Source organism: Ammospiza caudacuta, chromosome 8, assembly GCF_027887145.1.
Source record: "Ammospiza caudacuta isolate bAmmCau1 chromosome 8, bAmmCau1.pri, whole genome shotgun sequence".
In the NCBI taxonomy this organism is placed as follows: Eukaryota; Metazoa; Chordata; class Aves; order Passeriformes; family Passerellidae; genus Ammospiza; species Ammospiza caudacuta.
Genome location: NC_080600.1, coordinates 12,831,474 through 12,942,898, shown reverse-complemented (window position 1 = coordinate 12,942,898; position 111,425 = coordinate 12,831,474). Strand labels below are relative to the sequence as shown.

At 39.1% G+C, this 111,425-nt stretch overlaps 1 protein-coding gene across 1 annotated transcript; it reads left to right on the top strand.

Annotated features, from left to right (window-relative positions):
- Positions 1-3,041: 3,041 nt before the first annotated feature.
- On the top strand, positions 3,042-67,600 carry CALCRL (calcitonin receptor like receptor). Its single transcript, XM_058809284.1, has 13 exons — positions 3,042-3,653; positions 36,141-36,240; positions 37,265-37,409; positions 38,897-39,007; positions 39,923-40,035; positions 42,106-42,197; positions 47,146-47,272; positions 48,637-48,790; positions 49,990-50,050; positions 50,169-50,235; positions 56,844-57,062; positions 57,420-57,461; positions 63,512-67,600. Exons 2-13 carry the CDS (start codon positions 36,190-36,192, stop codon positions 63,731-63,733), a joined length of 1,404 nt encoding a protein of 467 aa, XP_058665267.1. The 5' UTR covers positions 3,042-3,653; positions 36,141-36,189; the 3' UTR covers positions 63,734-67,600.
- The last annotated feature ends 43,825 nt before the right edge of the window (positions 67,601-111,425 follow it).

Sequence of the window (111,425 nt, the reverse complement as noted above, 5' to 3'; positions counted from 1 at the left end):
TTCCATAGCTGCAGAACTATCAAATCCAAGAATAAGAAAAAAAGATCTACGCATTTCCCAAAGACAGCTAAAGGATGAGCAGGGGCAGAATTGAGGCACAACACAAGAAAAGGTATGGACCAGGTGCCAGAATGCTGAAGCAGTCAGAACATGAGGCTGTGCTAAGTTGTTAGAGTGACTGTAGAGTTCCACTTGACGAGAGTCCATTCATCCAGTCATTTCATTCCAGAATTTTCTCCAGTTGCTTTGGAGGGGAAATGCAGAGTGCTGTGAAATTTCTTCCAAGCTGTCTGAAAACAGCCAACAAGCTGAAACAGTTTCACAGAGGTTTTGATGAATTTCCATATATCATCTGACCTGCAATAACTTGGTATGTGCCCTTAATCCACGCAAATGGTAAAACAAAATATCTTTGAGAAATAATTTAGAGTACTTTTCTTCATTCTTTTTTTCCTCACATTTTTACTGGTATGCCCTCCTTTCTCTCCTTTTTATTTTCTACCTCCTGCCTCACTTGAGCCAGCATTTCTCTCTGCATCTCCAGTCCACTTATTCTCTCAAAGCTGTTAGTTTTTTATTTACACTTTGAGCAAGTCTCCATCTTTCTAACTTCTACCTTCTCAAACTTAGCGAAGGGGACATAAGGGTTACATTTCCTAGCCAGTTGTTTCAGTGTTTCCCCAAAGAAAGAGCGAGGTTCAGGTAAAAGCAGAGTTGTACGCTTGTGGTGAGTGGGTGTTCACACAGGATAATTAATTTCTGAAATTAATTAATTCCTGCATTAATTAATTCCTGCATTAATTAATTCCTGAATTCCTCGTGCGCCGCTTCCGCGCCTGCGTTTATGCCGCGGGTGGCCGCGAGAGGGCGCTGGCGGCGCGGCGAGCGCCGGGCGGGCTGGCTCTGATGGAAAAGGAGGAATTCCCTGGATTTACTCTCTTTTCTCGCTTTTAAGCCTTCCTTTGGTCCCAGTGCAGGTGGTTTTGCATATTTGAACTGCTCCCTCCTTCGCTGTCAGCAAGCAGGGCAGCCTGTAGGGTGTGATTTATGCTCCTCGCAGCCAGGGGATGGGGAGATGCAAGGGAGGCACCGCGCTCAGGAGTGCAAACTGCACCAGCTGAGGGGTCTCAGGTATCTGTAGAGTATGAGTAAATAAGTTTTAATGTTACCTAAATCAGTAGAATATAAAACTTTGTAAAAATAAACTCCAAAACCCCCCAGAGCAAGCAACCAAGTGAAAAAAAAAAAAAAATCCACAAAAATGCTCACACAAAACTCCACTGACTTTGACCAGCCAAATCAAACATGGCCTGTGTCATGCTAAAACATGTCTAGCTAATTCAGGTGCCTGTCTTGGAGCTGTGAGCTTGGCTGGGATAGATGGATTATTCTCTAAACTAGAGTGTGCAATGTACCTTGTTGCAATCTACAACCTAGATCTTATTTGTCTAAAGCAACGCTACCAAGATCACTCCTGCTGAAGTTCCTGTACCTGAGATGACACCGCTACTTTTAGAGAAGTTAATTTCCATCACTGTTCAGATTCAGAGCTAATTCCCAGTTTATAGGTGCTTACATTGCCTAGAGGTTTAGAGTGCCAATCCTTAGTTCTTCACTGATTATAGAAATCAAACATTCTCCTTTTGATGAGAGATTCTAGAAGCACCAAATGAGTATCCAAGCCTGCTTTTTTGGTAACCCTGGAGTGAGATTTCACAAACTGTATTGTCTAGGGGCCATTTGTATTTAAAGTATTCCTGGCCCTCTTTTCCCTCTTCCAATTTTTCCTGACCCTGCATTGGGGCTGGGTGTTGTTTGAAGTTATTTGCTTATTTTATGGAGATGTCCCCCTTAACTTTGTGTTTCTTGCTGTTTTCCTTCTTGAGGAAAATGTTTTCAATGCCTAGCTCACAGTGTGTTCCACAAATGATGCTGCTAGTAACAAAAAAGAAAAAAAAAAGTGGATAAGTGACAGGTGGCAAGAAACAAGCAAAATATTTTATGTTGGTTTATCAGCAAATTTAATGGTATAATTCTGATAAATCTTTGTCACAATGTGACTTTTGGAGAGCTCTTGTGGGTTTCCCTAAGGGAGTACTGGTGTTACAGGTGTTCATATCATTTGAGTTTGATGCTCCATGCACTCCCCATTTGTTCAGCATAGTGTTGTCCTGTGCATACAGTAACTCGTTATTGGTTTAGAGGGCACAGATTTGGTCCATAGTACTGGGAATTGATTGTATAAAAACATTTTTAGTATCTGGTACAATATTCTTTGAATATTCTTTCAAGAAAGAAAGTCCTTCTTGTAGAAAGACTGCTATTCATTTTGTTTTATCCTCTCTCATGGCAGTTTTCAAACCATTCATACTTGTGCTTTCAGATCACCAGTGTTTAGAAAAAGATAGAGTAGAGAGCAGCAGTAACAGTGTTCCTGTTGCTTTTTTTTCCTACTCTTGATACTTCAAAGACTTATTTCGTTAATGCATTGTTTTGTACCCAAGAAAAAAATAATGGCACTGTAAATTATGCACCTGCTTGTAAGTGAAAATTTGAATCTGACCTTTGTAGCTGAGGAATAAAGGTATTTCTGTGCAGAGCTTTTCAGCCCTTAGCGTATGGAGTGTCACGCAGCCGCTGGCAAAGGAGTTGTGTCAGGTCAGTGTCACTGAGGAGGAAAGCATCTATCGAGTACCCTTTGAATAAAGGTCCAAACTAATCTGTTTCTACGGGTCTAGCTGGACGAGGAGGACGAATCCCACAGGCTCGATACGTGAAAGGACAGATCCCGTGGTCTCTCCCTTACCCGCAGAGCAGTGAGTGTTTTGCGAGCGGAGCCGCTCCGGGCCAGGTGCGGGCAGCGGGCGGGAGCAGATGGCAGCGCCGGGGCCGGGATGCCACGGGAGCCCGGCTTCCCCGGGACACGCCATTCGGGAGAGAACAGCAACTCGGGGCGGCCGCGGGCGGGGTCGGTGATGTAACAGGAAGCTCTGATGTTGGGCTGTTGCCGCCGCCGCTCCGCGCTGCCCTCGGACACGCTCCCGGCGCTCCCGCAGCTCCGCCGGGACGGACGGACCCAGCCCCGCTCGGGAATACCCGCACCGGGGTCCGCTCTCCGCTGGATAGGGGGGCACTGGGAGAGCTTTGTCTGAGACAGCTCCGCACACTGAGACTGCTCCGCTCAGCTTTATCTGAGACAGCTCCGCACACTGAGACTGCTCCTCTCAGCTTTATCTGAGACAGATCCGCACACTGAGACTGCTCCTCTCAGCTTTATCTGAGACAGCTCCGCACACTGAGACTGCTCCTCTCAGCTTTATCTGAGACAGATCCGCACACTGAGACTGCTCCTCTCAGCTTTATCTGAGACAGATCCGCACACTGAGAGAGCTCCGCTCAGCTTTATCTGAGACAGATCCGCACACTGAGACTGCTCCTCTCAGCTTTATCTGAGACAGCTCCGCACACTGAGACTGCTCCTCTCAGCTTTATCTGAGACAGATCCGCACACTGAGAGAGCTCCGCACACTGAGACTGCTCCTCTCAGCTTTATCTGAGACAGATCCGCACACTGAGAGAGCTCCGCTCAGCTTTATCCCAGACAGCTCCGCACGGCTGTATCTGGAAGCGCTCTGGCAGCAGGAGCCCGGCTGGTGAGTGCAGTTTCATTGTTTCTTCACCCTCGGTGCCGCCCGAGCGCAGCAGGAGCCACGCGTGTCTGTGTGTGTGTGTGTGTGATCTGGGTTCAGCCTCGGCGTGGGATGCGGAATCCGCGCCGACATGGGCTGCGGGGAAAACCTTCCTTTATTTATAGCGAGCGAGGTGTTGAGCTGATTTTATGACTGGTTTTGTTATCGTCTATGCATAGATAGATAGATAGAATGCCCAAAGCAGCGCTGTTAGCATTCTGCCTGAAACCTCTAATGTTAACTAACCAAATTTCTGTCTTTGCGTCTGGAGAGAATTAGAGGCTCATTGGCTTGGAAAGGGTCCTTAAGACTAATTCAACACAACTGCAGCTCTTTCAATAGAGGCTGAATTAGGTGATAAAGTGGTGTAGGTTTGCTTACTCTGAGTATTTCTCTAAACTTACAGTACCGGAAAGAGGTCGTACTTGAGTTGTTTCATAATTAGGTTTTGTGTTGTAATTACACAACTTAAAAGATAAAGCTACTGTTTTGTTTGGGCTTTCTGCTTGCTTGAGGAAAAGTTGGGCTGCTCTGAAGCCTGTACGCGTGCCGGCGTGTTGCTGTTTGAGGTTTTTAACCGCGAGCACCGAGCTGATTTATTGACAGCTGATTGCCCACTTTTCCTTTCCTCGAGAAACCACTGAACGGTGACAAGTGTGTGATTCCGTGCCTTCACTTGATAGGCAGTTTAAAGCCTCGCCGCTCCTCAAGCTTTCCAAAACAGACGTGATACCCTCTGCTTTTACAAACGCGGTTGCAGTGCTGGGATTGCCAATTCTAGTCATTCGCTCGTGTGTGTAAGCAGTGGAGCCATAGAACCAGGAAAATAAATCTTGTTAGGCTATAATTCACACCTGGATTTCATCTACAACGAGTCCTTCAGTTATCCATGCAATTTGTAAGGGAAAATAATGAAATAATTATAAAAATAACTGAGTTTTTTTTTTTCTCTTTGCCTTAATGAACTTATGCCAGGTACCTTGGGGATGGACTTTGCTGCTCTTACAATTGTGCCAATGCAGTTTTCCCAGTCTTGCTGTGCCTGCTGGGGATCTTGTCTTCCCTTGCACTGATAATGCTTCTAACAGCTGAAACCTGTTCAGAGATGTGCTTTGAATCTGAGCTCCTCTTGCTCACTGCATTGGAGGGAGGCACTCTAGGTCTCGATCAATATAAGACCACATCTGAAAACAGATGTGTTTTAAAGTACATATGCTGTGGTACTGTCTGAAATTTTTAATTAAGAATAATAATCTGCATTAGCGTGATGTTTTCTTCTCTAGTTTGCTTGAACTCTCATTATTTCACTGCATATAGGAGCAATCCCAAAGTCTTTATCCAACTTTGGAAATCAAATCAAAAGTTTTGCCAAAAGGCACTTGGTGACTAAGTCAATGGAGATGGCACTTCACATGAAAGGTGCTTATGTTGTTTTAATGATCAGTGCAGTGGGAACAACTGTGTTTAGAAGTACACCAGCTAAATGATTTAGATTCTCATTTGTTGTTCTTTACAAGCAACTGGTGTAGGTTGAGGTGTGTGTGCCTACAGAGGATGTGACAGACATGTGCGTGTTTGCAGGCTGGGTGGCAGAATCTACACTGTTTGCAGGTTAAAGCAGAGACAGGCAGAGCATTGATATAAAACAGTGTGACTGAACTTTTCACTGGACAAAATGAAGTACCTGGATATCTAAGATAGATTTCAGATCCAAGAATTGCATTATGTGTGTCCTTTCAACTTCAAATGTTACTGCACCCTGAGTTTCTGATCAGTTGGGGTCTTTCTCTGTGTTAAGAGATGGAGCACTTGTCCCTTTGAATAGGCTTTTCTTGCTAGAGCACTGCTGTTGAAATCCTGGCCCACTGAGAGCCAGTGGGAACTTTTCCACCAACTGTCAAAGGGCAAGACATTCCTAAATGTGGGTATTTTTCTTTTGAAGGAATTATACATAGATGGTCATCCATCCAGGCGCGCACGTTCTGCTGTCTGTTTGCAGTGGGTTTTTTTGGTACTTTGTGTAATTTTTGAGTACTTCTGTTGAAAAATATGATCTGAAAAACAGATGATGCCTGTGATCATTTGAAAAACAGATCTGCCTGTGTCTCACTGGGTGACCAATGCCTTACTTGGGTCAGTAAAGGTACTTATACAGGTTTGTTCCATGGGCTACCTCAGAATTGCTGTTCAGATTATAGACCAGGATGGAATTAAGAACTGAGGGGAGAAAGCACACTAAAAGATTTCCTTTGACACCTGTATAATTTCTAACTTGCTGCTGTATTCTGTGCATTTGAGGCAATCATCTTTCTCCAGTAGCATTCCTGGCTTGTGCAGGAGCTGGGTAAGATTGGACCCATAGAAGTCCATGAAGCCATGCAGTCATGAAATTAAAATGGGTTTGTGGTCATTTGGAAGAAATGATATGTTTTATACTGGTATGTTTTTAATAATAACATGTATTCAGTGACATTTAAAAGAAGTGTATTTAGTCAGTGCTGTAGTAAATGCTGGGCATAAGCTATCTATTAAAGCCATTGAGGAAAGTCCAAGTCCACAGTTAGGAAAACAGTTAGGAAAAGCAGGATTTCTCCTTTAGAAGCTGTTCCCATCTGTTGCCAACGTGTTTACGATGTTCTTGACTTGGTACCAAAATCCCTTCAGTGCTGCTGCCCAGCTGCCACCCCTGTGGCTGGCACACACACACACACAGCATTTACCTCCCCTCGGTGCCCCTGCCACCTCTGCTCTGCAAAGCTCTGTCACTGTGTCCATGTGCAGCAGTTTCCTCAGCCAAGCTTATTGAAAACTTATTGAAAACAGCCTTCACTTGCTCGTGGAACTGCTCTGTCCCTGGGAAATATTTTTAGTGTTTGGTGTAGCAAATTGTCAGAGCTCTGGAATTAACTATATCCTCAGTACTGCTGTGTCGAGGAAGGAATGAACACTGCTACCATCAAAACAGATGTGAGCTGGCTAACAAATAACTTTTAGCAGTAAAATAAGTGTGGTTTTATATGTGTTTATGTGTATTAGACATATAATACCATATTTGCTATATTATTTGTACATACAATGCATGCAGGTCCATTTCATGCTGATTTCCATTATTGCCAATGTAGCAACTAAAGAGAGAATTTAAGTTTACAAAGAAACTTTCAAAGGAAATTAACTCTAGACCTTATCCTTTGTTTGGAAAATGGGGAATCACACATGCTAATATTCCGACTTGCATACATCTGAATGCTGCATCTTTCTAATGTTTGAAACAAAGCAGAGAAAGCTTTCTGTATGTGGACACAACCTGTTGTTTTTACTTTTTGTATTCACGTTGGCAGTTCTGATGTTTTCAGTGTAAGAAACTTGTACAAAGAGCAACAGAAAACAGCCTTTTTGTTACCTGTTACCTTATTGGAGAATTCCACAGCCAGTGTGGTAAAATAGAAGATCTTATGAAATTGGGTTCCATGAGACCATTTGTCTTTAGCTACACTTTTTGTTCTATTTTAGAATCTGGGCAGAGCTGAAAGGCTAAACTTTCACATTTTTAAAGTTTTAACAGTTGTCTCTCATGCTTCAGTCTCCCAAGTTTGTTTATACTGTTTACATTTTCCCAGCAAAGTCATCCTTTTTCTGCCCTAGCTCTGTGCAAACACTTTCAATCATTTCTGCAGTATATGCTGTCCTAAAGTCATCTATTTCGTTCTTTGGAAACATGCATTTGAAATGCACTTAACTCGTTCTAATGCATCGAAAAAGACTTTCCTTGAGAAAAGCCATGTTCTTCCTTCAAGAAAAGAAATCAGACTCTTGTGGTAAATTTGCATGTTTGTCTGAGGTTGTTGCATTTTAGTATATCCTAAGTGACACTCAAGCTGCTTCTGGCAGTTTTGGCCATTTTTAAGTTGTAGCTGACCATTCTGACTGGATTTTAGAAAATAAAACAATGTTGCATTTTTGGTTTTATATCTGGGACATACAGGCTACATTTGGAAAAATATCCCCCCAAAAGTTAGTGATGAATTTGTTTAATGAAGCCCATACCAGTCTGACTTCCCCTGTAATACCATGAACAGAGAGCCAACCAAAGAAATTAGTAATTTTTTTTTCTTTTGATTACTATGTTCAAAGCACCTACACCTAACTCATACACTGTTTACTGAATGTTTAGGCTGAATATCTTGGGTTCCTAAAAACTTCATCATCTTTTCCACCTATTCTTTGATATTATCAGCTTGAAAACTGCACTGTCTTGAATGTGTGTATGGGCACAAAGCATCACTCTTTGAATTACCATTTAGATTTTTTCCTTTCTTTTTTCCACACCCATTACACTGGCAAAATCTTGTCAATTAATTTTCATAAATTTTATGTTCTGGCAATTCTGGTAGAGTTTTAGAGTTTCATTAAAGTAAAACAAAGGATGTACTGAGAATGTTTTTGTTATACCCAAAATAATTTGTTTTAGTATTTAAAAGGATTTTTTCCACGTTAATATTTTCAGCAATTAATGTAATTTGTCACCAAATGTTATGTCCTAGAATCCTTCCTAGATAGAAGTTTAAAGACTTACTTTTCAGAAATGAGTAAGATTTTTAGACACTCTACTTCCTTTTTCTGTGGTTCCATCCATGTGTTTATTTAGTACCCTAAATGGAGGGAAAGTATTCTACTCTGCAGCCTTTTATTGCTAAAATGGCATGTTTTTGCAATTATTATCCTGAGATATTCTGTATAATGGCAATATCTGCCCTTTAGTTTCAGTTAGTGAAATCCAGCAGATGTCACTCTGGGGATTAAATAAGAAATATTACACAAACAGAGATAATATTTTTAAGAATTTAGAAATATTTATTCTAATATGTTTTTCCAGAACAATTTTTTGACCAGGCATGCCTCCTTAAGTGTGAAATTTGGTTTTTTTGAGTTATATGATTTAATGTGTCTATTCATCTTTCTGTGTGTCCCCTTGAACATGAAAAAGGACAGACAGAACTTGTACCCACAGGTGACGTGGCTGAAACATAAAGAGCTGTGACTCAGTTCAAAATTGCCTTGATGATATTAAAAAAATGTTTTTATCATCTTCTTTGGGGACCGAAATTGCTCTTTTTGTTGGTGAACATTCTCTTGCATTAGTGATGTGTTTTCAGCTGTGATGAAGTCAAGGAGGTGCTTCTGCAAGTGACTTACATTGTGAGACAGTTTGCACACTGTTTGTGTTTGACTTACCAGAAATTGATATGTGAGGTGGCTGATCATCCAAACTTCCACAGTAAAAAAGTTTGGAGAAGAGAAACTTTGCCCTGTGTCACAGAGTTTCAAGTAAAAGCCAATGTTGAATTTTTTGGTGTGGGGAAAAAAAAAAAGACTACTTTATTTCTTAGTGTTTCTTTAGAGAATGATGTAGTGATGTCGTATTGTGGTGGATTTTTATGTGAGAGTGGAGCTCCATATTCTGAGAGTTTCATACTGTGTGGAACAGGAATATGATCCTTAAAAATGTGTGGTTTTCTAGAGGGGATTGTTGTTTATTTCCCAGACCATGTTAATTCCACCTTAAACAGAAACAAGTACCTCAGCAGGCATCTTTGGAAGGCAATCCACAAATACAGGTCTCTCTTTAAGTGGAAAGAAACTTTTTTTACCAATACATGCATACATTCATATATTTTTATATAGGCATATATATTTTTACAGATCTGTCTTTTATATATGTATTTTAAAAATAATCTCATTCCAGAACTTGTAACCTCAGCCTACTTTAAACAATCCAGTTTCCTTTCTCTCACTTCTTTCTCCTGTTTAAGCCCCCATCCTGTTCCGTTTTTGATTCTATTCAACTTCCTTTCCTGTGATGACTCTGAGTGAGTCACTTTGCCAGGCATTAAGAACGTGGCTTGACAGTATTTCCAACAGCTTATCCTATGCTGCCTCATGCAGATGAAATTAACCTCTGCCTTATCCTTCCTCTCAGAGAAATCTCTGTCTTCACACGTCCAGTTTCTTGGAAGGGGAAGGTGGGGGTGGGAGCCCTTTCCATAAATGACCCTGTTGAACTTCAGAGCCATCTTCCTTGTACCGTAACATCGCCATGGGGAACCTCTTCAGCATTGACTCACTGTGTTCTGGGCAAAAAATTACCTCCAGTGAGCTCAGAAAAGCCAAATTAAGGCTCTTTCCTGAGCGCTATTCAAGCCCTCTCTGCGTGGCTACCACTGCACATTCTTCATTCTTTATTAAATGTGTTGTTTATTGCATTAAAATGCACGGAGGGCCACCGGGGCTGCTCTGGGTTTGTGTGTGGCTGGCAGCAGCTGGGAAAAAAGCACATGCTAAGGAGGCACTTAAACACTGAGCTGAGCTGCTGCCTTTCTTGTGGTTATGTTCGTGCCAGCCCAGTGTGGGGCTTGCGAGGGAGGGTTTGTGTTTTTCCTTTGTTTTGGTTTGGTTTTTTGGTGGATTTTTGTTTCTTTTTCCTCTCCAGTTTTAGAAGAAGTGGGTAAAGAGGGATTTAAAAAAATGGTTTCAATCTGTTAATTGTGTGTGTGTGTGTCAGGAAATGAAAGCCTTTCTGCTGAAAACAAATGGGAAATTATAGTCCTAGAAAAGAAGAACTTTAGAAAGCAATATGCAAATAAGAGTAAGAATTCCCATCAAGTTAAACTCTGCTGTTGTAGTCTTCTCCTTGTCCTAGAGAGCCCAAGGATGTCACCTTCCATCATTTTTCCCTAAGGAAGGTGTGAAAGATTGTATCAGATGTAATTTTCTGTGTGTTATGTCTTAGGTGCAATTAACATTGCCACCGATTACACACTAGTGAAAACAGATTTTTGTTTCATATTTATTTGCTATCACAGTGTAGGTTTTATCTAAAACAGGAGTAGTGGTTACAATTGGAAGCTCAAACAATTCTGTCTGGAGTACAGTTGTATTCATTTGAAATTATTTTTAGTTTCTCATTCTGGAAATTCTTAATTTCTGACTAAAGGAGGTGATCTTGGTCCATCTTCAATTCTTTAAAGTGTCATTATTGGGTTGATGATGGAAGTCACAGCATGGTCCTTTCAGAGCCTTTTGTTCCCCCAACCCCGTGTGCTCGATGTGTTCTATCAGCATTTAGAGAGTACCTAGGAAAATCACTCAGATGTTTTTAACCTTTCAGCATGATCCACTGGCATAGCTGCTGGGCCTGGGTTTTCTTCTCCCTTTTCTCCCTCAGTTATTTCAGCAGAGCTTGCACAAGTAGAACTCTTTCTTTACAGAAGATCCCTCTTCTGAAAACTGTGCATGCAATCCAGGGGGAGAATTCAGACAATGTAGTTTAACTGGACACTTTTTATTTAGGGCTGCAGGGATATAAAATAGTTTGCTGACATGCTAAGCTTTTCCTAGAGTCACATTACAGCCCAGTGAAGGACATGGCAGTAATTCAGGGTTTGTTGGAAGGCTGGCAGAATACTTGTGCTGTCTTTGTGGGGGCACTGGGGCACCGGAGCATGGCAGGGGCTGCTGCCACCTCCAGGGTGCACAGCACCAAAAGAACCCTGGTTCAAAACAGATTTTAGGGACCAAAACCCTTTCTAAGTCAGCTTAGGCAAGGAAAGAGAAGTTTATATTGTCCAATGAGGACAAACTGGCATGACAGAATTATGGGTGATAACTCAGCTTCCTCAGGGAATGCACGTGTGCCAAACCAAAGTGTTCAAAAATAGCTTTACACCATACAGGAATGTGGAAATTGTTAAGCCAGAGGTTTGTTTTGTTTTATTTTTACCATTTCTTTATCCCTTGTGTTTCATAGAATTCTGAGCTTTTATATTTCTAAACATTTACAGATTTTAAGCAGGACATTGTCCAACTCCTCCTTCCTTGAGTGCTAATTAACAGTAAAACAATGAAGCCTGGTAGCAAGGAAGACAAAGTGATAGAAGGAATAACAAATGCACAAAGGGAAAAAAAAAGTCTGAACCCTAAAATGTTGTTCCCTTAGGAAAGTGAACTGAAGAAATCAGTAAATGGAATGATGTTGCCTTTAGCATAACTCTCACTGCAGAGACAAGGCTCAATCAGATGTCCTGTGGCCAGTTAGAATTTGATAAACAGCAAGATTCCTGTAACTGGTGAGAAACCACTGCTTGTCTGTGACATGGATTCACAGAATGGTTATGAAATCAGTTGTCTATTCAGTGTTTTAATTAGACAGCAAAACCAGATGCTGGGTTTCAGTCCGTGGTCTAGTTCAGGTGTCAGTAACTGCAGTGCTCAGTTTAGTTCATCTTTCCCCACGCAGAGAGCAGGTGAGATACCCAGCTGTCACACTTGGAAGATCTTTATTACCACCTTTCCTATTCATCTATGGAACAGGACACCTCCTGTTTCTTCCACCATGTATTGTCTAAAAGACTCCACAATCTCTCAGAATTTATGATTTTTCCACTATTAATTCCTGTTGTTCCTGTAATTTACCCTTGACAGGTAAAAGGATTCTGTTCTCTCCTCAGTTCACAAACCACTCAGGCACTTAGAGCTGAATATTGTTATTTGTCTCATTTGAGTTCTGCAGAGATGTGGGGTGGTTTTGTGCAGATCTCCACATGCAGTGAGCAGCTCAGGAGTGCCAGGACTGTCTCCTCACCTCCAGGATGGGCAGGATTCGTGCACGTGCAGTCCCATGTTGCCTTGGTTCCTGCGCTGCCACGCATCCGCTATTAAAAATTCTGCTGAATGACAGTAATAGAGAGGAACAATGGGCTATTACAGGATGTTCAGACAGGGTCATTGCAGTATATTTTCTTGCGCAATCTTGTTACGAACAAGATTCATATTTACCAGCTTGTTTTATTTGTCAGCACCCTGTAACTAATTGGTGTTGTAAGGCTATGAACTGCTCATTTTCTAGCAAAGGTCAATTTGATGAAATGAAGTTTTTTTCTAATAGCTCCATGGAAAGCTGCTTTTCCATATTTATGATAAATGTATGGATTTTTAAAGTATGGGGTAACTATCATCATTGAAAAAGTAAAGACAAAAGGAAGTTTTTCACCGTCAAACTGCAAATTAGCTTTAAGGTACTTAGCAAAATGAAATCACAAAATCTTGTGATGGGGCTGTTGTACTGGAAAACTTAGGTAGACCATTTAAAAGAAAAATGTGTTGCTTTTGAATTTTGAAAAGAAAATGGCTTATTTGCAGCGGTGCTTTTTGACATCTAGGATATTTTCCGTGGTTTGCAGCGCTTGGAATCCAAATCAGTTCAGTTTTATTTAAAAGATAAAGATGAAAAATAGCACCTGGTTGAAGCAACAATTGTGGGCTTTTTCTCTGGGCAGTTGAATTAACTTTCTGCCTGAAAGACACCTGCTAATGGGCACAGTTGGAAACATTGGAGAAGGTTTCCAGCTAATGTGAAATAAGGAGCTCTAGCAAGAGGGAATTCAGACAAACTTGGGAAGACATGAATTTGGCGTAGACATCCAGAAATTAGTAAAATAGACTAGAAACCAGTCCACAGGGATTTGGGATGCTGATGAAAACTGCATTTGTTTTCGGCATTGTATGAAAAGGCTCAATTTTTTATCAAGACGTGCCACTTTATTAGCTGTGAAAACGGTTGTCTTTGTGTTCCTGGAATAAACACAGCCCAGTTTGGAATCCTGGGCTATATTTGCGTAAGAGAGGCTGAGGAATGGAAAACTGAGGGCACTGCAGGTCAGGGCTGAGGTTAGCAGGGCCGAGAGGGGAAGTCTGGCAGCCGAGGATCCCTCGGCGTGGCTGTGGCTGCGCCTTTGCACGCGAGCCGGCCGCGGCAGGCACCTTCCTGCAGGGGAACAGGGGACATGTCCACGGACACGAGGTGACAGCGGGGGACACTGGCGTTAATGCTGCTCCTTGAAAGCTCTTCTGAGCTGTACAGCTTTTGTCCACTTTGACAAATGGCTCGTTAGAGACCAGTCATTTTTCCTCAGCTCTCTGACTCCTTTTGAGTCTTCAATCCTAGAAAACCCTTCAGGTTACTAGGAGCACGCTGACAAAGTCCACATCTTAGTGAGACTGTGTGGATGATGCCCAGAGCACAAAGCAAGGCCAAAGGTATTGTAAATGCAGGCAACCCTGATGAGGGGCGGGGAATGATGCATCTGATTCGATGTTCTCAGAAGGCTAATTTATTACTTTATTATACTATATTATATTAAAGAATACTATACTATTCTATACTATTCTATACTATACTATACTATAGAATACAGAAAAGATACTTACTGAATGCTAAAAAGATAATAATTGAAAACTGGTGACTCTTTCCAGAGTCCCGACACAACTTGGCCCCAATTGGCCAGTGAGCCAAAACAGCTCACACCAGAATCCAATCAGGCAATCACCTTTGGGTAAACAATCTCCAAACACATTTGGCATGAGCAAACCACAGGAGAAGCAAATGAGATAAGAATTGTTTTCCTTTTTCTCTGCGACCTCTCGCTGTGTTTCACCTTCTCAGGAGAAAAAGCCCTGGGTGAAGGTGTTGTGTTCAGAGCATGTGAATGCCACACAAAGGTTTGCAAACCCTTTAAAAGCAGTTAAAAATGCAGAGGGAAAAACTAGGGATGAGCAGGAAATATTGAAGAGTAAGTATGTGATGCTGAAAATTTCTTGTACATTGGGTGCACAGCACTCCTACTATTGAAAGGTGAGATACAGAGGATGCTCAGTAGTTATTTACTAATGTTACTTGTATCTATTTAAAAAAAAATAAATATGTATCACTTGGTATAGGAAGGGCCATGTGAACTGCTTAGTGTAAAAATAAAGAAACTAAAGAAACTAATTAATGCCAATCAACAGTATTTCTGTCTCAATTAACTGCAGAACAATAGTTAAGATGTTCCTCCTAAAACACCACATGATCTTATGTGGATGAAGGCAAGCAGTTTTATTGAACTTTAAAAGCTCCAAGCTCCAAATCTACAATACATGTGGATTTCCAGAATCCACTTGTAACTTTTTTAAGCAAACATTTAAATATTCAGAGCATTGAGCATGACAAAAGGATTACAGGCGATGATTTTTTACATCAATTTTCCTAGAGAGTGACCAGTTCAAAGAGCACTAGTTTTCTTGGTAAATATCATTCCAGTAAGGTAACCACAAAGCAGGTTAAAACCAATTTCTTTTGGGTTTCCAGAGGGGAAACCTGCAAGTGACTGCTGAAAATACTTCTTTTGATGAGAGAAGAGAGAGAAAGATTGTAAGCAAACTTTGATAGAAAAGAAATTAGTTACAGTCCCAGAGAGAGGGAAGACCTCAGTTTGTCACAGACAGATGGTTGTTTCCTGACACTGGGCATTTGGTTAACAGCTTCCAGTGTTTGATAATGTCATAGGTCATATGGATTCTGTGTGTTTGGGGCCCTTTTGGCTTAACAGGAAGGGCACCAATTTATCTAGCAACTTCTCTGTTTGAAGAGATTCAGCTGCCCTTCCTGCCCCACTTTGCAGAACCTGAACTTTCAAAGACAAACCAGTGCTGCTCCTGGGAATTTAGATTATCTAGACCTTTATTCCCAGCTGAAAAGGTAAATGCCCCAAGAGATGGAAGTAATTATTTTCATTCTGCTTTGTGTTCCTCAGATCTATTGACTCTTCATCTGCCAGAATCTCTGTGTAATAACCAAATGTGTCTTCATTCTTTTCCCTATGCTCCAAGAGTCGTGGGCTTTCCAAAGCTACATTTCCAAAGCTGTCTGTTTTCACAAATGTCTAGATAAAGGATTTCCACTTTTCTGCACCCCTCTGGAGGAACTTACTGTTCTCTCCCCATAAAAACAGAGTGTATATGTTGTAATAAAACAAAGCATAAAGGCAAACTTATGTCAATAACACAAAAGATGTTTGAGCTAGGAATCTCCTCTCCCAGAAGACTTTTTAGCTTATATTGTCTTGACTGCATGAAAGCATGGTTTTCACAACACCTCTTTCTAAGCTGCATCTCTTGCAAAGAAGTGCAAGATACATGCGTGGAAGTTGTGGTTATGTCATTGTTTTCAGAAATTAAACTACCTCTAGTTTTGTTGCCAGCATTGAGGAGTAACAGAAAATCAGTTGTTACATTGCTTTATCCCCCCCCTCCAAAATGTAGTGAGCATATTATTGTTGTTGCTGATGGAAGATCCCTTTTCTCAGTCTTCCAACTGCTTCAATATTTTCCTTGTTTTGTGTGAGGAAGGTAACCTTTGCAGCATCCTGTTTTATTTACCAGCCATATCTGTAAGCTGCAGGGATCCTTCCTGTTCGGCTCACAGCACAGTGCTCAGCACGGGAATCCTTGCTCTTCATTAGAAAACCATTTGGTAACAAACTGAATAGCACTGTGACTTGTGACTCCTGTCAGAGATTTGTTTTAAGTAGCACCAATTAAAGCTTTTTTTCAAAACTGGAAAAGTCTGAAGTGAGTTGAATTAAATCAGACTTCTCTTGCATCTTCCCTAAAATCCAGACTGTACCATATTATACCCTGGTCAGGAAAATGAAAAGTTTTGTGACCGATCCCTGTCTAAGTTTACACATCTCTACAGTTCCTCCTCTTTTGCCGCGGTTGGAATCCAAGTACAAAACTACTATGGAAAAAGGCTGCTCTTGCGTTTCTTCTGGCAGGCTCATAACCTGGGAGTATCTAAAATATCATCAGAAAGCCTGTTCTCATGAGAGTCCTGTCCAGATTTCCAACAAATCTGGAACATTATCCAAGGAAGTGTAGAAATCTACACAATCACACAGTTACAGCGGAGCTTGTGGTTGAGTTTCTTTGATGTGGTGTGGCTTTGTTGGGTGTGTGGTTTCATTGGTTTTCTTTTTTGGCTTTTGGGTTGAATTTTTTTTTTTTTGGTTGCTATTCTTCCTTTGTCACTTTGTCTAAAAGGACTTTTGTGTAATTTTAGCTTGTTTCTTTGTCCCCTTCCCTTGTTAATGTTTTTGTTGGGTTTTTTTTAAATTCAGATTTATCATTTTCCATTCTCTTATAAACAAGTGTAATCTTATGAACAAGAGTCTGTTAAATTGGAGGGTGATGAAAGTTTTGCAGAATGAACTATAGAACAGTTCATACTAATTTTCTAATTAGAACTGGATCACTAATGAAGATTCACTCGAATTAATGGGTGGATATCATTAGATAAAATTTGGTTTATTGCTTAGTTTCAGGTAGATATAGTACAGAGCTTTATGCTAGTGGTAAATCAGATTTTCCTTGTCCACAAATCCTTTCTAGATGTACATATTTCATAGTCTGACAGGGTCCCCTCCTCAGTTCTAATGTTGCTCAAGATGTGCAGTGCATGCAGAGCTAATTCTGGGAATCTCTGTGTGAAGTCAGAGAGCACCACGAGCAATGCAGGCTGATTGCTGGGCAAGGTGAAGCAACTGTCAGTGCTGTGGCTGAGTTAATTACTCACCAGCAATTAATTCCATGGCCTGAGCAAGAGCGCCCTGAGACCATGTTATCATTCCAGCACAGCCCTGCCAAGCAGCTGGTGCTGCTCCTTGTTTTTGTTTTCTTCTCAGGGAAGTGGGATTGAGCTCACTGGAAATGTTTGTCATTTTTCACTGATGGAAATCAGTAAACATAATCACTCAAAGAAAAACACATTTGCCACACATTACCTGTGTGGACAAATAGATGTTTTCCAGTAGTGACTCCTATTTATGGTTCCTGGGGTCTGTAATAGGTAAACTAATAAGATATGTGTGGTTTAAATTGTATTTATTTATTAGCATGCATATTACCCTTAAATAAAGTTTGATAATCTGATAAATTTAAATTAATTAGCCTTTTAGGAGGAAACCTTTATCTGTGTGATGAATGTGAGGGGGGGAAAGCATTGGTCAGCATAAATTGTGGCTGCAGAATGGTGTAGGGTGCTCTTTTAGAATTCATCATTATTTACTTACAGGTGTTTTCCTGGGGAAAAATTTAGTTTTCTAGCTCCTACATGCTGTTGCAGTGGCTCATGACGAAATGTTAACAACATAATATACTCATATATTCACTTCTGAGGGAGAAAATCCAGCTCTTGGTAAACTGATAAGTGTTTTTGCACTGAGACCTGTACCAGCCTCTTCTTATTATCCTTAATTCAGCAAACATTCATAAGCTTAGTTTCAAATTGCTCTTACTAGATAAATTATTGTGCCTCTGTGCACTCTGTTCATAATATGATGGGGCTTGGATAACATTAAATATACAGAAGGCTACTTGGTTTATCCAGATATTTATTTGATAGCAGCTTCATATTTGAAGAGCTGAATTTGTTCATCCATTCCCAGTATTTGGGCACCAGCCTCAGCACCATCTCACTCCTCCTACTATAAATTTGTACAGAGTTTTTATGTCCCAATCTGCAGATCTGCAACAGTAGAAACAACACATGGAAACCACGTGTCTCCAAAATAAGTCAGGTCAGAGAGGATTTGCTACTAATAATCTGGTCTCAAGTCAAAGGTGGTTGTATTTGCTGATGAACTTGATTTTGTTTTCCTTTGCTCCTAATTTGTGAGTTGGCTCTTGACTATTGCAACTGAGTAAGTAGTTTAGCTTTTACAAATTTTAAGTGATTATTAGGCAACTTTTATAACATGAGGGCCAGAAATGTTCAGGCTTGCATGGTTCCAAGGGGTCAGTGTATGATCATGCTCTACATTCATACCATGTCCTGTGCATATTTGTACCTTGCAGCTGCAGCTGGAGAATGTTGTAAAACTGACAAATGTACCAGGTTTCCAATGAGTTGAAGTTAATGTGCCAGTTTGTTTCTAGATACTGGGATTGAAATCTTTTCCTCACTGTTACCTTCTGTCCCATCCTGATGATTTTTTTTATTCTTAAGTTTTTCAGAATTTGTCTCCACAACAAATTACTCTTAAGACCAATTAATGTTGTGGAAACAGATGTTTTTGATTTGTTAGCAGTGACATGTTGTTTTCAGGGATCAGAATATTTCAAGGGTCAGGATATTATATTTTTATATTGTAATGCAATTCACGCTTTTCATTTATTTTAGAATACGTAGTGTTGTTTCACAGGTGTAATTTAATTGGAATCTTTTTTCTCAGGACATAGGATTTCCCATCTTGAATCACATATAGACCAGTGAGCTTTTGTATCCTCCTTTTGATTTCTGTATATACCCTGTTCATGGTGCTTCCTGAAATGGAAAAAAAAATGTATATGGCACCTTAAGAAACTGAATTTATTTTTCAATTACTTGTTTACAGAAAAAATAATTTCTCCCTAATGGTCTTGGGAACTATGTAGTACTTTGAGACTAACATATCTTTAATCTAACTACACATTTAGCTAACAAGATAGTATATAATATTATCCAGACTTGACTGAAAGGAGTTGAATGTAACATCTTCAGTGTTTATGAAAGCGATATGCTGCACTATATAAAGTAACACAGTATTTTTATAATTATCAGCCATTAATTGTGTTGACTTCCTTCTCCTCCTAGAATTAGCACAGAAAGGAAGGCATGCTTGTGTTTTGTTTGGAGCTTTGATCAACAACAACTCCCTAACTTTCTTTTTTACTTTACCAAACTTGAGGCTCAAACAGAGTCAGATTTTGTCCAAGTGACAAAATTTTGTCAGAGTGACAAAATTCTGATTTGCCCCCTAAGCATTGGCTAAGAGTACAGCTTCACTTCTTAAGGAATGGTGAGGAACTGTGCACAAAGACACTTTGAACATCTGGGTTATTGAGGGCAGGATCAATACACTCCACCTACTCAAATTTTGCTTCTTCCTTCATCTACAAGAAATTGGATTAATAATGTCAGCATCAAGCATTGTGCATTTTAATAATTTTTGATGCCCTCAATAAGTTAGTCACACTTCAGTGACTGTGTTTTGCCTGATGATAGTGCAAAGGTCAATGAAGTATGGAAAGAATAAATGAAATAAAATCACAGTTTCTGCAATGAAGAAGCTTATCAGGGAAGAGCCAGGATCACACCCAGGTTTCTTCTGGGCAGGGAGGCCTGACAAGCCAGGAGGCACTTCAGGAGAGTAACTCTGCAGAAATGGCATGGAGCAGTCAGTTCCCAGTGTGCCCTCAAGCTGTGAGAATAGCCCAGGGAGAATGATAAAAGTATGAAGACTCACATTTGTAGTTGTCTCAACAAGTCTGTCTCTGCAGCTAAATTAAAAAACCTTAATTCAAGTTAACTGCCAGGTGTAACAAGAAATGAGAGAACTTAGAGATTTTCAAGGTTTTAAACAGTTTGTAGCTCTTTGACTGTTGCATAGGACATAAATTTGTCTTAAGAGTGTAAAGATTTGCCATCAGAAATTTTAGAGCTTTATAATTTAGGCAGTTCTGCTTTCTTACTTTTATGAGCTTCAGTACGAATAGGAAGTAACGTGCAATAACGCAGAAGTTACTGAAGCATTTCATCCCTTGGACATAAATGCAGCTAATTCTGAAACCCACAGCTCAGACACTGCAGTAATTCCTCAGCTGTCCCTCTGGGGTGCAGATCCAGCTGGGACAAGGAATGCTGACAGACCTTAGGATGGAGCAGCAAGTACGTCATAACCACTTCTGCCAGGAAACCAGTGCAGTCCCACGGTGATCATCTCCACTCTGTCACAGTCCGGCAGGACAGGGGATGTTGCTGAGAGAAATGAATTTCAGCTATTTCATGGTAGAAAAGAGCCAGACATGCATAGGTCTGAGTTTAATACAAACTGGGTGAGGTTTTTGTCTTGTTTTGTTTTGAGTTTAGAAAATTTTTTTTTTGCCTCAAAGCCTAGAACAGACTGTCATAAAGAAAATTTCAAGTTACACTAGTCAGAGGTCAAATACAAATGAGAGTGAAGTTAGAAATAGACTTTCCACAGCCTAAATTGTGCAAATTGTGAAAATTGTATTAGAATTACACAGTGTACCTTTCAAAGCTCGCTACCTGAGTATATTGAGAAATAAGAAGTAATTAAAAGTCATCGTTTGATTTTTATAGAGTAGGAACCTATTACTTAAAGTGTAGTAATCTTCCATAGATAGAACAGTTTTGGTAGCAAAAGTGGAATTATAAGAAGACTCCATGGGCACACAGGGCAGTAATGAGGGAAGCTCTTGACACAATCCACACAGTCCTGGCTGTTGGAAGCTGCATTGCTGGGCTGGTGCCTGTGGCTCAGGATATCCCTTTCTGCTTTCACAAAAATCTCTTGGGCCCCTAACTTCCAGCTGAATACTCACCATGGAAGAGACCTTGAGCAAAACTTAGACCTCGCAGAGCAATGTGGATCCACTTTATTTATTTATCTATTTATTTATTTTTAGTACATGTTCTGTTTGAGTTTTTCAGCTCTTCCAGATGTGGTGAAACACTTGAGAGCACTTACTAATTTTTCAAGGGACTATTTGGATTTACAGCTTGGTCTTATTTCAGTGCAGAATAGCATTTCCCCTTGAGTATATCAATCTCTTTGCCAAATATTGTCTCTACAAAGACACATTTCTTTGAGCTCCCTTGGGAAGCAGGGAAAGGGGCTCCTGTACTTCTTTTGTAAGGTTATACCTTCAGAGCTGCTGTTTTTTGGGGCTGCTTGGCAAAGCCCATCAGTGTCAATTACAGCCTCAGAAACAAGAGTCTAAGCTCAACAGGGAATGATATTTAAGTAAAAAATGATCTTTGATGGGAAGGAATACCACCCTTTCCTCCACCCCCTCTCAAGATCACTTGACTCTTTGGTCCCTCCAACCTGGGAGGAGCTGTTTCCTGCAGAAAGGGGCTGTGTAAACAGGACAGAGCAAGGGCAGCCCCAGCGCTCATCTGTCCTGGGGCAGGGGCTCTGCAGTCACTGCAAAACTGCTCCAGTTGTGTTCCAGATCCTTCCAGCCCTGCTGAGGCGAGCTGTCAGCTCTGTGGTGGGAGCTCACCAAAAATTTTCCTCCTGCTCTCCTGGCTCTTGCTGGTGTTTCTCTAAGAGTTGTACTTAGCAAGGTGCCCTTTATTTGCAGCCCTTGGAGGTGGCCCAGTGTGTGTGACCCCCTTTCCTCAGGACCTTTGGTTCTGCTCTGGGCATGTAATGATTCAGTGACTTCAGTGAAAACGAACAGAATGCAAACATGCAGTGTGTTTTTTTAAATTCTTTATCAAATTTTATTTTTGATTTTTTTTTTTTTTTGGAATGGGTTTAGTTAGGAGGGGCTCTTTTTTTAAAAATGATTATTATTATTCCTGTTCCTTCAGCTCAGCTGTTTGTGGGGGAAGGGTTTGTAGTGTTGCATGTTTGGGTGGGATGGGATGATCCTGCACTCAGGCACCTGCTGCTTCCTGGGAAACCCACCAGGCCTGGCTCAGTCCATCAGGATACAGCAGATCCATCAGGGCCAGGTTTGGCAAGTGTCTCTGACACCCTCAGGGCATCTCAGAGGGCACAGGGAGCTCTGTGACAGGCAGGGAATTTAACCTTTGGTGTTGATCTGTCTCCTGACCCACACTGGGGAGGAGCAGCACTGGCAAATGTGTGCAGCCACGACTGAGTGCAACCATGGTGCAAATGGAGGCTGTAGTAGAGAATCTTTTGGTCTCAAACACCCCACCTGCAGATTTGAACAAGCAAAATGAGAGACAGAGGTTTATTTCTAATGGTTTTGTGCTCTCTGCAATATTTGCATGTGTTGATCACCTTTTGCTATTGTAAAAGGTCATTTAAAAATAAAAAGATGATCCTGATTAGCTGGGCAGGTCCATTTCCACTGCAGCAGCATGTGTTGTGGGTGTCTCTGGAGTATTTTTTGGAGAGCAAAATAGTTGGTGGTGCTGGGACTTAAAAAGCTCAAGTTAGCTTCTGAAGTTGACACCCATTCAGTTCCTTTGTTTTGTTTGGAGTGCAGGGATTTGAGAATTCCTTGGTGTACTTTGAACACTGTGTATAAATTCCCCCAACTAAACGGATGTAAAGTTGTTCAAAATCACTTTTAGTTTGAGTGTTTCAAAATCTAAGAGAAGGCTTGACTCTGATGTCTGCAGATTTTTAAATTGATCCTCAATAATGGTAATTATCAGGTGCTGGATTTTGAATGTACTGTGGTGTTAAATGGATAAATAGCACTAACATTACACATGCTATTTTAAGGTGAGTTGTATTCTATTTTACATTGTAGTGTTTTTCACAGTTTTCTCTAGGAATACATTCTATGAAAAGCAATTTTCTCATGCTTCCAGTCCTTCCTTAACATTCTTGTCCTCTGTCAGGATGGCCTGCTTCAGAGCTGTGATTGCTTTTGTGGTTATGTTTAAAGAGATTTCCAATTCCTCTTAGGTTTTATGGGAGCAATGAAGGAATCAGGACAATCAGATGTGGCTGATAAACAATGACCAGAATCAGACATTCCAGCCACCTTTATCAAATCCTGTCTATTGCAGGGGACTGTTATTCACTGGGAGGTGGCACTGGAGTTTCATTACACCAAGTAGGTAATCCCCAGCTTCAAGCTGGGAGTTGGAATTGCAGGTGGAACATGATGGGAAGCTGTATCAATTTGGTTCTCAGAGGCAGTACTTCACAGCTCCAGGTTAAAAACTGGTGTAGATGATAAATGACTGGTAATTTATTAGCAGAAATATTGGTTTATATTTTCCTGACTTTTCATTACTCTAGGTTGTCTCTTAACCCAAGGAATTTACTCTCTATTTGCAGTCCTTCTGTTGACAATCCCAACAGAAATGAATGATAAATCCATTGCTAATTGCTGAATGGATATTTAAACCTCAGCTGTGACACAATGTGCAAAGTGATGGTGGGCAAATCACTTAAATTCCTTTCTTTTTGTCCTTTTTTTTCTTCCAGCACATTAAAAGTTTTATTACTTATGGCCTTCAAAACTGTCAGTTCTTCTCAAAAACTGTAAATCCAAGTGGACTGATCCTAAACACACTGTACTTCACACTGGTATTCACTCCTACAGAGAATGAAAATTATATCAGTATTAGAAGCTGAAATTTATTTATATTCCACAGACTGTCTGTCAGACATTCACCCACAACAGATATGTCTGTAAGTGCCACACATGCCTTAAGAATTCTTTCACAGAGCCCTTAGTGAATGTATCAACTGACTCCCAGCTCTTTGATTTAGGATCAGGTTTTTTTAATTCTCTTGTTCTTGTCTTTCCTTTATATTCTTTTTTTGGTGCATCTCTTTGACCTTACAGGAGAAACAGCATTGAAGGGCTATTTTTTATGATTTTCTTGCCAGAACTGAGACCATTTTCTTCACAGAGTAATGATTGTGCATTGATAGCATTATTTTCAGTGGCTGACCTGGCTGCCACATTTGGATTACCCTGAACTTCCCATCAGTTTGGTAGTCTGATTCCCAACAGATCTCATATTTCATGTAGTGCCTGACCCTCAGAGATCACCAGCCAAGTGGGGTTCAGAGTTCAGATCTCTGGGTGATGGCCACTCCAGATTTAAATTTTTCTGTTCCTTAAAAACACTCATCAAAAATCTCCTCCTGCTCTGCAAAGCTTTGTGAAGTAATGAAGCAGCCTGAGGATCAGCAGTGATTACACAGGTGGTTGCAAATGGTGCTTTCTGATATCTCAGCATCTTAATTAATATTTGGGAAATTATGTCTTTTAGAGTAGAAAACCCAAATACGCATAAAGTTTTCAGGGTCCTTCTTGATCAGGGTTTTTATCGAATCCATTCTTGGCTTAGACAAAGCTAAAAGTACTTTTCTTCCTGCTCTATAAAACATTTATATGATATCTGGAATAACTAATGCCATCACTAAAATGCCACTAGTTTTGGAGTGATATTCAGGGAGTGTTTGGCACTGCAGAGTCAGTAAAGGCTTGGGATATCACAAGGGAACAGCAAGAATAAAAATGATTTTGTGATTTCTGTACCCTACGCTCATCACTGAGTGTTAACCAAATAGACTTGTGCAGTACTTGTTTTCTAATTCTCTCTTGAGAAAGGGAAATGTATTTACTGGTTGGGGAGGAAACCAACCAGGCTTTATTCCTGCAAATTTGTATTTCTTTTGGAATCCTGGAGGAATTATGGCAATGAGAAATTACCTCATGAAATGTTAACCTTGTTAACATTAATATGAAATGTTCTTCTTGTGGTGTAGGCCTGTATCAATTGCCAGGCATTTTTGCTTCCATAAAATCACTGACAGGGTCAGTAAGAGATGTACTGTTATGGAATTCACCTGCCAGCAAGACTTCCATACACTTAAGAGTTCAACACAGAAATCTTGTGTCTGAAATCTCCTTTGGAAAAACACAGCCAGTTGTTCTTAGAGCTTCAGAAGAGAACACCATTCTCTCTCCAGCATAAATGCTGATTAATTCAGAATATCTCATTCATCACCTGCCTGTTTCAGCAAATATCCTGCTCTATCAACAGCAGGAGGAAGCCAGTGCAGGAGAAATCTGGATTTCACCAAAGGAAGCTTGGCATAAGCTGCCATGATAGAAATAAACGCAGGAGATGTTTTATTTGTGAATGGTTCCCTCGCTCGGGCGATGTTGTTTCCGTTGGCTCCAGCAGTGTCAAGGCCATTGATGATGAAAGTTCTGAACTGTTTTTCCCCATTGCTTGGAAAATTGTCTCTGCCTCCTCCCTCCCTCCCTCTGTCCCTTCCCTCCCCAGCCAGATCTCTGCCAAGCAAGCAGCTGTGAGCAGAATTTCTCAGCAAGATGAATTTGAGTTTTCACATGCTCTGTGGGACAGGATGCACAAATACGGCTTCGAGAGGGTCGCACTTGAGGGGTGCAAGTCTGGAGTTTCTGCAGGTGCATTAAATGGATGAGCCTTTGAGATGTCTTATTATGTTAAAGAATACAGGAAAAAATTAAAAATGTATGCCAAGTGCATTTCTCAGTGATTTTGGTACCTCAGTCTGAGGGAAGTAATGCCTGCAAGTTTGATGTCCCAGCTGTGCATCAAAGCCAAATTAATGCCTGAGAGTTCTGCACTGATATCTGAGACACTGACTTAAGAATGGCTGGATCTGCTCTATTCAAGTACAGACTCAAATGATTCTTTTTTAACTTAATTTGGGTAGACATCCTTATAAAAGCTTCCCATCAAATTCCATGCACTTTGTTTCTGCCAAGGATTTTTTTTCTGGAGTGTGAAATCAGTCTGAGGCTTCTGTGAGGTTTATTTTTCTCAAGGAAAATAAATGCAGGATGTGATTATGCAGAAAATATGGGCACCTATTAAAAGTCATATAATATTTTCCATGCTTGCAGGGAAAATTTTCATTTGCTTGCAATTTTGACAAGCTCAAACCCGAGATTTTTCCATTACATTTCCTGCCTTTTATATTATTGTTATTATTACATCTGGAGGGGAGAAAATGTCCTTAAATGTAAATATTTATGTGCAAATAAAATTTGTATGCAATTCATGACCAGAATAGCTGTGCTTGATGCACATTCCTCTGCTGTAGCTATAGTGCCTGTAATAGTAATGTTTTATTAGAAACTATTATAAACTTGTAATGTTTTATTACATTTGATATTCTTGTACAAGTGAGACTCCAGTTTATCAAGGCAGAGATTTTTGTGTCTGATTTATGTACCATTTTTAACATCCGCAGCATTTTATTTTGGTTGTCATTCAGGTAAGAGAGGGCGGAATGCTGCAAAAGGATATGGAAAAGTCTGTTTGCAATTAAAGGAACACTAATTGCACTTCAGGGACCCTGTGTAAGATACACTGGTCTTTCCCACGGCCACACCCTGAGCATATGATCTTCAACTGAATTCATGGAAACATTCACACTGCTTCCTACAGATTGCAGCTGGCACTGTCCGTGGAGCTCTGCCTGGCAGGGAGCGCAGGGATTGCTGCGATGGTGAGGGATGCAGACGGGATGCGCCTGAGGAGAGCCGGGCACACAGAGCCTGCACAAGTGAGGGATGTGGCACTGCCCCGGCTCCAGGCATGGCAGGGAGGGCCCTGCTGACCCCCAGATGTGTTTCTTTGGCTGTCAGGCTGTGCCAGAAAAATTTTCAGCTCCGCCAGGCACTGCTAGTTCAAACTTTTCACTGCAGCAGGAGCTCTGCAAGCAGGATGGTTTCAGTAGCACAGATTCCCTTCTCTGTTCACAGCATGAAAATGGCACAGGGTATCAGCTGAAGTATATAGACTTGTGCCTGTCCAGTTTTCAGCATGGCTGCTCTCTGGTATTTCAAAATGTGAATTAAGGCTTCAAGATGCAATTGCTGCAGAAATTTGAAAATTAGAAAAGGCTTAGCTTCCTATTTTCAGGTAAGGATTATATGAAATTTCAGGTGGAAGAAATTTTGCCTAAGCGGTATCTCAGAAAAGATATAGAAATACATTATTTCAGTTAGTGCTAAAGATTTATACTTAGTGCTAAAGATTTCTACTTAGACTAAAAGACTGAGGTCAGGCAAAAAAGAAATTACTCTTCTAAAAGTGCACATTGACAATGATAGTTCATAAAGATCAACACTCAAATATGTTCTAGGTGGTTGAAAATGGCATTGCCTGTCCAAACAGTCATAAGTGCCCTTTGGGGGATTGCATGTAGCAAAACAAGCTGAGACTCTCAAGTTTATTTCTACTGGTGCCAGTTATTTTTTTGCCCTCTGTGTCCAGATCAGAATGAGGAATGCATTGGGCAAATGCTGAGAGGGGTTACTGCAGCCACAGGGTAGCAGTTTGCATCTGTTTTATGGATCTAATTTTGTTAAGCTGGTTAGTTAATTGCCCTGATCCTGTAATTGACTTTTAAACTGACAACATCTCTAGCAAAGTGTTTCTTTCTCCCAGATGCTTTGCCCGTGTCAGAGTTTTGCTTAAGTTGATATTCCTGTGGGTGTGGATGGAGCTGAAGGTAATTCCCATTTAGAATACTTAGAAATAACCATGGGTAATACTTTCCTCTGTTTGGCAAAGCTAATGTTAACTCAGATTGACAGAAAATAATGTTAATCCAAAATACCATTTGCTTTATCAATATCTCAGAAGGAAATGTGGGCAGAGGATGGGAAAACCTTCTATCACTGCCTACTTTATGGCTGCCTTAGCATGATTTTCTGCAGTTAGTCTGTGAGGAGAAAGAGCAATATCTCCCTGTATATATGATAAAAAAGAAGGCTCTGGTTCTAAATGTAAAGAGAAAAGCTTTGTTATTGTTGTTGTGTTCTTAGCCTGCCCTTTGGGGATATGCATCCATCATTTCTGCCCTTAGAGGTAATTTCCAAGCCTTTGCCCTCTGTGTGGACTTCAGCAGGTGCATATACCAATTTGCAGGCATAGAAAAGGACACAGAAGGTAATTTCCTTCCATACCGCTCAGATTTACTACCTCTGGTTTAACTTTCTTGAGTCTCACAGTCTCCTTTACAGCCTGTGTGAGCCCAGCTTAAACCATTTGCTGTTAAATTGCCATTTTAGTGATGCAAAGACATAGGAAAGATGGGGAATATCTGTATCTAATTAAAGCAAAGGAGGCAAGCTGCGCACCACTAGAACTCCAAAGTTTGGTTTTGGCTGCTGCTTGTTCTTGGCTTTTCTACAGGGTGGATTAGAAGTTTTGATAATTTAGCACAGTATAACATGTATTGTCTAATATTCAAAGGGTGAAATATTCCAGAGCTTGCACTTTTGACTTCTGGCATGTGAAATTTTAAATTTAAGAGGAAATGTTCTGAACTGTGGTGACTTAGCTTGACCTCGTAAAGGCTTTGAAGTAACTGGTGGTTTATTTAGTTTTAAATAAGTACACCAAACTGAATTTTTCTAAAGCTGCCTTAAATTTACCTGAAGTTTTTTTGACTAGTAAATGCATCAGAAATATCTAATGAGAGAAAATTTAAATATTTGGCATGAACTGTACATCTGAAATTTCATCCTTAGCCAAAATAAAATCATTGCCAGTGAAAGCTGCCTTGGGGATATTTTAGTTCTCTGTCCTGCATTTTGGGGTTTTGTTTGGTTGTTGTTGTTTGAAGTACTTTTTAAGTAAAAGAAAGAAGTGCAACAAAGTACAACACAAAATTAGAAGACTATAGTGCTTCTGACATTTCCATGAAGAGTTTATTGCTACATTTTGTCCCTCAGTTCTGGTCAAGTCATTGACCAAAGGTGAACCCAAAGCTGGACACCGGTTCTGATGCATTGGCTGCACCAGCACTTTGTTTATCCTGGCAAAAGCAGTTCCCTTTCCTGGCCACCTGCTCCCTCCCCATCCTGCTCTGAGCTGCTGCTGTGCCACAGTCCGCCTGAAAATTAAATATTTAATTTAAAAACTTGTATTTTGAAACTTTATCGCTTTACTTAGAACTGAATGAGGATACAGTTGTGCATAAATATTCACACTTCTAGATTCTAAGTTTACTGAATTCACATTTAGATTCTAAATGTGAATCCAAAGGAAACTGGTGTAAAACCTGTGAGTTTCATAGGATGTGCTCAGCTGCCAAACTGGGCCGGGGCCAATGAGAAAAAGCCTGAGTGGCAAACAGAAAAAAACAAAAGTCCTGGTACATTTTGCTTAGCCCATTTTCCCATTGCCTTGTTCTGACCTTGAGAAAAGTCTTTGAACTGTGGCAATACTGTTCTTGTAAAATTAGCATGTGTCAATGAAGAAATAACAAAAAAACTTTTAGAACTCAGCCAGCTGAGAAAATTCCTTCATGTCGTAAACATTTTCACAAAGGAACCTTTGGATCTCTTTTGGGTCATTACTTGGTAAACAGCATCAAGCAGAGTCATTCAGATAAAAAAGGCACTGCCTGAAAGGGGCACACAGAGCAGCAGCAGGCTCTGAAGCTCTTAAACAGCAGTGCCTGGGAAAAACCCCACTGCAGCATCTCAACCAGGGCTGTTACACAAGCCCTAAGGTCTGTCTGATGAGTTCATACATTCATACTGCCTTTGCTTTAATTCAAAACAGAAATAATTTTGCTTGAAGGGGGAGAAATTTTCCTTGGGGGACTATCCTGTATTTTTCACATATATTGTAGGATTTCTGAAGTTGAAGGGGACCATGAGGCTCATTGAGTGCATCTCTCTGCTGCTGCCAGGACTACCTAAAATTAAATCCTATGGCTAAGAGCATCATCTGTATATAAATGTATCTAGATAACTATACCTACATACCTAGTAACAAGGTGGGAGCTCTCCAGTTTGCTAATAGCTTGAAATCCATGGGAAAGAACTAATGAGCTATTCCCTTTTATTTAAAACAGTGTGTCAATTAGAACATCCATGCCACATCACAGCAGTGGTTTTGGCAGAAGTAAAATTGCAGGGAAGTTTACTTGGATATATTTCAAACCCATTTTTAAAATTGCTATAACAGGAATATAATACAGTTTTAAAAATTTTTAGAAGGGAAGTGCCAAAACTAAATCACTTTGATCCATCAGCTGTTAGAATTTAATAATTCACTATTCTGCCATCACCTTCCTTTCTGTTAATAGCTGTTTCTGGGATGTTTGGTAGTGGATTTTTACAGATAACTTCATTCAGCAGAGCAGCCTCCCTTTACAACTGCTTTGTGCTCGAGTGATTGCTCTGGAATTTCAGTGCCGTGGCTCCCAGAACTCTGAAGTGAACATGGTGAGTTCTGCCTGGCAGCATGTGTGTGGCTATGCTGATGGATTTTAGGCACAAGATACAGCTGGGTTAGGGCTATGGGGTAGAAAGGGTTAAGCTTGTAAAAGAAGGATAACTGTGTGCTAACACAATAGTAGTCAAATAGCACTGGAAACTGGAGGCATTAGGAGCTATAAACTGCTGGAAATCACAATTGCATATCTTGACAGCAAAGCCCCAGCAGTCTCTTGGTAAAGATTTTATTTTGCCAGAACCTCTCTTGCCTTCCTTTAACAACTAGTTCCTCAGGAGACACAAATCATTTTACTTTGCATCAATATTTTTAAAATTCCTATGTGGCATCTCTTTGGCAGGGTTAGATACCCTGCTGGCTTGTACCTGTGACCCTCAGTGAGTCCTGGCCATTCTTCCACATGGAAGTGCACCATCTCTACTCCTGGATTCATGTGTCCTAAAGTCAGTAGGAAGTTCATAATTTTGGACAAGGAGAGACAGAGCCTTCATAATTTATAGGGGTGGAATGGAAAGCACAAGGGCCAAGAGAAGACTTTTCAAATGTAAAATTGAGGAGGAAATACTCTTACTGTTTTTATCAGTGGAAATCCTATTTTAAAGAGCCAAAATTGGTGTGATGGGTAAAACCACAAAAAATCTGCTCTGCAGTCTGCTGTGTGGAGAGGACTAATGTTGACCAAAGGCAGGGATTGCAGAATATGCCAGGGAAAGAACCTTGTAGACATTCCCTCCTCCAAAATCTTATTTGGAGGGCTTTGTTGTGGTGGCACTTTTTGCTCAGGTTTTTTTGGTTGGTTTGGATTTTAACTGGACCTCCTCAGAATAACTTGCAATGTCATCCTCACCTGTGAACTGCTCAAAAGAAGTGTCAGAAAATAGAGGAAAACTAGCACCACTATCACTCAGTCATAGGTTCTTGCAACTTTAGGTGTTATTGGAACTGGCCACGAGTGTTGCCAATTACTGCTAGTAATTTCTTTTGGGTGCAGGTGACAAAACGTATCTGAATGGTTGCCAAAAGCTATTCATGGGAAGAAGCACCCAGGAGTAATTTAATCTGTGTAATCTCATATGCGGATGGTTCTGCAATCTCTGTGAGGCCTCTGACATGCAGCCAGAGTGATGCAAAAGCAAAAAGTGTGCTAATAAAGAGAATGCAAGATGTGAAACATCCCAATGAGCCAGTCCAAATTTCCTTCTTGCACAGACCATGTACCATGAGCTCAGCACATGGCCCAGGAGTTAAACAGTGAGGACTTTCTCCTGCTGAGCTGAACTGCCACCTGCACAGGGAAGGTGTTGCAGAATAACTCAGCGATAAATTGGGATATGCCACTGTGTCTCTTTATTTCTTTTAATCCCCAAGAAGACAGTAAATGCCATTGTGCCTCAACTTCTTCCTAGGAGAAACTCCTGGAAAGGAAGGTAGAGAGAGAATGTTTGTGTTTTATGAGGGAGAATGTTGTATTTTATGTACCTTTACTTGAAAGCTCCATAATTATCAGGAGAATGGAGTATTTCCCACACATACAGCTGTGAGAAATTATGGGATACCATTCAGCAGTTTGTTCAAATCCTGGCAGAAGTGATTCCCTCAGAAAAAAAAGGCAGATTACCCAAGTAGGAAGATTTCCAAACTGCCTTGCATTGTTCTGTAATGTAAGTGTGGAGATTTTGCAGCCCATCTCCAGGACTCAGCAGATCTGGTGTGTGTTACTGCTTGGCTGGTGCTGCCCGCTTGTGAAGCCCTTTTAGCCAGAGAAGTATTTCCCAGAAAGTTTGTGTGAGTGAATATGTGGAGGCTCTATCTGGAATTCCATTTGAGGCTACTAGTTTTGTTTGGGGTTTTTTTTTTTATTGCCAGTGCAGTTTGAACAGAAATTCAAATTAGGGACACTTTGAAAAGTGTTTTCCAACTTGTTTTTGCCTTTATGTTGGGCTGAAACAACCAAACACTGCCTGAGGTTTTAAATACTTCAAGTTGTATGCCTCCCTCCAAAAAGAACCAGAAGTAGCAAAGTGCCAAGAAAATACCCATCCCGACCCCATTTTCAGATGAAGGTTATGTATCTGTATGCAAACATGTTCAAGTCCAGTGTTACAGGGTTACAGCACTCTGCAAGGTAAATAATTTACACTGCACAAGTTTTGTGGTTTTCTCTTTGTTGTCTTTGGGAGTGGTTGTGTTGTTGGCTTCTGGGCACATTAAAGATTACCAATTAGTGAAAAATATTTGGGCATTTTTGGATGGGCCTGCAGTGCCATAAGAAGGCTCTCCCTCTTGTCCCACTCCCACAGAGTTGCATTCTCACTTGAAGTCAGATTTGAGAACTGCTTGGGGTGGAAGCTGCCTGTGTTTTTTGTTTTTTATGAAATGTGGTTTTCAAGTTCGAAAAAATGATTTTATTTTCTTTTTAATGACTGCTTTTTTTAACCCTTTTACTGTATGGTTGAAAGGGGAAATGTCTGGAGCTCAGCAAAGGTGCCACTTATTCCTGGGAGGATGGGGAAAAGTTATAAGTAGAAACAGCTGATGAGGCAGGATGGCTCTGTAGAGAAAGCAAGAGGAAGAGAAACGGGAACATCTGTTAAAGCCATACCAGTGACTGTTTTGGCTAAGTCCAGCTTGCAGTTCCTTTTTAATTCCTCATTCTGCAGTAGGTGTCACTGCTATCAGTGACAAACACAACCTAGGCCTTGGCAGTATCATTACAGGCAGCTCCTTTTTTGTTGTTGTTTTGCTTTAAGTTATCCCAGTCTTCACTAAATGCATGAATACGCACCACAAATAAAAATGTTATTTCAAAGATCTGAAAGATCTGATTTACCATTACAATTCCCCATTCTTTTCTCTCTGATGTTGCCTTTTAGTGGGAAAACACTTCAGCCAGAGGACTGCCAGACTCAGTTTCAGTCAATACCTGCCTTGTAAATCCCAGCCCTACTGGCTTTTGTGCAGATTCCCACTGTCACTGAGTGGAGTCGAGGGATTCATTCAAGACACTCAGGTTAATCTCCATCCAGAGTTCTTTTCTCTGCCCCATGGTGGACTTGTCAGATTTACAACAGCAGAACAACTTGGGAAGCATCATGATGTGAGGAAACCTACAAATGGTCTCTTTTCACTATTAATTTCTTGTGTGCCTAATACCTCCCGGCTCAGAGAGGGAAAGAACTTCCAGAGAATTAGTTTTGGTTTGTGTCTCATCAGAGCAGATGATTAATAAAAGCAGCCTGACTTTCTTAGCAGCACTGGCTTGCTGCCTCAGTCGATGGAATATATTGCTGTCCATCCCTAAGAAAGTTCTTAATTTTCTTTGGAAAGGTCTTGTTCAGACTAACTGGAATAAATGTTGAGTGAATAAATTCATGTAGTGATGCAAGAAATGCTTTCCTGCAGTTCAAACAGGCATCTGAATGACCTTCATCCTGCATTCTGTAATTAAGTCCATAAGTAGGGATGTCTAGAACAGGGCAGTGGTTGGGGATTTTTTTCTCTCTATATGTTAGCAACTGAGAGAAACGAGTGGAAAGCACAGAGTGTATTATAGGCTTGACTTGACATCTTATCTCCTGGGAAGAGTTAATAATTTAGCAGCAGATACTGGAGCAGTTGATGGGAAATGTCTACAGAACTACTAGGACCATTAAAGGAACTGAGCTAAGGGATGACTTTTGATATTGTGAAACAGAAATAAACTTGGACTCTGAATCAAAGCAGATTATTTCTGCCTTTGTTTATATGATGTTGTATCTTCTAGATAAATTAAAATAAGCAAGGCTAAGTGAGAGCAATATACAAACATGCATTTTAAATTTTTCATCCAACATTTGTTTTAGCATAAAGATTTTTGGAACTATTGTAGAGAAAATTATTTTGAACTCTTGTTTTTCTATACATGTATAGAAAACATACACTAAATTATTATTGCTGTTTTCTACTTGTGGTTCATCTCTTGGCTTGTCGTGTGTGCATCATTTTGTGGGTTAACCCTGCACAGATGTGCTTTATCATACTTGGGAGAGAAAATATTGGTGAATTATTTTACAGTAAGTTATTAATTCCAATTTCCTTAGAAGGTCAGGGTTTTTTCCCCTAGGAAAACAGACACAGCTGTAAATGAATAAAACATGTGATAAGTTTGAATTAATCACACTTGCCCCCAGTTTTCATGCAGAATTGAGCTCCTATTGCCCTTCTGTTAATTTAGATATATTTTAGATACCTGGTTTTAGTGAAGTCTCAGTCATTACACAAACATATTTATTCTTTAGCTAGCAGATCAAGGTCTTTAAAATTATCTATTCACTTTAGTTCTTATCATGTGGGTTTTCCAGGCAATTAGTAGCTCAAACCAAGGATATATTTCATATATGCTAATTGGTCTTCCTCTAAGTGTTTTAAGATACTTCAGATTTGAATTTCAGAGTCTCACCTGTGCAATTTGCAGCAGTGTTCCAGGATTGCATGCCACTGGTAAAAATAGAAGGGAGATTGTGGATACAACTTCAGTCTGGGTTAAGCAGGCACAGCTGATTTTACAGCACATTTCTTGTCTTTGCAGCAGGCTGTGCAATAAACAGCAGTGATTTCATATTTAGTAGTTCATATGTCCTACAAAAAGCTGTTTATTGTACTCTAGTTGTATTAGGAGGACCCAGTCCCGGCGTAAAAGCAGAAGAGTTTGATGTTGAATGCTTGCTTTTTGTGACTGGGACAGGGGTGAAATGAGCTTTTTGTGCCATAATCTCGGCCTGCCTGTTTGTCCTCCCCCATTGCTTATTCTCAGCTAAAATAAAAGCAACTACTGCTTTTATTTTAGCTGAGAACAGCTTCATTAATGCTGCCGCAGTGAGATACTTGGATCTTTGGAAATGTGGTGTAGTTGTAATAACTAAACTGGATGTGCAGAGCTCTTTTGTCGCAATGCAATCAGAAGGTTTTGTCTCAGTTCCAGTCTCAGCTTTGTGATCTTCTCAGGATACTTCAGGACACTGAAATATTAAGAGACAAGGACACTGAAATATTAAAAGGCAAAACTCCTTGACATTTCCCTTCCTCTTGAGGCAGTAGTCATGGCAGGGTTACACTGAATAGATGGTCTATGTGCTTCATAAATAATTGTGTATATTTTATGCTTTGGGTGAAATTTTCACTTCAAGAATCAATTCCAAGAAGAGTCTGCAGTGTAGGGTGGTAATAGCTGGCTTGGGTATTTGTGTTTTCCTCGCAATGACAGATAAACTGCATCTTCTGCAGATACAGAAACTATTTTGCAGCTCACAGTGAATCCTTGCTTTGCTGCTATCATCCTTGTGAAGCTGGAAGTTCAGGATGAAGTGGCTTCTCACTAGATCAGTTATTTCAGAAATGGCAAAATTAAATATCAGGAGCTCTGAAGAAAATGGGAAGCAAATGTGTGTGTTTGAAAGTCTGAGTGTATTTGAGGGAACTGACCTGCAGTGTGCAGTGGGCTCCAAAGGCAGAGATGGCCAGAGTGCAGTTTGTGCCTGGGGCTGTTTGCTCTGGGGTTGGCACAAACCCTCTGAAGGTGTTGGTTGAGGCACTGGAGGCAGCGGAGCAGGAAAACCCTGCTGCTGGAGCTCAGTGTTGGAAAACTGAGTGCCTTGTTTTGGTGCATCCCTGTATATTTCACATGGCATCACTGTGTGTGAACAGAAACAGAAAGGACCTCCATCAATTTGTTTTAGTTCAAAAATAAAATGTGAAACTCTTTTATCAGTGTTGGCTTTCGTTAATTCCTAAATTTCTTTCCTTTTTTTTTTTTTTTTTTTTTTTTGCTATTGCAGTTTGAGTTCATTCAGCTACAACATAAGATTGGCTGCACCAGATCTAAAAATGACAAAAATCTGGATCACATTTTTGCTGCTCTTTTCATTGGTTACTATGGTAAGTCTTATGAATTTTTAAAATCACTTCCAGCCTTAACAATCCTGTAGAGGGTACCACAGAAATTATTAATAGGGAAGCACAGAAAGAGCTAATCTTGTGTTCAGATGTAGCTCCTGCACAACAGGATCTTTATCTGTCTTCTGTTATCTGTTAAATTCCTTTGGCAATGGAACAGATGTAGTTTTCACCTGTGCTGAATCCAGCATATTCTCTGCTGGCTCAGAACAGTAGCAGTGGACAAGTGACACAGAGTCAGTACCCTGCAGACCCCAGGAAGAGCAGGAGGAGGAAACTAACTGAGATTCAGACACATCCTCAGAAATTGTAATTTCATCCCTTGTACAACAGTGGTACTGTATTTCAGTCTGCAGCTTTGTTTTTCTGTGAGGCTTAGTAACTTCCCATAAAATATCTAATTATTGTTAAAAATGCACTTAAAAAGTTCAAGTTATGGTCAAGATCAATTTTTTAAAGATTTTTTTTTATTTTAATTTTAATACCTATCAAAGTGGATGACTTGTCTTTTGAATAACATTCTCTATTCTGAGGGTTGACTTTATGGTTCACCTGACTACAGAGAAACCAAATAGCTCTGAACAAGCTAAATGCTTCAGTGCAAAAAAATGTATGGAAGATCATTTTTTATAAAAGATCACTTTTGGCCTGACTGAAATGTCTTTTAGATTAAATTTAGAGATATTTTACTGGGTTTTACTAAAGCTGTTCATATCCTTCTGACTGTCTCAGTACTTTCTATGCATGCTCTTCTTTCTATGCCATTCTTATTTACAAATCTTGCCAGTTGTTCCTACCCTATGTTCATTCAGGAGATGTTTATCAAGATTCAGTAGTAAGAATTACCAGAAAAACATAAAATCATATTGTCAGTAATAAGATTGACAGATCACTCTCTTTCAGTAAAATAATATTTAATGTACAATATTTGAAAAGATAGATGTTGAAAAAGTGTATGTTGGAGCTTGCACTTGTGATTTGCTAAAAGAAGTGTTTTTCTTCTTAGTTCTTTGCTACTGCTTCTCCTGCTGAGGGACAGCAGAACTCCTCAATGGACTTTGCCCAGCTGAGTGTTACACGGAATAAAATCATGACAGCACAGTATGAATGCTACCAGAAGATCATGCAAGACCCTATTCACAAGAAAGAAGGTAGAGATTGCTTTCTCATGAGGTTTTACTAATAAGTTGTCAACAGATATTACTACAGTAATTCAGGATCCTGTAGTTATATTAATTTCTTATCTTGCTAGCAATTCTTTTTTTTAGGTTGTAACATTATTTTCCCAATTTTTTTATAAACATCACTTTGGGATGCATGAAGTAGTATGTTGTGCTATCTGCCCATAGCACCACTTCAGATACAACACAAAGCTTTTCTTTCTGATGAAATAAGACAATGTTAATTTAAGTAGATAGCTACATTAAAAAATCATGACTAATTAATCTTACCACCTTATTTCATTTCATTTCATGCTCTTTTTATATCTCTGTCTGCCTGGTCACATCTGCCTTTAAAAATTGTAAGTATCTTACTCCACACAGTTTCCCTGCTCTGAGGGTTGTGCTGGTGTCATTACTGCTTTTCCTGATAAGTCAGAGCTGACCTCAGCCACCCCACCTGCTGCTGTATTCATTTGGAAGCTTCTGGAAATGCTGAGTGGCTTTTGAGGCAAGGAAAGGTGAAATTGTGTTCTTGTACAAAGAGATTTTTCTCTTCTGAAATGATTCTTTGGGGGAGCTGAGTGCCTGGAGGTCAGGACTGGATGCAGACATGGCAGTGTAAGTTCATGCCCACAGCATAAGGGGCCTCACAGCTTCAGAATGATCTGCACAAATTGGAAAACCTTCACATGAGGAGGAATGACAGGACATTTGAGAGCTGCAGCCTTTGAGATGGGGACGTTAATCAGCCTTTAAAAGAAAACTGAAGCTCTTCATAAATAATAAAAACATCTTGAAATTTGTCGGGAGGCACACAGAATGACTGTGTCATTGACTTTTGGGAAGGAATCTGTTTGTAAAATGCCAGCTCATTCTCAAGGAGGTTTATTTAGGCGTTGAAATGTGTGTGAGCAATGAGGCATTGGAGCAGGCTCTTGAGGCTCACTGGATTCCCTGTTCCTGGGGCTCTTAGGGAAGTGTTTGTCCACAGTGGCTGCTGCAGGCTCAGCCCAGCCTGAGGCAGAGCAGCTGGGGCTGCCTCCCAGCCAGCCTTTCTCCTGGCTTCTGTGTTTTCTATGAACAAGCAAACACATGTACAGGCTTGGTGTACATCCAAAATAGAAATAAATTCAGTAAAGCAGTCTTTGAAAGAGTGAGGCTCTTGGCTAAGGTACATTATCGACTACAAATCAGTTTAGGGGGTTTTGCCCACCATGTTCTAGATCTGAGGTTTGCCAGTTGTAGATATAGGCCATTTCAAGGTGAAGGAGAGAAGATTTTGAAATGTGTTCAAAGAAATGTATGCATAAGGAACTGCTATCTCTGTTAAGTGAAGTTTTAATCAACCACTGCCAAATCTTTTCTCTTTTTTCCCCCATTGCTGCAAACCTACCTTACCCTGTCCTACACCTTACCTTTGAAAGACCATTCTGAAGCAGGAGATATTTGATTCCCAGGTCTCTCTTTGTTTGCAGGTCCTTACTGCAACAGGACCTGGGATGGCTGGTTGTGCTGGAGTGACGTTGCTGCGGGAACCGTGTCGGTGCAGCGCTGTCCTGACTACTTTCAGGATTTCAACCCATCAGGTATGACTGCATGGGCTTCTACATCAGTGTATTTCTCACTGAAATCACAGTCTGGGGGCTTGCTGTCTCTCGTTTGCCTCACTCAAGTCATTAGTGCTCCAAGATTTCAGAAACTCAAGATTTGTTATTTGCATTTTCCTTTTATCTCATAGAAATCTGACAAGTTACTTATTTTCTTTCCTGAGCTGTGTCCCTGAGGGATTCTGTAGATTAGCAGTAGGAATTGAAGTTAGATCACACTTTTTTCTTCGTAGAGATGAGCATTTCTGACAGACAAGAAGAAATATGACTTACTCCTTTCCTCAGTTTAACAGTTGAAGTTAACAAAGAGGTTCTCCCACTTTGAATCGTTTCCTGTTTCTATGGGCTAAGCTTTGTGAGCGTGTGGAAAATGTAATGGATTTCTTTGTATTTCCCAGGGTCTTTTCATGCCTATTTGATGATAGAAATCACTGTGTTTCCAGCAATTTTCCAGTTTGGTTCTTTGAGCAGTTTTGCTATTTATGTTTTCCTGCCTGTCCAATACTAATTTATAGTGGTAGGATGTTAGTTAATTCAGTATCCATCTTAGATGTTAAGCAAGCCATTTAAATATTTTTGTCACTTCATCTAGTAGTTCTCTAACAGTTAGTTCAATGTATTTTGATACTTAATGGATTGGAGAGGGAAAATCTATTTGTTTTCTTAAGGAGAATCACATCATCCCTTGCCCTTGCCAAGGAAAAGCAACAGCCTCAAGTTTCTCAGAATTCATAGTAACAAGCAAAGTCTCTCTAGTCATATTAATAAAGCTGTCATGTGTTTGCCAATCTTTATTAAATGCTTGGCATCAGGAAAGAGAATTTCAGTGCTGACTGTTGTGTTTTTCTTTCACTTTTCTTCTTTTGTTTTTCGTTCCGTCAACTCTGATTGCAGAAAAAGTTACGAAGATCTGTGATCCAAATGGGAATTGGTTCAGACACCCAGAAAGCAACAGGACCTGGACAAACTACACCCAGTGCAATAGCTATACTCATGAAAAAGTGAAGGTAGGACAGGAATGAGTGCGTGGTACCCACGTCAAGAAACTGACCTGAGAATCTTTACAAGTTTCTATATGTCAAAAGTAGCGGGTCTGTGTATGAATGCTATTTCTATAGATTTCAGTTTATCTTGAGGATGCCCATCCATTACAAGATTTAGAAAAAGAAAAACTAAGTCTCTAAATGACCTCTTAGAGTTACTTTGTGATATGTGAGAATACAATGGGCAAAACTTCATATTTTGCCCTGCTCCCCAACTCTATGTCCACTAATACTCCTTATGTTTATGAAACATTCAGTCATGGGAAGAAGCAGTAAATTGAAACTGTGAATTCCCAAGAACCAGGAATACAAACCACAGACCAGGACAGGCTGTAAGTTAATTTGGATCTCATGTTAAAGGGCTCAGTAGAAGCAGACTGTGTCAAAAAATCTGTCCTGTAATAGTTTCTAACTGCCTGCACCACTGCTCTTGAATGCCTTAGGGTACTTAGTTAAAAACCATATTGGGCAAAAGATGGTTACAGAGGATAAGGCGTTTTATTATTGCTTTTTCTGAAATCATGAGAGTTTGATTTTGGTAATGGCAGTTTAAGTCTATTAGCAGAATTACCATAATTCATTGGCTCTTGCTAATATTGTGCTGGGAATGGAGGATATTATTCAGAAAGGAGCAGATCTATGACAATCCCTCTTTATGAATGGTGAAGTGGTTCCCCTCAGGCTGTTTTGCCAGCATATTCCAACTCTGTCACAAATCTGAATATTCCACTGTATGGAATAACAGCTCCAAGGACAGCCTTACTGCAGTTGTGTGTTGTTTTGTTGTTTTGCTCTGCAGCAGCATTATCTCCTCACTGTGCCTGGAAGGTGGGTGGGACACTGCACAGTAACTGGGGCTGTTGTGCTTTGTTAATTCTCATTTTTAGTGCCCTCAGCAGTACTCCCTGCTCTACCATGCTCTTGTGCCTGTTCTAAAGTGTGGGGCAATCTCTAAATCCTTAAAATGCCCTTCTGCCTGGGTTGGCCACTGAGTGAGGGGGTGGTACAGGATATGGACCTGTCCCAGAACAGCTGCTGTCATTTATACATCTCAAATTTTAGCATTTTGGGGTAATGCTCGATTTTTCTCACTCACAAATTGTTCACTTTCTGAATTTCACAATAAGTTCCATTTATACCTATTGCATTGATGTTTGGTTTTTCTTTTAAAGGAAGCTATCTCATTTAAAAAAATAATTTTAATTTGAAAATTTCTAGTGCACATTCAAGAGTTACCCTTGTGTCATCTTACAACCTTCTTAAAGTTTTACTTGTAATCGTTTAATCATTTTTTTAATCTCAAAAGTCAGTATGTATAGCAAGCTGCTATTACTCTGTTCTAACTTAGAATAATAAGTTCAGGGGATGCACAGAGTTTGCAGTATGTGAGCGTTTGGATGTGCTCTAACTCTCCCTATGGAACCCAAATAGTTGTGCTTTATTGTGTGAGTATAAAGTTCAACCTGAAAATCTTCCTTTCCTTATGTGCCAGATTATACCCTTACATTTAGTGCAGTAAGGGTTTTTTGCAAGACATGACTAAAAGGAAAGGTTTGCTACTTTCTGATAAATCTTATTAGTAAATAAATATATTAGCTACAAGAATGAATGATAACATGAACATATTCCAAATATTAAATCACTAGTCCCTTTTTTTTAACCTTTTTTACCTATCCAGAGTTTCATTATACCATAATTGGTAGCAGGCTTATTTAACATAACATAATATTGAAACATAATTGTGACTACTTAACATAATAGTCTTCACTGTTTTTGAGTTATTGTCAATTTTTTCATGCCCTTCCTGAAATGCTCAATAAAAACTGAATTTCCAGTACCATAATCATAGCTCACTCTGAAAATGCTGAGAAAAGACTTGTTCCATCATTACCTGAAATGGTTTTGTTTTCTTTTTTTGTCCTTATTAGTACTAGTGACTAGAAAGTCACTTTCATTGCAAGAAGAGATGTATAAATATGTGCTTTATCAGCAGTAGCTCTGTCTGAATCACTTGGCTTTGTTTTTGTCTTGCAGACTGCTCTGAACTTGTATTACTTGGCCATCATCGGACATGGACTTTCAATTGTATCACTTCTGATTTCTCTTGGCATATTCTTTTATTTTAAGTAAGCACATTTAAAATCCTTCATCAAATCCCAGTGGTTGCCACAATCCTGGTTTCAGTGCTTTGGAACACCAGCCATCCAAATAAAATTAGATCAAGCAGGAAGGTGAAGAAAGCCAGTATATAGGTTTGCCATTGGACTTTATATTGTAGTAAAAATGCAGGTTTCTTTTCTCAGAAATCTAAAATCAAAAACCTGTAGAATATATTGAAAATAGGAAATGGGAAAAGGTTTGTTCATTTTGGGTTTGTGATGTCTGGATTTTTTTAGTGATAAATGACAGTATGATACTGGGAACTGGACACAGTGATCCTTGTGGGTCTCTTCCAAGTCCGGATGTTCTATGATTCTGTGTTATGCCAAGCATCAACTGGACTAAAGAGCAAGTGGAAACCAAAATAGTGATGACATTTGATAGGTACAGTAACATTCCAAAGTGGTACTCACAAAACATGGCAACTGTAAGGGAAGTAAGGCTGAGAGCTACAGTAGAAATGGAAATAGTAAGAATAATCCCATTTTTTGATTCACAGTATTGTGTATGACAGGCTTGTCATCTGCTGACTAACAATTATGTCACCTTCTTGAAAGGAAGTTTGAGCAGTGTGTCACCATTGTCCCAACAGCTCGTAATACAATACACAGGCCTTTTAAAATTAGTCTTATTACTTCATATTTGGTGAACTTTCATTTCTTCCCTATGAAAGACTTGTTTTCTTTTCTTCTTCCTTTAAGAAGCTGCTGAGGCCTGGTGGAAGGGTGAACCCAGGAGTGTTGCCACATGGGCAGAGCTGAGAAAGACGAGTTGTTCCCTGTGCCAGCTGCTGCTGTGGCCAGAGCAGGCTGCCCTTGTCAGCCTGCTTTAATCATTTCATAAACACCTTCTCCTTGGCACTGCACATCTGCCCCTGCTGCCTCCCTCCGTTTCCTCCTGACATTTAAATAGCAATAGCAGGTACTGCCAGTGCCCGTGGATGCTGCTCTTCTCATGCTGTGGGCTTTGATTAGGTGGAGGCAGCTGATAGCTGATTAAAAAGAAAAAAAGTTCTTTTTAGTCTGTCTGAAAGCAGCACTCCCACTTTAGCTGTGCATTATTTCCCCAGGCTCCACAGCATTCCTGCAAATCCCCCACAAACAGGAGGGTTTCAACTTTGTAGCCTTTCCTTTGAAAATCCAATATTCAAGATGGCATTTCAGTTTTTTCTGATCTCATTTCATGAGGAGAACACATATAATTGGTTTTCAATCAATTTCTTTTGTATGATTTATAAAAACAACACTTCTTTCCAAATTCACTTTCCTTCCACAAACTCAATGTGTGAAATGGCTCTGAGTCATCATAAGAACTTTGATTTTGCATAAAAATGGACAGTACTGTTGCAATAAATGACACAAAGTTTAGCAGACTAAATCTCTAATGTGACAGGAAAAATGCTTTAACACATGGGAAAAGAAAAGGATTTGGAGTAGGAGATGATTTTATAAGTTCACAGAGAGTCAAGCATGATTTTTCTATACAATAATATGAAAACCAAAATAATTTCATCTTTACTTGTGGCATTTACTGCAAAAGCAGGTGATCTGCTGTGCTGCCATCCTGTGTCATGTTTGTCTCACCATCCAGAGATTTTCTTCTCTGGGAGCAGGATCATCCTTCCTCAGAGAACCACAGGGAATTAATCCAGACCCACAAACCACATTTTCTAGACTGTGGTTATGTTGGGATATAAAAGGAAATTACAAAATTCAAAGGAAGCTGAAGAAAGTCCTCTGCAAGCTGTTCTCTTGGGATGTACAGTTCCTCTAAAGTATTTTTAGTAGCAGAAGGGTATTTAAGGACCTAGATTAATACCAGGATGTATTATGTATCAGCTAAGGCTTGGATAATTATTCATAGCTTTAACAGGTGGACTTTTTTTTTCCCTATTGTGGGAGGTGTCTTTGAATTTGTCATTTCCAAAACATTTAATCTGTAAGTCAACTGACAGTTTCCAGATAACATTTTCTGGATTTCTGATCATTAGGATATCTTTAGATCTGACTAGGAATTTGGAACTTTTCCTCAAAGGAAATATCAACTGTTTGGGATTTGAATTATTTTTTAGGACTAAAATTTTTCTGCGTTTTAGGTTTTGTTTTTTCTTCATAAAATTTTCTCCTTAGAAATACTTGTCCAGCTTGTGACTTGTGTTCCCCTAGTGCATTGGAGTTCTTGGTTTAACAGAATGAGATGGGTCATAGCTTGGAACTCTGAACATCTCTGAAAACTCATCTATGAGACATAAAAGACATAAAAGTAACTCTTTGCCGTGTCTCTGCTTTGTCATTCTGTAGCATACTCGAGATCATGCATGTGATGCAAATGTTAAAAATAATTGCATGGTTTGCATAAAGAATGAAAAATGAGGCAAGAGAATACTTAAAAAGCAGTGATTTAGGATAAAGGCGAGCTGCAGTTTCAAAGGTGCCCCCACCTAAAATCAAAGCAGACAAAAAAAAAAACAAACATTTGTTGATCAAGTGTCACATCAAATCCCATGACAGCATTCACACAGGAGAGCAGCAGTGTGTTAAAGAAAGAGAGAGTGGGCAAAGCGCTGATTATTGGATTGTTATGGAGACAGAGCTACCTAAATCACTCAGTTAATGTCATCTGAACAGATCATTCCCCTGGGTGCTTATGTGGATCTCACAGGTTGAGTTTTGCAGTATTAAAATACCATAAAAACTTAGATCTCAAACCCACTTAGGGGCTTTTGAAAATGTCACCCGTTTTCCTGTTGGAGAAATTAATTGTTCCCTGATTCCCAAGATATACAGGAGTCAAAAAAAAAGAAAAAAAAAAAAGAAGGTAAATAAATAATATAGTAGGAAGTCTCTCTTTATTTGAGGTTTAATTGAGGGGTTCATCATTCAAATGTACTTAGATCTACTTAGATCATAAACATGAGAATTAAGTGATTAAAGGATATTATGTCATTAAGATAAACAGTGAGAATAAAGGACTATAGGAAGGATAACAGGAGAGAGAGGGTGGGGAAGCTTGGGAAGCTTAGGAAAAATCTTTTTATTACCAAAAACAGTCTTAGTTTTTAAATGTCATCAGTCTTGCTTTCTGTTTCTTGTCCGGTGATCCTCTCAGTCCTTTCATGCATGGGTGGAGGTGGGTGTGGATGGGTGTGTTTGAATATTCAACAGGAACAGCTGCGGGATGACCCGGAGCGATGGCCCCATTAGCTGTACGTGCTCTTCCTCGCCTGAGCCTTGAGTCTTAACAATAAGCAGACAGAATTCCAGAGCTGTTCAGGACTTGTTTACACAAAGCCCTTCGCTGCAATCTAGCATTGTCTCTCTTTTCATATATAAACATACAGGGGGGAAAAGAAAACACAGAAAAATACATTTGCAAAGAATGTAAGACCCTGTATGTTATAATAATTAAATTTTATCTTTTTTTGGGTATTAAAACAAGACTCAAATAAAATCTTAAAGAGCCTAATGGAATATATTTTTCCTCAAACTCATATGCAACCCTTTTTCCAAATCTTGAAACTTTTTCTTTTGTGTTTTCTTCAGCCAAATGACACGTGGTAACCAAAGTTTCCTGTAGGTCCCTGTTAAATGGCAGCACTGGTTAGAGAGGGGTTTCTTTCTCTTTGCCCTGTTTTTAGTGCCATGGGCTTGGAGTGTCTCAGGGCAGTGAGTACTGTGAGCTCAGTGCAGGGTCTGTGGGTGCTTGGTGCCCTGCAAAGGATGCAGCCAAGGCTGCCCTATGGCCAGGCTTGTAGGGCTGTCCTCTTTTTCCTTTGGTCACCTTGGTTGTTTCATCTGTCAGCAGTTTTCAATGTACTCCTCCAGCCTTTGTGAAGATTCCATATCTGCATTTCTCTGAAAAAATACAAAGGTGTCCCTTCTATCCTCTCAAATTAAAAACAAATCACCGATGTCCCTCCTTTATCTTTTCTTCCAGGCATGCTATTTGAAGAGGCCAGAAAACTTGACTTAATTTTTTTTCCCTTGGGTGACAGTTTAGACATGTCCCCTGCTGCCCTTTTGAATGTGCTTCTTATTTCTCTCAGTGGCACGTGTGTAAGTGGTAGATTTTCTCCCCTAGTTGGTCATTCCCAAGGGTCAATCAGCTGCACTCCTTCTCTCTGGCCATTACCTGGGGACAGGCAGGTGTGGGGACTCTGCAGCAACTCAGTGCTGTCTCTGAAGCAGCCCAGGAGTTCACTGAAAAGCTTGAATGAAAAGCAGTCCCTCCTTCTTGATTACACTGAGTTATTCCTGCTTCCTCTAGGATGGCAGAAAAACAGAAAGTTGCTGCACCTAAGTTCAACATTCTTTGATATAGTTGAATTTCTGTTTGGTTTTTTTTGTTTGTTTGTTTTATCTTTCAAAGATATTCTCTCTTTAATTTTATTGCAAGATTAAAAGCAAATTTTAGAAATTAACACAATTAAATGCAGTTCTCTAGGGATTTTATAATTATGTCCTATAAATTGTTTATAACTTAGTTATACACAAAAGTCAGGGGGAGATTTGTATTACTTTGCTTATTTAGATAATTCTCTAGCTTTGGGCTGAAGAAAAGGATATGAAAGGTCTGATTTGGGTAAATGGAAACAGGGTAAGACAGCTTCATCAAACACAGGTGTGATAGGTAATTGGGAAATTCTTCAGGAACTAACCAAAAGAAAAGTAAATCTTCTGAAAATTATTATCAGCATTTAAATAGTTTTCAGCTGGACACTATAAGCATATTGGATCTAAATGTACTTTCTTTCTTCCCTTTGCTGTATTAAATTTGCTCTGGACATGAAGAAAGTGTTGGTGTAGGACTTGTTAGTAAAATCAAGAACTCTAACATTTTCAAATGTCAGAGTTGTCCCCAGGTACACATAGCTGTCCTCCCATGTACTCATTTGTTCTTGTTTCTCTTTTCCAGGAGCTTGAGCTGCCAAAGGATTACCCTGCATAAAAATCTGTTTTTCTCTTTTGTTTGCAACTCTGTTGTAACAATAATTTCACTGACGGCCGTTGCCAACAACCAGGAGTTAGTTGCAACCAACCCAGTAAGTGAAAGTCTGGCAGAGTGTGCGTGTTTGTAGGTGAGTGGCTCAGAGAGTGCTGCAGCAGAGGTGGGAGTGCACAGCTGATGGAATGCTCTCTGCAGATGTCTCACAGTGCCTGGCACGCTGCACTCTCCAGGCTGTGGAATGGTAAAAGTGGGGCTGAGCTCACTGGATGCCTCTGCCCAGCTCCACAGAGTGGTTTTTTGCCCTGAAACAGCTGCATCTATTCTAGATGGCTGTGCTTTATTGTGAGAGTATAAGGGTCAGGGAGGCTGACAGCTGAATTCACCAAGGAAGGGCAGGAAAAAAGGTTTTGCAAGACGTTTTGGATCTGTCTTATGGCTTTAGCATGGCCATCTTCAGTTAAACTAAGAAAAATTTTTATTTTTGCAACACAATATTCTAAAGATGAAGTACATAAACAAACAAATCCCTAGCTCTGGCTTTATTGTTTTTTAGACATGGAAGATAAATCTTAATTCTGAAGTTAGGTTAAACACTGCAGAAGTTGAATTGAGTAAAAAGATGATTTCCTTTTCTCCTGTAGAAGCAGTCATCAATGTGCTGGAAAACATACCTGAGATAGCTGCTAATAATCATCATCAAGTGAGTTAGGTAGCAGAAAATGGTAAAACAATATTGGGTTTTGGTTTGTTTTAAGCCAAGTGGCAGAAATAGAACAATCAAACAGGCAGCAATATTGGAAGGATGGGAAAAAATGTTTTAATGTGACCAAATCTGCAAGTTAGCTGTTGCTCCTTGTTCACAACCTCACATACTTCCCAATAAATTATATTTATAGCATTTCAACTGTAGAATATATTTGGAAGCTAAATACAAATAATAAATGCCAGGCTTCTCCCGAACCTACTGTGAGCTCTCAGTCCCTATGTGCAGTTATGACTAGGTTAAAACTGGAAGTATTGTAAGCATTTTAAAAACATAAATTGTTCTCTGAGGTAGTTATATGTTGTGATGGGTAAAACTGAGAGGAGATTACCCACATCAAAGTACATTTCTTGTGGGGTTATTATCAGATAATTTAAAGATTTGGAATGGTTAAGTGTGGTAAGGTTTGCAATAAGGCAAAATATCATAGCAGCATTCTGTCACGCTGGAGGATGTCAGGGTCCTCGTGTTTGAATAATAAAAATCCAGACTCAGTTATTAGTTTTATGTCACCACAAAGTAGGGGATTGTAATGTGAAGAAAATTCTATTTTAAAAAGTAAATAAATATGTAATTGTATTGAAAAGCAGAATAAACATTATTTCCAGTGATATTTTTTTCCACTTTGCAAATAAAACTCTGAGATTTCTGCAAATTATAAATTTATGTTATACCCTGTTTCTTTTTCCCTGCAGGTTAGTTGCAAAGTGTCACAGTTCATCTACCTGTACCTGATGGGTTGCAACTACTTTTGGATGCTGTGTGAAGGCATTTACCTGCACACACTGATTGTGGTGGCTGTTTTTGCTGAGAAGCAGCACTTGATGTGGTATTACCTTCTTGGCTGGGGTATGTGCTTTCACCTTGTGCATTTTCAGGTCAATGCAGCCTCTTCCTCCCTCAAACACCCCTACCTTTGCCTCTCCGAGCTGTAGCTTTGAGTGACCATGGCACACCCCAATTCTTTGTCTGGAGTGTTTGAACAAGCTTAGAAATATTAATGTAGGAAGTTGTGTGTACCTCTGCTGAGAGAGGGAGATTATGCGTCTCTGGAGTCAGGAAGTGACTCCTCCTTTGTGTAGAGAAAATAGTCTCCTATATAAAAGAGACCTTAAGAAGTAATTATTCATTGTTCCTCACCTCAAAGATGTTTATTCAGGAGTGAATGTTTGTTTTCAGAGAAGTCTCGCCGTGCCGAGGGTGGAGGGTCAGGACTGAGTTGGAGATGGCTGAGGATTTATTTTTCCAGCACTTCCATTTGACCTGTATTGTTCACTAAGCAAACACAGAATAGCAGTAACTGGACATCTCGAGTAGTATCAGTATCAAAACCAACAAGCCAAGCCCACTCACCTCAGATAGTGCACAAGGGCTTGTTCACAAAGTGAAAGTGAAGGCTCTGGCAGCCTCCCTGCACTGGCACACCCAGCTCCAGTGTGATGGGTACCTGGGTCACTGCCCCACTGCAGGCACAGCTGGGAGCTCACAGGTGCTCAGCAGCTCCTGAAGATCAGGCACCACCAGAGGGTCAAGGGCCCAGATGACTAATTTACTTATTCTTTTCAATTTTTTTTTTCATTTGGCTTAATTTTCTGAATCTAATTTCAAAGTTGTTTTTTTAAATACAGCAAGGTGTTGATAGTTTGTCCTCATACCAGTGAGAACATGCTCTCCACTGGCCACACTATTGAAGCTTTGCTCATTAATGCAACCACCATTTTAATATTACCTTCCTATTGCTGGAACTGCAGATTGCAGCCTGAAAAGCCTCTGTTAATGAAGATAACTTGTATTCTAAAAAGTTGATTTGCCTTTCCTGCTTGTTGCTGTGGATTTCTTGGCAAGTCAGTGGGAATAAGGTTTCACACAGCCCTCAGAAAGAAATCTAAGGAAAGAAAGTTTAAATTGGTCCATGTTAGTTTATTTTCTCTGCAGGTATATAGTTTGGGTGAGATGAAAATACAGAAGATTCCTACAAAATATGCAAGTTTGCTTAGGTATTAACCAGGTTTTACTAATGAAGAAAATGCTGGCTTTTTTCTCCACAGGTTTTCCACTGATCCCTGCCTGCATACATGCTGTTGCAAGAAGCTTATATTATAATGACAAGTAAGTAGCTTCAGCTTGCTTTGCGAAACTTTTATATTTTCTTTAAGGTAAAAAAAAAAAAAAACCAACAAAGCTAATAAATACCTTTTCTTTTTCTTTTCCTGTTTGTTTTCTGTAGTTGTTGGATCAGCTCTGATACTCATCTGCTTTACATCATCCATGGCCCTATTTGTGCTGCTCTCTTGGTAAGCATTTTCCAAATAATATTTTGTTTTCTTGTTTTTTTCCTGGCTGCTCTTGGTGGGCTTACAAAGGTAAGAGCCTTAAGCCAACATTTAGAGGTCACTGTCACTTGTGAGTCTGCTGCTTCACCCAGCAGGTGCTTCAGACACACAAGATACAAGAAGTCTTGGCCTTATTAAGGATCTGTGCTTCTGGTCCTTGGAGAAACTCAGGGTTTGCAGTGTTGATTATCATTCCACTTAAATGTTAGAGACAAAGAAGGACTAAACCTTACCTGGAGTAGTGGAGGGGAATTTAAAATCCTTCCTTGAGCTGAGAATGCCTCTCTTGGCCAGACTAATTGCCAGGTGGACCCTGCCAGGAGCCTCACTGAGCCGTGGCCAAGCAGCCACCAGACTGTCTGGGGTTCAGGGAGGGGCTTTGGGTGCCAGGACTGGCTGTGGTGGGAATATGGGATGGAGAGAAATCACAGCAGGTGATTGTGAGAGAGCCAGTGCAAATGGTTCTGCCAGTACCTGTGACTGGCCCTGTTCTGACACTAATTTAGCACTCTCTGCTTTGGCCACTGGGGTATTGCAGCTCCTCTGTTTCTGGAGTGCTCAGGAAATCTTAGAGCACAGTGTTCTGTCTGACACCCCAAGTCAGTGCCAGCTCTATTCAGTGTTCACTGCTAAATGAAATTCTGGGTGAGTAACTGAGGACATTACTGCATAAAAATCAATCTTGTAGGTCAGTTGCACCAGGACTGGATTTACCCCATGGAATTCAGGCAGTGGATTGTTGCTAAATAGAAATAGGTGTGCACTTAAACAACTATCATTATTAACATAATTAGCATAGAAGCATTCCATATGTCATTAGCCCCTGATGGTGTCTGACAGTCATTTGTTTTATTGAAGCAAAAACCTCAAGCTGATCTGGCCAAACTGCTGGGTCCATGGCTGCTGACTTTGCTCCCCACTTTTCAGTTCACAAAAAGAAGTTGATAGGAATAAAAACCTTTATGGAATTTCCTAACTTTACGGAAATAATTCCACTTTCTGATCTACACTTTGCCCTTCTGTTAACTTGTTAATGAATACCTGTGGAGGGCATTCAGTGCATGGAGGATTCTCTCAGAAGACCATTGCATAAATCCTGGGATTCTTGTGAATCCCTTTTTCATTCACAGTGAAATTAACTAGTGAACTTAAATTTTGAAGACTGTGATACCATGACAGACCTGAGCCCCTGTGTGTGGGCAGCCAGAGCAATACCCATGAAGTCATGGAGATCTGTGACCCTTGGGGTGTGGATTATTGCTGGTAATCTCTTGCCCTGTCAGACAGGTCTGCTGTATCTGTTCATGTACGGATCTGCTATGCTCTAATCTGTAAACTTAAACTCAGTTCTAAATCCTTTCAGTTTTTATTCTCTCTGCTTTACACAGGAGATGAAACCCTGTTTTCACAGAAAAGTATTGGGGTTTTTTTGTGGGTTGTTACTTTCATTGTTCTGGTGTCTCTTCAGAGATATATCACTTAAGTAAAACTCTTTCAAGCTGAACAATAATTAGTATTAGAATTTGCTTTAAATAGCAATGTAAAAATTTGTGTAAAAACTGTGAGACTGTACTATCTTCCATGAAGTGGCCTCATTTTAGGATGTAAGGTCATTTTTTTCTCTTTCTAAGCAGTGGCCTCCATAAAAATCACACTGCAAGTGGCCGGACTCCGGTGGGATTCAAATGCTCTGGATCCATCCCAAATGACCAAGTCTTGTTTCTATTCAAGGCCACATTCGAAATGTTCTTTGATTTTACTGGAGGCATAATAATCATCTCTGTGGGGTTGGTCTGGGCAGGGTCTTTGTCCATCCTCTTTGCAATTTACAACTTTGTTCACCTGATATTCATATATTTTTCGTGACCGAACTAAAAGTGTTTCTCTTGTATTTTTCTTGCCTCAGTACAATGAGTAAATTTATTTGAAAATCATCTAGGAATAACAGATTAAACTGTGCATCTTGTCTGTAATGTGAAAGTACTTTAAAGGAGTTGTTTTCCTTTCTGGAGGCAAAAAAAAAAGATTTTTTTTGTTTCAATTCAGAAAAGACAAGGCAGGGCTAAAGATGTTAGATTAAATGCATGTGTTTAGGCTTTGTGAACAGAACCCTCATTTGCTTAAGCAGCTTGCTTGCCAGATACAATTTCCACACTTTACTAAGCATGACCTGCTTTAGTAGACATTTAAGCAACAACATTAAACTGCAAATTAGATAACGAGGGGGAAGACACTGTTTCTATTTGCAGGAGCAGATCTCAAAGAACGTGAAGGGGACTGTCAAGTGGGTGCCAGGGAGAATTGGCAGAAACCAATGGGAATTTAACTCTTGTACACCACTGAAAATCCTACAATTACATAAAGTTAAAAACAACGCTGCTTTTATGGCCCCTGTTGTTACGTAACTGTGGTCAGTTCTTCTGCCAAAGAAACAGGAGCAGACATAGGTTGCACTTTGATTGGAATTGTCTTCAACTGACCATTAAATTACAACTGTCTGCCTAAGCACTCACAATTAAAGAAACAGAGTGGGAATGAGACAGCAGAGGGTGATGTTAGTTTGCATGCTAGACAAATATTGATCAAAATCGAGGGGGGAGGGAAAAGGAATTGGTTTGCACTTCAGTGAAAGCAGTAGTGATTTCATGTAGACTTCAGATGTGCCAGTGCTCTTGTGGTTTTCTTTGTTTGGGTTCCACTGGATTACTTAGCTATGCCATTTTTTATATAGATATTGTCACAGGGATGTTCCTTTCTCCCTGCAATAATGTTATTTGTTGGTGTTGCAGTCTGACAGACCTCTACAGATGCAAGTTCTGAGTGAAGGTGTGCTAGAATGAAGCTCAGGTGCTCCCCTGTCTTTTATGTCCTTGTGTTTAATGATTTTAAGCTCAACTTGGTACCAGGCTTAGGAGTTTAGAAGTTGAATGCTCAGTTGTGTCCAAGCAGGCAAAGAAATGGAGCTGAACAACTGTACTAAAAGCCAGGCAGTGGCTACCAACTCATAACTAAAAATATCTGAGTGCCTTGAGTGAGAATGGTCTGTTTATATCATACTGAGGAAGAATTGAAACAGAATTTAAACTAAAAGGATTACTATACTACTTAGTGCAAACTCAGCATGGAGAAAAGTAGAAATATCAGGGACATGAGGAGAGTTTAATTCAAAAACTGCAGCCCCTATTGACTTAGGAACTCAGCTTCAGTTCATTGTCACTCTCAAGCCAGACTCTAAATGTTCCTGAGTTTCCAGTATAGGCACCAATACATTTTTTGTGTCTAGGATTGCCTTCTCTGCCTTTGTTTCTATATTTGCTCAGTTGCCTTGTTCAATTTTCAGGTCACTGTGGGGCTGTTGCTATTTCACTCTGTGTTCATTGTGCAGATAGTGCAACAGAGCTCCTTTGGGCTTTTCCAAACCATCACAATCAATTTGATGATAATGTGCATGCAGGGAGTTCCACTGCCCTACTTTTGCTTAAATGTAAAAATCTACTCAGCACCTTACTTAAAACCAGGACCTGCTTTCATGACTTTAATTAAAAATTCAGTTCATCCCAATCTCACTTTTATTTTCCGACAGAAGAGATATTCATCAAAAACTAGTGCTACATACTTGTACTGACACTCATCCTGTTCTGCTCAGCTCTGCCCTCTGCTTTGCCTCCTCCCTTTTTGGTATTTGCAGACTCTTTGCATGCTTAATTTTGTGCATTTTGGGTTTGGTGGGTGAAACAAATAAAAAAAATCCGTGCATATTTTAAAAGAACTCCCTCATTGGGTACTGCAATTTATGCCTGGCTGCTGCAGCTTTCATCTTCAGCTAGCACTTAAGGACAGTGTTATAGGAATTGGCCACACTGCCAAAACATGAGAGGACAGAAAACTCAGTGTTTGAGATGTGTTAATGTTGAACAAGTAGATTTGAGAAGGATTAAATTTAGAAATGGAGGAAGGACTCATTGTCTGCACGTACAATAGGAAGTTGGATAGGGATCGTGGGCTACATAAAATCCAAATAAATCCCTTGAGAAAGAGTCAGAAGACCTTGGGTGTTTAAACAAAGCTTAAAGGTAGCTGGAGGCTTCCAGGAGAACTTCATGCAGTAGTTTCCTATGTAAAACAGCTTCCTGTTAGAGTTATTTAAATAGCATGTAAGTAGAATATAAATAACATCCCATATCTGTAAAGGACCATGTTGCTATAATAGCACAGAGCTATTTATCCTGAAAGCCTGAACTGACAGAAAGAATTCTGTCAGGGCTGTGGAGCGTAACAGCCACAGTCTGAAATGCCTTCCCTGCTTGCACTTGTGCTACAGCAAGACAGAGAATTCCTCCTAGACCAGAAATTCTGATGTATTTTAGAAGGGATTTGTCTGTCTGTCTGCCAGATTCTTCCCCTGTCCCCCATTTGTCTGTAGCTGTTGGCAAGGGCAGACAGTCCTGTGGAGGCAGAGATGGAGCAGAGCCTCTGTCCCTTCCATAGCAGCTCCCCAGAGCACCTCTGTCCTGTCTGTGCCTGGGACAAGGACAGGGACTGGCTGAGCTCCCAGGGTCTCATCTGCCTGCAGCTCCCACCAGGGGCTGCACAGGAGCTGAGGGTGGGCTGGGATCATCCCCAGGGCTGCTGGGGCTCTGGTTCCTCATCCCTGGGGGGTTTGTGTGTATCCATGCACATACCTGTGTGTGTGTGTGTATCCAAGCACATACCTGTGTGTGTGTGTGTATCCAAGCACATACCTGTGTGTGTGTGTGTATCCAAGCACATACCTGTGTGTGTGTGTATCCATGCACATCCCTGTGTGTGTGTGTATCCATGCACATCCCTGTGTGTGTGTGTGTATCCAAGCACATACCTGTGTGTGTGTGTGTATCCAAGCACATACCTGTGTGTGTGTGTGTATCCAAGCACATACCTGTGTGTGTGTGTATCCATGCACATTCCTGTGTGTGTGTGTATCCATGCACATCCCTGTGTGTGTGTATCCATGCACATCCCTGTGTGTGTGTATCCATGCACATCCCTGTGTGTGTGTGTGTATCCATGCACATACCTGTGTGTGTGTGTGTATCCATGCACATACCTGTGTGTGTGTATCCATGCACATCCCTGTGTGTGTGTGTATCCATGCACATCCCTGTGTGTGTGTATCCATGCACATCCCTGTGTGTGTGTGTATCCATGCACATCCCTCTGTGTGTGTGTATCCATGCACATCCCTGTGTGTGTGTGTATCCATGCACATACCTGTGTGTGTGTATCCATGCACATCCCTGTGTGTGTGTGTATCCTTGCACATCCCTGTGTGTGTGTGTATCCATGCACATACCTGTGTGTGTGTGTGTATCCATGCACATACCTCTGTGTGTGTGTGTATCCATGCACATCCCTGTGTGTGTGTATCCATGCACATACCTGTGTGTGTGTGTGTGTGTATCCATACACATAGCTCTGTGTGTGTGTGTATCCATGCACATACCTGTGTGTGTGTGTGTATCCATGCACATCCCTGTGTGTGTGTGTATCCATACACATCCCTGTGTGTGTGTATCCATGCACATCCCTGTGTGTGCGTATCCATACACATCCCTGTGTGTGTGTATCCATGCACATCCCCGTGTGTGTGTATCCATGCACATCCCTGTGTGTGTGTGTGTATCCATACACATAGCTCTGTGTGTGTGTATCCATATACATACCTATGTGTGTGTGTATCCATGCACATTGCTCTGTGTGTGTGTATCCATACACATATCCGTGTGTGTGTGTCCATACACATACCCATGTGTGTGTGTGTATCCATGCACATACCTGTGTGTGTGTATCCATACACATACCCGTGTATCAGTTTTGTGTTTGCTCACAATGATAGTTTGGGATTCTTTTTCCCGGTCAAACCTGGAAAAAAAACAGAGATATACCATTTCTAACAAAAGAAAGCCTTAGTAACTATGGAAATAAACAATTTCAGTAGTGCAAGGGAATGACATGGAGCATCATCTCAGTGCTTGCCCCATTGGCAGCTCTGCTGAAAGAATAAAAGATCCAACCATTGGCTACTGTAAGAATGCCAAATCTACTGTTTGTCCAGAGGAATATACAGCTCCTTGTAGCAGCGTTTTGGTGATTTTTTTATTATTATTCAGATTTTACCTTCTCTTTAAGTTTACCAAATTCATGTTTGAAAAATAAAAAGTAGGGCTTTGAAGAACCGTATTTAAATGCAAGGAGGGAAAAGCATCTTCCTCTCTCTTGACCAGCTAGAAAAGAATCAGTCCTTTACCCATGCACTGTTACTGGCATCAGAGAGAAAGGTGTGTAGGTTATTACCACTGACAGGTACTTTGCTTAGAGAGTTTGAGGAATGGGTGTGGATACTGCAAGTTTGAGCCACATCTCAGTTACTTTAAGGTATTTTCAAAGATGTTTCTCTGATATCTCTTGTGTAATCCCAGGGTGATTATACAAGCAGTGTGAGTTTGTGTTGTCTGGTTTCCAGTCTCACAAGTCAGTGTGTGGGATTATTTTCCAGACCTCTTTCTCAGTGTCATTTCCTTTTCTGACAGGTGAACCTTTTCTTCCTGCTGAACATCGTTCGTGTTCTCATAACCAAGCTGAAAGACACCCACAAGGCTGAGTCCAACCTGTACATGAAGGCAGTGAGAGCCACCCTGATTCTTGTCCCTCTCCTTGGCATCGAGTTTGTGCTGTTCCCGTGGCGGCCCGAGGGCAGGATCGCAGAGGAGGTGTACGACTACGTCATGCACATCCTCATGCACTACCAGGTGGGGACAGCAGGCAGCCCTGCCTCCCTCAGCTCAGAGCAGCTGGCATGGCAAGCAAATCAAGAGAAATAGTAGTGTATTGGAGTTTTTAAAGATCTTCATCCATAGTTTTTGATTTTTCAGTATGCTGGATATTCGTTTACTTACCTTCTAATTTTCAAAGGAAATGTCGTGGTAGAAAGATGGCCCCATGTTTTTAGTGGTCTATTTGTAGAACTAGTTCATCATGTTGAGATTTGTCCTGCATTTTCTGTGCCATCTATATCTGAAATTGTATCGCAAACGTTTAATTATCTCACACCTGAAATAGCCTACATGCATATGAGTTAAAGCAGAATCTTTGGTTTTATTTTACAGGGTCTACTGGTGGCTACAATCTTCTGCTTCTTCAATGGCGAGGTAGAGTAACAACTTTTACTATATCTATAATAATTTTTCTTTTTTATATGCTTTTGTTTCAGCAATTAAGGAGGTGGTAATATTTTCTTCCTGGTTTTTATTTTTATGTCTAAATTTGTCTAAATTAAAAGAAGAAAACAAAGTATCAGGATGCCAAAAGCAGAGCTTGGAAAGGACTGTGGGATCATTAATGACACCATTAAGTGTGTCAGGACTGATTCTTGGGTGCTGAGCTATACACATTTGTCTTGATTAAGAAATTGAAGAGAGTTGTCACTTTGCTATAAAGTCCAGATAAATTTCATAACACTGAAAAGCAGTTCAACACCCAGAAGGTTTTTTTGTCTGTGTTGGAAGCTGTACAAGATGTTATCCTGGAGAATCACTGCTCGGTCCCTCTGTAGCAGGAACAGGACCACACTGCACAGGTGTTGCTGGGCTGGGCTATGGCTGTACCCCATGGGCTGGAATTGGATGGTCACTAAGGTCTCTTCCAACCAAACTCCTTCTATGAGTCTGGGACTGTTTTATGAGGCTTCCTGGGAGAATTTTAGGCTGAGGTTTGGAAAAGTGTTTTTTAGCACAAGTGAAAAGCAGCATTCCAACAGTCAGACCTTAACAGCTTGGTGCACTTAGGGCAGGAATTTGTGTGGGTCACAAGTGCATGTTTAAGGCACCATGATCAGCCAGTTCCAAGGACAGACCTCATTCTGATATTAGAGGATTGTGCCAGGTGTCAGCAATAGATGGTATTGATCCTGTTGAAGCTAACAAGCTTTGCTGTTATCTTGGCTAGCTCAAGGTCCCTGGAGTGCACAGGGTGACTTTCATGTGGAAACTCTTGCCCCAGGCTGTAGAGACTACACTTTCAGAGGCTTAGTGTCAGAGGTCAAAGTAGTAGGAAGGCTAAAAAAATATATCTGAAATTGTTAATGTTGCTCTTGCTTGCAAAAAAAAAAAAAAATCCCAGCAACCCCAAAACAAATGAACAGAACTACCCCCACCAAAAAACTAACTGGCAATTTGCCAGCACTTTTGGCAGAGGAACAATTACAATGCTATAGTTATTCTTACACATCTGTTTGCTCATTTGTTCTACATTTAGTGTGGTTACAGTGTAGGCTGTAAACAGAAAGTTGGGAGTAACCAGATGTTTTCCTCAGACTGAATAGGGTTTTTTTTATCTAAAATTGTGTCAGTGTGTTTCTATAGTGTTACTGGGGAGTAATTTTTACTCAAAGGTAAATATTTCATTAATGCTAGAATTGACTAGTGTGGATTGGCCTTCCTTCTCTTCCTAAGTCCAAAGCTGACAGAATTGCAATGAAACTACTATGGACTTTGAAGGTTTATTTGTGTGTCTTTGTTGTGTGTCCCCCCACCCAAATGCATGAGTCTCACTGATTTTATTTTTTGCCAAGGAGCCAGAAAAGATGAAGAAAGGCTTTGTCTGGGGTAGGGGCCTTGATCTGATATTACCATAGAGTTGATGCAGGTTCAAGTCTCTACTGATACATTTATTTCCAAACAAGAACATCATTAAGTGTTCTGGATTGGATCTGATCACTTGCCCTCACTCTGCATTGACATCTCACTCATTGACACTCTTTCCCTTGTACAGAGCAGAAAGCTCAGGATGCCTTCACAATGCCATGGTATAGTTCAGAATGCCTTCTAAAAACAGATATTTTGAAAAAAATCAGATTTTTCTGCTCCAGCAGAAAATTAAGGAGGAGGGGTGGAAAACCATGAAATTTCTGCAGTTTTTGTGAAAAAATATTGCCCACTGCTCAGTTCTGTCTTCATCCTTGTGCCTCTTCCAAGGCTGTTTTTAATTTTAAATTATGATTGATTTTGGAATCTATTCCTGTAGCTGTTAATATTTCATTGTTACAAACTCATATTTTTTAACATATCCTTTTCTGCTGTGTAAGAAAAACCAAACCTGAGTCATGCCCTTAATTCACCATGGGCTCATCAGTGGTAAAAGATGAGCTCTTCCACAACTCCTGCTAATAAGTGAATCACTGCTTGAATATCTACTGGCAGAATAATATTTAAAGGAGGATGGAGGTATTTTAACATTTATTAATTTAGGAGTTCAATTTTTAGACCATAGACCTTGACTTAGTTAAACATAGATGTCTGTATTTGCTCTCTAGAGAGTGGAAATTTATCCTTTTTAAACCACTTTTGGGTTCAGTGCTTCAGTGACCACCATTTGCTTTTTTAAAATTATTTTCAGTACACCTTGCTCAAGAAAGAACTTAGTGCTTTATAAACAACTGTATCAGTAAAGAAATGCAAAGAGGGAGAATGTAGGTAGGGAAAAATGCCCAGCACAGAAAAAATGTCTTTCCTTTTTCTCCTAAAAAGTTCCAGCCCCAGCAAGTGAGGCTGCAGGCTGGAGGTATTAGCAATTAAAAATTGCTAAAAGCACTAGTTTCTTTCTAAGTCTTAGCCTGTTACTGTACATTTTAGTGTGTACCACATATCAGGAGCCAAATCCTGTTCAAGCAAGACACTTCTGGCTAAAAAGTGAAAGAAAGTGATCTGCTAAGATAGAACTTCAGTGAAGATGAATTAAGAAGTGTGAGAAAAATAGCTGGTATGTGCTGCTGACTGCAGCCAAGGAATATCTCCAGTTTGCTGAGCAGAGCAGCCAGGGATGGCCTGTCAAATCCAGTTCTTGCAGGCACTGCAGCTGCTGGCCACAGAGCTCCTCCAGCCAGGGTGGATGTGCAAGCCCTTCAGCTTGGATGCTCTGTGGCAGGGCTTCCCCAAGGACACTCACAGCCAGTCTGCTCACAGCACATCAGGTTTGCCAGCTTCAGATGGCCTGGAGTGGCTTTTGGGCTCATACAGGCTGTGCTCAGAGCAGAAGCTTGTCCCAGATGTCTAATAAACCAGTAGGAAGATTCCTGTTGAAATTTTAATAGCAGGTGCTGTAATGACCTACATGACCTGTGTAAGCCTTGTGGAGTTTGTTTGCTTTTTTCCCTTCATTTCACTGCTCACAGAAACGTTGCCATGAATATCATAGTCTCAGGTTTGCAAGGTTACACAATCTGTTGTACAATAGATGAGATAGATGAGGCTGTGTTGTGGTTTGCTTTGTTTTTTTTTCTCCTGGTTGGCTACTGAGCTGTTTAATTTGTCTGGTATCCAGCATCAAGCTACCAGTGTTATAGGGCTGAATGGAAGGAGTCCTTCCTGCAAACTCATCAAATCCAGCCATTATTAAGTTATAAGGTGAGAAAGAAAGAAAGAAAGAAAGAAAGAAAGAAAGAAAGAAAGAAAGAAAGAAAGAAAGAAAGAAAGAAAGAAAGAAAGAAAGAAAGAAAGAAAGAAAGAAAGAAAGAAAGAAAGAAAGAAAGAAAGAAAGAAAGAAAGAAAGAAAGAAAGAAAGAAAGAAAGAAAGAAAGAAAGAAAGAAAGAAAGAAAGAAAGAAAGAAAGAAAGAAAGAAAGAAAGAAAGAAAGAAAGAAAGAAAGAAAGAAAGAAAGAAAGAAGGAAGGAAGGAAGGAAGGAAGGAAGGAAGGAAGGAAGGAAGGAAGGAAAGACTCTTCTGGCTGGGACCAGCATCTCTGTTAATGACTGAGAAACACAATTATATTATCATAATGTTTTTTCATTCAATGCTTTCCTTAATATACTTTCTTGTAACAAATTTACCAAGTTCTGCCTCTCCTGAGCTGAATTTACAGCTCCATGCCACTGCTCAAAGCTGAGGAGAAAGTGGTGAAAGCTCTGTTCTCACTCAGTGGGCAGACACACGTTGTTAAACAGAGCGTAATTGGTTTTTCCCATCATTTTCTATAAATGATTGGAAGGTTAGAGAAGACTGAAAGCCACTCACAACAGATGAAAGGATATAAAACCCTCCAAGAAGAGACACACAGCAGGACAGGGGTGCAGTCCTGATTCAGCAGTTATGGAGAGGCTTTGGGAAGAATGCCAGGAATAGTGGCTCAGTCAGAAATGCATGGAGAGAGCATGATGGGCACTGGGGCAGGCAGGGAGGAAATGCTCTTTGTCCATGCAGGAAACCCTTTCATAGCTCTGTCCCTGGCATGGGGCAGCTGGACTGCTTTCCCCTGGCACTAGCCCCAAGACACTTGTGTTGCAGGGATGCTGGTGGCTCTCAGGAGCTATAGAATCCTTTAGGATTGGTTAACAAATGCTATTAAACAAGCAAAAATAAGATGGACAATTGTTATTGAAGGAACCAGGAGAAGTGTGGGAGAGGAGTGGAGTGTGTAACTTGGCAAGCCTAGTTAATCTCCCAGCTCTGCCAAGAGACTTTTTTGACCTTGTTAAGCCATTTAGTTCCAGTTGCTGGCATTTTCCCCACCTCCAGCCTGTCTTGTCTAAAGTGAAAATTGCACAATGTGTAATTTTTTGCATGTGTGTCTACGTTCAAACTCTGAGCTTATTGAAATAACTGACTGTGAAAGGAGAACAAATATCACATATCTTAGTGATGAACGCAGATTGATTGATTCCAAATTAAATTCCAAGCTTCCCCCTTGGAAAAGCTGGAATTTTGAATATGCTCCTTGTCTTGGCTTTATGATCGATTACAGGAGATGGATTCAAATTGTGCAAAGACTTAAGGTTCTGTATTTGCTCTATTCTATGGTTCCATGCAATGCATATAATGATTAATCAAAAACTTCCTATGCTGAATCAAGAACTCACCCTTTAGGCTCTGAAGAAGTGCACAATTTTTATATGAAAATCAGTAAGGTCTGAAACTCAAAATTATTAAGATAATTGATTTCTCAGTGTTTGAAGATTTGCGTTTAGATGTTTAGAGTGGATTAGAAAGGTTTTGTGAACAGTAAGAAAGCACTTCCTTTGCTCTAAAATGCTAATCTATGTTACTTGTTTTATACTTCTTTCCTTACTCTAACATTTCCTTGTGAAGGATTTGAGAAATACGAAGTTGTCCTTTAAACAGAGGTTTCTGACACCAGACTGCAGGAAGTCTAAAAACTACATCCCTTTTCTTGTATTTATTTTTATTTTTCATTATTAAAGCCAGAGTAAAATTAGACAAAAGGAACCATTGTGTGAGGGAAATGGAAAGCAAACATAAACCCTGAAGACATATGGAAAATCCTAAAAATATTTACCCACAATATAAACAATTAATTGGAGCAGTCACTGTTCACTGGTTAGCAGATAGGACTGCTTTCTGTACAAAGTTTGGATGAAAAGGAAATTAAATATTCATGACCTGTAGGCAGTTTTTTTTAAAGTAGAAAAATGTTTGAAAAAGCAACAACAGGAGCTGTTACCATTGTTAGCATTCCCCACTTGGCAACTGCCCTGAGAGACTAATTCTGTGGGAATTTCATTAATGTTGCACTTCATGGCTCCACTCTGGACAGGTGTTTAACCATATTGGAGGGGAGGAAGGCCATGACAAACATCACATCCTTTCAGTACAGACATGTAAACCAGTGGGGCCTTCAGCTATTTTATCAGCTTTATTTTTAACTCTGCTAGAAACGTGCAGTTCAGGAATTTGTCCTTCTTGTCATTTGCTTAAGGTACGGCCAGATATTGGAAAGACTGACTTGTGCTAAAATCATGTAATGATTACAGTAAATTATGGTTTTTTGAGAGTAAATGGATTTACAAATGCTGAGGATGTAGGCTTTTGAAAATAAGGATGAACAAAAATTAGCTTTTTCACCTCTGTTTCTGATCTGTCCTACACTGGACGGCAGCTCACAGGGGAGGATGCAGAAAGTTGTGTGGCTGCTGTTCCTCCTGTAACCTGTGCTTTTCCTGAGCAGCTGGTACACTACAATTGTAAAGTGCCATTACTTCACACCAAATTTGCTGAAAAATGATGCTAAGTGGTGAACAATTCAGAATTCAGAACTTTCAGCCTCAAGTGCTAAATGGCCTGTAGGTGGGTATCCTTGCCCAGGATTTCTGGGCCTTGCTGCCCCATTTGCTGAGACACAGAATGAAGAGACAAACAACGAAGCCCCTGAGCCATGGTTTACGTGCATTTTGCTTTCTCTGGGGGCACAGGTGCAGGCAGTGCTGAGGAGACACTGGAACCAGTACAAGATCCAGTTTGAGCACAGTTTCAGCCACTCGGACGCCATGCGCACGGCCTCCTACACCGTGTCCACCATCAGCGACGTGCAGGGCTACGGCTACGGCCATGACTGCGCCGGCGAGCACCTCAATGGAAAGGGCTACCACGACATGGACAGCGTGGCTCTCAAGACTGAGAAGCTCTATGGCTGAGGGGCTGCCCCCTGCCCCATGCCTTGTGCCAATCCACAGCTGATCCAGCGACTTCATGGCCAGAAGATCTCAGCTACCTTGGGGTATGTTCTTCTCCTAAACCGACACGTTTCTCGTGTGTATGTGTGTGTGTGTATATACACACGTGCATATATACTGCTGTTTGTGTTTGTGTATCTATACAGTATGGACATCTGTGCATATATATCTATGTATGTATGTGCATTTATACAAGGATACAAACTTTGCCTCTTCAGTTTCTACTGTGTAGACAAAGTTGGCAAATTTTTGTACAAAGGGAATCAATGAAGGATTTCTTATTTTCTTGGAAGTTTGTATAAGACTGTGCTGTGTTGAAGCCACTTCTTTTGCCTATAGAATATTAGAGTGTAAATACCGTACTCTGTTGTCTTAATTCAACCTAAAATAGAACAAAGCAAAATGGTTTAAGTAGGTGCAATAACAAGAAGTTTTCCAGGTTCTTTTTTTGGTCCAGTATTCATTTGGCTGTCAAAAATCCTGACAGGTAGTCTGAGGTAACAGATTCAAAGATAGATACTGCTGTTTTGGTTAAAGAGATTGATGTTTTGCTTTGGTTTGGCCAGTTTGTTTTCTTCCCCCTGTTTTACACCAAGCACAGAGACACCACTTCCAGTGTGAGCCTTCATGTACTTCTGTACTGCAATGTACTATCTTGCACCAAGATTTGAGCAATTTTATTGAAGCTATTTCAGGATATTCAGAAGTGTCTCCTTCTGCATTGTATGGAAGTTTCTTCTGGATTTAACAAAGACAATACTGATGAGGCCTCACTGCCAGAGCAAGGAGTAACCTGAGTCACTGTAAGTCCCTCCAGACACTCGTAGTAACTGCAGCTGGTGGAACTTCACTGTGTGCTTCAGGAATTTACTCAACTGGAGAAGATCATGTACAGAATTCCTTGTGGCATTGTTCTGATTTTACTTTTATGTATTTCCCTGGCCATATGCTTGATAACTTATTCCTTCATTCTTGGGGCAAAGTTTTGGTTAATTTTGTGGCTGTTTCTGCTGCCTGAGGTGAGCGTGCAAGACTGAGCACAGTGCACATGTTATACTACCTTTAAAGCCAGTACAAGACTCAGACCAACCAAGCAAACTAATGTTAGTTATTCTCATTATCTGGAAAATCCAGTATAAGTTTTGTATTACAAAGGTTCAAAACTTTATGGATTGTGAATTTCAATATTATTTTGGATTGGTTGAATCTGAATCTCTGTCTCAGTTAATTAGCTAAGAACAGAAATTTATATGTTGTTTCTTTGGTTCTGCTGGTGCATAAAGGTCTCACTGAAAACTAGGAGGTTGTCAGGAAGGTCTTGAGAAAATGTATCTTTATAGAAACTTATATTTTTCTTAATCTTTATGCTTTAAAGGAATAGTAGTTTTGTTAAGTGAAATAAAAATCCTCAAGAATGAGGGCATGAAACAAGGTGAGTTCACTGAAAAGTAAAAATGTAAGAAAAAATTTTATCCATTTCATTTGCAGATAAGTCTACTTGAAAAACCAAAACTTAGTCAGAAGAAAAAGTAGATGCTGGAACTGTAAGAGACTATTTTGCTAATGAGCATATTTCTGATGCATGTAGTCCAGTCAAAAAATAGGAAGACAATTCTCTCTGAGACCAGTTTGAAATAATTTTGCATACAAAATTATTGTATACAAGCCACCTTGACTTTGACATTTAAACATTTTTGTCAGTAACTTTTCTCTATGCTTCAGCAGTGTCTAGGTAATTTTCAGTGTTTATTACTTTGTGACTTCATAAAGTGTTTAATGCTTTGTACTGACAAAGAAAACATTAGGAGGACATGGCAAGGTCCTACCACTTGCACCTTTCTTTAGGTTTTTTTTACAGTTCTTTTGTGTGGAGATTGAACATAGGAAGTGTTTTATTAATGATATCGTTTCACAATATAGAATTTCAGCTAGGATGCACAAATGAAGGTTTCTCCTTTACTGCAAGGCTGGTCAGTTGATGGGGATGATTTGAAGAATCTGTTGGATCGTGTAGAGTAGCGTGAGATCTGGCTATCAGATGTCACATCTCTTAACTGTTAAGAGTGACAGTAACAATGTCTGCTACAACATGACTACAACACGACTAGAGGTTATTTACAACTCTGCTTGCTGATCTTTGTAGTGTTACTTAACATTTGTGCCATGTTCTGAAGATATCAGCGGTGCAGAGAATCCCTGCTCCAGCTTTACATTTGTGGGACCAGATCATCAGCTGGTATAAATGTGTCTTGAGTTCCCTTTGCACAATCTGCAGGTACCACTGAGACTCAAAGCCCAGACAGGTGTCTGTCCATTTAAATGTGCTGTAAACCATTTATGGCACATTATTAGACAATTATTTCATGGTACCTGGTGGATTGTTGCTGTAATTAACACATAGATGTTGGTTTATCATTTGATACAGTATTAGACTTTAATTAAGCTTCAATCTCAGAGAGACAGTTCAAATTTAACAGGCTACAGATTTTGTCATTTAATATCTATTTCTATTAAAGAAATGTGTAATTATAATTCAGGAGGGAAAATTGTTTTTATTTGGAAATTTCCCTAATTCTAGGTGGACAATCACAGCTTCCTTCTAGGCACACACTTCTCCATCTTCACTTTGGAAAAGAAACACAGCCAGCTGGATGTGCAAGAAAATCTTTCTGGCTGTGAAGGGTCGCATGGTATAGCAGAGCTGTATTTCCCCTCTCCTGCTGAGGTTAGATCATCTCTTTTCTAATTTACATTGGAAAATACCAATTCCTTATTTTGTCTTCCTACCTCACCTTTTTTCAGTTTCTACATAGCTAAGAGAAGAGTCTGATTCTTAAAATGTTTTTCTGTCACTGTAAGTTAAAATCAAATTTTTATGCTGATTTCTCATGTCTCTCTCTACTTTACAGAATGTTGTAGTCCATAGCTGTCTTCTCTGGGATGGAAGTAAACTCTCTTTTGGTGGGGCTGTGAGATTCCTTTGAACATGCAGATTATTATTTGTTTATTACTTGTTATTTGCTGTTTCTTTTTTTTTTTTATTTACGGAAGATTTACTGTATCAATCTACAGGGGCTACAGCAATAGTTGTCTTACATTTTTTATCTGTAACACCAGCATGTTATGATTCAATGAGAGAAATGTCTATTTTTAATGCTACTGTCTTCAATTAATAAATGGCTGCATTGCAGGGTCCCTCAGTTGGTTTTTTAATGTTGGCATTTATGTTATTCAGTTTTTCATGGTGGTGATCTACAAGAGTATTTGGCTGTAGAAATGCTGCAACGTGTACTCCTTCTGATGTCAAGAAACATTTGGGCTGGCAACCAGGCAACATTCATTTATTGTACTATGTAAATAAGATTAATAGAAGCTATGGCATTGTATTTATTCCTTACACTAAGAAGAAAATGGAAAAAATGTGAAGTTATTTTTTTGATTGTTTCATTTTCACCTTGTTCATATGAATCATGCATTTTAATTGCTGAGAAAAGTATTGTTTCTGATCAATAAAATATTACTCAATTTATTCATCTCTCTTGTGCTGTAATATAACAAAGCTGGTCTAAATTGGCTTTCACAGATGTCTTAACTCTTTGCTGGTTAAATATTAACCCAGGGAGAAAGTAATTACATAGAGTTACTAACAATAATGCTGGTTTTAAGTGTTTTTCAATACTTATATTTAATACTAGAGTACCGAATTTCTGGAGGAAGTTTGTACAGATAATATAAGATGACTGGACATAAAATTATTTACCTGAAAGTTTAATATCCCTATTTCTTGTCTTCTGAATCCACCTTTTAATAAAAAGTTGTTAATACTTACTTACCTTAAGCCAAAATGTCTGTTTCATCAGGAACTAACAGCAGAGACTAAATTGAGTGTATCTGTCTTCTTCAGCCCCTCAGCTGAGGAGGAGGTAGATAAGCAAACCTGAGCTCAAATAAAAACCCCAAGGAATATTTGACAACACATGGGGATCTTAAATACTGGGTGTTAATACTGCTGTCTGCCTGTTATCCCTATTTAAAGTGTGCCAATACCCATCCAAAAAATGCACAATATCCTGCCTCTCTTCACGACTTCTAAACAGCAACCTGTAATTGCAGGAAGGTTTTTTTGATTTCCAGTTCCTGGGACCAAATGTCAGGCAGTGAAAATTGTTACAGACTCTAAGTTATGTCTGTTCCCTCAGTTCTTTACCAATATTCCCCCTTACTGATTCTCTGTAGGTACAGAGTTGAAACTGGTCCATTTAACAATTATTGTGTACTGTAATGCAATTAACTGTAGAGAAGAAGTAAATCCAATTCCCCAAATCCAAAAGCTGCTCCTTACAACATTTTATTGTAACACACACATAAATGTAGGAACATAAATGACAGTTACAGTAGCATTTTCCAGTGCAGTATATGCAGGTTCCCAATAGCAATTAAAAAGCAAAATGAAACCCAGCATCCTAACCCCCTCAGGCTAAACTGTGATCCTTACACTTTCTATATAATTTTAAAAAACTAAGTGTCCTTATACACAAGTAGCCTCACAATAATTGAAAAAAGCTTACCAGTATTCGATCAATATTGGCACAGAATTCTGTTCCACTCTCTGCAAGATACAAAGATTACTGCCTTTGAAAATATTCCAATTACTCCAATAGTGTATCTTGCACATCCTTGTCGTGGCAGTCACCATTAAAGTCACAGTTCTAAACCAAAGTTTTAGCTTTTGAAAATTATCTGACTCTGAACATCCATTTGCCAAGAAAATACGAAATTCATTTTGAATTAGAAATCCAGTCCAAAGTGAGTCTGACTGCAAGTGCAGCAGTGACAGACCCCTGTTTATAGTAACAATTATCTATCAATCACCCTATAGCTGGAGCTCTTTAACATCTTTTAAACCATACTCCCTAAATGAACAACTCCAATTTATCCACATGGAGTTCACACTTCATTTGAGGCAAATGAAATACAAGATTCTTTTTAAATTAAACTGAGTTTTATCACTGCCCCCTAAATATTAAATACATTTTCAGCCACTACTTCTAATGACTACTTCAAAGTTTTCTTCCCCTCAACAAGATTCACCACTCTAAATAAGAACTCTTACAAAGAGAAAAGATCATATGATTATTGCTAATTCCTTTGAAGCTTAACTACAAATACAAAAAAAATTAAAGCCAGTTTTCTGAAAAGTGCTTGCACACTATTGTTAATTCCTGATTTAAGATGAACGATCTTTCCTGGAAATTCAGATTTCACAATCAGTATCAAGATGAAAAATTGCCACAAGGGAAAAAGTGCCCAGAGGTGCTGGTGCTGTGTGGTGAATCCAAGTTTTATTGGTGGATTCAGGCAATCTAAACTGAGTTCTCCCTGTGAAGGAGCCAGGAGCAAACCCTTCTATGCAGAGAACTGGTTTGGAGCCAGTGGGCCCTTGGCCAGTGCTTGGGGCAGAGTCCAGCAGGGAATCCCAGAGCTGTACAGCAAACACATAATCATAAGACATGCACAAATTATCAAAGGAGAAAACAGGCTTGAACACAAGTATCCATGTATTTGCTTGGTTCCTTACCTTGATATTTGCAAATGAAAGGTGACAAACGTTGGCCTGTAGCAGAGAAACTCCTCCCAAAGGTTCTCCATGCATTGCACAGGGATCACTGTAAAGTAGTGGTATCTGACCCAGTGTAGTCCACAGACATCTGCTCCATTTTGTCACAGCCCACTGTATCTCCAGTGCCTCTACAAATAAATATTTAGAAAACAAAATACTGAATTAGTAGGGAACAATATTTAGATGCTACACAAAAATAAATTGCACTAAACAGTAATAGCTATCACAGAGTTAACACAATAAACATGATGATGATAAAAAAACATTGCTAGATATGAGGGAATTAAAGGGGACAAAAAGCAGAGTAAACTGTTCTGTGCCTATTTTTTTTTAATGCGGTATAAAAAGTTTTCAAAGCAGAGCATTGCTACCTTTCAAACCACATATTTATAGACTTAGAGAAATTATAATGACTTTGTCCCTTACACTCCCCTGGATGTAGACCTAAAACAGCAGAGAAGAGCTAGGAACACAAATACACAATCCCATTTTCCTTAGCTAACCTTGAACAGGAGCCAGAAACTGCAGATTTAGTTGAGATTTCCAAAGTGCATTTGGCAGGGTATCCTGGAGAGGTCTGCAGCCCACACCTGACCTGTTCCTCACCAGGAACTCCCATCCTGGGATGCCAACTGCACTCCAGCAGCTGTCCTCAAGCACTGGCTCCTTCTGGCACAGTTTGGGCAGATGATTGCAGTAAGAATTTCCTTGCTCCAGGGTTTGCTTCCAGAGCATGCAGGCATTCAGCCACCAGATATACTTCAGGAAATGAGTGAGGTAAAGGCTCTCTGGGGCTGCAACAAGAAAATTCACAGCAAGAGCTCTCAGTCTGAGATGACCCGAAGATTCCTCTAGTTTATTATTTATTTATTTATTTATACTATTTTACTAATTTTTTTCACTATTTATTTTTACTAGTTTATTATTTATATATATATATACTATTCCATGGGTTAGAGCACACTGCAGTTTCAGTGTCTTGTTGTTCATATTCCCGACCCTCTTACAAAAAACATCTCCATTTAATATAACTGGGATATTCTTTATCCAGATGATAATGGACTTGCTACAAGAATTTAGAAAGTTAGAATTTCAAGGCCTTCAAAATCTTCATAGCAAATACCTGTAGTAAAACTAGTTAAATTTCAGATAAATTCAAGGTATGGACTCTGAGCCAAACACTCCTTTCCAGTCCAAGTGTGCATTTGCTATGAGGTGTAGAAATTGTTTTCCTTTCCTTCTGTCAGTGGAAAATGACAGCAGCTATTTTTCATGTACAGCTAATTACCTCTTATTTTTCCCCACATGGACTTGTTTCTAACAGTCAGGAGTGCTCTAAATAGGCTTCTTTAGCTGTAATTAAATAGCTTATTAGAATGATCTGCAATTCATGTGTAAAAAATTCTGAGAGAAGAAGGTTCAATCAGGAAGCTTTCACAGAAATAATGAAAATATTGAAAGCAAAAATAGAAACATGCTAGTAGCAAAACTCTCTAAATGTGTTTTTGTTGCAGACAACAACAGCACTACTTATAATTATGTTTTCATTATATAATTATGTTTTCATTATATAATGGAAAAATATTTTTATCTTTTAAGCCACGTAAAGTGGGTTTTTTTAGAAGTACAAGCATTTAAAGTGGTAAAATATACTTCCTATTTAAAGTCCAGCAAAATATTGTGAGTTTTACACCTTACTGTCTGTCCCATCACCTCAGGTCTCAATATTTCTTCAGCACTGGCATGATTTTTATTATTTCAAATAAAATCTTCCTCCCATTTCTTAGTATTCACCAAAGGCCAGACCCCAGCAGTAATCTGTGCTCTGCAAGATGCTTTGCTTTCCACCAGCCATCCCCAAAGATGGAAACTGGAGATGGAAACTGCTCCAGCCCAGCAGCCTTTGCCAGCTGTGCAGGAGCGGTGCAGAGGGACAGACACCAGCACTCCCTGAGTTTCATGGCACAGGGATGAAGAAGTGCAGCCCCAGAGAGCCTTTACCTCTCTCATTTCCCAGGCAAAGTTGTTCTGGCACTGGGAATAACTGGCATTGCTCCTTCCTGCAAGGAAGAATGCGCAGAGCTGGCTTCTGGCTGGACTCTCCCTGCTGAGCTGTGGAATCTCTGACTTTCTCCTCAAGCGCTCCTTGTTTTTGCCTTTTAGTGCTGTTGAAACAATGATGGGAGCAGGAATCCCCAACAGTTCCTAATGCAGTGATGGCTGCAAAATAAAAGCCAGACAAATCTAGGAGTTTATCCTATTCCAATCCAGCAGAAGCATAAAATAAAGCATAGAATTACTGAAATACAGAGCACACTGAAAGCAAATAACACCAAGGTCATGGGCTCAATCCCTGTTCAGACCACTCCCTTTGGAGTTGGACCCAGTGGTCCTTGTGGGTCCCTTCCAGCCCAGAACATTCTCTGATTCTGACCAGAGACAACATCAGTATGCAGAGCTTATAGAGCAGTGTTACAAAAACAAACAAAACAAACAAACCGACCAAAAAAAGCACAAACCAAAGAGAAAGTGAATAAAAGAGATGCTTGTACAGAAAGGGACTGTCTCTGATTGAAGAATTCAAAAAACAGTCTTTCTTCTGTCCTAATTGCAATTTAGAATAAAGAAAAATTTCACACCCATCTATTTGCACACTCCCCACTGGTTTTCCAAACACAGACATGCTGATGAGAGAAAAAAAAAAAAATTAAGAGGGAGCCTGGGGCTTCCTCCATTAGCAGCAGTGGACACAACCCACTTAGAAGAAAGGAAGGAGGAGCAACCTCACACATTTCTTTTGCCTTCTCTTTTTTTAATTTCCTTCCTTTTATGCACAACATTATATCATCTGGCCTTATCTACAGAGATTCTACATGATGAATTCCTTAGCCATCCAGCCCAGTTTTCAACGAGTGCCAAGACAAAGGAATCATTCTTATTTCTGTTAAAGCAATACTCACTGTCAGAGGTATTTAGTGTAGAATTAAATACTATCTCTTTTGTCTAGGCTAGATAGGAAAATTCCCATAGACTTAAGTGAAGCAGTTTGGGTAAGACATCCAGACCATCCTGACAGTGCTAAACTGAGCATGACCTTTTTAAAGGTTGAAAATTCTTTCTTTCTCAATAGTGTCTCCCTTGGTTGCATCTGAAGGCAACAATCTATAGAATGATTGGCCTAGTAGTGGTTCCCTCTGAACTGCAACTAACTAACTTATAGAGGACTAGTGTGAGTTTGGGTTAAATACAGGTGGGTGTGCACCATTAAATAAATAAAACTTAAGAAGCAAGTTTTCCCTGCTTGCTTCCACCTACTCCTTGAACTAGCACTGTTGTCATTTTCACAAACCAGCAGCATCCATGCAGTCTGCCCATGGAACACCTTTCTGGTGTGTTCCATTCACCAACTCCTTAACAGCCACTGGGAAGAAGAAAATTACTGTTCTTCTTAACAACCATATGTGAAGTCAGCTGGTCAAATGCAAAATGAGTTGGAATCTGTGGTTTTTTCAACTCATTTTGCGTTTGACCAGCTGACTCTCTGTTCATTCTAACTCTCCTGCATGAGCTCTGTGCTATCTTTGCTGAAGTCCTGTACATTTCTTTTACAGCACTTATTTGAAGCAGCCTCTGAAAGTGCATTATCACCTACAGGCAGGAAAAACATCAGGTTTTAAAACTCTTCATAGGGGTGTGTCCTCTAATCAAGGGCAAGGTAGCTGTGCACTCTGATGGACATGCTGTGTGTTTAGCAAGGAACACTTAGAGAATCAAAATTTTCTTCAAGTCTCAAATAATCGACATCTACAGGAGAATGTGAATTACAACAAAGGGAGAAAATGTGCCCTGAAGTACATTAAAATACACAATGAAAGAATCAAGTTAATGGTGCCTTCAGAAAACTGACACTGAAATTATTACCTTTTCCTGGCCTTTTGTGTTATGTTCTCAGGCCCACAATGAACTGAAAGATGTGATGTACTGAAATCATTACATGTGCATCTGGCTTCAGGGCACAATAGGAGAGAACAGAGGGGTACCTGGCAAAAATGGGTTCCCTTGTTGCTAAGATTAAAGGATTTTTATCACTGCTGCCTCATTGCCATCATCATCATCATCATCATCATCATCAGGATACTGCAGTGAATCTCCTTTTCTAGACCCAGTGTGATTTTGACCGGTGCATTATCTGCACTGTGTGATAGTTGCAGGTCCAAAATTACATTTCCTTGCATAAGAGAGATGTTTAAATTTAAAGGAGGATGCTGGCAGGTATTTCTGTATCACCATTATCATACTCCATTTTTCAAACAAGAAAGCTCAAAGGACATACTAAAGATACATGAAATATCACCTAATATGTTCTTTTGAATGCAGAGAAAGGCCCAACAGACTTTTCCTCATGTGAAGTGTAAATAACTGTTTAAAATTGGGAACAGGAAGATCCTCTCACTAACAAATGCATGGTGAGAACAACATGTTCTCATTTTAGTGATGACAGAAAATTCAGCAAAAAAGAATTTTGCTTCTCCCCATTTGCTTTAATCTTGTCACTATATTTTTGCAAGCTCCCTTTCTTAGTTGGAAATGACAATATTTTAGCCTCTCCAAGGATGTGTCAGTAAAATCACAGCACTCTGAGGCTCAGAGTTTATTCCCTTGCAGATGAATGTGGGTGCCTCTGAAGGCTGAACCCCCAAGGAGCTGTGAGGTCCAGAGCCACCCAGCATTGCAGAGCTGCATGTGCCCTGCCAGAGCTCAGAGAGCAGGAGCTGAGCTCTCATGGCAAGAGCCATTTTTACCTGTCAGCTCAGTGCAGGTCTCTGAGCACCCAGCCATCCTGGAAATAAACTTGTTCAGGGGTCCTTTTTTAGCTGACACTGGATTATTCTCTTCTTTCTTGTAAGCAATACAGGAACATCTGCAAGAGAAAAGCTCCTTGAGACCTTCACCTCTCCTGTGAATCTGAACAGGGCCAAACATATTCTGCTCTTTTATTGTTGAAATATTTAGTTTATTTAGCTATCTTGCCTCCTTTGTGTCTATCTTAGCTCTGTCCTTTTCAACAGCTAATATAATTTTTAATGTTTTGGTTTATTTAAATCTGTAGCAGTACCCACCAGCACATGCTCCTTTCATACACTAGCAGTTTAGCTATTCCAGACTAGCTACTCCCATTGAAAACACTCTTCCTCCAGAATAAAAATAGGTTTGTGGGGTTTTTTACTTAAATTGCTTTATTTCTGTTAGAAGAAAATATTTTAAACCATGAAGTATTTTTTCTGGAATATCTACTCTGGCAGATGTCCAAGCACAGTTGTCCTATCAGTAGCAAATGGCGAAGTCAAACAAAGCTCTCCAGCAGGCCAGGGCATATTTTGAATCAGCATCTTCTAGTATTAGGTCCTTGTTTAATAATTTTGTGTTAAAAATTACTGTTCTTGTCCACTTGCAACATGCCTTCATATCCGGTATGGCCCACCATTCAGCAAAGAGTTACAAATATAATTTATCTAGGCAAAGACACTGAAGATATCTTGAAAGAATGAAAAATATAAAGGTGCTACAGGAAGCTTATAAGCCTTCAATAACTGTGTTGCTCAAAATCTGAGTGGGTGAATGTGTATTTTGCAAATGCACAAAAGCACAGATATTGGCAATAAAACAAATGCTACAGACTAAACTCCATTTCCACCATGAAATACAGTAACTAAACTCCCTTCTAGGAAAATCAATAAACTACCTTTTTAAAAGTTCTTTACAGAATTACAGTTTCCAAATATTAAGGAAATAGTGAAGGAAATAATTGTTCACTTTTACAACAAGTTGAAAATATTAATTAGGAAATTATTTTGTAAGGAAAAGGTTCATTATTTTTAAAAGGCTATGATAAATTACAGAACAGCAAATCAAAATATTTTGTACATCCAAAATATAGAATATGAAAAGCAAAACTCTGAAATGCCAAAATGTATCATATTCTTCTCTCTCTTGTCTTTTGTCATTTAGCCCAATATAAGTCATATGTCATTTAGACCTATATATACAGGGTTTATTCATCCCTAACATTTTCCTTTTGTCAACACATAGCATCATTCCAAGCACAGTGGATTAAATTTACTCTCATCACCAATTACTGGTGCAGATCCCGGTTTTCATATCCCTGCCTTGCACTGTGGCTCTCCCTGATACCCATACAGTCCTGTTAGAACTCAGATTTGCTCTGACACAAACTCCAGCTGCCTCCTTCAGCTTCCAGAGGCTCTGCCTGGAGCTGCTCCCTGCCCTCCCTTCCAGCAGCCTCTTGGAGCTTTAGGAGCAGCCTGGGACAGCAGTGTTGAGTCAGCTCTGATATCGAATCTAAACTTGCCCTCTGTCAGCTGAAATACCCTTCAAGAGATAACAGCACAATGACTTAATATCTTTTATGTTATTTTGTATCTTCTTACCTTGAATGATAACCCTAGACTTTTAAAAAATCATTACAATGGCATTCATATTTGGGGCAAAATAAGAAAGTTGCAGGGTTTTTTCATGTTTTCTGATGTCACACAAAGCAGAGAGATGCTTTGGGCTTTGTCCTTTTAGTCAGTACATTGAAATCCTTAAAACATTCCAGGTTTATATTCAATTTGTGAGTCATACTTTATATCTAAAACACTCATCTGTCTGCTCTTGGAAATGAGAGGAATTTGCCAAGATAATTTTTGCAAAAGAATTTTTCTTGTCTTTTCAGACAATTTCAAACAATGTGGCTTATCTGTGACTCCAGACTTTCTTTCCCCCAGCCCAACCTAATTAGATTACAAATATTTTTCTCCATCTGATCACAACAGCACTAGGATTTGTTCGTGTCTCTGATGCACAAGCTGCACAAGACGATTCTGCTCCCAGCTGGACTGTGCCAGTACTCTCCTAGGAAAGGTCTGCACACAGCTGAAGTTTACCCCCGTTGTCCCAGTAACAAAACCACTCAGCCTGCTCACCAGGAGCTCAGCCCAGCTCTCATCCCTCCAAAGCAGCAGTGGCAGATTGCTGATTCATGCAGCTCCCTTGGGCACAAACCTCCACCAGGGCTCCCTTCCAAGGGAACCGCTGTGCCGGCAGCCGGGCAGCGACACCGCTGGGACCTGCCACAAATCTGTGGGCTGGGAAATCTGTGTGCTGAGGAATCTGCAAACCTGCACGCTGAGAAATCTGCATGCTGAGAAGTCTGCAAATCTGCATGCCTATAAACCTGCAAGTCTGCACGTAGAGAAATCTGCATGCTGCGAAACATGCAGAGAAACATGCAGAGAAACACGCTGAGAAACATGCTCAGAAATCTGAAATCTGCACACTCACAAATCTGCATGCTCAGACATCTGCAAATTTGCATACTCACAAATCTGCAAATCTACATGCTCAGAAATCTGCAAACCTGCACACTTAGAAATCTCCACACTCAGAAATCTGCACGCTCCCCAGATCCTGATATTCAGTAGCACCAATTCCATTATCCTTTAGGTACATGTTAGAACCCTGGATGCTGAGAATTTCGGGCTTTCTGTGCTGAGGGACGCAGACTCCCAGGAGAGCACTGCATTTGACCTGGGGCTGTAGAGAGTGTTTCCAAAATTCATTGATAGCACTGGGATTCTGGGTGTGTAGTAGGTTAGAAGCATGTAATATCACAGGGTAGAATACTTAGAGTTTGGGGTTTTAGAATATAGTAATAAATATGAAGCAAGATGGAAGTTTTAGGGTAAAGACAGGTTGTTCTTCTTTACCTTCTTTCTTCTTCACCTTCTTCCTTCTTCATGGGTTTGGGTGATATTTTGTAACTGGACAGAAACGTCCACACTGCGGGCTTCAAGTGATCAGTTTTTGGGTTAAAAGGAAAATAATTTAGTCATTTCTTAACTGGAAAATTTGGCCTTAAAAGACCTTGTAACAAGAGATAATTAGCCATTTTGTGCCTTGCTAATGAAAGACTTCAGAAGGCTGTGAGGATGTGACACTGATAAGAAATAATAAACACCTGAGTCTGAACATGAACCATTATCTCTAGTGCCTTCAATCCTGACCCCAACTGAGGTAAAAAAAGCAAGCAGAGAACCCACACTATGGGGTGACATTCCTGTTTCTTTCCAATGTTGCCCTGAGTCTCTGTGATGATCTGTTTCCTCTTTTAGGTTCCTGAATAAATCTCCACATTCTCATGGTACTGAGCACAGGGTAAATGTATCTGAAGTGGAGAAGTTGGCAAATCACAGCCTGCTGTAAGAGAGAGTCCAAAGGGCCACAAGTTGGTATTCTGCCTGGTTCTTTAAATTGGTACAGAAAAACACCAACTGTTGGAAAAATATCTGACATAGCATCTTTCAAATCCTAGTTTTAAAGAAGATAAAATCTTCCCTTTCTTCCTTATTTAATTATTTTGAATCTGTTCATACAATACAGCCCTTTGGATAAATTTATTCTCTCCTACAGCTAAGTGCCCATTCTTGTTTCTCTGTATTTCTGCCCAGAATGATCAATGTCCAGCTGTGGACACAGGAGTTCTGGGCTCACTTACAGCTTTCTTCCTGTTACCTGCAGCATGGCTACTTCACAGACCTTGCTGGCCCATTGCTGAGCACACATGAAAAGCACATTGGAGAGGTTATATAACTCTTAGCCAAAAAAACCACTGGAGGGTCCTTCTGCTCTAAGTTGATATTAAAAATATAAGAAATTCTTTCCAACTTTTGCAATACAAATGGTGATCTTCCATCAGGTAGTTGCATGTTGAAGCCATGCACAGCACTCAAAGCAGAATGAAGATGTCTTGTCTTCCTGAATAAAAATGCAGCTGAATTTGACACTGGTCTTTTCCAACCCAAAGTATTGGTAGTTCTTTTTTGTGAATTTATATGTGTGAAATAAAGACAGTAAAGACCATAAAAAAATAACTCACAGACATCTGAAGTTTTCTACAAATATAGGTTTTCTCTTAGGAGTGATAATTCTGTTGCCTGTTGTGCAATGTTGTGAATTTAGTCTTATATTACTTTTTTCCTTCTCACTGACAGCAAGAGATTGTGAACTTTGACCAGTGACTGTGAAATGCTCTGAACACTCTTCAATCCTCATCATTATTTCAGTTTCTTAAAATGTATTAACAACAATATTCAGAGGACACGTTACAATTTCACCAATCCAAAGTGAGTTTTCACAAGGAGCAGGAGCTGCCCTGAAGGTAGCTAACGGTTCCCAAGGTGGAGATTTACTAATTGCTTGTCTCAAGGTGATCAGAAACAAAAGGTGCAAGGCCCAGGGGCTGAAGGAATTTCCTCCAAACAGATAACTGAGCTATTCCTCCTGGAAATGCTCTCACTGCCTACAAGGCAATGATATATTTTAGGTGGTGTTAGAATTTTTCCTTCTCCTTCTCCCACCCTCCATGACAGAGAAGCATTCTGGGGTGAATCATGCTGCATGTAACATAATGAGTTATCACAGACAAGAAGCTGCAAATAAATGTTTTTCTTACATTGAGTTCATATGCATTTTCTTGGAAGGGTAAGAAAAGGAGTGCTTGATAATTGAATTACTGTGCTTCCTTACTGAAGTCACTTCCTGATAAGCAGCCAAACTAATTGGCTAAAATAAATGAGAGAGCTTGAATAACCCAATCATGGCCAGTCACAACTGGTGCAGTATTATACTAAGCCAACATATGTACTTCTAAACAATATGTACCAGCCCAATAAAACCATTATGAATTTCTTGTAGTATTCGTATTTCTACATTCCAAAAGGTAAAGTCATTTACAAGAAACCACTGCCAAAGATCTTAACACTATCTTTAAATCAACCTTTGTTTTTATTTTCTTTCCCAGAATCAAGTGCTCACATGAGCAGCTTTTACACTGTATTTTCATTAAAAATGCTTTAAATCACATGTATATACATGAAAACCCCAAAACCCACAATCTTTCATCTGAAACTCACAATGAAATAAGCATAAGAATATTCCCATGGAAATTAAAGAGTTCTGTTATGCTATCTATAGACTATACGGCTAAGTAGTACTGAATGTATTTGCAGAAACTTTTAATATACCTTAAATGAACAGAACATGCAAGTTCCAAATATCCCAAAAAGCTTTTTTGAGAGTTCTATTAAAGTCATTCCAGCTGTGTTATTGAAAGTAGCTCCAGTCCTCAATGAAGTTCTTTCATGTCCTGCCACCATGTCAAGGACCTTTTGTAATCTGTGCTTTGTCTTCTATAAGAAACCAAGCCACAGAAAGCAGCTTGCTTTGTTCCCTTTTCTAGTTACTACTTTTTCAATGTTCTAACCTTAATTCAGAACATTTGGTTGCATTTGAAAAATGCTCATTTAATTTAGAGCAACAAGCTTGAAAACTTTCTCAGAAGTTCTGCTGACTAGAAATTGTTCTGTTTCTGCCTATTAGAGTTCTTAGCTACACAGTTAGGACTGATAAATAATCTGATGCTTAAAAGTTGTCTATCCTTTATTGGGAACACCCTTAAACTGACAACTTTTGTGCTGCTGGAATTTATGAATTCTAGAGTAGAAATAATAAGATTTGCAAATGTTCTTTACCAAACCTCCCAACCTCTTGGCCCTTTCCTGCTGAACACGTTTCACTGGTTACCTGAGACCCTTTGGCACAAAGTCTGAGCCTGATTACACAAATTAAACTTCTTTAAACTTACCTTTGTTGAACAAATGACCAGACTTTGCTATGAAGTTCTTGAAAAGGGTATCCACATGAGCAGAATGCTCCATGGAGGGGCTGTGTGTGTTTGAGACAGTACAGTAACAACATATTTTATTCTCATTGCAATATGCAATGCTGGAAATCTTCACAGTGTAAATGTGGGGCTTTGTTAATGAAAATACAAACATGAGAGGGGCCTCTCCATGGCATAAGGCTGCAGTGAAAACAACTAGGGGTCATTGGTCACCAAAGCCCCTAAATTATTTTGACTCAACAGTTTTTATACAAATTATTCCCTACTAAACAAGTGTTTTGCAGAACTAAAAAACTGATATTCCATGAAGGAGCTGGTTTCACTAACAAAAAAAAATTTAGGCATAAAGCTCTTGGAAGACCTACAATATTCATGCTATTTGGTATAGTGGACCTGATATCAAACAGTGCATGAAAACAAACACTGAGTTTGGTAGTGGAAACTGAACTCTGAAAGAGGCAGCAGCATCCCAAGTGAAGTTAGTTAAGCCTTATCCTAAAATAGCACTTACTTTTGGTGATTACTTTGAAAGATAAAAGGCTGTTTCCCGCTTCTTCATGGGCTGACTAGCTTGGTAGTGGAAATTGGAGGCTTTGAATGTAGAAGTGTCTCTGCCTTCAGCATGAATTTCAGGTCATCCCCAGCTGCCTTGTGCTGGCTGTGTCTCAGGGGTTATGGTGAAAGCCTGTGGGCAGCTTGCAATGGTTGGGGAATGGTGTCAGCGGAGTTTCAGAGAGAGGATGACCCTGTTAGGATGCTGCAAAGTAATAAAGCATATTTCAGAGAACATAAAGGAATGAACAAACCCACCAACAGATTTCATGTAGAAATCTCTGTAGAAAGAATTTCCTTCCTAACCACATGTGGAAGTCTTAATGACTTCACTGTGTATGAAACAGTGGGATATTGCCAGTTATGAAACAGGGTATAAAAATCCCTATCAATGAACACCAACATCCTGCATTAATGGCAGCCAAGGTGCACAGGGAATTCTAAACCATCAAAAGTTAAAATATTCTGCAACCAAGTTCATGCCTTAAAGTTGATGAGCACTTAACATCACTGCACAGAAAAATGATTACCCTTGAATTCATTACCTTCTCATCTAAATTTCAGACCACTCTAAGACACCTTCACAAACCCTATGAATTTAATTTACTACGACTGCAAAGTAGATTTTAACATACAGAAAGTGCAGACTCTTTATGGCAAATTTTAAATTATTTTTCCATTCAACTGAAAGTACAGAGTGTGAATTTCTGTTTATAGAATGCAATTTAATCTATGACATCATTAATAGTCTAGTGGCCACTCTGTCACACTGTGTACTGTGACTAAGAAAAAGGAACTAACCCAAAAATGATACAAACCTCCAGTGGCAATTTTCAAAAATACACCTACATGTGATATCTGAATTACTCTGAAACTATTTCCATTAATATTATACACATATGCCTGAGCAAAATAATCATTGCAAGGTAATACTGTGCAATAAGCAATAATTACTAAGCATTTCTTATACTTTCTCCTCTTTCCTTTACTCTCTTTCTTCCTGGGGCAAAAGTTCACAAACACAGGACTGTCCCATCTGTTTGCAAGATGACTGTTACCACTTACACTCTCAGCAACTTCAGTTTACAAATATTTGGCTGCAGTAAGAGATGATGTGCTTTTCATTGTTCCATCTTTTTTCACCCAGACTGAACTCTCACACAAAACTCCACCTTAAGAGTGATAATTGGTGCTTAAATAACTACATTATTTAATATAATGTTTTCTTTTTACTCTGCAATGTTCAAAACTCCATAAAGGATCAGGACTAACTGCAGGAGCAATCTGGAGAGGCACTGCTGCTACACTGAAGGGTTTACACTTTGAACAGAAAACAATCTTCCCCCAAATACCACCCTCTCTTAAGAAAATAAAGAAATAAAAACCAGCCAGCACAGAGCCTTGGAGCCCCACAGCAGCACAAAGCAACAGTACTGAGTGCTAGGGAGAGGGAAAAAGCTCTTCTCAGTTGGGATGCTCAACCATCAGCAATTGGATTTCTTGATGGAACACTCTGAATGAGGATGTATCACAGCATAAATTGCACATTTCTTTCACAGTTAGTGGAAATATTGTTTGTGGCAGAAATGATCACAGTGTGTATAAGCACCAGGACATGAAACACACCAAAATACCTTCTTTGGTGTAGAATGTCAGTGCAAAAATAGATTGCTTTGGAATGTTCAGGGAAGTGTCTTTAAAAGGTTTGGATCAAAGGCGCTGATCAGAGGATTTTACCAACCAACATGTAAAAGGCCAGAGTTAGTGCCTTCCATTAACCCTGTTAAATTTACATGGGGATTCCAAATAATTTAATTCTAAATATATGTACTGCTCAATATGTAATGAGACCCAAAATAAGCATTAAGTGTTTCTGTCAAAGGATCACCAAGAATGTACACATAGCTCTGAGCAATGTTTGAAAAGTCTCTCCCTTGCTGTAACCTTGGGCAGGAACCTGCTGAAGATTCATGAGTTCTTAGTGACTGTGGGAAACTCACCAAATTATCCCACAATAAAAAAGGGCTTTATGCACCATATAAAGTTCTCAGCCCATTTTTTTGACAGAAGCCAGTAGGGTTTGTTAGATGGACATTTTAGCAACTGAGTCACAGATTTTTAAGGACTTTAGGTGAATTGTTCCCTAGCCATAGGTCTAACTGAACAAAAGTCAAGGTGAATTTTTATTTGCTATCCTACTTAAAGAAGAAAATGTAATTTTATTTATAATCAAGACTGATCTTCTATCATCTGACAATTCCCAAGTCTTTCTTCAGAATTCATTTAGAAATATGACTGATGTGAAATACTAAATCAACTGGAAGCCAGCTGTAAAGTAAAAAGGAAGCCAGGAATGCTATAAAAACACCATGGTTTCTAAACTCCAATTTCACCACTTGCTTTCACAGCAGAATTGTTGTATTAAAAATACGCACTTCTCAAATATTGGGATTTAACTTTGGGACTCATTTCTCTTTGTCAAAAGTGTTTTTATTTTGTGCAAACTTTGCCTGTTTGCTGAAGAAGAAATTTGCAAGATTTTTTCCAGGAACCAGATGATACTTATGTTTTTGGAAACTCAAAACTGCCCAACATAGAATTCTTAGGGAAAAAAATCTTTTTACTGATTCTCCTGAGTATTTATTAAGCAACAAATTCCACAGATCAATTTATTTTTCCTGATAGGAATAAAAGAATAATTTATAATCTTAGTTGATCCAATTAATAAAAAGTAAGGGAAAGAAGAAGTAAGGTACAACAAATAATTACAGCATCTCATGCACTGCCACCAAGGCATGGAACCCATTAATAAATGTGTTATTTAGTATTTAAATAGTTACTACAGATTTGGAGAGAACAGGACTCAGACGAGGAACCTGAGTGTTGGAGTAGCTGATGAAAGTGGCATCAAATGCTGGAATAAGAGAGAAGAAAGCTGTTGTGGGGCTCCAAGGATCTTGTTTAGAACAACCCCAGTGGAAAACAAGAGATTTTGGACAGTTGGTCAGGAGTTGTGCTCTCGAATACACCCAAAAAACATGCAGTGGGTTGGTTATTTCTTGTATTCCTGTTTATGTTGCCCATTGTCAGACATTTTGACACACCAGAATGAGAAAATTGCTAACAATATTATCTCCAAAAAATCTGAGAATTAATCACTGTGGTTTTGAATTATATTCACAAATATTTCCTCTGAACCATTCATCAAAAAGACTGGGAATTCTATGGCTGTTTTGATTTTTCCAGTTCTTTAACTTTTACCCCAGCAGCTCAATGTGCCTCTGCATGAGTTGTGGAGACTTTTCAAATAACCTCCAAGACAAAATTATAAAATTTAATGGCATTTATATTCTGCTGAAAACAAGAGAATTTTTTAAAAATAAGAAAAAGAAGGAAAGCAAAAATTTCACAGGTGATTCCTACTCATGTTAGGTTGATGTATATATATATATGTATGAGATTAATCCAACCTGGAACAGCAGACTCGAACTCTGAAGTTTTATTTTTATCATTTTCAAATCATATAAATCAACACAAGTTTTTAGTGAATAATCCTAAACAATGAAAGCATATATTCTTAAATAACAGAGAAAATATCTTTGAGCTGATGGAACAGGAGGAAAATTGAACATAAGAAATTTCCTCAAAATCCAACTACTGCAAATAGATTCCTACTGTGGTCTCTTTTCTACACAGTGGACATGCAGGAGGGAGAGCTCCAAACTGGCAGCACCCTGGCTCAAACCACAGACAGTGGTTTGCAAAATAGCCTTTCAAAGAGGTCTCCCACATTTTCCCTTTTCGAACCAGCCAGCACAACAAGGACTCAGCTTTAACACCCTGATTGTCTTCTCCTTCCTGTTACCTGCTGAGAACCTTGTTCCTCATCTCCTTTTGTCATTGGCTCCACAACCAAGCCTCCAGCCAAGCACTGAGTGGAATTCCTGCTGCCACAGGATGGTTTCTCCTCTCTCAGTGCCAGCCAGCACCATGAGGGACGGCCAGAAGGGTGTTTGAAGTAGATTGTTTCATGGCAGTAACGTTAAAGAGCACAGAAAAATCTCTCTCCTGTTCCTTATCCTCACCTTTTGAGCTGTATTTACATGGTCAGGGTTGCACCCACCTGTACACACAGTGTTCAGCCAGCAGTGCCTGCCTGACAACAGCTGAGGAAGCAGACTCCTAAAGAAAAAACAGAACATTCTGAAACAGATTTAGGTACACATGGCCAGGGTAAGAGCTTCCCAGTATGTTAAAATATCAGTTTATTATCCATAGGCTTGTTACACTTGGATATTAAACTAATGACATTAAGTATGACTTTTTCAATTTTTTTTTTAATTTTGAATTTTTTCTTAGACACAAAGAACTATACAATTAAAAATGTAGTTCCAGAACTATATTAAATTTTGCATCATTTGTATTAGACAAATATGGTCATACAAAGCCAGGCTAGAAGCCAGATTTGCTGAAATTCAGTTATTTTACATCAAACAATATTTAAATTGAACTATTTTTCCTGGTTTATTAGAAAAACAAATTACAGATGTATGGGGATTTCTCTTGTTTTAAAACAAAAGAAAATCCAGAGTTGTTCTCATTTTAAACATTTTTAAAGAGGTCACTACCCTGTTGATTTTGATGCACAGAGGTAGAAATTCATTATCAGATGTTACATGTTCACATCACTTATTCTTCTAAAGAATTAAAGATTCTAAAGAAGAATTAGTGATAAAATATTCTGCTAAAATATTTCAAAATATTTCAAAATTAATTCCTATTTAATCACTTCTCTACCAGATTGACATAAAATGCCACAAAAGCAAAGCCAGCTAAATTCAGATTATAAAGAGGTAGAAATTCTAATCTTCATAATGCTTTGGAGCAATCTCCAGCAAGAAAGCAGACAGGTTTTTTGGTTTCCTATTAAAGCCTCTGAACTTCCCTACATCTGAAAGTTTTTACAGAAAAATATTTCAACATGAGCTGCTTTACAATGCTGGGTCACTCTCACATGTCTGCTAAAATGGAAATTAGAGACAACTGACAGTAAACTCAGGATTTAATCCAGGGAAATTATTTAAATGAATGAGAAGAGTGGTAACCCTCTGCACAAAGGCAAGTTTTGGGTAGCAGGTGTCCTAGCAACAAATATGAAAAGTTCCTGAATTCACCAACAGAAGGAAGAAGGAATTTTTCTCCTTTGCTGTAATGTCCTTGAAATTATGCATTACCTGCATTCATGTCATAGTCTCCCCAATGTTCTTCCTAGTGAATTACTGTGGTCCCTCAATTTATTGCTCCAGAACTTTGTTCCCCTTACTGCTGAGCAAGGACAAAACAAAAGGAGAGCTCCTGCCCCAAAAGCTTTAATTACCATAAAGATGAAGTCTCTGCTGGAAGACAGTAGGCCTTAGGAAAATCAATGTATAGTCCTTCAAACCCGTGGTCACTTTCCTCCTTTGAAGAGCAGTGAGCATTTCTCTTTTCTTTCCCTACCCCCTCTCCCCAGTGCTGTTAAATGCATCTCTGAAAATTCATATCCCTGCCTTGAATTTAACAATTTATAGCTCTGCTACTTCGTGTGGAATAACCAGAGAGCCTGCTTCTAAATTAAGAACTTCTTCAATTATCTTATTGCTAGCTGCATGTCGGCAGCATTTAAATTAATGAGAAGAGCATTCATTAAAGATAGCTCAGGGACATGTCTGGGAATGCATAATGTGCAAGCTCCAGCTTTTGTCACAGTTACTGTACTAAGTAAAGAAAGTTCTGCTTCAACCCCCATTTCTACAGATTGTACTGTTCACCATTCTATACACCTTCTGTGGAGTTGAGCAACAAATTTATTTTATTTTGTGAGTCTTAGTTTGCTCTAAACATGGTTTGGTTTAATTTTAGGTAATTTCCTTTTACCAAGTTGTGTATCTCAGGCTAAAACCTACCCAGTTCAGCCTCCAGCAGGACTGGGATTCTAATTTACAAATGAAGAATGGATTTTATAGAGGAAAACTGGAGGAACATTTCTTTAGGACATGCACTGTTATATCACTGTGGTTGGTTTTAAAGGAGTTTTCTGCAGTACACACTAGATAATGCTAAATCCAAAAAGATAGAATTTTGCATATATATATTTAAAACCATTTTAGAGGCAACAGTTTTATTTTTGCTCCTTCAGACTTAAACCATGTGTTTTGGGGTTAAATGTTAACAAGGGCTGCTTAGAAAGAACAGAAGTCCTGTGCAGCATTTTCTGGTGCTAATTCCCTGAAATATAAACACCAGTGTCTTCTGACATGATACAGTCACTTTGCTTAGAAAGAAATATCATTACAGTAGTGACACTCTGAACCTATAAATCATTTATAATCAGTGAGTTTCACTATGGCTTCTTTTAGAAAATACCATCATGGTGGTAAAAGACAATTCACTAAATCAAATACAGAGTGTGTGTTTCACCAAATCCAGGCTGTTAAACAGGTAGCCCTCAGTTATCTGTCAAGGAGGAGAGAAAGGCAATCTGTTTAATGCTCTGCTTGGGGAGTCAGGCAGTCTGGATTCTGTTCCCAGCTCAGACCTTCACCATTAGTCAAGTCACATCATTGCTCTGCTCTTCATCCCACATTCTTAAATGAGATAATAGCATTTCTCTTATTATTTGGTCCCTTCCAAGTATAAGTTCACCATGACAGAGGCCCATTCCTACTATATATGTCTAACTCCCCTGTGCCTTGGATTTTGTTTGGGTTTTCTACATGACTCCTTGTTTTACTAATGACAATGGAATTCATTGCAGCATTCATTTTTAAGGCTAAAACTTACAATAAAGTCCCTAAAGCTGCCTAAATAAGAAAGAAGTAGATACCCATAAAAACAAGTTAAAGAAAAAGGAGAGAATTCAAACTTAGAGGAAAATTGTCCTCTTCTCAGCAAAATTATTCACTTTCTGTTACAACTTGGCAGCCAAAAGCATCAAAGAGGACAGTAAATCAGTGTAATTATGATCTGGATTTTCAGAACAATGAGGAAACAGATTTACTTTCAAAATCTAAAATGCTTAAATAAACTTCTGGGTTTTTTTTTTTTTTTGTTTTTCTGCACCTGCTTACTCTTTGTTTCTTAGTTTGTTTTGGTTCTTTAGTTGTTTTTTCCAGTTCTGCAGGGAGTTTTGCTTTTGCTAACAATAGCTCTCATTCAGGCCTCTTATTTTAATCCCTTCATGGTTATACATGTTACAAACAAACACAAAGTTGTATTCACTCTCAGAATTGTCCTCATCATCTGCTTTTCTTCAGAGCGTGCCTACTTTTGCTTCATGTGAACCCTAGTGAGGTGTTCCTGCCTACAGTGAAAAGCTGTAAAGAATTGAGGACCCCTCAGGATTCATGGGAATCTTAATTCTGCTTGCAGTTAATGTATCTCCACTATGGATCCTGCCTTAAGAAACATCAGAGTGAGCACACAAAAAATACCGGTGTCTTCGTGGGCTGACACTCCCAGTGGGAAATCTCATTAAAATTAGTGGAAGCTCCAATTAAGGTATTTCATTAGAGCCTTGTTCAGGGCATTAGTAGAGGTGTGTGCATCAGCTCTTTTTACAGCTGACACACTGTCCACAAGCAAAGCCAAAGCAGTGGAGCAGCAGCTGATCTGTATTCTGGGCCAGACACTGCATCAAGGATCAGCCCTACAAGGCTTCAGCACAAAGCCACTCACACAGGTTGTGGCTTTCGGGCAGGAAAAAGGGCTCATGGTGGTCCCTCTGTTGTGAGAACATTCACTCAGTTTCTCAGACTGCACAAGCACACAGGTTTAACTTTTAAAAAAGTTTAACTTTTGATGAAGAAAAGGGGGTCAGTCCGCCTTCACAACCGGGATTTTCAGGTTGCAGATGGACTGACTTTAGTTTATATTTTACTGTTTGCTCTGCTGTCCTACTGAGCCAGCAGCTTTCTTACTTGCACCTCTGTGCCTGAGCAAAGTTCCTGCCTGACAGGACACAAATTCCCTCTTTAGGAACCACAGCTTGGAGCAGGGAAGATTTGACTTTTGCCCTCTTGTGCCAATTTAAGCACTGCCAATGCAACTTCACTGCCACACATAAAATATTAAATAGGAATTGAGATGAGATCAGCACATAAAATGATAACATACAGCCCAGTGCAGGAACAAGTGAACTGGCCTGCTAGAAACTGGTTTTAAATATGAGCACAACAAATTTTCTCTGTCCAGTATCAACCTAGGAGAAGGAGGTTTTTGTCTAGGAAGCACTGTTTCCTAGCAGGATACTGTGTTTCTCCCTTATTGCCTCTGCCTTTCCCTGGGATTTGCAGTTATAGCTTACTGTATAGTGTGTGTTCCACACTGGGAAAACTCAATCAGAAAGGAAAAAATGACAAAAGCTAAAATCAGCCACAAATCCAAAAACAATGGCTGCAAAAAAATTGTTGGAATTTGTTTTCTGTAGCAATAAAATCATTAGCTTCTCTTCCAAAACTTAAAGTACAAACCAAAAAACCGCAAAAACCAGAGTGCAATAAATACTACAGAAGCAAAATCTAATTCTGGGGAAAAAGAATCCTACCTAATGCAGTGAAGAATTTGAGAGCAGCACATTTTCTAATAAACAGCTTTACTTCAGGATAACTTGGTGAACTCCAGTAGGGATTCTAAATTTAATGTCATTTTTAGACCATGACTGGTCTGGTCTAGTAAGTCTCCAGAGTGAGGAAACAGAGCATGAAAAGGCAAAGGAAGGAACTGTTCTTTCCACAGATTAAATTCTGTGTCTGCAACTAGAAAGAAGATTTAACTCTCTCCCCAGCTTCTGCATTGCCTTTTCACCAGCCCTATATTTAGATTTAAAAAAAAATAGGAAAAAATGCCATGATATTTAAAAAATTAAAGAAACAAAATATATTCATAAAACTTGGTCTGTTCTGTTTAGGAAGTTTCAGGGAGTATGTACAGATTTGTTTAATGTTGCAGCACCACTGACTTCTGAAAATTAACTTCCAGTTTAAAATGCAAGTTTTTATCCATAATAAGAAAGTTGACAATATTATTTGAATTTACACCTACATTATAAATTCTAAATTTTTTACTCAGCCTTCCTAATGAAGGGGAAGGTGTAATTTTCTTTATAAATGATATTTTAATGGAAAAGTACATTATATTAATGCGCTGTTATTTTTAAGGCTGCAGAAAATGTAAAATATTTACTTCACTGACAGTAAACTGCTGTAATAAGCAGTTCTGAATGAAAAAGATTTCCCTTTATTTTGGTCACAAGTCAGACCAAAGCTGCATCCTCTGAAAGTTGTATTTATTTTTAATAAATTCATTCATTTCAGGAAATTTTTGCTCAAATTAGTAGGATTTTCACAATAACAAAAATAAAGACAAATGTTGCTATATTTTCACATATTTGGTTGGACCAAATATGTTTTTTTCCTAATCTTTAATGTCAAAAATGCCTTTAACATTGAAATGATGCAAATAATCAAATGACCTTCTAATAAGCCTAGAAAAATTACAATGTTAATATATAATTTAGAACACTGGAAAGATTTTCTGAAATGAGTTCAAAGAAAATCTCTAGAGTCAAGAGAATTTTATGGAGGAAATATTTCTTCCCTTGTTTTTAGCACAAGATCTATACATACTTTGGGCAACACAAAAACTACCCTGTGACTATAATTTATGCTAAAAGTACAAGTAGCATGGGAAACTCTCCTCTTTTTTTCTATGAAGTTCAGAAATTATAAAAAAGCAGTTTAAGAAGGTTAAATCATATATGGGTGTGTGTTAGTGGAGAAAGATAGAGAGACTGAAGCAGGATGCAGAAAAACTTTGCTGGAGAAATATTTTGAAAAAGAAGTCTTGATTAGATTGATTCCCTTGGTATATTTAAAGCTTAGTATAGTTAAAACTCATGCTTGTCTTGAATTAGTTGCAGCTGAGGTTAACATGATTTTAAGTCCAGATGTAATAAGAAATGCTAGAAACAGAGGAATAAAAAAATCTCAGAAAGTGACTGAAAAATCCTAATTTTGTGCAAGCCAATAAAGGCAGGGAATTGTTAATACCACTGCAAGAGGGCTGTACAACTGAAATTGCAGGAAAGGAACTGGCACTAGAGGAAAATAAATCAGAGGCTAAACAAAACCTTTACATAGAAGAAAAGAAAAAAGAAATCAATCTAGAAGCTGTCAAGGAACTTGGAGAATGTAATGTACTGAATGAGGCAATGGCACAAGGAAACAAATGTGGAAAGAGATAAGAAAAAGTGATGAGAATGCAATAGGAAAAGCGTCGAAGAGTGACATAACTGATGAAGTAAAACAAGAAAACATGGGCAATAGGATGGGACACGTCAGCTGTGAGATCATCAGGGAATGCTGCAGATCCTTTTCATAGCAAGAAGGAACCTGCCCCAAAAGCAAAGACTTCCACAGATTCTCATCTTAAGTTTAGTCACATATATTGCATGTATTTGCCAAAATACCTGAGAAGTGGTGCTCTCCAATTACATGACAATTGTCACACCTTAATGGAAATCTCTGCATTCTGAATAAGTGATTAGTTATTTAGAAACAGAAATATTATCAAGGAGGAAAAGTTTAGGATCCAGTTTGGGATGAAGAGCTGCTACTGATGTTTTATAAAGCCAGAACAAACCAATTAACATGAAGAACTTGTCAGTTTCTATGCTATTTAAAAATAGCTCTGTGAACCCTGTGAGGTACTGTATGTAGTCAAGTAATTCAAATTTACAGCTGAGGTAGGAAATACTCAATTTTGTTGCTGAAATTAGAGGGGTTTGCACATTGACACAAGTGACAGGTTTCTGTGTCCATCTCCAGAACATCCACAGTTCAGAGCTTCCTCTTCACTTCCAACACAGTGTTCATCTAACAAAAATTAGGAATCAGAAATTAAATGCTTGCTCTTTAATATCTGACATTTGGCTTTCATTCTGTCATTTCTTCAAGATGCTTTTATTTTGTGGTAAATTTTCCTTATGGCTAGAGTCTACTTTGAGAACTTAATTCTCAGGCAGAACTAGTGCTGTGATCACTTTAGCCCTTACACATGTAAGCTAGTATTAAAAGCAAGTTTAATCTTTTTATCTTCTCAGAAATATCAATGGAAAATTTTCCCTTTGAGCTCAAATGCTAATTTAGAGATGTGAAGACTTACTTCTGCTTGTTTTATTTCCAGTGAGATTAACTTTGACATGCATATGCATCCCCATAATCCCATGTAATAGAGCTCCAGATTAGTCCTGAAGTTTTGTTAATACATATCATTTGTTATACAATAAATACAATGATGTTTTGGAAGGAGAAAAGCTACTGCTTGGCTTTGTTTAAAAGTCAGAAGTAATACCAGAGAATTGCCATTGTCTTTAAAGAAAGCAGAGTTCCTTCAGACAAGAGTTAAGAATAGCAGATGAAAAAGACAGTGGAATTGGAAGTCAGCTAAATAGGCAGAGTAAAGAAAAACATATTTAATTTGCAGAACAGCAAATTATTTCAAGCCACAGAAACCTTTTTTTTAATAATTACTATTTTATACATTAAAAATGTATTTTAATGTATAAAATACATTTAAAAATTAATGTATTCTATACATTAAAAATAGTTCCATTCATTAAAAATGGTTGGCTGAATTGAGTTTAATAAAGTAATATATTATTTTCTTTTAGCACATAGAACTATGCCTTGAAATTGTCTTGACAACATGTCCAAATGATAAGTTTGTTCAGGTTGTCTGGTTTACTGGTGAAAACAACAAAACCCATCAAGTACCCCAAGATCTGAAACTCCATCTGTGTGCAGTCTCACATCTTTCAGAACTAATAAAGGTGCTGAAAATAAAAATGTTTTTCATAGAAATATCCCCAGTGTGTTCTGATTGCTAACACTGTAGATTCCAATAAAAATAAAATCTGAATAGCAGCTATCAGCTAAAATTTGGCACTAGAGTGAGCTACATGAGAACAAACTTCACATTCACTCCACCCTACATTGCCTTGGATATACACAATACACACTGCTCTAACTGCATTATTTTATACATAGATAGATATAGATATAGATATAGATATAGATATAGATGGTATAGATATAGATATAGATATAGATATAGATATAGATGATATAGATATAGATATAGATATAGATATAGATATAGATATAGATATAGATATAGATATAGATATAGATATAGATATAGATATAGATATAGATATAGATATAGATCAGCACAGGCCTACAGTGGAGAAGAGATAAATTTAAAGACCTGAGATGGGAATTCTATTATATTAAAAGTATAATTATTCTTATTCTCTGGTCTTTGATAGGTGTAGGAGCTCCCAGTATTCGATAGACATTAAAGCATTGGCATGAAATTAAGTTTCAATAAAAATGCTTTTATTTGAAAGATATACTCTAACTATGTGTCCTTTACCAACTATTAAAAGAAAAAAAACAAGTGTTCTGCTGCATTTATCATCATTTGTGCTAGAGAATAAATACAAAAGCAGGTGGTACTGGTGAAGAGAAAGTCAAAGCTGAAAAACCTTAATAAAGATTCTTAGCAAAGGTATATTTAAAGAAAAAAGGGCTTAAAAATTTCATATCCACAGGCTCATTTAAGTGCCAGGGCAATTTGCTCCAAGTGTACAACTGAATGTACAAAATCAATATGATGGGAAAGGTACTGAATGAGAGTAGATACAAAAAGTGAAATAATGTTCTCATATTCCTCCCACACACTTACATGGGAAGCTGAACTGAAATTTCCCATAAAACCCCACACATTATATTTGCAGGCTGAATCATAAAGACTTAATTGCATTACAATGAGTATAATAAATAAAATCCACATATTATCTAATTTCCTAGTAAGCCTCCGTGTGCAATAATGAAATAAAATGCTAAGACAAGCAAAGGAATCTGTAAGAACTCAAATTCCAAGATTCCCATTAGCAATTTGAGGGCCTTCTGCAGTTTATTGCCTCAGCAAGAACTCTTCCTGCTCTCACAGTAGCTGTAAATTACAAAGTATGTCTTTGTACACACCTTTTCCATCCTCAGAGCCTCACATGCTCAAAATAGATTTTTTATGTCACAGTAAAATCATTGTTTGTGAACATAAGGACATCTTCTAATCAGAACTTCTGCTGGCAAATCTTAAGGCCATTTTTGCTGGAACCAAGTAATCAGGGCATAACATACTAGACACTATTGTGACTAGAGCCAAAGCAACTTTGAACAAGGAATTAATAAAAAAAAATGCTACCTACAAGAAACTGGAGGATTTATTTTTCTGTAATGCATAACATAATACGTTGCCTTAAGTAGAACAATTAATTATTTTTGATTTCCAGTGGCATTCAAACCCTCTCTACATTTTCTAGGAAACAAACTCATTGCAAATATTTGGTCAGTTTTCCTCATGAATAATGTATTGCAATTACTCTCCATATGAACTTCTAAAGGTAGTTTCCATCAAAAAATCAGGTTTCCTAATAACTGCATTATGTCAACCACTTTGGTGATTCTAAGATTAGGACAAGGCTATCAGCAGCTCTGAGCTTTAGGCCATATGATATTGGCTTTTACAGCAGAAATATAATTTAGTTGTCTAACTGGAAAGACAAAGCTGTGTCTTCTGAATGGAATCTGGTTGCAGACAAAATCTGCAGTTTCATCTTCACTTTAGAAAAATAAGCACGCTGTAATATTTCCTAGGTGTGTCCCACAGGGAAAACAGAACAATAAAATGCATTCTTTTCTTGTCCTTAGGTTTTACATCTGAAAAAAATAGGAATGTTCTTGTATTCATTGTCCCATTGTATCTCTGCTAGATCAGATAAACTGGGCATGTTCCTTCTGCCTTTGAAGTTCCACCACTCATCTCAGTGATAGAGGGATTTGAGCTGTTTATTTAGACAGCCTCTAAACAAAGAGCTTGAAAGGCATTGTATTCAGTTTATGCAGTAATACCCACCCTTCATTTATAAGTACAAGATATCTTGTTCTGTTATGAAAGTACATGAATTAATGGAATGATCACTGAAAAGCTCACAATCTAACATCTTTACCATTAGACTGCATTGTTTCTTATCAGCAGTTTTTTCCTGTCCCATGGGAACAATGTTTAGATTTAAACAACCAGCCATTGAATAACCATGGCAGGGGTTTTTAAGATACATTAGAATTCCTATTCTTCCTAAAGGCGTTAAAATTTTGCTGAGACACAGCATCCTGGGGAAAAGAAAATCTGATTTATTTTATTAAAGAAAAGGCAAAGTGGCTCAATAAGTTATCTAAGCCCGGTATCAGCTGATCCTCAAGGGTACTTAAAATTATAACACAAGTCTGGCCAAAATGAATGTGTGGGAACTCACTCATTTAACAAATATAAGGAAATTAACTTCTTTGCTGTACACTTCCTACAGTCCCCCCTTTCTTTCTCAGTCCCATTTGAGCCTCCACCTTCTGCACCACCGCCTAAAGGGATTTTCCTATCTCTGTACATATATTCTCTTGAAAATCCAATGATGGAAAAATTGCAGGGCTCACCCACCAGGTGTTGATGCTGTCAGGATGTGGGAAAAAAATTATTGCACAGCCTGGTGAAGAAAAGTGGTGGAAATGTTCCTTGGGTAAAGCAAATTCAAATGTTTTGTCAAATATACTTCTGCACAGTATGAAGAGTTTGTGTACACAAATTGAGCTCAGAAAACCCTCACCAAACTCCAATCTTATGAAATAAAAATTTAGGTGAAAATCCTGAGTAATTATAATGCTCCTGTTGTCTTAATTGCACTCCAGGATTTGTTGTATTAAGGCAAGTTTGCACCCACTAATGGGAAATTTAGAAATTGGAAATAAATTTACCAGTATAACTGCATATATACTCTCTCCTGATATGAAATATGTTGGGGATTATGTTTTTTCTCTTTAGTAACCTTTATTACTCTAACTTGAAATAGGTTTGGGCTCCAAAAGCACCTGAAATACTGAACTTTGATTACATGCATGTGAGTACCTTCCAAATATGGCTGTTGAAGGAGGGAAGAGGGAGAGGAAATCTCCTCTAACAAGTATAACATTAACCAATAAAAAAAATTTAAAAATTGTAAATTGCAACCTACTTTGAAATGCTCAGATAGTCAACAAACCATCCACAAAAGAAAAGAAAAATCTTTACAGAGTTTGAGATGATACAAAATAGCAGCAGTCCCCAATTTTATTTACCTGTGTTTATTGTCACCAGAAGGATGGGTATGCACATTAGAAGGAGACTAAAGCTGCCTCTCTGGGCTTAGTCCTCCTTTCACATGGACTTGTGTGAGCAGAAATAAATGTATTCCAGAATCATGAAGTCTCCAAATCACATATTCACCACACCTCAGACTAAAGATTCTATTTCAATGAAAAACAAGACTTCTCTTGGTTAATTACATAGACATCTCAGGAAAGGGAATGTTGGGGGGGTGGGAGGAAATTGGGGTTTTCCTCCCTTTTCCTTTGATATATTGGAAAATAATACATGATTTTTCATGAAGAGCTACCAATTCTTTTGTCTCCATTAGTAAAGCAATTTGCAGTACTAAATGAGCAACTGTAGACTGTAACATAAAAGAAGAAACCTCAGAGACACACTTTAGCAACCTGATATCCTGCAACACGTTTTGTAACCTAATTTTATTCTGTGTGAATGCGTGTTAGGGGAGAAGCCACTGCCTAAACATTCCTAGACCATTCAAGAGGCCTTTGCTTTGAGGTATTAACAAGCCTAACTGCTCTCAAATATGAATACAAAACCACCAATCCTGGTTACAGCAGCGCACACTAAACCCAAAGGCACCAGGAAATTCTGGTTTTGTGTCCCTGAGCTGTGCTGGTCACAGGACAGACGTGGTGGCCCGTTTGTGTCACTGCACAGCCCCAGTGACTGGACACAGCTGGGGCTCTCCACTGGCTTTGCACAATGCACTGCCTGTGTTATTTTGATTTCTTTTCACCTTTCACAGTTTTACGTGGAATACAAGCCTAATGGCCCCCTCCACCCGAGCCAGGTATTTCCTGGTAATTAATTAATGGCAGTTAAGGGATTTTAGATTTTCTGTTGGCACTCAACTTAATGAATTATCCACCATCAGGAAATACCCTCCCTACTTGTCCTATCTGCCAAATCACTAATTAAGCATCTAATGCTGAAAAGCAAACAACATTTTTATGTTGTTAGTTTCATGCATTTCAACTAATCAATTAAATCTTGTAGTGCCTAAAATCTGAACAATAGACAATTTGCATTGTGTAGCAACGACCACTTTCATTGGTGGAAACAGACTATAAAATAATAAAAATATAAATGAAGTTTATAATTTTAACCCATCTAATAAAAGAGATGGGTGACTCTGCCTTAAATGCCTGTATTTATTAAATTAACTATTCACTACAGATATGTATAATATACTCATAAATATTACTTATATCCAGGTTCTCACAGTTATTTTACAGCTGAATATGAATGCTAAAAGGCCAAAAATTTAACTGAAAATATTAATGTGTTTGATTTTTATTTGCTGAATATAAAGAAAGATGTAAAGAAAATGAGAGAGAAGAGAGAAAGGAGGGAAGAAAGGATAGGAGGAGTGTGGGGAAAGTGTTGAAATGTGTCTCATTTTGAGGAACTAATTTCACAAAACTATTTTAAAAAATGAAAGCAAAGTGTTGCTGTTCACCTTGCACATTACAACTCAAAGATCAAATGGCACAGTCAGAATATTTGGGACCTCAGGTCAGTGCCTCTCAGCACATGAGTCAGAACAACTATTTCAATAAAATAATCCTCTTGGGCTTTGGTGTCCTACAGGAGATTCTTATACTCTGCAGTACACACTCAAAGAAGTAATTATTCTATTTTAGATAAAATGAAAATACATTCCTTATACCAAAGAATAAAAGCAGGAGCATTAATGCAGATGCAGAATCTCAGGCACCCCAACCATCCCATCAACCACTTGTGTACCACGTTGAAGACAGAAAAGGAAGAGCCCCTGACTGCTTGGTTTTGAGCAGCATCTTCATTTCTATTGCAGCTGGCTGAACTGAGCATTAAAAAAGATAGAAACTTGAAAAAAACATCGACAGTTTTGAGAAATAAACTTAATTTTTTGTTAGATATTAAAATAAATTGCTTTCATAAAAACAAAACCAGTCTATGCAGGATTAAGTCATATTTTTACAGCCCACTCACTTAAAGGAAGCTACTCTTAGGTCTCCCTGTTGTCAATGTCCAGCCCACTTTACTTAGGCCCTGTATTTATGTCTCCTGCAGAGATCATATCTACTCTTAATTCTGATTGCCCAAGAGATGTGCTCAGCCATGCTGGGGACTGGGTGAGAAAATCCTCAAAACTTCTTTGGATTTTCTTGCGACCTTCCAGTCTCTTTCCCACATGTGGGGCTCTTGAAAATGTTCACCATGCCAAGCCTTAGTGCCAATGATCACCTGACATCAGCAGCAGAGCAAGAACAATGGGAGCAGTTTCCGGGAATGCTGAGGAAGCCTTTGTTTGGATTATCCCTTGGTGCAGTGGCTGCCATGGCACAGCATCTTAAGCAGTAGGTAATTGCTCATTTTTAGCCTCTTTAGTCCTCTAAAATGTCATTACAAGAAATGAAGTTTTCCTAGCCTTAAAACAGACACCATCTCTTGCTTCAGCATCAGCTTGGCTTACTCCAAATAAAGTGTTACAAGACAAGTTAAAGAAAGAGGTATATTTTATACATTCTTTTTGCAAAAATGGATAAGAATTAGATTTATCAAACATTACTCATTTCCCTTAGTTATCCAACATTTCAAAAAGTGAGATCTCCTGCTAGAAAAAGTACACTTTTTTATAATATTGCCTTAATTAATTGTAAAAAATACTTTCTAAGCACAAATCATGTGTTCTTTACATGCTTAATTAGTAGGAGCCTGCAACAGTGCCTAGGCAGTCAGTGAAAGACCTTGAACTGAAGGCACTTAATGAACCAAAGCTTTTGTTGTTTTTCATCAAGTTTAATAGGTTTTTCAAGTTGCAAAGGAAAAAAAAATGAGGGGATGACAGAACATACAATTCTATTTCTTTTAAATAATTTTCTTTTCATCCTTCCAGAGAGATTTTCAAAAGCTGTTGACAAGGCGCTTTTTATATTTCATCTTAAATAGGAGACAAACTTCCTTTCAGCTTCAGCAGCAGTATATTTCTATTAACCCTAAATTCTCTTCGATATTCTGGCTGTAATTTTATATTTGTGCCTTAGCTACAGGTCAAGCAATGTTTTGCAGCTGCAGTAACAAAACCTCTGAGTCAGTGGAATTGGAATTGAATCTTTTGGGGCCAGCATGTACTGTAATAAGAACCAATATTATGTTAAGAAACAAAGCTGATATATAGGATATACTAATATTTAACAATTTTACACTATAAAGACTAATAGGCATAAATATTAGGTTGGACTGCAGTTAATTTTTCTGTTAAAATCAATTCTTTCCTGTGTTTCATTCTAGAGTAACTGAACCACAGAAAATGCCTTTCTCAGAACTTCTTTTCATGTCGAAATCTGCATCCATCTACTTTTTTTTAAGAAGAACCATGTCCTTCTAGATAACGAGTTTCACCTTTAAAACCACCACATGAAAGTAAAGCTACAATTAATGGAAGCCAAGTTTTAAATTTTTCTAGAACTCTACATGCTTCTAAATGAAAGTTCTTACTTTCAAATGTATTGGAATTCATTTTTGAGCACTTTTTTTATGCACACTGAGCAGCAAGGTTTTATTCAAATCATTTTTATTATTAGGTACTCTACTACTCATTATGATGATTCATGTTATCATTATGATATTATGATTATCATGTCATTATGATTCAAAGTGTTGTCATTATGATTAGAAAGTGGAGCCACACACAGAATAAAACAAATATCTCTATCCCTATTTCACATGACTACTGTCCTTCTATTTCAATCCAAAAACTGCTCTGATTTCCAGCAGCACTCAATGGCTCCAAACAGCTGAAACTGCAGGAAAAACAGGATGAAACATCCTGGCCATTTTCCTTCTGAAGATTAGCAAGGCAATCAAGAGAATATAGGGAAAGGAGACACCACTGGTGAGGTAAAAGGAGACACTATCTCGGAGGTACAAACAGGTGCAACTTGTCTCTGAGGCACAAATACAAAAAAAAGAGTTACATTTAGTCCCAGAAATCCTCCCATTTACATCAAGGTTGCATCTGCCTCTGCCGCTAGTACAGGATTTTATATTAAAATACATCAACGCCAGAACTGACAGATGTAAATTCCTATGTTAAACAAACTTATGTCCAAGTGTAGGCACATGGATGAACCCAGATTTTACTTTTCCCTTCACAGTTTTAGAGAGAGCTGTCAGGAGCCCGTGCATGCAAGCAGCACATACCTAAAGGTATCCCACACTGGATGCCAACATTAAATGCAGTGACCCACAGACAGTGCCTCGATGAGGCTTTCAGTGCCTGTGCACTGCTTGCTCCAAGCTCAGCCTCAAGCCTGTGCAGGGAGCACCAAGTGCATGTTCTCAGGACTGGGTAGGGATGATTGTGCACCCACTCCACCCAGCCCACAGGCTCTGAGAGGGCTCCCATGGCGAGCAGCATTCCCTGGATGCTGAGGGGCTCATGCCACACAAGTGAGGTTACACAGCTCCTGGCCAGAAGTGCCTCACATCACCCTGCTGAGCACACAGGGAGGGCAGATAATAACAGCTTGTTCTTGTACTCTCACACAGGTAGGCTATTTCAGGTTTTCTCAAAACACTCATATGACTTCCATATCTCTTCAGGCTCTGAACCTGATAAGAAGATGATTATAGGCAGGGAGGAAATAGTTTTAATGAGCAATAATCCACTTTCTCATCAATAAGGGTTCACAACACTTGTTTAACTGCTTGAGTATCTGCTGAATATTTGCACAGGAAACCAGTGAATCAAACATTAAACAAACCCAACAATCAAAATGAAATATCCAGTCAAAGACATCTAGATGTGGTAAAGCACATCAAAATGCAAATATATATATTTTCAATACAGTTAATTGCCCAGAGCACAAGTTCAACACATGATCTATTGTGGCTGCAATAAACAGGTGTGAGTTCTAAGCCCTATAATTGCATGATTTTCAGATGGGCAGAAACATATAAAGTCAATATAGAAACAAGCAGCAAAGCAGTGGGACTGAAAACCTGTGAAATAAAGACAGATATTCCCACAATATTTGCTGATTATCCACTTGTTTTATAAACATTTACCAAGCATAAGATGTTTGTAAACAAAAATCTTTCAACACCAGAATTCATGAAGGGGCTAGTGGGCTGCAAAAGCAGTCTACAGCACTGACCCAAACATTACATGATAAAACAGTAAAAAGCACCAAAGTAAAAGTGTACACATACAAACAAGTTTCTTTGCTGAAAAATGTCCTCATGTTTCCAGGCTTTCCAGAAAGTAACTTAAAAACACAGTCCCAGATCTTTTGGATCAGCCTGTAGGACTTCAAGGTCAGAGAAACAAGCTGCAATTGGAAAGGGTGTAATGAGGTAAGGTCGTGAAAAATGAATAGGATGATGACCTAGCAGCACAGAGCAGTGAGGTACAAAAACAAAGGGGATGGGAAGGCGCCAGCCAGAAGGCTTTCCTATCTAATCAGCTGTGCCTCTGATAAAGGAGGAAGTAAGTTAAGGGAGGGAGTCTTCAGCACTTAAAACAATCCCCAAGATTTCCATTTCTGCACTGGTAATGTAGTGTCTTTAGGATGCAGGCCAAAAGCATAACTAAAAGGAAGCTTAGCAATCACAAATTGTCAGCTACATATTTGTTCATGGATAATAATGACCTGTTTTAAACAGGACAGCAGATACGGCTTTTCCCAAGTTGCTCGGCACTGCCAGCACAGAGCTGCAGTCTCTGAAGCCTCACAAAACAACATGATACCCATCTCTACCCTGGCAGGGCTGTGCAGGTGCATTAGAGCACCCACTCCTGTGCTGATTTTCACACTTCAGTTCTCCTTAAACATCCAATGACATTTCAAGCACGCTGTTCTCATTCGTCACTTTGGTAACATTCACACGGTCACTCTGTTCTCAGAGAAATCTGGCTGAATCTGAGCTGTGAAGAGCTAATGTTTCTTCAGATTTCTCCAAATGCTGTGAAGAGATCTCAGATTCAATTAAATTAAGAGGTGATGAAGCCAGCTTTACTGCAGCTATGCAGGTTAACTAAGACCTGCCATACACCCTGCATGAGGACGCACAGGCAACAGAGCCTACAAGAACCAGACATACATTTGCTATTCTCTGTGGGCTAGCATTTAGGGCAAACTGACCAGTAACACATTTCCATGGCTGACTGCCTGTAGTTGTACTTTTGTAACTAGAAAAAGTAATTTCCAGAAAAAATCCCAGCAAGCCTTGCCCTGTAGGAACAAGTGAATGGAGAAATCATTACTCATAAGCTATTTCATTGTTCCTTGCTGTTCCTAATTTGCATTTAATTTTGCTATTAATTTTTCCCTTGTCAGCTACCAGATGTCATGTTTTGCTACACCTATCTCTTATTTTAGTGTCTTTACCCTCCTGTGTTCCAGACAATCCCTGATGCTCTTACTTGCATACTGAAACCCAGGATAGTTACTGTTGCCTTCACTGGGCTTTCAGCAGTAAGCATATATAATATTCAAATGATGGCAAAGGTCTTCAAGATAATTTCTTATTCCAATTATGTCATAAAAAGCACAATCTACATAAGCCTGCCTATGTGCAACTGAAGTGTTTCTAGACTGCTACTATCAAAACAGGAGGAGTAATGAATGACAGAAAAGTTAGGGTATGTCAAAGACTACCCAAAGACCTTCCTTGTGAACATTCTTGCCTTTTCTACATGTGACTTGTTTAAGACTTCTTATCTCTTTCAATATTGCCTATAAATCTGAAAATGCATGACTTAATTCCACATGCTGTTGTTGGGTGTCAGTTTCTGAACTGTGTGCTTTGGGAGAGGCTGATTTCTGTTGTCAGGGAGCAAGCTGTTTTGTTTCTTGTGTGGAGAGGCATAGTTTTCTATTGCTGTACAAATTAAACAGAGCAGTGTAAAAGAATGGTCCATCTGTGTCCTCAAACTTCTCTTCCCATCATTTTAAAGGTGTCCCTTTGCTGGGATCCTGTGCCTATTCCCTGGTTGGTTTTGAAGAGGAATGACAGACAAATTTTTTCCATCCCTCACAGGATGTTCTCCTGCCAGATTGTCTGCATTCAGCACCTGAGGAAATTTTACCCAAACTGTTGCAGTTTGCTCTGCATCTCCTCAAAAGAGACAGAATCGTTACCTGTGGTGGGCAACAGGAAACTTTCTTGCTGCATGGCCCTCCAGGATCTCTGCCTCAAGGAACCAAAAGTGACCAGCAAAGGAAGAAGGGAACTTGCAAACAAACACAGAACTTGTGTCCAAATGTCCTGATGCCTACAAGGATTCTGAAGGCAGCCTCCAAATTCTTTTGAGAATTCATTGGTAAGTATATTTCAGTGCTCTGCTGCATTGATTCTGAGCAGCACACCAGAGCAGAACTGCAGCATATTTGAAACAATTGCCTTGGCTTTGATTCAATAATTACTTTAATGAGAAAAGTGAGCTGTTTATATTAAGATATCTTGCTTACATAAGACAAGCTGCTTCAGAATTCAGAATACCACAGCCAGAATTCATTAATCATTATTAAAGCTGGTGTACAGAAAATTACAGGCTCCAGCTTCCCAGGATTAGGTATTTTTTAAAGGCTTTTAAGCAAAGTAGCAAACAACATGTTCATGAATGTTGATTTGAAAAACACTAATGTATTTGCCTCTTCACCTCTAAAAGCAAGTTATAGAAAAAAGCTATTTGAACATTTCAAAGTTAATAAAAAAAGTGGTTCAATTGACTATTCCACTAAATTCCAGATTATATTTGCATCCCAATAATTGTCTTCTGTTGAAGCCTGGATAAAAACATTAAGAGATGAGTTCTGTGGTTTGTTCAGTTCCATGTGATCCATTATTATCATTTTACTGTCAAGTGTAAAACGTCTTTTGAAAAACAATCAACTTGACAGTATTCCACATTTCAAAATAGCTTAAAACATGTTAGAACAACAACAAAACTAAAATCCAGACAAGAAAAAACTTTCAAAAATTAATAATATGGTGAATAAAAATGTTAGGAAAAGAGTTAAATACATTATTTTATTTCTTAATTATTTCTAAGTCTCAGTATGAATTTTAAGAAGACTTCTTGTAAATATTTACTTGAAGTGTAAAGGCAATATTCATAAATAATTAGGCTGCATGTGAGGCTGCTCAGCCCTAGCATTTCTCTTTCAGCAAACGAGCCTCTCCTTTCACAGGGAGGATTATGAGCTGGGAATTATCTTGGGAAAGGCTTGCTCATGTGTTTTTATTTGTTGCTACAGTCATTTTATTTATTTTTCTTTGCCTTCCCAGCCAAGTAAATGACTGCCTTGATGTTCTCTGGATCACTTCACAACTAGAACGTCTCAAAATATTTCGACAGCAGAGCTATTTTTTTCTTTTTTCTTATTATAGGGAAAGGAGGAGCCCTAATATTCCTTAGGAACAAAAGAGAAATTTCATAAACTGGAAGAGGAAATTTCAGATTGTCATGACATGTCTATACAAAGGATGTTTTGAACCAGACAAAAGTCTCTACTGTTCATATTCTGACGTCCTTATTATTTCAAACGAGGATGGAAAACGCACGAGAAATACTAGTTTCTCTGAAATGAGATTCCTGGAGAGTAAAAATCAGGCAGTGAAGAATGACAGCTGTAATTTCCATACTTTCAGCACATGGCATAAACCAGCTGACGTGCTGGAAAGCCAAGCTCTCCGCTCTGGGCAAGGAAAGGGCCAGGCAGGAGAACAAAAACCAGTCCCAGACCAGGAAACAGACTTGCTTTCTGCCTCTGGCTGGATCACAGGATGGGGTTAATTGTGTCAGAAAATGTGGGACTGTGAGGCACTTCCTCACAGGGTAAGAAAGGGAATCAGTTCACCAAAGAGGGAGGCAAAAGAGTTAAGTTGCTTTCATAGCTGTTGGCTTCTAGCACATGTGATACAGAACCCAGCCCAAAGGAACAATGTAGGGTGGATTACTGAGGCACTGATGCTGGAGAAGCCTTTTTACTCTGTCTCCTGTTCACTAGAGCACCTCTTCCACAGTTTCTGCTTCCCCAGAAACTGCAGGGACACACTGTACAGCCTTCTTGCAACAATCACTACTAGCTTGTTATTTTTGACCCCATTCATTCATATTTACCAATCAACTACTCCTTAAATAATGGCTTGCCCCAGACAAACTGGTGTGATTCTACAGTCTGCTTCTGAATACCTTCCTTGATTAACTCCTCCTGGTTTAAACCTTTCACCACGACAGAACTGATGTGTTTATTCCAAATGGCAGCTCTTGGGATCATAATCTTCAGAAACTGCGCTCAGTAACTGAGGTTTTAATGCCTGTAACCAATGCATAACTATGCCAGCATTTCCAATGATATGCAATTTATGTAATTTTTGGAAAAGAAACAAAAACTACTGCTACTTGATTTACTGCTTCCTTTGATAACCCCTTGTCTATGCAATTAATCATCAGTCATGAAATACAACCAACAAGCTACAAATAATGTGATGCAGACACTTCTCCAAGCATATGTCACTTTTCTAACAGTAAGTTCTTGCTTGGTATGAGGTTTTTTGGCTTTTCTGAATTAAGATAAAGAAAAAATAGGCACTTGACCTGTCAGCCAAGAGGCCATGAAACCCTTGACTAAACAAGCAAAGATGCAGCTGGTGAATTTGCTCTTCATATATTTCAAAACAAATTAGTCAAAGGATTTATTTAATAAGAATTGGTTTGTGAGTCTTTTCTACATTATTTTTTCCACATGTGCCTTAGTTGTGGTTCCAAAAGGAGGCTTTTTTCTCAGCAAGAGCACATCTGCTCCGGGGGCCTATTTCTCAACCAAAATAACAGCCCACGATAAGCAGTATTAAAATTAATTACTGTGTAAATGATTCTGTTTTGACAAATATGATTTAATGAGGGGAATAAGTAGTCCTCAAGAACTAATTGCTTCTTTGTAAACAGACACAATTTTCATTCAACCAAACATAAAAAGAAGAATTAAATCTGAATACCTAATTTTGATTTCACATCTAACATTTGTGCTTGCTATTTAGCTATTCTCCATCTCACTTATGCCCTTCAGGGATAAGAGTTGGGTACAGAGATGCTCTACCAAATTAAAATTAGGTGTAAATGGATTTTCAAAGTTTTTTTTTAAAGCTCCAACAGTTTTTTTACACATTTGGATTACTAAATATTGAAACGTGCATTGGCAATAACTAGCACACCAGAATGGGCATATTTTAGAAATTCATGGGTTTGCTTACATATAATAAATTAAACTGAAATGTTAGTGGGGTGAAGGTTTTAAATCCACCCCCTTGCCACTATAATTTGTTGGCTTTTTTTAAATTTAGATAATAAGAAGATGATGAATAAGGAGGCCTTTATTTTTTCCTTCTATTTTCATCTATAGAATTCCCACAAATTTAATCAAAATTGGATTCTGAAAAGGCATATTACATTTAAAGTAAAATCAAAATACATGTCAAAAGCTGTCCTAAATATACAGAGACCCAAAAACAAAGTTTCAAGTCAGAGCAGCAAACCTCTTTTGTCCAAATATTCAGGATTTTATATTATTGTTCAGTCTGGAGACAGTCAGCTATTCTTCTGGGACCCTTCTTAGGGCACTGCACACAGTGTGATGATCTGTAATTATAAAACTGCAATGCTGAGGGTGATCAAATCCTGATTGAATATTCTTGAACTATCATTACAGAGAGGCCACTGAGGCCTCACAGTCCTGAGGGGCTCAGTTGTCCCTTCCTCTGCTCACTAGTCCTTTAAATACACCCTTTTGTCCTTCCCATATGAAATTCTATGCTGCGGGCTGACAGCACACACAACCCTCTCATGAGCCTTGCTGGCTATTACCGTTAAGGGATTTTCCCCAGGGGAAGAAGAGACCAATTACTCATATGTGAGATTTCTGAAATTTCTCCTCTACCAGGATGGCACAAACTGCTGGAAAATCCTAACTTGACATTACAACCTTAGCAACATCTTTGTGACCACAAAATACAACAGGCATTTTTCATTTTTTCACATAACACCCACAAAACCAACAGTCAACACATATATTACCTGCAGAACTTGAGTTTTATCTCCCAGTTTGCTGTGAGTAATTTATTTTGCAGGTGCCTTTTTCAAAATCATTTACCTTGGAAAAAACCAAACCAAACAAACAACAAACCTTCTCAGTCACTGGTTTGTATATTTGCAAATGTGGGGCTTTGCAAACCTGATCTCATAGTGGCATAATTATAATATTGGTTTCATGACTCATTCAGTGATTACATGCTAAATGCTAACTGGCCACTCCTTGTCACTCGCTATTTGCCAGCACAGTGTTTATCTAAACCAGAGTGTGCTGACCAAAAAGCACATGCTGTTAAAAATGCACTTAAATTAAATCATGAAGTTGCTCTTTCCTTTTTTTTTTTAATATCCCAGTGTAATTTTTTGCATGCGTAACACAAACACTGAAGTTGTGCATCCCTTACGCTGTAAAATCAAAATGGGATTTGGTTTAGTTTCAATTATTTTCTATTACATTTATTGCCAGAGGGAAGAACAACCATAAAAAAGACTCAGTGCCTTCAGATCTGTACTGCCTTTGCAGCAATAATATCTTCCTAAGCCCATCCCTGAAGTGTGTTACCACAGCTCTGACAACAAAGGGTGAGATTCTCCCTAGAACTGACACAAAGCCCTACACACTTCCCATTTTTCTGCTGAAGGAGAAGGGAAGAATGAGAGGAGAGAGAAGGAGATTGCTGGACCTTTATCAAATCACTGCCACGATTTCCCTGCTGTGTGGCAGTCCCCACAGGGTGGGCAGCTTTTCTTCCCTGCTCCCTGCTTTCCTCAGGCTGTGCCAGGTGAGCTCAAGTGCACAGCAACAACTCAAGCTCTTCTTGAGCAGAGCCACCCAAAGCTGTCCCAAGCCAAGGCCCTCCCCTGGGACATTCCAACCTCCCTTCTGTGTGAGGCCACACAAGTGAGCCCCACAGCAGTCGCACATTAAGGACTTCTCATGTCGTATTGTATCAGGCCAAAATATTAAAGCTTAACAAAACCAGTTCTCATGTTTATAGTACAACTGTGTAGTCTCAAGATACTTGGAAAGTTCACATAATGACTAAGTACAAATAAACAGCAAAATCGGGTGCTTTTGGGAAATTAAATTCAACTTCCTGTAGCTAATAAAGCAAGTCCAAGCTGGAGCAGGAAGAAAAATTTAAAAAAACCCAGAAATATTGTTCAAACAATACTTAAATACTGAAGTGATTGATGCAAGTGGTACAAATGGCTGCTTGTAAAACCATTTAACTTAGGCCAGTCTACTGACTGCATATAGTTGCCATACAATTTTATTCACACCATACGTGTGAATGTTCAACTGCAAAACAGAGCTTTGCTACAAATATATGCTGACTGGTACAGAATCCATGTTCTTTGTCAAGAGATTCACAGATGGAGACCAGCTCCCAGCATTTAGGTTTAGTTCCTTCTTTTCAGCCACCTGAACACTGGAACAGTTGCTCAGAGAGTTTGTAGTCTCCATCCTTGAACACAGTCAAAGTGGAGCTGGCTCTGCACAACCTGCCCTAGCTGATGCTGCTCTGAGTGATGCCTTTCCCTGTTCTCAAAAAAATGAGAGCCAGACATGGTTAAGGGATAAGGGGTTTTTATCTCAGGATTTTAATAAGGATCCTTATTGGCACACCACTTGGCCAAGGCAGGATGCACCAAGAAGCACACACAGGATAGATCACCTCTACAATTTATAGACCTCACAAATTAGCAGATCTAACAAGGGTGCCCCAATGGGAGGCCTGGATGAATGGCAGGATAATCCCTCATCTGTAGAACTCCCCCCTGGATGGGCCAAATCTCTAGCTTACGGAATATGTTCTAGAGAGGACCTAGCTTTTCCATAGGTAATGTAGGGTTTTCCAGCCTCCTACTAGGAGGTCTTTAGGATGTTTGGTCTCCTGGCCTAAAAGAATACCAGGACAATGCTAAATTATCAGACTTAACAAATTACAAGTATGCACGCTAAGAATACTGAGGATACATTAAAGTTAAATAAAAGAAAAGGTAAAAAATCATCTTTGCATTATGAGTAGGGATATGTAACTAAGTAATCTCAACATGTCCCTTGCAACCTCAGCCACTCTGCAATTCTAAAGGAAGGGCTCTCAGACTCCAAGTCCAGAACAGTGGAGACTTTTATGTTTTACTGAGTCTTAAAAATGCTAATATCCTCTTTTTTTTCCTTCCCATTTCCCTTTGGTCCTTTTTGAACTAGAACTTTTAGACACAAGTATAAAAACCCTAGTGAGACCAATCTTTGTATTTGATATGCCCACTTTAATGATAGTTTTATCTTCATTTAGGACCTCAAAATGACCCTGATTTGCATTAAAGTATATTTGAAAACATGTTTCTCTAAAAAGTTCCAGGTTGGGGAAAAAACAAAACACAACATGAACAAAACACAAAACACGAAGGAAATGGTTCCTCTTAAATTTTCATTTTTAGCACTAAGCTTGACATGACCTTGAATTTCCCATGTTATAGTCAGACATAAATAAGCACATTTACTGATGAGATTTTTCTTATTATTGGGGAGGACAAGTCTATTACAAAGCAAATTAAATAGTTAATAAAAAATTCCGTTCATGGAGGCTGTCTCTATGCAGGAAACTTATTCATCTACATAAAGAACAAAACACTTCTGGTACTGTCAAAAACAGGATGCTGGAAGAATAGGATGTAATATTTTGGACATGTGTCTAGGGATATTCACTTTCATTTGAACAACTTCCATGGAAGCAGAAAACAGAGAGGTTGAGATTGTTTATAAAATACCTGTGTCTGAGGCTCAAGTTTCGACACAGTTTGGAAGAGTCATGCCATGGCATCAACAAATCAGCCATGCCTCACCTAACTAAGGCTGCTTAAAACTCATACCTGCTCCCTTATCAGGCAATCCATCCCACCAGGAGCCATCAGGAATGTTGATATGAACCAGAGAGCTCAGCCCCATGAGTCACATCGGTGACCAGAGCAGCACTTGCGCCTGAGGATTTTACTGCAAGATCAGAAGTTATTCAAAGATCACTTCTGGAATTAACCAGGAGAGACTTCAGCACCACCATAAGAGACAATGACTCCATACACAACAAGTAATAAAATATGATTAACAAAATGTAGAGCTGAAACCATTCAGTTATACCTGGAAAATATCTGAAAAATACTATATAACCATATAGTTATATATATACACACACACTTTCTGCTGTAATCTGGAAAATACTAGATTATGTTAGGCCTGCATAGTTAAAAGATGTAGTGAAGTCTGATCAAAAGAACTGTTCCTTCTCTCCCACACACCCCATCTTGGTCCAACTGACCATTTTAACTGCTAGTTTCACTTTGAAATTTAGGTGGTTTATATTCCTCAAAGTGTATTTCTACTCTTTAGATGTGTTCTACAGACACTGGATGTTATAGTGCACAATTCATTCCTTCCTTGATTGCCCACTTTCTCTAAAATACAAAAAAAAGGGAAAGCATTAAGTGCATTTGAAAACTGACTTATCAAGAAACCAGCAAAAATTCTTGCCATCTTAAGCAACACAAGCAAAGTGAAACCTCAAGCTGTCACTTTTCTTTGCAGTTATGGGATGGAAAGAAACCAACTTGTCTGTTAATTGTTATTTCACACTTTTTGTCAGGTTTCAACAGTTGGTATCAAACCTAGAGGAGCCCACCCCAACTGGCTATATATTTATTTTCCTGTAACTCCTTCCCTCCAAGTATCCTCATTTGCCTCATCACGCTCATTTTGGGTAAGGAAACCAAGAAGATGCACTCAGCTCCAGGCTCTTGTGGGGAAGTGTGATCTGTAGGATGTTTTTGTTAGAGATTTTGCAGGAATAACTTCCCTTTTCCCCACTCTCTTTAACTTTTGCCTCCTACCACTCTGCTGTTGCTGGCATCAGCCAATATTTCCCTGAGCAAAGCCTGGGGTACTCTCTGGCACAACTTCTTGGGCAAAGGTCTGAGCTTAATCTGTTGCAACAGGCTGAAAATTCTGTAGAACTTTATTTAAATATATCTCCATGTTTCCCAGTCAATAAGTCATCCTAAGAGAAATGTATCAGACATTTCAGAAACCACTGAAAAAGAGAAAAAGGGCACCTCTTCCTAACTTCTGTATTTCAACTCCTTAGACTTTTCTCATTCCAATTAGAAGAGACATTTCTCAGCCCTATTCCACTCCAGTCAGTCCATGATTGTAGAAATTTAAGCTTAGCTCAGAAACACCATCTTTATTTAAGAATCAGTGCAAACCCTCATGCTTTATCTGTGCAAACCTCTCATGCAAAGCCCAACCAAGAAACCCACACAAGACCCAGAAGCAAGATGGTTACAT

Coding starts and splice junctions, on each gene's coding strand:
- CALCRL (XM_058809284.1), top strand. CDS start 36,190: ATGACAAAAATCTGGATCACATTTTTGCTGCTCTTTTCATTGGTTACT. Junction 42,198..47,145: donor GGCATATTCTTTTATTTTAA/GTAAGCACATTT, acceptor TCTCTTTTCCAG/GAGCTTGAGCTGCCAAAGGA. Junction 48,791..49,989: donor GTATTACCTTCTTGGCTGGG/GTATGTGCTTTC, acceptor TTTTCTCCACAG/GTTTTCCACTGATCCCTGCC.